At 46.3% G+C, this 132,258-nt stretch overlaps 3 long non-coding RNA genes, 1 pseudogene and 1 gene segment (V, D, J or C); 3 read left to right on the top strand and 2 right to left on the bottom strand.

Moving 5' to 3' along the window:
* The first annotated feature begins 16,170 nt into the window (after window positions 1–16,170).
* Window positions 16,171–36,267, top strand: LOC119959759. The segment is given in 5 exon segments: window positions 16,171–16,192; window positions 32,047–32,346; window positions 32,550–32,861; window positions 33,799–34,107; window positions 35,820–36,267. Coding segments are annotated over 4 exon segments (1,224 nt in total).
* Window positions 36,268–59,021: 22,754 nt separating this feature from the next.
* Window positions 59,022–91,493, bottom strand: LOC119959770 (annotated as a pseudogene).
* On the bottom strand, window positions 61,110–67,215 carry LOC119959764. The gene is made up of 3 exons (XR_005459271.1): window positions 67,142–67,215; window positions 63,390–63,503; window positions 61,110–61,161 (listed from the first exon to the last, which is right to left on the bottom strand). It is a non-coding gene; the product is annotated as an uncharacterized LOC119959764 (long non-coding RNA).
* On the top strand, window positions 66,995–85,021 carry LOC119959762. Of its 2 annotated transcripts, none has more exons than XR_005459269.1 (3): window positions 66,995–67,666; window positions 78,594–79,538; window positions 82,745–85,021. It is a non-coding gene; the product is annotated as an uncharacterized LOC119959762 (long non-coding RNA). The 2 variants fall into 2 exon arrangements; XR_005459268.1 differs by lacking the exon at window positions 66,995–67,666 and adding an exon at window positions 77,557–77,617.
* Window positions 91,494–101,176: 9,683 nt separating the features above from the next.
* LOC119959763 lies at window positions 101,177–106,645 on the top strand. The gene is made up of 4 exons (XR_005459270.1): window positions 101,177–101,277; window positions 101,828–101,885; window positions 105,640–105,730; window positions 105,891–106,645. It is a non-coding gene; the product is annotated as an uncharacterized LOC119959763 (long non-coding RNA).
* Window positions 106,646–132,258: the final 25,613 nt, after the last annotated feature.

Raw genomic sequence — 132,258 nt, 5'->3', positions numbered from 1 at the left:
AGGGTCTGGATTAATATATGTGTGAAGACTTAAGAGGTCAGATGATTAAAAACTTGGTCGACGAGGCAGGTTATTTGGGATGATTTTATTAAGCGAATGAGGTAAATAGGAGTAGGGAATGAATACTAGAGCTTACGGCCGAGACGCATGAAGACATTGCAAAGTGATGGCAGCGTTGTGGATAGCACAATAGCTTCACAACTCCAGGGTCCCAGGTTCGATTCTGGTTTGGATCACTGTTTGTGCGGAGTCTGCACATTCTCCCCGTGTGTGCATGGGTTTCCTCCGGGTGCTCAGGTTTCCTCCCACAGTCCAAAGATGTGCAGGTTAGGTGGATTGGCCATGATAAATTGCCCTCAGTGTCCAAATTGCCCTTAGTGTTGGGTTGGGTTATTGGGATAGGGGGAGGTGTTGACCTTGGGTGGGGTGCTCTTTCCAAGAGCCGGTGCAGACTCGATGGGCCGAATGGCCTCCTTCTGCACTGTAAATTCTATGAAACAATTAATTCTGAATATAACTTAACGTCTTGATAAATTACAGTTGCAAAACCAACGAAAATTATTATATGTACACCTATGCGAACGACCAATCCCTTTTTGAAGTGAATTCACTTGATCCTCTTAACCAGATGGGAGTTCTATGATTGGGTGGACATTTATCCTGTGGGTGCCATTCTGGTGATTCTGTTGGAGCACTGATCTGTCTAACACCGCCAGTATATTAGGCGTTTGGTGAATATAAAACGAGGCAGGAAAAGAATCCTCACCATGAAAACAACTTTCTAATGGATAGAGTGTAATACAAGAGTAAATTCATAATTTTGAACAAAACATAGATTTCCATTAACTTTTGGAAATTGCAGTGCAGCGATGTTCACATGTAGACCTGTCCCTCAAGCTCAGTTCATTACTGGGACGGTGGTAAAATATTAAACTCAATATTACCCACATGATAGCAGAGCAAATACACATTTCATAGAACTACTATAGGTATGAACAAGAATTAATATAATCTCTAAATCAACAATGATTGTACTCGTATAAATAAGCAAATATATACAATCATTTAGAATATCGTAACAAGCAACAGGAACATGGTCCGGTATATAAAACAGAGACTGGTGTGTATTTTTTGAGTAACTGATATTTATATGGAGCCAGTGGAATTCCCTATAACCATTGCCATCATGCCAGAATAAGACCCAAGGCTAGTAAAAGACCAGCCTCTGAAAATTAAATTGACCTATTTAAGACTGGACCCATAGTTTGAACTTTAGAATCACTGAGCAATATTTCAGAATGTCAAAATACAAACCATGATAGGTTAACACTCTTGCCTCGGTGGAATCACTATCACCTCCCAAACAGATACTAAGCATATGATCCAGACCTGTGATCCAATGCAGAAGGAGTGTTTAATGTTCAATTGTTCCATCTTTTAGATGTGATGAATTACAGTCTTCTGGATAGTCTCGCAAATTATTACAAAATGGGTAATCTGAAGGCCTGAACTAATACTCCAGACACAGGAGTACAAATTCCACCAGGGCATATTGCAATGTTGTGAACAGTTTTGGTCTCCTTATATAAGGATAGATATTTTGGAGGCAGTCCAGAACAGGTTTGGTTTTGTTAATCTCGAGTATGGAGGGATTTTCAAAGGTAGGTAGCATTTCACAGCACAGAAAGAGATCTTTCGACCCATCGTTACTCTACCTGTCAGCAAATAAAGAAGAATCCGGCCTTGAATCACAGACCTTGCGGTAAACAGCCAAACACGCTGACCAATTTCACCATGGAGACTGTGGCCATGATGTGGAGATGTTGGCGTTTGACTGGGGTGAGCACAGTAAGAAGTCTGACAACACCAAGTTAAAGTCCAACAGGTTTGTTTCAAATCACTAGCTTTCGCTCCCAACTGAGGAGGGAGTTTAGCCTGGTGCTGTAAGACCACAGAAACTGAAATGGGGAGAGCTTAAGTCGGTTTGGCCTACACGAATTGGAGTTTAGAAGTATGAGAGGCGAGATTACTGAATATAGTATTCTCAGGGGGCTTGACAATGTTGATGCCAGAGGTTGTTTCCGCTTTTGGGAGAGCCTAGCACCATAGGGCACAATCTCAGAGTAATGTGCCACTCATTTCAGACGAGGATGAAGAGGAATTTCTTCTCTCAGAGCGTAGTGCTTCTATAGAATTATTTGCCGTAGAGAGTTCGCCTGGTCAATGGATATGTTCAAGGCTGAGACAAACAGATTTTTCATCAGTAAGGGAATCAAGGGTTATGGGAATAAAGTGGAAATGTGGAGTCTAGGATTTTACCAGATTTGCCACGATTTCATTGAATGGCAGATCATATTCCATGGGCCGAATGGCCAAGTTCTGCTCCAAATCTTATGGTTTTATGGCAGCTGTAGACTTTCAATTGAATGACTTAATCAATCAGCCAAAAATTGGCGCGTCATTTATAATACTTATGAAGCCATCGAAATTTCGCAAAGCCCAGCAGGTTCACCAGCGTCCTTCAGGAGAAGAAAGCTTCCCTCCTTACTCTGTCTGGCCCCTATGTGACTCTAGTTCAACAATGATGTGATTGACTATTAACTATCTCTGATATTGCCAAGCAAGCAAGTCAGTTGAAGGGAAGATGCTACAGAAAGTCAAATGATAATAAAATCGCTCGAATGCATCTCATCAAAAAGGTGGTTCACATTAGGCTTCTCAGGATGGATAGTTAATGCTGACTTTGTCAATGATGGCTGTATGGCGAGAATGAATCCAAAACTGTGCAAAGTGCTGCAGATTCTGGAAATCTACAACATAAACAACAAAAAAAGCAGAGGGAGGAACAGATTCACATTTCAGGTGGATACCTCACTGTTATAATTCTGAAGAGCAGAGCTGCTTTTCCCAGTATCTTGGACCAATGCCCGTTCTGCATCTAAAATCACAGATTAGCTGGTCACTTGCCACATCTCAGTTTGTGGGTGCTTGCTGTGCACAAATTCCCTGCTCTGTTTCCAACATTACAGAAGTGACTAAATTCAGCAAAAATATATCAGTGAGTTTTAGGGGCGTTGGTATGATCTGAGGTCGGATAAAGCGTTTTACAAAAGCAATCCCTTTCCAAATGTTAACATTTTAAAATGCAAGTTGTAATATGTTGAAAGATCTGAGATTGATGTGACTACAATTCAATCCTCTGCCTGATGTTTCAAGTTATCTACTTTAAATCGGTTAATATTTCAATCAAATTAACATTCAGTGGAAAAGTAGCTGGTTAAAGATGCTTTATTAATTGAGGCATCAGAACTTTCACAATGAATACTTAATTTAAAGTATTTTTATTTCAATTAAGTAACATCTGTTCTAATGGAAGTTTCTATTCATTTAACCAACTGTCAATATTCTTAAAATAACCCGCTATTTTGAGTTGAAACTAATCAATGAGTGATTGTGTTTGTCTCCTTTTGCTGAATTGTGACCAGTGAGGTGTTTATGTAAATAAACACAGAAATAGAAGTTCCAGATTAGATTGCGGCCTGAGAAAAGCAAAACAAATGTTTCCCCACCAACACAGCACATTAATAGAGCCAAAGATGCAAATAGATCAACGAATTCCAATAGTGTTTGTTTTTCGACATTTATTTATTCATCAGTTATATGAGAAAAATGTCATGATGTTATCCATGTTCATAATTAGGAAATATTCCCTCTAATCTCTAAATATAAGGGCATGCCAAGTATGTTAGTAGAATTTTCCTGTATCCTATCTCTCTGTGTGTCTCTCATAACTGGTTTGATCTCATGCCTCTCCACGAAGGGTCATTGTCTTTAATCGACATGTGGCCAACACTAATAAAATTTTACTGTGAAAAGCCCCGAGTCGCCACATTCCGGCGCCCATTCCGGTAAGCGAAACCCGCGCCGCTGGTCTTGTTCTGCATCACAAACCAGCTGTCTTGGCCACTGAGCTAAACCAGCCCTCTCAGAGCCCTCTCAGCCCGAACTCAGCCCGTTGGCTTCCAACTAATGGATCGAATCCAATGTATTGGAATCCGTCGAGGGAGTTTTACGCTAAAATGTGGTTGGAGCATTAAATGCCTTTGGAGTTTCATGGAAGTGTAGAGACAATTTTCTCTATATCTGATATGGGCTGTACATGGTGGTTGAGGATTTGATGTGGCAGGGCCGAAGAATCTTTCCTTGTACTTAATCAAGCTGCCGTGACCTTGGAGCATTTGACTGAAGAGTGTAGAGCAAGTTACTTGAATGTAACCTGCACTGAACCTGCCCTGTGAGTGTTGATATGACTGTGCATAGGGAGATTTACTCCGTACCTGAACTGTGCTGTACCTGACCTGGGTGAGTTTGATGGGAAAATGCAGAGGTTCCTGTAACTAACCCCACTGTCAACCTGTCTTGGGGATTCTGATGGAAGAGTGCAGAAGAAGTTTTGCCTGGTATAGAACTCTTGGTTTCCAGGCAGTTAATGTGTTTGAGCGAGTATGTAGAGGGGATTTAATTACATATCTAAACAGTCTGCAGCTGCTCGAGAATGTTTGATGGGGACAGTGTGAGGGAGTTTCTCTTTGTCACAAACCTGTGATGCACCTGCCCTGCGGATGTTTGAAGGGACAGTCGTCCCTGCCTCTGTATTGCACCAGGCCGTGAGCCCGTCTCTGTTTATATTATACTACCTTGTACCTGTGTCAGTTTATATTAATAAGGACCTATTTCTCTTTGTTCATATTAAATTAGGCCACCAATTAGAGGTCATGTCTTGATCAATGAGGCGTTCAGGAGTTATTGGGAGAAGGCAGGGAGAATGGGAATTAGGAACATATTGGCCATAATTTAATGGCGGAGCAGTCTCGATGGGTCGAATGGCCTAATTCTTCTCCTAGATCTAATGGAGTAATGCACCCAGTTTGTCTCTTTTTACATTAACACAGAACCTGACTCTGTTTCTATTAATTTAAACCTGTCTCTGTTACACTAGATACAGCCTCAGTTCTGCACTGGGCCATATTTCTGTTCATAGTACATTGGACCCGGCCTCAGTAATTGCTGCGGTAGACCACGCACAATAATATGGAAAGTGGTGGAAATTGTGAAGATTTTTTAAAAACTGAGGGAAAGGTGATAGTCTAAAACTCTTCAGCAAGCAATGCTGATCAATGTCCAGATAAACGTCATAGTCTGTCTTGTCAGCACCCTCGATGCACCTACATACAAGCGCAGATCTCCCTGATCTTCTTGCAGCCACATCAAATTGTTCAACTGAACTTCTATTGCCTGGGCCCCGTGCAATAAACTAAGCAAATGGAATAGTTGGAATTGTGTAACATAAACAAAGGACCATTAGATAAATAACTGAGACAGAACCTAATGTTGCAGCAACATTCATTCTCTTCACAACAGGCACAGTAGCTGCATTGTGTAACATCGACGGGATGCACTGCAGCAACTCGCCAAGATTTCTTCAACAGCACCTTCCATACCCGAGAACTCCGAGAATCACAAGGGCAGCAAGCACATGGGAACACAATACTCTGCGTCCTCCTACACATACAGCTCTCTGGGTAGGAATTGGTCTTGGGCACTGGCAACGAAGAAATGCCAACTAAAATCTAATTGAGTTGACTGCACTGAAAATTAATATCAAATGTTGCATAGCACACACAGTATACACTACACGTCCCGTTTCAGGCTGTTGCAATAAACTGATTTCTTGTTCAAAATATCTATTCATTATATTATCTTTCCATCTCAAAGACATGTGGAATAATGCGCCCACAATTCAAAACAGAGGCATCATCTGGTGCATTAATAAAAGTGAGCAGGTCTCGGAAAAATAGGCAGATTCAGGATCAAATAGAGAATCCCTACAGGGCAGAATGCCACTCGGCCCATAGCATCTGCCCCGACCTCTGAAAGAACACCTTCCCCAATCCCCTGCCCTTGCACCATGACCTGCGCATCCCTGGACACTAAGGGGCAATTTAGAATGGCCAATACACCTACCTACGTATTTTTGGATTATGGGAGGAAACAGGAGCATCCGGAGGAAAGCTACTCAGACACAGGGAGAAAGTGCAAACTCCACACGGATCGTCAAGAATTGAACCCTGGAGCTATGAGGCAGCAGTGCTAACCACTGTGCCACCGTGCCGCCGATAACATAATCAGAGACTGGGTCTAGTGCAATATGAACTGAGTTCTGGTCCAGCGGAGTGTCGATTGATACAAATTGAGACATGATCAATGCAGCAATAAGAGGGATATCGTACAGCACAAGAATAACAGGGGCAGGGACTAGTGTTATATAAACAGGGACATGGACAGGTGGAGAATTAAATAAAGCAGGATTGAGCATATTAGAATCTAATTATCTTGTCGAGTAATAACTGAGACCGAACCACGTGATGCAAACAGAATGTTGTTCCAGTTTACGATGCACAGATAAACGTTCTGATGCCGTAACGATTGTGACGTGTTCGTGCCAGACTAACCGAGACGTGATTCAGTGCAGTTATTATTAATGATTTGTAATATAAACAGGGCGTGGGCCTGTATTAACAACTGATATTCAGCCGAGTGCAGGGAAACTGAGACAGGGCCTGCTGTGATGATAGAGACACGACGAGTGTAATGTAAACAGAGGCTGGGGTTAGGTGAATGTAAGCTGAGAGATATGTTTAAAATGATTTAATGGCATCTTGTCTGAAGTGCGCCCCTCAAGCAACACTCGAGAATCTCAACGCCATCCAGGACAAAGTGGCCGGCTCCAGGATACCAGTAACGTCAGCATTTGATGCCAATTCCTGACTGCCCTTGGGAATGTGGTGTTGAGCCCGCTTATTGAACCATTGCATTCCATTCTGAGCAAGTGCACCCACAGAGCTGATAGGAAGGGAGTTCCAGGATTTTGACCAGTGACAGTGAAGGAACAGAGATATAGTTCCCATCTTCTGCACTGTGAATTCTATGATATCCTGAAGATGGCGTGAGACTTGTCGGGGAACTTGCAGGTCCTGCTGTTACAATGCGTCTGTCGGGCCTGGTCCTTTTCAATGTCAGAGTTCGTGTGTTTGGAAGGTGGTATAGAAGGAGGCAGTTGCTGCAGTCGATCCTTATATATCGCTCACGCTGCTAGAATTGTACACACGTGAGGCAGGGAGTGAATGTTTCATCTGGTGGATGGGTTGTTCCTGGAGCCTGCCACTTTGTCCTGAATGGCGTTGAGATTCTCGAGTGTTGCTTGAGGGGCGCACTTCAGACAAATGGAGAATATTCAGTTAAACTCCTGACTTCTGCCTTCTAGATGATGAGTAGGGGTTGGGAAGTCAGGAGGAGAAACTCACGGCAAAATTTCCAGCCACTGACCTGCTCTTGTAGCCACATTATTTAAATGGTTCTTCCAGTTCAGTTTTTCATCAATGCTAATGATGGTGTGGGATTCAATCAAGATAGTGTCACTAAAATCAAGGGGAGTTGGTTAGCATCTCTATTTTTGGGGTGGTCAGTGCCTGACACTTGTCAGCCCAAGCCTGAATGTTGTCCAAGTCTTACTGTATATGAAGACAGACTGCTTCAGTATTTGAGTAATCGAATATGGTGCAGAACATTGGGTAATCATCAATGAACATCCCCACTTCTGACCGTATGATGAAGGTCCGGGGCCGGGGCACTATGCTAGGATACTATACGTGACAGGATGCTCCTTGACATTTTCATGAAGTTGCTGATGATCGAATGCGGACGATGGGCCAATAATTGGCCGGGTTGGCTTTTTCCTGCCTTGTGTGGATGGGTCATGTTTGGCAATGTTACAGATTGTTGGGTACATGTCAGTGCTGTATGCACTGGAGCAACTTGTCTGGGGCGCAGCCAGTTCCAGGTCACACATCTTCAGTATTGCTGCTAGAATGTTGCCAGGGATAATGCATTAGCAGCGCCGTCAGCCGTTTCTTGATATCGTGTGGAGTGAATCAATTTGCTGAAGACTGACATCCACGATGATGCAGACCACCGGAGGAGGCCGAGATGGATCATCCTCTCGGCACCTCTGGCAGGAACTTTCACTCTTGTTTTTTGCACTGACGTGCTGGGCTCCGTATCATTGAAGAGGGGAATTTTATTGAGGCTCTATTCCGGCCTTTTGTTTATTTATTCATTACTATTCAGGACTGGATGTGGCAAAACTGCAGAGACAGATCCTGAATATGAAATAGGAACACATTGATTGTGTGATATAAACATTGATAAGTACTGGTGCAGTATTAATTGAAACAGAGTGTCGTGTATAAAAACTAAGACAGTGTCTAGCCTAACAAAATACAGATGGAGTCCAATTTAAAATTAGCAGAGGCAGCAGTAATTATTGAGGCAATGTCTGCTTCATGTAATGCAAGACATCTCGATTTAAATTCCATCTGCTGGCCAAACTTTGCAATTGCAGTTACTGTGAAAATGTCGCTGTCAGGTATAATCCATGATGTTGATGTATCCATAATCCATTTGCACAAAATGTAATATCACATCGCCTTCTACGGGAGGTGCTAAATTTTAAGGTGTAACTAATTGCAGGTGTCGCTGGCTGATTCTCCCACATTGAGATCAGCACCACAGCAAAGTGGCTCAATTCCTGGTCACGCGTTTTTGTTCATCTTTGTTAAATAGAGGAATGTTTACTTGGAGGTTGTGGAGTCCATGGGAAATGTAACATTCATCTAACAAACATAGTGTTGGGGAGAGTTTATTGATTCATTATGCCACCTGCAAAATGGTTGGGGCCATTGTGTCCGAAGCTTCAGGAAGGTCACATGGGATTTTAGTTTTAAAGGGGAAATATGGATGTGCGTGTAGACAGAGAGAATGCGTGTGTGAGAGACTGTGTATGTGTCTGTGTTTATGTGAAGCACATGTTGCGTACAATTAAATTTCACAAAGGCCACGGCATCCTTCTATTTCCAATAGATTCACAGCAAATATTTCCACAAATGTAGCACATGAAGCTCCCATTGTCGTTCTGGGTTGTCATTTTCTCGGTTTGTGTCCATTTCAAACCTGCTAAATCCACTGGTCCTGGTGGCTCACACAAGCCCACCGGAAGTGTCGCCATTTTTTTCAGTTTGCAGATGATGACACCCAATTGTGATGATCAATGTTTAGGTTTCGGGACATTATATCACACTTGGAAGAATCCTTGAAGTGGAATATCGGCCTTCCCCTGGGTGCGTGGCTCCGGCTACTTCGCAAAGTGGAAATTCCTTGGTCGTGGACTATGTCCCATTTAGGGACCAGACTGGAAATGTGCAAACCACCTATTTTTAATTGTCTTGAAGAGAATTGCAAGCTCTGTTTTGAGAAAACTGCCGCCTTTCTGATTTTGTCCGGCCAGTAAATATCCTAATGCATTGCAGACAACAAAGATGACATTGGCTGAGTTATTTTTCTTCACATGTGCAGGTGTTCCTTGTTTCACAGACATACAAAGTTTCTGGGCGTTCAGGCCTTATAAACCACCTGCTTGTTCCAAAGGGTCAGCTTGATGTTATTCCATGAACATTCAATGAGTAAAGCAAAGGTCGTATCAGCTTTCGCAATGACAGCATCACATTCTACATCCAGGCAGTCTCTCACAGTGGAAACTCGACAGCAGAATCTGCGCACCGGCTCTTATTAGTGTGAACCATGGCGAGAGTGCAACACCTTGTCCCACTCCCACAGTTTCCTCATGCGTATGGAAGAAGAACAAGATACAAGGCACCTCGGACAGAGTCCATGAGTCTCTGTCAGTGATGTTTTTGTGTGGATTATCCAACTTTAAGCATAGAGGAATTCTCTGAAGAGGATGTATTGTGATTAGTCTCCGTTTTCATGACTGAAAGGTTGCCGAGGTTGCAGCCTTACCGACTGTGCAAGTGGAGTCATCCATATCTTCAGGGAAGGCGAAGATCAGCAGCATGGAGAGGAAGCTGCTGAATAGAGGTTGGGTCAATGACACGGTCCTCTTTCGCTCAATTTCACTTAGAATCATTCGGAAGTGGAATCATCAATCTGCACAGTGCAGTGCATTTGCGATGGAAGGGATGAATGCTACAGGGGGAGCCAATTTTCCCCAATATATAGTCCCTACTCCGCTGACAGTGTGAAATTTGTATTGAGATTGACGAACGTAAGGCGAAGAGGTAGGCATGTGGCAGAGGGAGCAGATTATGCCAGAGTAAATCTTGCGACGCAAACACAGCCCCTTTCTTCCAGCAACATTCGGCCTGCAAGCAGGTGAAGTGTTTAAAACTGTGACCCATTGGAAAGGCCTTCCCAGTGCTGCTATGAGTGAGTTATGTCAATAGTTGCTGCAGGTCTCCTCTGTCCACTTTATTTTCAGTTATTGGTTATGATTTTGGATCATGAATCTCCTCCGGGATGGTTATTTCTTCCAGCAGAGAAGGCATAGGTCATAAATGATCAGAAACATAGCAATTATATTCCCAATTGTCATTCATTTAGGAATATAAATAATCAGATTCACAAATTGCCACCGTTCCACAAAGTACAGTTTTAAATTAAGTTATCCGGGGCCGGTGCTGAGGGCTAGGCCATGATTTATTGGCCATCGCTAATTGCCTTTCACAAAGAGGCGGTGACTGCCTGTTTGAACCTCTACAGTCATTCTAGTGCAGGTACACTGACGATGCTGTTAGGGAGGCAGTTGTAGGTTTTTGCACCAGCGACAGCAAAGATTCGGTGATATATTTCCAAGTCAGGATAGTGAGTGATTTGGAGGTAGATCTCTTCACCTTACTTTCGTCAACCTCAATAAACATTCGACATCGTCAGCAGAGCAGGGACTATAATATTTGGAGGGGAATTTCCAGGTGGTGATCTCCCATGAATCAGCTGCCTTTTCCTTCTGGGAGGTAATGGTCCTGGGTTTAGAAGGTGTTTCAAATGAGAACTTGCTGCGTTCCTGCAGCTCATCTTGTGGTGGTATATTATTGCCATTGTTAGTCGATGGTGGATGGAATGAGTATTGTGCATAGGGTGACAATCATGCGGGGCTGCTTTGGCCTGGATGGTGTCGAGCTTTTGAATTTTGTTGGAGCTGCACCCAGCCAGGCCACTGGAGAGTATTCAATTACAGTCCTGACTTGAGCCTTGCAGATGGTGAACAGGCTTTGGGAGTCAGGAGGTGAGTTGCTCGCCACAGGCTTCCAAGACGCTGACCGGATCTTGTAGCCTCAGCATTTAAATGGCCAGTCCAGGACAGTTTCTGGTCAATGGTAACCCCAGTGTATTGATAATGGGGGATTAAGCAATGGCAATATCATTCAATATCAAGTGGCGATGGTTCAATTCTATTTTCCTGGAGTTGGTCATTGTTTAGCAATTCCCTGGCGAATATTACCAATTGTCACAATGCCACAAGTAAAATAATGATATTAATCAATTAACATCAACTCACAACATAAAAAGTTACATTCACCAATTATGATCCGCACTTTCTTTCACAAAATGCAAATGCAATTCATTTAAGGGAGGTGGATTTGAGACCAGGAAGAGATCAGCCATGATGATTGAATGACGGAGTGGGCTCGAAAGTCTGAATTGCCTATTCCCCCTCCTAATTTCTATATTCGTATGTTTAACATAATTTATTGAGATTAACTTTAGTTGAGTTAGCATTTACCATTCTGCCACCAAGAAGTCACATCTGCACCGGAATTCAATGTGAAATGGAATTAAATCAGACCGAGGATTATGTGCAGCTCCCAGCAGCCTCTGCGCTGTATTGGTCAGTAATCACCTCATCGTCACACAGAATCTGCAGACTGGGGTATGAGATGCTTTTAAAGTGTCCGGTTAGAAATGAAATACCTGTACCTAATGTAACGTTAATGAATCTTTACTTCCCAATTTGTTATACACTGTTTTGGAAAGTAATTCCAACAGGGTAGCATTGTGGGGGGGGCAGCAGGGTAGCATTGTGGGGGGGGCAGCAGGGTAGCATGGTGGGGGGGGGGGGCAGCAGGGTAGCATTGTGGGGGGGGGCAGCAGGGTAGCAGGGGGGGGGGGGCAGCAGGGTAGCATTGTGGGGGGGCAGCAGGGTAGCATTGTGGGGGGGCAGCAGTGTAGCATTGTGGGGGGGCAGCAGGGTAGCATTGTGGGGGGGCAGCAGGGTAGCATTGTGGGGGGGGGCAGCAGGGTAGCATTGTGGGGGGGGGCAGCAGGGTAGCATTGTGGGGGGGCAGCAGGGGAGCATTGTGGGGGGGCAACAGGGTAGCATTGTGTGGGGAGCAGCAGGGTAGCATTGTGGGGGGGGGGGCAGCAGGGTAGCATGTGGGGGGGGGCAGCAGTGTAGCATTGTGGGGGGGGCAGCAGGGTAGCATGTGGGGGGGCAGCAGGGTAGCATTGTGGGGGGGCAGCAGGGTAGCATTGTGGGGGGGGCAGCAGGGTAGCATTGTGGGGGGGGGCAGCAGGGGTAGCATTGTGGGGGGCAGCAGGGTAGCATTGTGGGGGGGGGCAGCAGGGTAGCATTGTGGGGGGGGGCAGCAGGGTAGCATTGTGGTTAGCATAATGCTTCACAGCTCCAGGGTCCCAGGTTCGATTCCCGGCTGGGGCACTGTCTGTGTGGAGTCTGCACGTCCTCCCCCTGTGTGCGTGGGTTTCCTCCGGTGCTCCGGTTTCCTCCCACAGTCCAAAGATGTGCGGGTTAGTGGATTGGCCATGCTAAATTGCCCGTAGTGTCCTAATAAAAAAGTAAGGTTAAGGGGGGGGGGGGGGTTGTTGGGTTACGGGTATAGGGTGGATACGTGGGTTTGAGTAGGGTGATCATGGCTCGGCAGAACATTGAGGGCCGAAGGGCCTGTTCTGTGCTGTACTGTTCTATGTTCTATGTTCTATGTCTGCAGCTGTCCACAGAGTTTCACAGGATTTCTGTTCCAGGTCTGGTATCTCCATTGATTTGGGCGAGGATATCTTGAATGACTTATTGTACATGAAATGACATGTTCCAAAAATTACAGCTGTCCCTTCTCAATGTAATCATGTTCCCGCTTTCTGTGTTTGAGATGAAGATTCACCATCAGCAGAGAAGAATCACCAGAACCGTAGGAATATCTCCAGTTTCCTCTCAGTGACGTCCATTTCGTCAGTTCCCGATAGTCAGGGGATGGAATTCACCCAGAACAGCTTCAGCCACCGAATGTATTAGACTGACACAAATTATAACGGACCTGCTTTAATTTGTGAAACCATCAAGTGCAGAATTGAGAATGTAGAACAGTATCTTTCAGGACCATCTAGCCATCCATCCATCAGTCCCATTCACTAATTCCACAATCAAAATATTCACGCATCAAACCAACATCCATCACTACATCAAAGCAGTAACCCATTATCTTTTGGGTGAATGGTGGGGGCGTATTAATGTCATTGAACCAATAATCCAAAGGCCTGGGCTAATTCTGTGGGGATTTGGGTACACATCCTCCCGTAGTCTGTGGGGGGATTTGAGTTCAATTAATAAATCGAAAAAACATACTACTGGTCACCATGAACTTCCCTCTGCTTCGCCAATGAAATAAATCTGACATCCTTCCATGGTCTCACCTACATTTGGCTCCAATCGGATAGCAACATGTCTGACTTCTGAGCTGGCCCAGCTCAAGGGCAATTAGGGATAGGGGATACCCGGTGGTCTTGACAGTGAGTCCCAAATTCCACGGAAGAATAAAGGAAAAACACATAAATCTACATGTTTACCTATTACAAAATGTACCCTCTGTCTGATACTCTGTCTGACAGTCTGCTTGCATGTCTACCCATCATCACAATGTTATTAGATGTGGGATAGATCCTCCAGCGGGATATTGCTGCGAAGAGGGGACAGAGAAGCTGGATAACTCTCCTTTCCTTAGAGATTGGAGCAGTTCAAATAGGTTCACAATTTAAAACATAAAATGATCTCCAGTGCTGTTGCTGGGTAGATTTGTTTATAAATAGTCCTCATTGACAATGTTACGAGTTTGAAGTTGGCTTGCAGCCAAGCGGTCAGTACTGAGCAAACAGATCTCTGAAAAACAAATCCAGATGCTTCCTGTAAACAACATTGAACATTCGAGCCTCCCTGACTGCAGGCGGCTGGATTGCTGCCAAATACTGTGTGGGGCAGATTAGCCTGAATATGAATGGATTAAATGGGATTGATCCATTCAAACAATAAATGTTTAGTTGCACATGAAGTAAACGTTTTAAATGGTGTTCCATGCAAAGAAATATATTCACTGAATGTTTTGTTCACTATGAGATTAAACACAATCTGAAAATAGTAACCTGACCAGATGCTATTTAATTTATATTCGTTCTGAGTAAAGGTCACTCTAGTTATTAAAGTCCGTTTGTTAAAGACCTAATGAAGTGGGAGTGAGTGGTGTTGGTGGACCCAATTCACAAGTTCAATAAGATGACTCCAATTACAAAAAATAAAATAAAATGAATTAAAAGTTTTAAAATACTGCATTGAATTCGCGGGGAATCCTGGAATATTCTCCGAGTTGTTGATCTCCTTTAAACGGAGGCGTCTCTTATATCCGATTAGCACCGTGTTCTGTACAGTTTAATTTGTCTGGATTTCCATTATTTAGCAGTCCCTCTCATTGCTGCTAATGAGTGGAGAAATGACCAGTTCATGACCAGCTTCAGTGGAAGATAAAGCATTTATTCCTGTGATATTGTGTAATATGCCACAAAGTCCTGATATCCTGTGTTCCCAACACCAGTGAATGTTAGACAGCCGGTGGTCAGTAAAATTAGCTGCAATGGTTTGGATGCTGAAGGATAACTTTGCTATCGCCGCGTCCGTTCTGATTCATTAACTTCTCTGTCAAAAGCTGATGTGCATTTTATGTTACTCTGTCAACTCACTGCTGAATTATCAGGCAAGCGGCTTCTTTTACCGCTAATGTTCACAGGACTGTCTGAGGCTGAGGGACAGTTCGAGAAATGTAAAGAGAGACTTTTTGTAATTTGAGAGTTTATTCTTGTCGACAGATCCACATTGTACAGTGATGGCCATCCGCACTGCAAATGTAATCACGTCATTCATTCCCTCATTTAGTTACATTTCGTCTGATAAATTATACTTTGCTGTTGTAATGGGATAGAGTCCTGGAGTGTTGCAAATCTGAGTGACAGACGATTTATTCCCTGATAGTGTAATTTAATCTGTTTATGTTCATCCCTTTATATTGGAGAGCAGAAATAAAGAGACTTAATATATAATGGAATTCGATTTTACTCAGAGATGTTCAAATATCATTTCCCATTCAGATGAGGATAGACATTACAATGAATCCATTCAGCCAAACAAATATACCGATACCGATCTAATATCGTTTTTTAAATAATAACCTATTTAAATCTCTGAGTCCATTCTGTTGGGGGTGTGGAAGGCGGGACGTGGATCCAGTCGCCGCCTCCACCAGGGAATCAAAAGGCGGAGCCTGGAAAGCCGCCCCCTTCTGCCGGGTATTTAAATGCCGCTCACTGGGACCCGAATCCAACAGTCCGGGAGCTGGTTTGTTCACTGAGTTCCTGACACAACCATTTCCCCCAAATGACCAGAAGGATGAGGTGGGCCATTTCTCTCAGTTTGTTGCTGACTTTCTTATCCCGTGAGTAGTTTTTATTGTCCAAGTCTCTCACTGTTACTGTCTCAGTGTTATTCTCTCTCTGGAATGTTCCAGAGTCACCAATCATTTCACCAGCATTAATCCTCGGGCTTTTTGATATATTTTTACAGGTGTCCAGTCGGATGTTGTGTTGACTCAGCCAGAGGCAGAGACCGGGCGTCCCGGAGGCTCCCTGACACTGACCTGTAAAACCAGCGGCTTCAATCTTGGCGGCACCTGGATGGGTTGGATCCGCCAGGTTCCCGGGCAGGGGCTGGAGTGGCTGGTTTACTACTATAGTTCATCCAGCAACTACTACGCCCCAGCCATTAAAGATCGATTTACTGCGTCCAAAGACACTTCGAACAATATCTTCTCTTTGGCCATGAGGAGCCTGAAGACCGAAGACACCGCCATCTATTACTGTGCAAGAGACCACAGCGAGAGGAACCAGGGCTGGACCCGCACAAGAACAGCTCGAGAGGGAATTCAGCAACTTGCACCTTAACCTGAAGGTAAGTACTTGATCCAAATGTAATATTGATGTCAGTGATCAGAATCAAAACACACGCTGCTTCTTACATAACTAACACAGAGAAAACTAAACAGTGAAACCGAACAAACCAATCAATCTAATAGGATGAGCTTTTGTCTGTTTATATTTACTGTTCACAGTTTCAACAATTAGAGACTTGGCTATAATCCTGGTTTTATTATTTCTGATTCCTGGAGAAAGCGTATGTACATTGGGTTTTATAAACTGCTGTCAAATTGTAAATTAGATCAGAAGTAAACGTGTATTTGAAGTGAATATTGAGCGGCAGGACTGAACAGAGAGTGAGTGCAGTTTTTGTGCGGGTGTCTGTCACTGTGACTACAGTGGGCCACAGTGCTGTGCACAGCGACATCCTCATACAAAAACCTCAGAGAAAGAGTTTGTTCAAATTGGTGATCAGCGTCACAGAAGGATTGTCAAGGTAAATGAGGCTTAAATAAAACATAATATTAGTTTGGAAAAATGTATAAAAATCTTCCACTTTATCACTGTTGACCGACTCGCTAAATGTGCACAGAAGTTTTAAAAGTGTTCGGATCCTCTTTATAAATGTAATGACCAGGACAAGCTGAAATAACTCACCCATTCGCTCTTGGAAGAGACAGAGTTAGTTTTTGGGAGAGCAGTGAAATTAAATCTCTGTATTTTAGTTAACAGTCTGCCGCAGTATTTGACACGCTGTGTCTCACTGTGATAACTGGGGCACAGCAGTTACTGTCAATACAAAAAGCCCCTCAGCACTAATTAACTGAGGCTGGCTCAGTGCTCGCTTTTATAATCCAACTTTATTCACAGTGAAGCGTTATTTATCTCCAGCACTGACAAAATGACAATAATTAATATGGGAAATCTGTGACAATTATTCACTCATTAGTTAGTGATTTCAATAACATGTTCATGTGTTACTCTGAAATATAAAACATTAGTGTCATTTCTGTACAGCAATCGATATCCACAAATACAATTCTAATGTAATGAAAATGTATTACAAGTTTACTTTGCTGCTGGTTTGTGAATATTTAAAATAATGGTGGATTTCTGTCTATTTTGTGCAGGTGCGGTTATTGAATGGAGCAGTCCAGGGAATGTGACACTGTGACTACTTCGACTACTGGGGACAAGGGACCATGGTGACGGTGACTGCAGGTAAGAACTGTTCCATTATTTATGAACTGCTTTACTTGAGTCTTTGTTTTACTTATTTTTTTCTATTTTAACTATGCATTCGTTCACTGAATTGCGGGTTTGCTGTATTGAGATTTTGTTGTAATGTTTCATGTGACTCTGCTGAAAAAAGAATTAGTCTGCCTCTTGACATAAGATGGTGCTGAGGAATTCAGTCCCTGGTTGTTATGATTTGATGTTTATTTTCTGAGGATACTGTGTGGTACTGAGTGATACTTTAAATACCTAACGCCTGTTAAACAGTTTGGTATTTCTGTAATGTTTAATCTCGGTGACATCTGGTGGCTGCAGGTTTCACCACCTCCTGCACAAGTGTTAGAAATCTAACCCAATATTCACAAAATATGCTGAAGTATCTGTGTCAATTTATTGAACACTTCCCGCTTATTGACAATGCTGATGATATTCTTCCATATTTCTGTGTATTTTAATTGTTCATTCACTTGCTGAAAGGCAGATTTCGTGCGTTCTAGATTGAGATTTTCTTGAAATGCTGTTTGATTCTGTTGAAAGTGTTTGTAGAATTGAGCTGGTTCTCCATGAGACGAAGTTCAGCCCCTCACTGGTATGATTTGGTATTTTCTCTGCTCAGGAGATTCTGTCTGGGTGATTTTGAATGAGTAAAATTTGTGAAACGGTTCTGGCGTTACTATGTTTTTTGAAGTCGGTGATATTGAGCGGTTCCATGTTTTTTAACTGAATGAATAAAAGACATGTGTTGAAACTGCTGCACGATTGCAGGCAGAAAAGAGTCAGGATTTTAGAGTGTTTTTTAAAAGTGATGATTGCAGAATAAACTAAGCCACAGTTTAAAATGCTCTTTCCGAACATAATTTGTTGCTGCAATCACAGCCTGGCTTTTCTTCAATGTTCCATCTCGGTGAGATTGATGGATGCAGCTTTTATCTCTCCTGCCAACTGTTTAAATGCGTTTGAAATATTGTCCAATATGAATAAAATGTGGTAAAGTTTCAGAAATATTTTGGACATACCCCACATACTCACAGTGATATGACTGTTATTCTGTACTTGTAGCTAGTTTAATAATTCATACATTTGGTGGCGAACTGGTTTGCTGGATTCGATATTCAGATGTTTTTGAAATGTTACGTTTGATTCTGTTGAATGTAGAATTGAGCTGTTTCTCAATGAAACGGGTTCAATCGTTACGATGAGTTTTGGTGTTTTCCTGCTGAGGAGATAGTGTGTCTGGGTGACTTTGAATAAGTACAATTTGTGAAGCAGTTTTCTGTTTGTACGTTGTTTCAAACTGGGTGACATTTAGCAGTTACACGTTTTCTGATTAAATGTAAAAACGTTTGCGCGTTTGAATCTCCTTGAAGCACAATGGTAGGGAGTAAACGCGGCAGGTTTTGAAAATAAAGAAAGGAATTAAAGATTGGATAGACATTTTTAAATTTTACCTAATGATGACTGATTAAACTAAACCATGGCATCATTAAGAACGCAATTCGTTACTGCAATCTGAAACTATTTAATTAAAACGTTTTCAAATTAGTGAGTAAAATTAATATAACTTAAACAATTATAATGCGGTGTTATAACCATATTATCCAAATATGTTTTCATATTAATGTCATTAATCATCAATCGCCTTTCACAATTCTGCTGTGCTCTGCACACCATTAGCATGACCGGAAAAGTTTCTAGTCTGGGAAGATTTTGTGATTATTTATGAAACTGTTTTAATAATAACATACTGATTCTACAGCACTGTTCAGTTGCACAAGATATATTTGAATTATTTTTTATTTCTCTGATTACGTTTGCATTTACTTAGATAGGAGTTTTATATTGCAGTTTGGCAATTTATGTATCCTGTTATTATATTAGTTATGTGCAGCAGCTCGTATATTATCTCTTCAGCGTCAGTTGTCGTTGCCTCTCATATAATCACAAAGAGTTTTCTCAGAGGTGGAAGTCGCTGACAGTGCAGGAATTGTTCTTATGACTTTATCTAAATTGTCGGAATGTTCATACTGACCAGTGCTGGAGACGCAGTAAAAGCTTGAAATTCAAAGAGATTAATTTAATTACAAAAGGAGAATATTAGCTTTGCAAAAAATAATAACATCCTGTCTCGCAGAGCTGTGCTGTGCATAATATAACATTATAGAAATAAAACAAATTATACAATAGAAGAATAGATTATATCTGAGCCTCAAGCTTATTTCTTATTAAATCATAAATTGAACAAGAACATTTCTCCATCATTTTCTCATTATGTTTCAGTGCTGTAGAGGATCTAACTCAGTAATTTTCGTTAAGTTTTGCACTGATTAATTTGGATCTCCTTTCTTTAAGCAATATTTTCAATAATAAAGTTAATCGAATTGCCTGAATGATTAAATCTCGGAAACACTTTTATTGATCACAAACTACCAAGGACTTTATTATTAGAGATATAGTTTCGAGTTACAACAGTTTAGCAATTTGGGAGTACCGCTTTAACAAACAGATGATATATTACACATGTCTGAATTATTCCATCCGATAATTTGAAGTTTAATATTTAATTAAATCCAAATTATTTAGCAAATTTCAGGCAGGAGCAGGTTTTGAATTACAGAGAACCATTTTTTTATTATTTATATTATAGAGTACAAATCAGCTGACAGGTCAACTAATTGACAATTGGCAATAACATGCAACGCGACATTAGTACTAACTAATTCAACATAAATTAATTCCTACAATTGAGTAGTACACTGGCGTGCCATATCAAAGCTATTAGAGAATGTTTAATTGTACTGAAAATAATTTAGAAAACAATACATTTATTTACTCAGGTTGAAGAGGTGGCCCGCCTCGATTGTTTTATTGATTATATTTAATTAGAAAATTGCATCAAATCAGGTCATCAGTTTCCAATGTGAATGTTTCCTGGTTTGTTTATTTCTTAGCAAACACTGGATCTCTGTCACGGACTCCCGTCAATCTGTTATATTTAATGTGATCATTCCCAGTGATAATACATTGTGCCCAGTTCAGACAGACAGGGAAAGGCGAAGGGAGTTTGAAATTAATATCAGTTTCATTTCAAAGAGGTTATTGAATTGTTATTGTCGTAAGTTGACCATTTATCAATTAGAATCGAGCAGTTTGAATGATTCGTTCCCCTGTGTTTCAGAGTGAAATTTGACAGACTAAATACTCTCTCATGCGCACACTGTTTCTCCCTCACACACTCCCTCTCTCCCACAAACCCGGACTATTCCTCAAACACACAGACACTCTCTCTCACAGACACTCTCACATACACAATAGCTCTTCAAAAACACACAGCTTCTCTCACACACACACATTCGGTCACCCACACGCACTGCCTCACTCTCTCATTCTCTTACATACTCACTGTCTCCAACTTTCTCTCTCTACAACTCTCCCTCACACACCAACAGACTGTCACTCGCTCTCACCCATGCACAGGCACATTATTCCTCTCTCTCTTTCACATGCAATCTCCCTCTCTCACACTCTCTCTCAGACACTCTCTCTTACAAGTTTTACCAATCTCACTCACATAAAAAATCATTCGCAGACACACACACACATGCACTCTCGCACACATTATCTCTTGCACACACGCTCGTTCACACACATGCTCTGTCCCACACATCTCTCTCACATAAAACGCTATCTCACATACAGGCTCTCTCACACATTCGCTCTCTCACACATACACTCTCTCACGCATACGCTCTCTCTCACACACACACTGACGTGCATGGTCTCTCGCAATGACGCTCTCTCACGCTCTCACACACACGCTCTCTCACACACACGGCCTCTCGCACACACATGCTCTATTGTACTCCTGCTCTCTCAAACATATATCGTCTCTTGCATACATGCTCTCTTATGCACATGCGCTCTGATACTCACACTCTCTCGCACACACTCTCTCACTCACTCACTCACACTCAGGTTTGCTGACTCACATGCTCTCTTACGCACATGCTTTCTCACACACATGCTCTGTTGCATACACGCTCTCTCACACATATATTCACCCACACATGCGTTCTCACACACACGCTCTCTCGCACACATATCTCTCACACTCACATGCTCTCTCATACACTCACTCTCTCACACTCATGCTCTCTCATTCCCGCTTGCACACACGCTCTCTCACTCACATGCTCTCTCGTACTCATGCTCTCTCGCACACATGCTCTCACACACACATGCTCTCACACATGTTCTCTTGCACACATGCTGTCTCGTGCACACTTTCTCTCACACACATGCTCTCTCACACATGCTCTCTCACACATATGCTCTCTTGCACACATGCTCTCTCACACCTATGCTCTGTTACACACACATGTCTGGCACACATGCTATCTCACATACATGCTGTCTCACACACAGTTTTGCGCACAGTCTCTTTCCTGTGGACACTATTTTGCTCCCTCATACACACACATCCTCTCGCTCGCACAAATACACACAATGGCGCTCTCACACACAGATATTCTCTGACACACAGAGATACTCTCTCTCTCACACACACTCACACGTATACTCTCTCTCCCACTCTCTTGATCCATCTCTCGCATGCATGCAGACACATACATAGATACAAACACACTCTCCCTCACACACACATACACTCAGACACGCACACACTTTCAGATACACAGATGAGAGCGACTGAATCTCACATCAATCATAAAAATAATAATCTTTATTATTGTCACAAGTGGGCTCACATTAACACTGCAATGAAGGTACTGTGAAAATCCCCGACACGCCACACTCTGGCGCCTGTTCGGGTACACAGAAGAAGAATTCAGATTATCCAAACCACCTTACAGGACGTCTTTCGGGACTTGTGGGAGGTAACCGGAGCACCCGGAGGAAAACCACGGAGACACGGGGAGAACCTGCAGACTCCACACAGGCAATGACCCAAGTGGGAATCGAGCCCGGACCCCTGGTGCTGTGAAGCGACAGTGCTAACCACTGTGCTACAGTGCCGCCAAATCACGGCATTATTTAAACGTGTGACCTCAAGGAGCCTAACCAAAGAATGAATGGATGGGAATCAGGAGAACAATCTCCGCTGGTTGGAGTCATAACCAGCCCCAAGGTAGATGGATTCCATTGCTGGAGGTTAATCATCTCAATTCCAGGACATCACTGCCAGACTTCTTCAGGGAAGTGTCCTCGGACAAACCATCTTCAGCTTATTCATCAATGACCTTTTCATCATAATGTCTGAACTGGGACTGTTCTCAGATGATTACACCAAGCTCAGCACAATTTGCAGCTGTGCAGTCACTGAATAAATCTATGTGTAAATAAAGCAACATGGAGACTACATCAGTCTGGCTGACAAGTGGTAAGTAACAGTCAAGTCACACAATCGACGGCAATGCCCACCTCCAGTAAGAACGGATCTAAACACCTCCCCTTGACATTCAATGGCATTACCATCATTGAATCCCCACTCGGAACCTCCTGGGGGTTCACATGGACCAGAAAGTGATCTGGACGAATCATATAAATTTTGAGGCCAGAAGAACAGATCAAAGATGAGGAATCCTGCGGTGAAAAACTCATCTCCTGACTCCCCAAAGCCTGTCCACCATCTAAAGATCCGCTGCAGAAACTCATCATCTCTCATTAGGCAGCACCTTCCAAACCCATGACAGCGGCCATCTGGAGAAGGACAGCAGACACATGGGAACACCGCCAACTGGAAGCTCAACTCCAAGTCACTCAGCATCATGACTATAAAGTATATCCCCGTTCCTTCACTGCCGCTGGTTCAAAACCATGTAACTGACTCGGGGAAACACCACATGGACTGCACTGGTTAAAGAATTAAGCTCAGCACCTTCTCAAAGGCAGTGAGGGGTGGAAAATAAATGCTGGCCCAACCAGAGACGTCTGCATCACAAGAATGAATAAACAGAACACGCTCTCCGTGATACAATATGGCAAGAATTTTACAGGCAGAAAAATCCCATTTGCAAAATGAAAATCCATTAAGTTACAGGAATGATCATTGTCCCAGTTCTAAATTATTTGTGGAAAACGAAATTACATCGGCATTAAAGCAGCTGCCCAGTGATCTACACTGCTGTCTGACTGTACACAGCCGGTGTTACTGACAGTATTAAAGCAGCTGCCCAGTGATCTACACTGCTGTCTGACTGTACACAGCCGGTGTTACTGACAGTATTAAAGCAGCTGCCCAGTGATCTACACTGCTGTCTGACTGTACACAGCCGGTGTTACTGACAGTATTAAAGCAGCTGCCCAGTGAGCTACACTGCTGTCTGACTGTACACAGCCGGTGTTACTGAAAGTATTAAAGCAGCTGCCCAGTGAGCGACACTGCTGTCTGACTGTACACAGCCGGTGTTACTGACAGTATTAAAGCAGCTGCCCAGTGATCTACACTGCTGTCTGACTGTACATAGCCGGTGTTACTGAAAGTATTAAAGCAGCTGCCCAGTGATCTACACTGCTGTCTGACTGTACACAGCCGGTGTTACTGAAAGCTCATCAATTTGGAGAATCAGAACAGGATCGATGGAGAGGAAGAGGAGGCGGTGGGGGTGGTAGAGCCGAATGGAGGAGCCCCCAGCTCGGCTGTGGACAACAGACAACAGGAAGCTGAGCCTGAGCAGAAACTCATCCAGAGAAACATCGTCCTAATGGGCTGGGAGAACCTGGGAATCATCACTCAGCCACGGTCACTCACTCACTCACTCACTCACTCACTCACTCACTCACTCACTCACTCACTCACTCACTCACTCACTCACTCACTCACTCACTCACTCACTCACTCACTCACTCACTCACTCACTCACTCACTCACTCACTCACCCTCAGTCACCTGTCTTCACTCATTCACTCATTGACCCTCACGCACACATCCTCAATGATAAACCTTTCCTTAACCACGCTCACACCCATCCTCTCACCCACGGTCACTCACTCATCCTCACTCACCCACCCTCTCTGAAACATTCTCAATCACCCACGCTCACTCACGCACCCTCCTTGACACACCATCACTCACACACACACCCTGACACACTCTCACTCACCCACCCTCCCTGACACACTCTCACTCACCCACCCTCTCTGACACACTCTCACACACCCACCCTCCCTGACACACTCTCACTCACCCACCCTCCTGACACACTCTCACTCACCCACCCTCTCTGACACAGTCTCACTCACCCACCCTCCCTGACACACACACATTCACCCACCCTCCCTGACACACTCTCACTCAACCACCCTCCCTGACACACTCTCACTCACCCACCCTCCCTGACACAGTCTCACTCACCCACCCTCCCTGACACACACACACTCACCCACCCTCCCTGACACACTCTCATTCACCCACCCTCCCTGACACTCTCACGCACCCACCCTCCCTGACACACACACATTCACCCACCCTCCCTGACACACTCTCCCTCACCCACCCTCTCTGACACACTCTCACTCATCCACCCTCCCTGACACACTCTCACTCACCCACCCTCCCTGACACACACACATTCACCCACCCTCCCTGACACACTCTCACTCAACCACCCTCCCTGACACACTCTCACTCACCCACCCTCCCTGACACAGTCTCACTCACCCACCCTCCCTGACACACACACACTCACCCACCCTCCCTGGCACACTCTCACTCACCCACCCTCCCTGACACACTCTCACTCACCCACACTCCCTGACACACTCTCACTCACCCACCCTCCCTGACACACTCTCACTCAACCACCCTCCCTGACACACTCTCATTCACCCACCCTCCCTGACACTCTCACGCACCCACCCTCCCTGACACACACACATTCACCCACCCTCCCTGACACACACACTCACCCACCCTCCCTGACACACTCTCCCTCACCCACCCTCTCTGACACACTCTCACTCATCCACCCTCACTGTCACACCTTCACACAGACTCATCCATCCTCATTCTGCAATACCCACCCTCATTGACTCACCCTTTCACTCCCAACCTAACTTGTTCACCTTCACTCACACACTTTCAGTCACTCATCCTCAAACACCCACCCATCCTCACTCATCCTCACCCACCCTCATTTAGACTCTCACGCTCACTCAGTCACCCACCCACACTCGCCCCCACCCTCACACATCCTCATTCAGTAAACCACCCAAACTCACTCCCAAACCCTCACACACCCTCACTCACCCGCCCTCACGCACCCTCATTCAGTAAACCACCCAAACTCACTCCCAAACCCTCACACACCCTCACTCACCCGCTCTCACACACCCTCATTCAGTAAACCACCCAAACTCACTCCCAAACCCTCACACAGCCTCACACACCCTCATTCAGTAACACACCCTCACTCACTACCTCACCCGCACTCAACTTCACTCACTCACCTGCCCTCACTCACCCATCCTCCCTGACACACTCTCACTCACCCACCCTCCCTGGCACACTATCACTCACCCATCCTCCCTGGCACACTCTCACCCACCCTCCCTGACACAATCTCACTCACCCACCCTACTGACACACTATCACTCACCCACCCTACCTGACACACTATCACTCACCCATCCTCCCTGGAACACTCTCACTCACCCACCCTCCCTGACGCACTCTCACTCACCCACCCTCCTTGACATACTCACACTCACCCACCCTCCCTGACACACACTCACCCACCCTCCCTGACACAATCTCACTCACCCACCCTCACTGCCACACTCTCACTCACTCATTTTCAAACACCTACTTATCCTCACACACCCTCATTCAGGATCTCACGCTCACTCACTACCTCACCCACACTCACCTTCACTCACTCACCTGCCCTCACTCGCCCACCCTACCTGACACACTCTCACTCACCCACCCTCCCTGACACGCTCTCACTCACCCTCCCTGACACACTCTCACTCACCCACCCTCCCTGACACACTCTCACTCACCCTCCCTGACACACTCTCACTCACTCACCCTCCTTGACATACTCACACTCACCCACCCTCCCTGACACACACTCACCCACCCTCCCAGACACCATCTCACTCACCCACCCTCACTGACACACTCTCACTCACCCACCCTCCCTGACACACTCTCACTCACCCACCCTCCCTGACACACTCTCACTCACCCACCCTCCCTGACACACTCGCACTCACCCATCCTCCCTGACACACTCTCACTCACCCACCCTCCCTGACACACTCTCACTCACCCATCCTCCCTGACACACTCTCACTCACCCACCCTCCCTGACACACTCTCACTCACCCACCCTCCCTGACACACTCTCACTCACCCACCCTCCCTGACACACTCGCACTCACCCATCCTCCCTGACACACTCTCACTCACCTGCCCTCACTCACCCACCCTCACTGACCCACCCACCCTAACACACTCTCACTCACACACCCTCCCTGACACACTCTCACTCACCCACCCTCCCTGACTCACGCGCACTCACCAATCCTCCCTGACACACTCTCACTCACACACCCTCCCTGACACACTCTCACTCACACACCCTCCCTGACACACACACGCACCCCCACCATCACTGACACATTCTCACTCACCCTACGTCCCTGACACACTCTCACTCACCCACCCTCCTGACACACTCTCACACACCCACCCTCACTGACACACTCTCACTCACCCACCCACCCTGACACACTCTCACTCACCCACCCTCACTCACCCACCCTCACTGACCCACCCACCCTGACACACTCTCACTCACCCATCCTCCTTGACATACTCACACTCACCCACCCTCCCAGACACCATCTCACTCACCCACCCTCACTGACACACTCTCACTCACCCACCCTCCCTGACACACTCTCACTCACCCTCCCTCCCTGACACACTCGCACTCACCCATCCTCCCTGACACACTCTCACTCACCTGCCCTCACTCACCCACCCTCACTGACCCACCCACCCTAACACACTCTCACTCACACACCCTCCGACACACTCTCACTCACCCACCCTCCCTGACTCACGCGCACTCACCAATCCTCCCTGACACACTCTCACTCACACACCCTCCCTGACACACTCTCACTCACACACCCTCCCTGACACACACACGCACCCCCACCATCACTGACACACTCTCACTCACCCACCCTCCTGACACAATCTCACACACCCACCCTCACTGACACACTCTCACTCACCCACACTCGCTGACACACTCTCATTCATCCACCCTCACTGACACACTCTCACTCACCCACCCTCACTCACCCACCCTCCCTGACACGCTCTCACTCACCCACCCTCACTCACCCACCCTCACTGACCCACCCACCCTGACACACTCTCACTCACACACCCTCACACACCCTCCCTGCCACACTCTCATTCATCCACCCTCCCTGACACACTCTCATTCATCCACCCTCCCTGACACACTCTCATTCATCCACCCTCCCTGACACACTCTCATTCATCCACCCTCCCTGACACGCTCTCACTCACCCATCCTCCCTGACACACTCTCACTCACCCACCCTCACTCACCCATCCTCCCTGACACTCACTCACTCACCCACCCTCACTCACCCACCCTCACTGACCCACCCACCCTGACACACTCTCACTCATCCACCCTCCCTGACACACTCTCACTCACACACCCTCACACACCCTCCCTGACACACTCTCATTCATCCATCCTCCCTGACACACTCTCACTCACCTACCCTCCCTGACACACTCTCATTCATCCACCCTCCCTGACACACACACACTCACCCACCCTCCCTGACACACTCTCACTGACCCACCCTCCCTGACACACTCTCACTCACCCACCCTCCCTGACACACTCTCCCTCACCCATCCTCCCTGACACTTACTCACTCACCCACCCTCACTCACCCACCCTCACTGACCCACCCACCCTAACACACTCTCACTCACGCACCCTCCCTGACACACTCTCACTCACCCACCCTCACTCACCCACCCTCACTCACACACCCTCCCTGACACACTGTCACTCACCTACCCTCACTCACCCACCCTCACTCACCCACCCTCACTCACCCACCCACCCTAACACACTCTCACTCACGCACCCTCCCTGACACACTGTCACTCACCCACCCTCACTCTCCCACCCTCACTCACACACCCACCCTGACACACTGTCACTCACCCACCCTCACTCACCTACTCTCACTCACACACCCTCCCTGACACACTTTCACCCAGCCACCCTCCCTGACACACCTTCACTGACCCACCCTCCCTGAAACACTCTCAGTCACCCATGCTCCCTGACACACACTCACTCACCCACCCTCCTTGACACACACTCACTCACCCACCCTGACACACACACACTCACCCACCCTGACACACTCTTACTCACACAGCCTCACACACACACCCTCACTCTCCTACCCTCACTCACACACACTCACCCATCCGCATTCAACATCACTCACTCACCCTCATTGACTCGTTCTTACATGCCCAACCTAACTCGTAACCCTCAATCACACACCCTCACCCACTCCCACTCGCTCACCTACCCCTATTCACTCACCCACCCTCACTCATTCCCACATACCCTCATTCAGTAACCCACCCTCACTTACACATTCTTGCTCCCCCTCACTCAAATACCATCACCCACCCTAATTCGGCCACACTCACTCCCTCACCCTCCCACCCACCATCGCACTCTAATCCTCCCTCACTCACCCAGCCTCACCTATTAACCCTCACTTACAAAGACTGGCACCCACCCTCTTTCACACGCCTTCACTCACAGATCCTCACTCACACACCCTCACTCATCCACATTCCCTCATACACCCTTATTCAGCCACCCTCACCAGACGCACCCACCCTCTGTCACCCACTACCACTCACTCTCATTTACTCCCTCACCCTCACTCACTCTTACTCACCCACATTCACTCATTCACGCACCCTAATTCACCCTCACTCACACACCCAAACTCATTCACTCACACACCCTCATCCACCCACATCCATCCCCTCACTCACCCTCACTCACTCAACCACCATCACACATATACCCTCGCTCACCCACCCACACTCATTCTCCGCCACTCACACACCCTGACGCACCCGCCCATCCTCACTGACCGTCACTGACTCTCACTACACAACCTCACTCACCCAGCTTCGCTCATTCTCTGCGTCTCACTCACTCTCCCTCACCCACCCTGACTCATTCGGCCTCGGTGCCACAGCCTCGCCCATTTACCCTCACTCAGTCACTCACCCCTGATCTCTCACTTATCAACATTCATACATCCTCAATCACCCAACTCACTCACCCACACTCATTCCCCTACCCTCACTCGGTTACTCACTCATCCTTTCTCACGCATGCTCAGGAGCGAGAACTGAAGACAAGTGGCGCTCGAATGTGGCTGCATGACACGGGATTGCCGGGAGCCGGAGGAAAGTGCAGAGAGCCGGGGGAAGGGGCAGAGAGCCGGAGGAAAGTGCAGAGAGCCGGGGGAAGGGGCAGAGAGTCGGGGGGAAGTGCAGAGAGCCGGAGGAAAGTGTAGAGAGCCGGGGGAAAGGGCAGAGAGCCGGAGGATAGTGTAGACAGGTGGAGGAAAGTGTAGAGAGCCGGGGGAAGGGCAGAGAGCCGGGGGAAAGCGCAGAGAGCCAGGAGAAGGCACAGAGAGCCGGGGGAAGGGGCAGAGAGCCGGAGGAAAGTGCAGAGAGCCGGGGGATGGTGCAGAGAGCCGGGGGAAGGCGCAGAGAGCCGGGGGAAGGGGCAGAGAGCTAGGGGAAGTGCAGAGAACCTGGAGAATGAGCAGGGAGCCGGGGGAAGTGCAGGGAGCCGGGAACGGTGCAGAGCCGGGAGAAGTGTAGAGAGCCGGGGGAAGGCGCAGAGAACAGGAAGAAAGTCCATGGAGTGGGCGATAAGCGATAAGAATCGGGGTAAAGCGCACAGTGCTAGCGAAGGGCTCAAAGGGCCCGCGGAATGTGTCAGGAACGGGGAAAAGCCCAAAGAACTGGGAAAAGTGCAGCGCACATGGGAAAACACAATGAGCCGGAAAAAAATGCAAAGTCGAGGGAATGCAAAGACAGGCGGAGTGTGGAGTTAGCAGCACAATCAGGATCTTATTGAATGGGGGAGTAGGCTCGACGGGTAGAATGGCCGACTCCCGCTGTTCATGTTCAATTTTAGCATGGCCAATCCACCTAACCCACACATCTTTGGACTGGGGGAGGAAACCGGAGCACCCGGAGGAAACCCACGCACACACGGGGAGGACGTGCAGACTCCACACAGACAGTGACCCAGCCGGGAATCGAACCTGGGACCCTGGAGCTGTGAAGCATTTATGCTAACCACCATGCTACCGTGCTGCCCCGCTGTCTATGGTATTTTTCAAGCAAAGTCACTATTCTCTGGTTTGGGGAGTGGGGGTAGTGAGGTGGAGAGAGGAGGGGGCATCAGTCAGTTTGAACAAAGGGAATTTCCCAAAACTGCAAAGATACAAATGAAGAGACAACTTCTTTATCACAAAGTGCTGTTGATTGTGACGTACACAGGTCAGTTAGCTGGATTGTGACGTACTCAGCTCAGTTAGCTGGATTGTGACGTACACAGCTCAGGTAGCTGGATTGTGACGTACACAGCCCAGTTAGCTGGATTGTGACGTACACAGCTCAGTTAGCTGGATTGTGACGTACACAGCTCAGTTAGCTGGATTGTGACGTACACAGCTCAGTTAGCTGGATTGTGACGTACACAGCTCAGTTAGCTGGATTGTGACGTACACAGCTCAGTTAGCTGAATTATGACGTGCACAGCTCAGTTAGCTGGATTGTGACGTACACAGCTCAGTTGGCTGGATTGTGACGTACACACCTGAGTTTGCTGGATTGTGACGTACACAGCTGAGTTAGCTGGATTGTGACGTACACAGCTCAGTTAGCTGGATTCTGACGTACACAGCTCAGTTCGCTGGATTGTGACGTACACAGCTCAGTCAGCTGGTTTGTGACGTACACAGCTCAGTCAGCTGGATTGTGACGTATACAGCTCAGTCAGCTGGGCAGCTGGTTCGTAATGAGGAGCGATCCGAACAGCGCGGGTCCAATTGCTGCCCCGGCTGAGGTTATTCATAAAAACCCCCATTCTCAACCTTGCCCCTAGCCTGAGGTGTAGTGACCCTCACGTTAAATCACCATCAGTCAGCTCTCAGAAGGAGAGGGCAGTCTCCGGGACTATGGCCTCATTCACATTTTATATTACATGGTGGCTGAAATAATGGGGAAAACGCTCTGCTCCTCTCTTTCAACCCAATGAAAGTTACACCATTCAGATTACATCAAAATGTGTTTCTTTCGATAGAGATGGAGAAAGAAATGTGGGTTTCTAAAGAGGGGGCAAAAAGTAGGTGAATCCCAACGATAGAACTGATTGAAGATTCAATGTGGATGTATGATTAAATCGGTAAATGTTAGGATAGTACGAGTCAAATTATGAAATGCTTGGTTACTTATAAATCACGAATACCAGAGTCTAACATGTTGGATCGGCCATTCTCTCCCAGCGACACCGTCTCCGCCCACTCTCTACAGCCTGGTCTCCTCCTGCCAGCAACACAACACCGACGGCTCCGTAACCGTTGGCTGTTTGGCGATGGACTACTCCCCAGAAATCACCAGCCTTACCTGGAAGAAAGATGGGCAGCTGATCACCAACGGAGTTAAGAAATATCCGTCAGTGAGAAACAAGAAGGGAACCTACACCCTGAGCAGCCAGTTAACCATCACCGAGTCAGAGGGGGGATGCAGCAAAATCAGCTGTGAGGTTCGACACAGCGGCTCAGCCAAGAGTATTGAAATACCATGTAAGTATTGTGGAACCTGTGACAAACAGAACCGCTTTGATTATTTTATTTACAACTTTGGTTATTTATGATACATTTATGGTACTCTGCATAGTTCTGATTCTTGGCGAAAAATATTGACTGCAGATAAACAGTTAAAACATAATAAATCATTTTAATTGTTACAAGATCTTCTGCAAGAAATGTTAACTTGTGTTTTGAAGGTGGTGGAACTGGCATCCATCCAAATGTTCTCCTCACCGTGAGTTCCAATGAAGAAATCTCAAGACAGAAATTTGCAACCATCGTCTGTTCAATCAACGATTTCCGTCCAAACTCAATTAACGTGAAGTGGCTGAAGAATGGACAACCCATGGGTTCAGGAATTGTCACCTCTCCCGCCTGTGAAGTGAACGGGAACTTCTCGGCGAGCAGTCGGCTGACAGTTTCAGCTGGGGAATGGTTCAGCAAAGCGATCTATTCCTGCCAGGTCACTCATCAAGAGGTCACCCAAAGTCACAACGTCACCGCGTCTGGTAAGAGACACAAACAGAGGAAACAATAAATCATCCTGCACTCTGATGTTAATCAAAATCAGAAATTTACTAAAGTTAGTACAAAGCACAGAGTAACTTCTAATTTACTGCCATGTAGTTTGTGTTTCATTCTGATGTCAGAGCTGCATTAGGGCTGCTCACCATTCAGGATTTGATCAGAACAGCAAAGAATGTTTCCACTACTTTGAAATCATTTAGTGAGTGAGGTGGACTTGATATCAGTTTTATCCCGAAACAGCTGATTATATTTCAGAGGCAGTGGGTGTGTTGAACCCTTTATTGATAACAGCTCCGGGGGAAAGTGTTAAAAAATTCATCCAACCTATTTAAAAATTAGCGTTCAAGACTGTGTCCCAGAGATCAGGAATTATATATCGCATTGGGAATGCTGCAATGCTGATTCATTAAAATGATACCGGGGCTAAACGACTTTCACAGTAGCGGTTAGCAGTGATGCCTCACAGTGCCTGGGACCCGGTTCGATACTGACGCCAGGTGACTGTGTGGAGTTTACACCTTCTCGCCGTCTCTGCACGGGTTTCCTCCAGGTGCTTTGGTTTCTTCCCACAGGCAAATACGTGCAGGTTAGGTGAATTGGTCATCCTACATTGTCGCTGAATGTCCAAAGATTAGGCGGGGTTGTGAGGCTACAGGGATAGGGTGGGGGAGTGCTCTTTCGCGGGTCGGTGCAGGCTCCATGGGCCGAATGGTCCTCTTCTGCACTGTAGTGATCTATTATTCTATAATAGATTTCACAGAACTCGCTGGTTTTCTTTTGTATATCGAAGATTAAAGGCGGTCTTCAGAGGTTGGTATTTTGAAGTTGCTTTATTCCCATTTAGAGAGTGAAGGCTGAATCCTGCTGTCCTGATTGTGAAGCTGAAACTTGGGTTAATTTTCATGTTTTCAATCACAGATCCTTCCGGTTGCACTGTTGCCTCAGTAACATTACTGCCACCACCAATAGAACAGGTCTTACTGGAGGCGACTGTAACCTTAACCTGCGTCATTTCGAATGCTCCTTATGGAGTCAACGTGTCCTGGAGTGAAGCGAAGAAGCCGCTTAAATCAGAGATCGCCGACCAGCCTGGGGCAGATACTGAGAGTGTGGTCAGCAAATTAAACATCTCGACACAAGCCTGGCTGAGTGGGGCTGTGTTTGACTGTGTGGCGAGCCATCAGGACCTGCCAACTCCTTTAAGAATTTCAATTCACAAAAAAATAGGTGAGCGGTGAGACTGAAGCAATAAGTGAATCATTGTGTCTATTTCTAGTGTCAGTGCAGCGGTCAGTATTTAGCATTCAGTGTATTTATGGTCCATTCTGATTGGTAATTCCACTAACTAAATACTCTGGGCGTTTAGAGTTTAAGGGGAAATTGATATGCAGATGAATGAAGAATTAATTGAAAACAGTGATTTTGGGTTTAGATGGAGCGAGACATTAGACCACAAGACTTAGGAGCAGATGGAGGCCATTGGGCCCATCAACACCGGCCCAGCCTTCAGTGAGGTCATGACTGATCTGCTGTGATAATCTTCAACTCCTCTTTCCCACCTTATCCCCATATCCCTTGACGCCTTTCCTGATTTAAAATATGTCTCCCTCAACCTTGAACATACTGACCGACCCAGAATCTACAGCCCACTGCGATAAATAATTCCACAGCTTCACTGCCCTCTGAGAGAGGAAATTCCTGCTCATCTCTGTCTGAAATGGGCGAACCCTCACTTTGCGACCATGCACGCTGCTCCTAGACGCTCCCACAGGGGGAAAAAAAACCATCAGGGTCTATCCTAAGAAGCTCCCTGAGAATCTTTCATGTCTCAATTAGGTCGCCTTTATTCCTCTAAACTTCAATAAGTACAGCCCATCCTACTTAATCTCTCCCCAAAAGAAAATCCCTCCATAGTCGGGTTGAACCTCGTGATCCTTCTCTGGACTGGCTTCAAAACCAATCTGTCTTCCTTAGATAAGGGCAACAAAACTATTCAAAGTATATCAGGTCGTAGTTAATTGGTGCCTTGTGCAGTTTGAGCATAACTTCCCCATGTTTATATTCTATTCCCTTTGAAATAAATGTCAACATTCAATTTGTCTCCATATTACCTGCAGAACTTGCTTTTTGTGGTTTCTGCGCGAGGACCCCCAATTCCCCCATTACTTCAGCTTTCTTCAGTCTTTCTCCATCTAAATAATATTCCGTTATGTTCCTCCTCCTCCCAAAGTGTCTAACCTCACATTTTCCTACTTCATATTCTATCTGCCAAGTTTTTACTCAGTAACTTAAGCTGTCTCTGTCCCTCTGTGGATTTTCTGTAATCCTCACCAATTGCCTTTCTATTTTTTGTAACTGCAGCCATAGGCATAGTCACTCATTCATTAAACAGTTTTGAAATTCATGTATATTACAAATATTGCCCCCCCCCCCCTCCCCTCCCCTCTCTCTAGCCTTCTCGTTATCACCTCAAACAATTGCAATAAATTTGTCAGGAATGAATTACCCTTCACGAAGCCGTGCAGTCCCATATCCTGTATGCTTAAATGCTCAGCTACTAAGGTCACTGGCCTATAGATACCTGTTTTTGACTCCCTCACTTTTGTATAAGGGTGTTACATTGGCAGTTTTCTAATCCTCTTGGGGTAAGGTGGGAGGAGCCTGGTGTGGAGTTTATACACCAGCACAGAACAGTTGGGCCGAATGGCCTGTTTCCCTGCTGTACACTTTCTGAAACTTTCAAATCCAATATCCGTAAATTCTCAGGGAAAAGGATTGTGTCCACCTCTGCTCAGAGCTGGGAACCCGGACAGATCCCAAAGTGGAAAATGGAAACCTTTAAAATCCAACACAAAACACATTTCTCTCACATCTAACCCGCGGTTCCATTGTCTCCGGAATTCCCCATTTTATTGACATTTATTGTACATTTTCTGCAGATCCCAACCCGCGGGAACCGTCCGTCTCTGTCCTCCTGCCCTCGGCTGAAGACGTCTCCGCTCAGAGATTCGTCTCCCTCAGCTGCTTAGTGAGAGGTTTCTCCCCCCGAGAAATCTTCGTCAAGTGGACCGTCAATGACAAGCCGGTGAATCCCGGGAACTACAAGAACACCGAGGTGATGGCGGAGAACGGCAATAGCTCCTTCTTCATGTACAGCCTGTTATCCATTGCAGCGGAGGAGTGGGCCAGCGGCGCTTCTTACTCCTGTGTGGTGGGACATGAAGCCATCCCCTTGAAGATCATCAACAGAACGGTTGATAAATCCAGCGGTAAACCCAGTTTTGTGAACATTTCCCTCGCTCTGATGGACACCGTTAATTCATGTCAATGAGAATCTATCAATTGCATTTCGAACTGAAATAAAAATAATAAAGGTTTTTCCTCCAATTGTGATTTAAATATACAGCCGTTTAATTAATGGTGCTTCCACTTTGCTGATATTAGATCTGTTCAATGAGACCCGTATTTCTACAGGTCTCGGCCCCAAGTCTGATACAACCAGAGCTCCCAGCTCAGATACACCCTGGGTTAGAGACAGAGTAAAACTCATTCATTCCAGGATTCAGCAAAATATCTTCATTGACTTTCCTCCCGCTGAGGAGAAATTGGACAATTTCCCATTTCAGACAAACAAACCCATCACCTTTAGATCTCGGTGTTCCTGCTTCTCTCATTGTCCATCCCTTTAAAATTAATGTCAGCTTTAAGTTGCTGCATCACACCCACTGGGAACTGAATTGCGGGTCACACAGAAACATGGACCAACAATCCCCAGTCAAAGAGAGGGCAAAGTGAAATTGTTAATCCACTGTATCCACACTTCCCCAACAGAGAGATGGGGGATTAGTTAATCCACGTCACCCCCACTTCCCCAACAGAGAGGGGGAGGGGCATTAGTTAATCCACTGTACCCCAACTTCCCCAAAAGGGAGAGGGGGAGGGGCTTTAGTTAATCCACTGTACCCGCACTTTCCCAACAGAGAGAGGGGGAGGGGCTTTAGTTAATCCACTGTAACCCACCTCACCAACAGAGATGGGGAGGGGCATTAGTTAATCCACTGTACCCCCACTTCCCCAACAAAGAGGGGGAGGGGCATTAGTTAATCCACTGTACCCCCACTTCCTCAACAGAGGGAGGGGGAGGGGCATTAGTTAATCCACTGTACCCCCACTTCCTCACCAGAGGGAGGCGGAGGGGTATTAGTTAATCCACTGTACGCCCACTTCCACAACAAAGATAGGGAGGGGCATTAGTTAATTCCCTGTAACCCAATTCCACAGCAAAGAGAGGAAGATTGGCATTACTTAATGCACTGTACCCCCACTTCCCAGGCAAAGAGAGGGGTAGGGACATTAGTTAACACAGTGTACCCCCACTACCCAGGCAAAGAGAGGGGTAGGGGCATTAGTTAACACACTGTACCTCAATTTCCCCAGCAAAGGGAGGGGGAGGTGCATTAGTTAACACAGCAAAGAGAGGGGGAGGAGCATTAGATAATCCACTGTACACCCACTTCCAACAGTGAGAGGGAGAGGGGATTAGTTAATCCACTGTGCACCCTCTTCCAACAATGAGTGGAGCGGCATTATTTAATTCACTGTACCCACACTTCCCCAACAAAGAGAGCAAAGGGCAATAATAACCCATTTTCCCTCCACGTTCCCGACCAAAAGAGGAGGAAGGTTATGAGTGAACTCTCTGTATCTCCACCTCCAACAGGGAGAATCCAAAGGCACTTTGCTGAGCTGACCAGAGAGAGGGAGATTATTAACTCAATAACTTCCCGGTCTCCAAGCAGGGAGTTTGGAAGTAAACAGTTCTCTAGTCTAAGAACTCAGTTACTGACATTACAAGACGGCATGTAGCTCACTGGCTGAAGGGTTTAAAAGACCATCATGATAAAGATGTTCTTAAAGTATCTATTTATGCAACAGAATTTTTTAGCACCCTCGTTCCTCTTATCCGTATGCTGAGACCGATTCACCAGAATCCAAATCCAGATGGTGATTGAATTCTCCCTGGGTTTTCACTGTTCTCTCCTGAGGCACCTCCTGGTATTTTTGCATTAGGTCATCTGATGTCAGCTTGTAACTCACAGAAAACACATTTATATGCAGAAAGTTCAACATATTCTACATCGGTATCAATAATACCCACAACTGGCAAAGCTACAGGCAGCTGATACAAATACACAGACAGATAAAGACAGACACTACACATACATGCACACAGACCCACAAACACACACACGCTCACACGTAGACACAAACACACACATGGACACACACATAGAAACACATGCATAAACATACACCCAGGCACAACGAACCACACATATTTTGACACAAAAACACACGCAAAGGCGCGCAAAAATTCACAAACATGCACATAAACACAAACAAACACACATTTATACAGAGACAGGCACACGCCCACATCCACACATACACACACTAATCCACACACACAAGCGGCTACACAAATGTACACAAACAGACACATGTCCACACAGATACACAAACATATAAAACCAGACAAGCAGACTGTCAGAAGAATATTAAACACAAATGTAACCAATAACATGTACATTAGCAGAATTTCACGATGACAGAAATATTTCCATTCAGAGACAATAATCCACAGTAACACACTTATGGACACACGTAGACACATATTAGCAGACTCGTACACACGCTAACACGAACACATATGAACACACATAGAATCATCAATACACATCAATAGATAGTTATAAACAGCCATCAACGAATAAATAGCACTGCTGCCTCACAGCGCCATAAACCCGGGTTCAATTCCAGCCTTGGGTGATTGTCTGTGTGGAGTTTCCACGTTCTCCCGTGTCTGTTCCTGTTTCCTCCGGGGGCTCCGGTTACCTCCCACAGTCCAAAGATGTGCAGGTTCGGTGGATTGGCCAGGCTATATTACCCCTTAGTGCCCACAACGTTAGGTGGGGTTACGATGTTCTGGGGACAGGGCAGGGGCATGCGTCCAGGCAGAGTGCTCTTTCGGAGGGTCGGTGCAGACTCAATGGGCCGAATAGCCTCGTTCGGCACAGTCGGGATTATCCGATGATGATTCTATGATGAAATACACGTATCAACAAACACACACACACACAAACGTACTTATCCAGACACAAACATTAAGACAATGACATGCATGTTGAACGTATAAAGACACATTAACATTTTTATTACTGGGCAGGGAAGTATAAACTTATTTTAACACAGGCATTAATATATAAACATAGATTTCAACACACAAACGCACACAATAAAACACTCATAAATACACATTGACGTAAGATAAATTTACATACAGGCTCTGACACACAAATACACAGATCAATACTCATTGACACACGAACACACACAATGACACTTATAAAGACATCGGGACACACAAATGAAGAGTAAAGAAACACGAATTTCGCATCCACACAGACACAAAAGCTAAAGAACAAACACAAACGTCAGGCAAGGGCGGCATGGTGACGCAATGGTTAGCACTGCTGCCTCACGATCCCGCTCCTGGGTCTGTGTCCCTGTGGAGTTTCTCCGTGACCCGTGGGTCTCACCCCCACAACCCAATGATGTGCAGGGTAGGTGGATTGGCCATGCTAACTTGCCCCTTAATTAGAAGAAAAAAGTTACAGAGATCGATTTCTGAGTGTCATGAACTCAACAGTAGATATGCAATGACAAATATATTAAAGAATGAATTAGCAGCGGGAGAAAATGAAACGAGAATATTAAAAACAAAACGTGTATTAACAAACAATCTGATTATATTTATTTGGCTCTATCCCGTAGATACCACAGACCACACCTGGACTGAAGACAATGAGGATGATAACGGCAACATCTGGACAACCGCTTCCACATTCATCACCCTGTTCTTCCTGAGCATTTCCTACAGCGCTGCAGTCACTCTGGTGAAGGTGAGAAGATTCAATCCACTCACACTTCAAACTGACAGAAGCCGTTTAAAACCCCTAAATGTTTGATTGATTAAAAACTCTAACATCAATGTCCCAGATCATAAACATCTGCTTCATCATTTTCTCTCTCTTTTACAGATCAAGTGATCGGTTGACGTTCGGACGCTGTAGATTTCCCTCAGCTGTTTATTATGATCTGTGTGTGACAGAAATACAATATCTCCTCTTGGTGACTCTAACAGTAAAATTCTCTCAGTTTATTATTCTGCATCTGTAACTGAGACAATCATGGACAGTATTTCTGCTTTTCAGTTTAAAATGTACGAGATAATTTTGGCTGTAATGTATTTGTAGCTAGTAATTTCTTTCAATGTCATGTCGAAATAAGTAACTTGTCTCGTACCTTATTTACAACAGTTGCCTTCCCTTTATGTTGAGCTCCTGTTCTCTCTTTCTTGTGTCTGTTACAGTTGTACATACATTTGGCAGCTCAGAGGGCATGAGTTCTGTTCTCAGTGTGACACTCAATCGTTATGTTCCCTTTTGTAAACAAAATAAACTTTTGTGTAATATTACCGCTGAAATTTTAATAAACATTGAATGAAAAATGAAGAAAATAAGACTAATCTGAACTCCTTTCTCTAAGGTCCATCGGAACTGATCCTTTTCCCCGATTATACAGTTTTCTCCCGTTTCCCAGACAGATATTTCTCACCAGGCCTGTCTGGGATGTGTCTGAACTCAAGGCCCCTCAGTGGAAGAGCCACTGCGCCACCAAGCGGCCCATCGGGGTAAAGCCAACTTAATCTCTGCCTATTTATGGTAAACAACAGAGACAGAATGATTTCACAGCTGAAGAATTCCACAGATTCACTCCCCTCTGATGGAAGAATGTCTCCTCATCGCTTTCCTAAATCTGAGATCCCTTATTCTTAGATTATGCCCTCTGGTCCTAGACTCTCCCACAAGATGAAACAAGATGATTTTTCAGGCTGTGTAACTGGTTAAAGCTCTTTCCACAGCCAGTTCACTGGAACTCTCTCCCTCAGGTGTGTGTGAATCTCGGGGCTTTTCCAGTCACACTGATGTTTGAAATCTCTTCCCACAGTCAGAACAGACATACACATTGACAGTTTGTGATATTTAGATCCTAATGAATTGAGTGACTGTCAGATCTCGATGTTATATTTGGTTCCAGTTGCCCAGCTGCCAATCCTTCCGTTCTAATGCCTGAAATAGAAGGCTACAAAAATGATCACTGTAAGAATGGGATAGAAATTCACAACATATCATTCTAGTTTCTATCGAACCTTCTTTCTTCTCTTGTTTTCCCCAAGCATGTAGTCCAGTCAAAAATAAAAGACCAAAATCAGCCAGAAGCCCCAACAAAAGTGTAGGGAACCTTCCTAACTGAACCAGAATATTGTTCCCAGTGTCTCTGAAACACTCTGTCCGCTGAGGTATCCACTGGGTGTGGAAGGCATCAAACATTCCGGTGGATACCACATGCTCCCTCTTCAGGGCCACTGGGAATAGACAAGACCACGGAACAGAAGTCGGCAGCCAGAGTAACCACTCACACACCTGCATAATAATAATCTTTATTGTCACAAGTAGGCTTACATTAACATTGCAATGAAGTTACTGTGACCAATATTTAGTTAAACACGGACCTGAATAAGGAAACTTTGCAGCCACCTGTGAAGTTTAAATGTCTCGTTGTGTCAGGATGAACCAGCATTTGAGGAGAATGAACTTGAATTGATACAGAGATAAGCATGAGTGAGCATCGTAAACTGCTATTGCATCGGGGTGTTCTGGATCTCAGAGTTTTAACCCTATAGTTAATTGTCAGGGATGTATTATAATAAACCCTGAACAAAGCAAATGTGTGTGTGAGGAGCATCTGAAACACCAGGAACCAGCTGAACCAGCAGAGCTGAATGTCTCCCAATGCAGCCACAGGACTGAACTTATTCCAGCTTCCAAGCCCACCTCAGACCCAACCTCCTGGCTTTTCATCTACAAGAACGTTTGGGTCCGAACTCGTTGGGGGTTAGAAGGATGAGAGGGGATCTTATTGAAACTTACAAGATACTGCGAGGCCTAGATAGAGTGGACATGGAGAGGATGTTTCCACTTGCATCAAAAATTAGAACCAGAGGACACCATCTCATACTAAAGGGATGATCCTTTGAAACAGAGATGAGGAGGAATTTCTTCAGCCAGAGGGTGGCGAATCTGTGGAACACTTTGCCGCAGAAGGCTGTGGCGGCCAATTCACTGAGTGTCTTTAAGTCAGAGATAGATAGGTTTTTTTATTAATAAGGGGATCACGGGTTATGGGGAGAAGGCAGGGGAATGGGGATGAAACAATATAAACCATGATTGAATGGCGGAGCAGACTCGATGGGCCAAATGGCCTAACTCTGCTCCTATGTCTTATAAGAAGCTTCAGAGACTCATGAGAATTATTTGTTTCTAAAAACGCTTCACTCCAATGAAAGGATCAGCTCAATAAGAAGACATCAGACCTGCAGCGATATAAAGATTGCAGTCTACATTCCATTTTCATCATCACAGCTTCAACTTGATCTGTATCTAATTTCTGTCTATGTCAGTGAGTGAAAGAGCCGAGAGACTTAGATGCTCAAACATCCAGGGAAAGATTGTGATAATAAATAACCTTTATTCCTTTAAAAATCACCAGTAAGCCTGCTGCTGAACTGTATTTTAAATAAAGAAATATCACGCTGAGGGTCAGAAAATATCACACAAACATCCTGATATTGGACGGGAAAGGACCACGAAATGTAATCAACCGTTGTATAACCCCCTTCAGGTAGCTATATAGAGGCTGCAGCCTCTCACACTGAATGTCTACGTGATCCATAGACACCTCCAGGCTACAAACATCAGCTGCAGCCTGGGAGTGGGTGAAAGGTCTTAAAAACCTGTTGACGTTTATATGACCCGATCACTAGGACCCGGCTGGGAACAGAAACCTTCAGGTCCCGCCCACCAGCTGTTGCATCACCAAGACGCCAGAGCATGCGCTCTGCTTCCCCGGTGAACCAAGATGGCGGCTGTGACGCAGGGCCTGGTCCCGGGAGAGAGAGCTGACCGGCGGTGATGTGACCTGAGGATCACCACACCTCAGGCAAGGGGCCAGGTTGGGAAGGCGGTGCCTTCAGGAATAACTGGGAAGGTGATGTTTGGTCAGTTGCTGCAGTCTATGTAGTGAAGGTGCTGTCACAGTGGTGTGAGGTAAGGAAGTACAGGATTATCACCCAGCAATGATGAATTAAGGGGAATGTAAATCCAGCTCAGGCTGGTTTCAGATCGGGAAGGGAGCTAAGGTCTGTCCTTAGAGCTGGTGAATGTTGTGGCTTTGCCAGTTTCTCTGTAAAGTCCTTCTCATTCATTCCCTCTCTTTACAGCACAGACAGAGGCCCTTTGGCCCATTCATAATAATCTTTAATATTAGTGTCACAAGTAGGCTTACATTAACACTGCAATGAAGTTGCTGTGAAAATCCCCCACTCTTCTGTTCAGGTACGCCGAGGAAGAATTCAAAATGTCCAATTCATCTAACAAACTCATCTTTCCGGACTTGTTGGAGGAAATCGGAGCACGTGGAGGAAACCCACGCAGACACGGGGAGAACGTGCAGACTCCGAAGCCGGGAATCGAACCCAAGTCCCTGATGCTGTGAAGCCACAGTGCTAACCACTATGCTACCGTGCCGCCCAGAAGATTATTAGATTATTAATTCTGGATGAATTGTGTCCCAGGATGCTGTGGGAGGTGAGGGAGAGATTGCAGTGGCTCTTACCCAAAGTTTTAACCATAAATTCGGCCTGTGATCCGTAGAATTTAGAAGGTTAAGGTGTGATCTGATTGAAGTATTTAAGATATTAACAGGGAAAGACAGGGTAGATAAAGATAAACTATTTCCACTGGTTGGAGATTCCAAAAGTAGGGATCATTGTCTAAAAATTAGGGCTTGACCGTTCAGGAGAGATGTTCGGAAGAACTTCTTCACACACAGGGTGGGAGAGGTTTGAAACTCTTTCCCACAAACAGCAGGTGAAGTTGCATCAGTTGTTAAGTTTAAATCTGAGGTAGAGTTTTGTTAAGCAAAGATATTAATGGATATGGAGTTAGATCACAGATCAGCCATGATCTCACTAAATGGCAGGACAGATTCGAGGGGCTGAATGGCCTACTCCTGTCCCTATGTGTATTTCTGTAATTCTGAAATACAGACAATAATATGACAGGGGCAGCACGGTGGCGCAGTGGGGTTAGCCTTGCAGCCTCACGGCGCCGAGGACCCAGGTTCGATCCCGGCTCAGGGTCACTGTCCGTGTGGAGTTTGCACATTCTCCCCATGTCTGCGTGGGTTTCGGCCCCACAACCCAAAAATGTGCAGGCTAGGTGGATTGGCCACACTAAATTGCCCCTTAATTGGAAAAAAAATGAATTGGGTACACTAAATTTAAAAAAGATAGTATACCATGACAGGGAAAGAGTTCGGATTAGAACCTGAGTTAGTCCGAGCTGCAAACCATCCCTCCAGATCCTGGCCCTTCATGGATTTAATGAAGGCCAAGGCGATAGTTGGATTATTGAAAGACTTGATGGAGTTGTTGGATACCATTTTTTGGGTCTCAGGATAAAGCCTGACATAATTCACGACCCACAGGCTTGAGCTGCCTTTGAACTTCATCGAAGCCTCAACGCTTCGTTTGTGTTGCTGACGAAAGTCCTGAATCGTCCCTCTCTCCTGGAGCCAGACGCCACCTCACCGTTCCCTCTCCAGGACATTCTGGCGATCTTTCCAGTTGTGGAAGTGAATGATTATAGGCCTGGGATGAAAACTATCCCTCAGCCTCAGAGACAGGATACGATACATCCTTTCCAATTTGAAACACCCAGGCTTCACATCCAGCTTGAGAAAACGTGGCTTCCGGTCCTCGAAGAACTAACGGGAGCCTTACCATCCACACCTTCTGACAGGCCGTCAACTCGGATGTTCTTTCTCCGACACTCGGTTCTCCAAATCCTCTAGGACCTCCGCCAGCCACTCGGCTGGTTCTCAAAGGATTGAATTCTTGCCTCCGTTGAGGAGGCATCTTGCTGAATGTTCAGGATTCTCTCCTCCGGATCATCGAGCCTCTTCCTGGTGTTTTGCAGCTGGGCCTCATGAGCTCACAGATATTGAGTCAGCACACTCCGCCTCTGGTCAGTAACACGGATAATGTCGGCAGTCATCATTTTCGCCACCTCTTGAGAGAGCCCCAGAGAGCGCGGGATCGTGAGACCTCCTGAGGGTCAGGCCGCATTGTTGAAAAGGCGGCTTCATTCCCGCTGAATCCACCTGCGCTGTTTTATCAGCGCATTTCTTCACTTTTTACAGCATAATCCTTCCAGACCGAACCCTGAAGTCTTCCAGGGACATGATAACAAATATTAATTCAAGGATTAGGTAGATGAGTGCCAGGCAATCAGGATAAGTGACAGATCATAGGTCAGTGGCACCAGAACCTGCGGAAAACAAGCTAATCCCATTCCGGTGGGAGGGATTTCTTCACTCGAGGATGTGGTGAAGCTTTGGAATTCTCTACCTCTGAGGATTCTGCAGCTTCAGTCGTCAAGTATGTTCAAGACACAGATTGACAAGTTTCTGGATATTGAAGATGTCGAGGGATATGGGGATAGTGTGGGAAAATGGTGCTGAGGTAGATCGGCTAAGGATCCCATTGAATGGTTCAGCTTCAATGGGCCGAATGGCCGACTGCAACTCATATTTGTTATGATCTCCTGGACAGGAAGCTGTGAGTTTGGATTTGTTAATCAACATGAATCAGCACCTTCAGGAGAATTGGGAGGGTGAATATTAGATACGGCAGAGTGAGAATGGAGGGAGATTGTGTGGGATGGAGATTTACAGCTCTCAGGGAATAAGAGAGAGGAAACAATGTGACATAGAAACTAGCATTGTCTGTTCTGAGTTTCAATCCTGTACTGACAGTGATGAATTTTGTAAATTGTTTCTTCCAGGATATTAGACAAGGAGGAATTACAGCTAGAAATCTCAAATGTTACGTCCCGATCTGACAGCCATCCCTTCCTTGAAACCTGAATACCATCGGGCTTTCAATCTAGAAGGAGAAATGTTTACCCGAACTGTTAGCTAAACATTTCAACCATTAGTGTGACTGGAAAAGCACCGAGACCCACAAAACACAACCCGAGTGAGAGAGTTCCAGTGAACTGACTGTGGAAAGAGCTTTAACCAGTTACACAGCCTGAAAAACATAACATTCAGAGTGAGGAGAGACCGTACCCATGTTGTGGATGAGGCTTCAACTGATTGTCCAACCTGGAGAGACGTGAGGAGACCCAAAACATGGAGAAACCGTGGAAATGTGGGGATTGTGGGAAGGGATTCAGAGTCCCATCTCAGCTGGAAATTCATCAACGCAGTCACACCGGGGAGAGGCCGTTCTCCTGCTCCCAGTGTGGGAAGGGATTTACTCAGTTCTCCAGTCTGCAGACACACCAGCGAGTTCACACTGGGGAGAGGCCATTCACCTGCTCAAAGTGTGGGAAGGGATTTATTCGGTTATCCACCCTGCAGACACATCAGCGAATTCACACTGGGGAGAAGCCATTCACCTGCTCCCAGTGTGGGAAGGGATTTACTCAATTATATCACCTGCAGAGACACCTGCGAGTTCACACTGGGGAGAGGCCATTCACCTGTCCTCAGTGTGGGAAAGGATTTACTCGAGTATTCAACCTGCAGTCACACCAGCGAGTTCACACTGGGGAGAGGCCGTTCACCTGCTCTCAATGTGGGAAAGGATTTGCTGAAGTATCCAACCTGCGGAGACACCAGCGAGTTCACACTGGGGAGAGGCCATTCACCTGCTCTCAGTGTGGGCAAGGATTTACTCAATTATCTCACCTGCGGACACACCAGCGAGTTCAGACTGGGGAGAGGCCATTCACCTGCTCTCGGTGTGGGAAGGGATTCACTCGGTTATCTCACCTGCAGTCACACCAGCGAGTTCACACTGGGGAGAGGCCATTGATCTGCTCTCAGTGTGGGAAAGGATTTACTCGTTTATTCACCCTGCGGAGACACCAGCGAGTTCATACTGGGGAGACGCCATCCACCTCTCAATGTGAGACGGGATTGCATGTTTCACCACACCTCCTGTGACACCAACAATTTCACAATCGATTACAGGGGTTGGATTCTGCTGTTATTGTTTCTGCTCTACAGCCAGGACTGCATTTTGTTCATTCTGACAGGTGGTCAGTGGGGATGGTCGGAGGGTTTCTTTCTGCTGGACTGGCTGGTCTCACTACTTTGCCTCCAGTGGGCTGATGCTCTTTGAGCCTTGTTGCTAATACCTGGCTTCAAATTGCACAAGGATCACAGAGTGAAAGGGTGTTTGGAAGTTTGAAGATAGTTTGTTTCCATTTCTGTTTGGAACCCCCCCCCAAAGCATGCCATGTTGCCATGGAGATGGACCCTGGTGGTTACATGGTTCTTTTGTATAATTTATCTGGGTGTTCCTCACAGAAGAAAACTATCAGGGTATGAGGGGCAAGTTGTCTGAGGTGGACTGGGAAACTGATTGGTACGGGGAATACCTAATATTTAAGGAATTATTACATATTTATCAGGGGGTCGGTCAGCTCAGTTGGCCGGACGGCTGGTTCGTGATGCAGAGCAAGGCCAACAGTGAGGATTCAACTCTCGGACTGGCCGAGTTTATTCATGAATAAACTTCTCAACCAGGCCCCTCGCCTGTGATGTGCTGACCCTCGGGTTAAATCACCTCCAGTCAGCTCTCTCTCTGTCAATGGCGAGAGCAGCCTATGGTCCTCTGGGAATTTTGTGACTTTTATTTCACAATATACAACAAATATAGATTCCTTTAAAGAATAAAAATCCAACAGGAAAAGTGATGCAACCGTGGCGAACAAGAAAAGTTAAAGATTCCATGAGATCCATTAGAATTCAGCAAAGGAGGATCAAGAAACTGATGAGAGTAAACTGGGGAGAAACATAAAAACCAACTGGAAAAGCTTCGACAGGAATGTGAAAAGGAAAAGATTAGCAAAGACCAATGTGGGTCCATTCCAGACAGAGACAGGAGAGTTTATATTGGGGAGTAAGGAAATGGCAGAGAAACTGAACAATGTGTGTCTGTCTTTACGGAGGAAGATGCAAAAATTTCCCCCAAACCCTAGAGACCCAAGGGGCTCGTGAGCACAAGGAACAGTAAGAGATGAGAATTAGTGAAAAACTCGTACTCGAGAAATTAATGGAGTTGGAAGTGAATAAATACCCAAAAGCTGATGATCTACATCCCAGAGTGTTGAACAAGGTGGCTGTAGAGATCTCTATTCCTCATTCTAAATTCTCCTGACTCTATCTGGAACGGACAAACGTTTCCTTTTTACGTGCAAATAGAAACCTTTACCACCGTCCATTTTTATGTAGTTTGCTGGTTCACATTCATATTCTATTCTCCCTCGCTTTCTCGGTGTCTTGGTCCTTTGCTCTATTATAAAATCGTCCCAATCCTCAGGTTTATTCCTATTTCTGATAATATTATCGGCCTTTTCTTTCAATCTTTTACAAAACTTCACTCCTAGGGGCTGGTTTAGCTCACTGAGCTAATTCGCTGGCTTTTAAAGCAGGCCAGCAGCACGGTTCGATTCCCGTACCAGCCTCCCCGGACAGGCGCCGGAATGTGGCGACTAGGGGCTTTTCACAGTAACTTCATTGAAGCCTACTCGTGACAATAAGCGATTTTCATTTCATTTCCCTCTGGTAGTCACGGTTCTCTGACCTTTTGGGGTTCTTGTGCCTTGAAGGAATGTAAACTGTGTAATAATTATTGAAAGTGTATCCATTGCCTGTGGACTGTAACACATTTTAATTTACTTACCCCAATCCACCTCAGCTAATTTATCCCTTCTACCTTCATAATTTCCTTCAAACTTAATACCCTGGCTTCGGATTGGAATACCTCAGATTCAATATTCTGGTCACTCATCCCTAAAGATTGTTTTCAGCGCGATTATCAATTAGCCCTTTATCATTGCATAATATTAGATCTGCAAAAGCCTGTTCTCTAGTCAGTTCCTCAACTTACTGCTGTAGAAAACTGTCCCTAACACACTCCAGAAACTTGTCCTGAGCAGCATCAGTGCCCATTAGGTTTACCCAGTGTATCTGCAAATTGAAGTCATCCATTAATGTTTTACCCATGCTACATGCTTCTCTAATCTCCGATTAATACCATGTCCCACACAACCCCTACTGTTTGGTGGCCTATAACAGCTCTTACCAATGTTTCCTGCCCCATGCTGTTTCTTGGCTCCATCCAAACATATTCCAGGTTTTGTATTCCTGATCTGAGATCCACCCTTACTAATGTTCTGATGCCGTCCCTTATTATCCGAGCAACACCACCTCTTTTTCCTTTTTGACTGCATCATCAGCAAACTAAGTGGGCATACCTTTGGTCCCATCATCAAAGTCATTGATATAAATTGTAAAACGTTGAGGCTCCAGCACTGATGGATGTGACACATCACTCATTACACCTTGCCCACCAGAAAATGGCCTATTTATGCCTACTCTCGGTTTTCTGGCAGCTGGCTAACCTTTCAGCGTGAAAGACAGTTCTGGGATTAAAGGCTGCCTGACAGTGAAAAGAACGGAAGTAAATCCTCGGAAATGACTCATTAATTAGGACTGGTTCTGAGATAATTCAGTTTCGACTTGCAGGGCAGAGTAACCATAATTGTACAGTTTGAATTTAGATTGCGTAACTTTAGTACAGTAACACAGTGGTAAGCACTGTTGCTTCACAACGCCAGGGTCCCAGGTTAGAGTCCCACTTGGGTCACTGTTGTACAGAGTCTGCACGTTCTCCCCGTGTCTGGGTAGGTTTCCTCCGGATGCTCCGGTTTCCTCCCAAAAGATGTGCTTGTTAGATGAATTTGGCGTCCTGAATTCTCCCTCTGAGTACCCGAACAGGCGCTCGACTGTGGCGAGTCAGGGACTTTCACAGTAACATTGCAGTGTTAATGTCAGCCTACTTGTGAAAATAATTAAGATTATTATTATTAAAAAAGAGCAAAGTTCTGTGTGTAGGTTAAAATATCTTCTAGTTTGTTTGAAACATAGACTTTACAGTGCAGAAGGAGGCCATTCGGCCCATCGAGTCTGCCCCGGTACCGGCTCTTTGAAAGAGCACGCTACCCAATCCCACCTTCCACCCATAACCCAGTAGCCCAACCCAACACTAAGGGCAATTTTGGACACTAAGGCACATGACCAGTTCACCTAACCTACAGATCTTTCGACTGTGGGAGGAAACAGGAGCACCCGGAGGAAACCCACGCACACACGGGAGAACGTGCAGACTCCGCACAGACAGTGAACCAAGCCGGGAACCGAACCTGGGACCCTGGAGCTGTGAAGCAATTGTGCTAACCACCATGCTACCGTCCAGCCCATAAAAGTTTGAACACCGAGCCAGCCAGGAATCGAACCTCGAATCTCCTGATTCGTAGTCAGACGCATTATCCATTGCGCCACTGGCCCACATGTAACAGTTTGATGCATTAAAAGTCATAAAACCTAAAGGTCCATTGTGTGATTCTTTCATTTGTTGACTGGGAATTCAATTTCTTTTAAAGAAGTTGCTGACATTTATGGAAGTCCTAATCCACAAAATGTTACTTCAGATTTGAGCATCGGGTACCGTTCTGTTTCTATTGCTCGTGTCAAAGGCAGCCAGGTGATGGAGCTGAGGGCTGAATTTAGCTGAGAATAAAGGGGCCTGTTCACTAATAGACGGGAAGGTATTGGAGGCCTGACTTGTGAAATGGACCTCCAACTAATCAGGGGTGGGGTAAGCCTACTTGTGGCAATAAAGATTATTATTATAAATGCTTTGCTACAAAATCTTTGGCAATGGATTCTAGACTTTCCCCCACTACCGATGTCAGGCTTACTGGTCGATAATTCCCTGTTTTCTCTTTGTATCCCTTTTTAAACAGTGGAATTACATAAGGCACACTCCAATCTGCAGGAATTGTTCCAGGGTCTATAGAATCCTGGAAGATGACCACCAATGCATCCACTATTTCTCGAGCCACTTCTTTAAGTACTTTGGGATGCAGATTGTCAGGCCCTGGGGATTTATCAGCCTCCAATCCCATCAATTTCCCCAACATCATTTCTTTACTAATATTGATCTCCTTCAGTTCCTCCCTTTCACTAAATCCTGCGTTCCCCAACATTTCTCTATCTGATTTGTGCCCTCATTTGTGAAGACAGAACCAAAGTATGTATTTATTTTCTCAGCCATTTCTTTGTCCCTATTATACATTCCCGTTTCTGACTGAAAGGAACCTACATTTGTCTTCACCAATCTTTTTCTCTTCACACACCTACAGAAAATTTTAGTATCAGCCTAATTTCCTGTTTTATGCCATTCCCAACATCACCACTGCAGTTTGCGGATCTATATACGATGCTCACGAATCTTTTTGCCTCTTGGTGTTTCTCAGCTCTCCCCATACAGATTCCACATTGTCAGAGCTAATATCCTTCCTCACTATTGCATTAATTTCCTCTTTATCCAGCACTGCCACTCCACTGCCTTTCCCGTTTTGGCTGTCCTTCCCAAATGCTGAATATATTCAGTTCCCATCCCTGCTCATCCTGTAGCCATGTATCCATAAGCCCGATTATAGGACTGAGTTTAGGAGGAACATCGTCACCCAAAGGGTTGTGAATCTATGGAATTCATTGCCCAGTGAAACAGTTGAGGCTCCTTTGTTAAATGGTTTTAAGATAACGATAGATAGTTTTTTGAAGAATAAAGGGATTAAGGGTTATGGTGTTCGGGCTGGAAAGTGGAACTGAGTCCACAAAAGATCAACCATGATCTGATTGAATGGCGGAGCAGGCTCGAGGGGCCAGATGACCTGCTCCTAGTTCTTATGTTCTTATATCACACCTGTTCACGTATATTTGTGCAATTCACTTGATTATGCCATCTGCAGTCACACCAGGGAGTTCATACTGGGGAGAGGACATTCACCTACCCTCAATGTGTGAAGAGATTTAGTCATTCATCGCACTTTCTGAGACACCAACAAATTCACAGCTGATTACAGGGATTGGATTCTGCTGTTATTGTTTCTGTTCCCAATTACATCCAGGACTGCATTTTGTTCATTCTGTTGGTCAATGGGGATGGTCAGAGGGTTTCTTTCTGCTGGATTGGCCAGTCTCACGGCTTTGGCTCCAGTGGGCTGATTCTCTCTGAGCTTTCTTGCAAATATCTGATTTTACATTTCACAAGGATCAAAGAGTGAAAGGGTGTTTGAAGGTTAGAAGATGTTTCATTACCATTTCTGTTTGGAAACCCCCGAAATCATGCCACATTGCCATGAAGATGGGCTATGGTGGTTACATGGTTCTTTTGTATAATTAATCTTGGTGCTTCTCACAGAATAAAACTATCAGGTTATGATGGGCAAGATATCTGAGGTGCACTGGGAAACTACATTAAATAGTATGGTGGGAGACAGGCAATCACTGATATTTGAGGAATTATTACAGATTTGCACGGGGATCGGTTAGGTCAGTTTCTTTTTATGTTATAATTTTAGAGTACCCAATTCATTATTTCCAATTTACCTACCCTGCACATCTTTGGGTTGTGGGGGCAAAACCCACGCAAACACGGGGAGAATGTGCCAACTCCACACGGACAGTGACGCAGAGCTGGGATCTCGGGACCTCGGAGCCGTGAGGCAGCAGTGCTACCCACTGTGCCACTGTGCTGCTCTTCGGTTAGGTCAGTTGACTGGATGTCTGGTCCGTGCTGAGTGACACCAACAGCACAGGTTAAATTCCCATACCGGCTGAGGTTAGCCATGGTCTGTGTCAGTATTTATGCTCCACATGATCCTCCACCCACCCCTCTATAAACCCCCCCCCCCCCCCCCCCCCCATCAGCATCTCCTTCTATTCTTTTTCCCTCATGTGTCCCTCATGTATGTATCTAGCTTTATGTTCAGTGTATTCATGCTGTTCACCTCAACCACTCGCTGTGGTAACGAGTTCCACATTCCCACCACACTCTGGGTAAAGAGGTTTCTACTGACCTTCCTATTGGATTATTGAATTTCTTCATAATCTTAAAGATTTCCATTAGGTCACCCATCAGTCTTCTCTTTTCCAGAAAAAAGCAGCCCCAGCCTTTCCTGAGTGTTAAATGCTGTCAGTATATTATGAATCTTTGTTGCACCTTATCCAGTGCCTCTCCTTTTTGTGAATGGAGATCAACAATGTTGAAAGTGCTCCCAGTGTAGTCTAACATGGGCTTATCAATTCTACCCTTTAGAATAGAAACCTATATATGGGTCCCACACTTTGGGAAAGATGTGAAGTTCTTAGAGAGGGGTAGAGGACATTTACGAGAAAGGCACCAGTGATGAGGGACTCCAGTTGGAGTGACTGGAGCAGCTGAAATTCTCTCCTGAGATCACAGCATGTGGAGGGTGGGGAATGGGGCCATTCAGCCCTTTGGGACCATGTCAGCTCTCTGTTTAGGAATCCAGTCTGTCCATTGCCCCAATCTGTCCCCGAATCCCTGTGGGTTTATTTCTCTGCGTGCCCCTCCAATCACTGTGGGTTTATTTCTCTGCGTGCCTGTCCAATCCCTGTGGGTTTATTTCTCTGCGTGCCTGTCCAATCGCTGTGGGTTTATTTCTCTGCGTGCCTGTCCAATCCCTGTGGGTTTATTTCTCTGCGTGCCCCTCCAATCCCTGTGGGTTTATTTCTCTGTGTGCCCCTCCAATGGCTGTGGGTTTATTTCTCTGCGTGCCTGTCCAATCGCTGTGGGTTTATTTCTCTGCGTGCCTGTCCAATCCCTGTGGGTTTATTTCTCTGTGTGCCTGTCCAATCGCTGTGTGTTTATTTCTCTCAGTGCCCGTCCAATTTCGTATTGAAATCCTTCTGTAATTTCTGCATCACCTACGCTCCTAGGCAGTAGGTTCCAGGTTGTTACCACTCCCTTTACATGTACACAAGGCTCCTAGAGCACTGAGAAGTCTAATTGGCCTATTTTCCCCGTGCCAGCTCTTTGTACAGCGACCCATTTAATCCCAGAGTTCGACTATTTTGGGTTTTTTTCAGAATGCATCAACTTCCCTTTTGGAAGTTACAGTGCAATGAGATTCCAGCACCATTTATAGACAGTGCATTCTAAATCACAACAACTCGCTGTGTTTTACAACAAATAATTGTGCATATGGTGTGTCTGGAGTATCTCACAGTATTCAAAATGGTGTCAACGCCTTGGTTATTACACAATTTTAAAAAAAATTATTTTTATTCTCCTTTTTCACACTCTCTCCTGAAACTACACCCACCAACAATAAACAATAATCAGCAACAGATGGTCAATCCCATAACAATAACAACGATCCCATCCTCCCACCAACCCCCAAACATCAGCCCGCATGTTAACATAAACAAAGGACAAAAAAGAATTGGGGATTATCCATAGTCATCCTTAATATCCACAGCCCCCCTCCCCCCCACCCATCCCCCCCCCACCCATCCCCCTCCCCCCCCACCCATCCCCCCCCCACCCATCCCCCTCCCCCCCCCACCCATCCCCCTCCCCCCCCCCACCCATCCCCCTCCCCCCCCACCCATCCCCCCCCCCCCCACCCATCCCCCCCAACTAATGTTCGATGTTATCCAGTTCTTGAAAGTGCACAATGAATAATGCCCATGACTTGTAGAACCCCTCTGAGCTTCCCCTCAGTTCAAACGTAACCTTCTCAAGGGTCAAGTATTCCAACAGGTCCCCCTGCCACGCCAGGGCACAGGGTGGAGAGGCCGCACTGCATCCCAGCAGGATCCACCTTCGGGCGATCAATGAGGCGAAGGCTACGATATCTGCCACCCATTTCCAACCCTGGCTGGTCTGACACTCCGAACATGGCCTCCCGAGGACCCAGGTCCAATTTCACCACCTTGGAAATTACCCTAAAAACCTCCTTCCAGTACTCCTCCAGCTTTGGACAGGATCAAAACATCTGAATGTGATTAGCCCCTCCCCCCCTCCCCCCCCCCCATTCCCCCAACACTCACACACATATTCTACTTCAAAGAATTGGCTCATCCTCGCCCTCGTGAGGTGCGCTCTGTACACCACCTTCAGCTGTATCAGCCCCAACCTTGTACACGAGGTGGAGGCATTCACTCTCCGGAGCACCTCACACCAGACCCCCTCCTCTATAACCTCTCCCAACTCTTTCTCCCATTTTGCTTTGATCCCTTCCAGTGGTGCCTTATTGTCTTCCAAAATAGCTCCATACACCGCTGACACTACCCCCTTCTCCAGTCCCCTTGTCGTCAGCACCTCCTCCAGCAATGTGGAGGCCGGTTCCTCCGGGAAGCTCTGTATCTCCTTCCTGGCAAAATCTCGAACCTGCATGTATCTGAACATTTTTCCCTGCTCCAGCCCATACTTCGCTTCCAGCTCCCTCCTGCAAACCGACCCATAAGAAACAAATCTTTTAGCGTCTTAATCCCCTTCTCTTCCCATTTCCGAAAACTTGCATCCCACTTCCCTGGCTCAAATCTGTGGTTCTCCCGAATCAGCATTTCCCTTGACCCTGCCCCCAACCCGAAGTGTTGGAGAAACTGCCTCCAAATTCTCAATGAAGCTATTATGACCGGACTCCCTGAGTATTTCCCCGGAGCTATCGGGAGCGGCGCTGTTGCTAGTGCTTTTAGTCCCGACCCCCTGCACAAACTCTCCTCCACTCTGACCCACTGGGAATCAACCCCTCTGACCCAGCTCCGCACCTTCTCCACATTCGCCGCCCAGTAGTAGTACATCAGATTCAGGAGACCCAAACCCCCTGCCTGCCTTCCCCTCTGCAGCGGCACCTTTCTAACTCTGGCCACCTTCCCTCCCCATATGAACGAGGTAATCCTTCCCTCAATCTCCCTGAAAAAAGCCTTTGGGAGGCAAATCGGTAGGCATTGAAAAATAAACAGAAATCGCAGCAACACATTCATTTTAACCACCTGTACCCGACCCGCCAGTGACAGAGGGAGACCATCCCACCTCGCCAGGTCAGCTTTCACTCTCCCCACCAAACTAGTGATGTTGTACCTGCGAAGTCTCCCCCACTCCCGGGCAACCTGCACCCCCAGATACCCAAAGTGAGTCCCTTCCCTACGGAATTGCAGCCCCCCCACCCCCGGCCGAGACACCACAAAATACTCACTCTTGTCCAGGTTCAGCTTGTACCCCGAGAAAGACCCAAATACCCGCCAGTACCTTCGCCAATACTTTTGCATCCACATTCAGAAGTGATATGGGCCTATACGACCCACACTTCATCGGATCCTTATTTTTTTTAGCAACAGTGAAGTCAATGCCTGCCCCAAGGTTTGTGGCAACACCCCCTTCCCTATCGCCTCTTCAAACATCCCTACCATCAGGGGTGCCAACTTATCCTTAGATTTTTTTATAATATTCCACCGGAAACCCATCCGGCCCTGCCAGCTTCCTGCATCTCACGGTCTCCCTCGGGTGGCTGTGACCTGTACAACCTCTCATAAAACTCAGAAACCTTGTTATTCAGCTCCGGGGCCACTACCAACTTCCCTGCCCTACCCCTCACCTGAAGAATTTCCCTTGCCGCTGCTTCCCTCCAGAGCTGACCTGCTAACATACGCCTTATCTCCATGTTCATAAACTGCACCCCTTGCTCATCTCAGTTGGCACACCGCCTTCCTGGTGGACAGTCGGTCGAAGCTCGCCTGTAGTTTCTTCCTCTTTTCCAGCTTCGCTGGGTCCCCATCTTCTGCATAACTCCTATCTGCCTCCAACATCTCATCTATTACCCTCTGCTGCTCCAACCTCGCCTCTTTGTCCACCCTGGCCTTAAATGAAATTACCTCACCCCTCCCCACCGCCTTTCGAGCCTCCCAGACAACTGCCTTCGGCACCTCACCCGTACAGTTGAAACCAATATATTCCTTAATTACTTTTTCAATTTTCTCACAGAACACTTGGTTCCCCAAAAGCCCCACATCCAGTTTCCACCCCGGCCTCTGCGCTACCCCCTTCTCCAGTATCATATCCTCCCAATGCTGAGCATGATCTGACACTGCAATTGCCGAGTGTTCCGACCCCTTAACCCCAGCCAACAAAGCCTTCCCCACCACGAAAAACTCGATCCGCGAATGTACCTTATGGACTGCTGAGAAAAACGAGTTTTCCCGTTCCCTCGGGTGCAGAAACGTCCAAGGGTCCACCCCTCCCATTTCCTCCATTAGCCCAGCCAACGCCTTCGCACCCCCTGATGGGACCAGCGAGCGCGGCCGTGATCTGTCCAACCGTGGCTCCTGCACCAGGTTCCAGTCCCCCCCCACAATCAGCTTGTGTGTGTCCAAGTCGGGAATGGCCCCAAACACCTTCCTCGCAAATCCCGCATTGTCCCAGTTGGGACCGTATGCACTTAACAGCGCCACTAACCCCCCCTCCAGCGCCCCTGTCACAATCACATATCTACCCCCCTTATCTGCCACCACCTTCTCCAGCTGGAAGCGTACCCTTTTGCTGACCAACACCGCTACCCCTCAAGCCCTTCCATCAAATCCAGAGTGAAACACCTGACTAATCCAGTCCTTTTTAAGTCTCACCTGAGCCTTCAGACTCAAGTGAGTCTCCTGCAGCATTGCCACATCGGCTTGCAAACTTTTAAGATGCGCAAGCACCCTTAACCTCTTGACCGGATCTCCTAATCCCCTCATGTTCCACGTGTCTATCCTTACTGGGGGTCTCTCAATGCCGCCCCCCCCCCCCCCCACTTCTTAACCACCATTATCATACCACCTGGCCCTGCCCCATTAGCATGACCCGCCCCTATCCATTATTAACATCGAATGCCTTCCCCCCCCCCTCCCAAACGCCCCCCCCCCCTACATTTCCTCTCAAAAAAACATCTCCCAGCATCAATCCCTCCCCCGCTCGCCTCGTCGGCCCATCGAAACCTGCCAACCAGGCTCCAATGTCCGCAGCCCTCCTCTCACCTCCGATCACCAGCCGACTTCCGTTAGCTAGCGCGGGGATATATCGTCCCCTCCCACCCAGTCCCAGAGCAAGAAAAAACAAAACCAACGAGCCAACCCATACAATTCACTAAAATAAGATCTAACCGTCGCAACACAGAATGCCAAACAACTCAACCAATAACTTGAACTCTGCAACAATGTGAAGAGAAGTAAATTACAATACACTTCAGTGAAATGAAAGTTATAGCATTTATACATTTTCCAGCTCACCAATCACAGTCCACAGTCTCTCTTTCAGCTCCCCTCCTCACGTCTGTCTACCAAGCCTTCTACCCTCACGAACGCCTCAGCCGCCTCCGCTGTCTCAAAATAAAAGTCTTTGGCATCATACGTCACCCTCAGCTTCGCCGGGTACACCATACCAAATCGCAGCCCCTTGTACAGCGCTGCCTTCACTCGCCTGAACGCCACTCGTCTTTTTGCCAACTCCACTGTCAAGTCCTGGTAGATCCGAACTCAGACAGAATCCCACTGCACCTCGCGCTTCTGTTTCGCCCAGCTTAACACCTTCTCCTTCATGCAGTACTTATGGAAGCAGATAATTACTGCTCTTTGCAGCTCATTCCCTTTGGGCTTCGGCCTTAATGACCGATGAGCTTGGTCCAGCTCGTACCGGGAGGGGTTCTCACCCTCCCTCATCAACTCCGCCAACCTCTTAGCGAAGTATTCTGTTGGCCTTGGGCCCTCTGTCCCTTCGGGCAGGCCCACAATTCTCAGACTGTGCCATTTCGAGCGGTTCTCCAAGTCCTCGAGCTTTGCTTGGAGTCCTCTGTTGACCTCCACCACCCTCCGCAGCTCGTCCCCCATCGAGGTGACCTGGTCGCTGTGCTGCGACAGGGCCTCCTCCACCTCCTTAATCTTCTTGCCCTGCTCTCTCACCTCGGCCGATGTCTTTGCCACAGCCACCCTCACCGGGGCGATTACATCCTCCACCAATGACTTCAATGCCATGTCCTTCCTCAAAGCCTCCATGTGCCTCACAAATAGCTTTTCCAGCTCCACCGCCATCACCTCGGTCATTTTCATCACCATAAGTAGTGCGGCCCCACCATGTGGTCCGGCCTCCGCCATCTTGTTCGCACTTTTGCTCGTCTTCACATTCAACGGTGAGCCACCCTTCCTCAACGCTGCTTTTCGCATCCTTTAACAGATTATTATTTTTCCTTTTTTTTCCCACCCTTTCCTTCTTCAATCCTCTTTTTTTTTTAAATAGAAAAAACATGAAATTTTTCTTCTTTTAGAAAAAACAGGGGGAAAAAAACTTTAACCACATTTCTTTAAAACTTTTTTCTCTTCTTTTTTGTAGTTCTCCAGAATTTCCCTGGGACCGGGCTTCAGTCTTCTTTCCATATTCGAGGCGGGAGCGATCCGATGTGGGAAATCTCACCTACATCACACCCTGGCTTCGGGCCTGCCGCCTCGGCCCCCCTTTGGCTCCGCCCCGCTACTCCTTTCAAATTTTCAGGTCCGGCTTTCAGGTTGTCCCATTCCTCCTCCACGTGCAGCCGCTCTGCCGAACCCACTGGGACCAGTCTCTTCCCCCCCTCACCCTTCCAACCCTCCGGCTTCGTCAAATGGAGCTTTGAAGCTTGGGCGAGGGAGGCAGGGCCGCCCTGGAGAAGTTTAATTTTTTTTTAAACAGCGGGAAGCCCCCCGAAAAAGACCGCGATATCGTGGACCGGCAGGAGCTTCTCCTCAACGCAGCCGCTCCGCTCACGAACACCACCGGAAGACAATTTATTTGACTTTTAACCAGAATATTAGCCCTTGTAAATGGGCTGGAGTTTGTTATCAGCAGAAAGAGACCCAAATGAACATGGTTCAGTCCCGAATGTGAGGAACAGCAAAATCCAATCACTGTGATTACTTGTGGCCTCGTTGGTGTCTCAGCAGGTTGGGTGAAGTGGTGAATCGCTTCCCACACTGTGAGCAGGTGAATGGCCTCTCCCCAGTGTGAACTCGCTGGTGTGTGAACAGAGCGAATGACTGCGTGAATCCCTTCCCACACTTGGAGCAGGTGAACGGTCTCTCCCCAGTGTGAACTCGCTGGTGTGTGGACAGGGCGGATGATTGAGTGAATCCCTTCCCACACTCGGCACAGGTGAATGGCGTCTCCCCAGTGTGAATTCTCTGGTGTGTGGACAGATTGGATGACTGAGTGAATCCCTTCCCACACTCGGCACAGGTGAATGGCCTCTCCTCAGTGTGAATTCGCTGATGTACAGCGAGGTCACATGATCGTCTGAATCCAGTCCCGCAGTAAGAGCACCTAAACGGTCTCTCGTCGGTGTGAACACCTTGATGGTTCATCAGATTCCCAGAACTTTTATAGCGCTTCCCACAGTCTGGACATTGAAACGGTCTCTCATCAGTGTGAACTCGTTGGTGACTCAGCAGGTGGGCTGAAATAGTAAATCCCTTCCCACACTCTGAGCAGGTGAATGGCCTTTCCCCAGTGTGAATTCGCTGGTGGTTCCGTAGGGCCGATGAATCACTGAATCCTTTCTCACACTCTGAGCAGGTGAATGGTCTCTCCCCAGTGTGAACACGCTGGTGTCTGGACACAGCGGATGACTCAGTGAATCCCTTCCCACACTTGGGGCAGGTGAATGGTCTCTCCCCAGTGTGAACTCGCTGGTGACTAAGCAGGGCGGATGACTTAATGAATCCCTTCCCACACTTGGAGCAGGTGAATGGCCTCTCCCCAGTGTGAACTCGCTGGTGTATGGACAGAGTGGATGACTGAGTAAATCCCTTCCCACACTTGGAGCAGGTGAATGGTCTCTCCCCAGTGTGACTGCGTCGATGAGTTTCCAGCTGGGATGGGGAAGTGAATCCTTTCCCACAGTCCACACATTTCCACGGTTTCCCCTCCGTGTGACTGCATCTGTGGCTTGTGAGGCCTGATGATTGACTGAATCCTTGTCCACACACACAACACGTGTACGGTTTCTCCCCACTGTGAACAATGCTTTTTCCTTCCATGTTCAAAGTACAATGATATTCAGGATATGATAAATTGAGGGCTCTGTCAGATCCTGATGTGATGCTTGGTTTGAGTTTCCGGACTTTGAATCCTCCCCTTCGAACACCCTGTGAAATGGATTCAAAACAGAAAATAGGGAATGAGAAAGAACCCACAAAAACACAAAGGCAGGTTGCGAAATTGAGCTGAATGAATCTGGTCATTTGTGGGGCCGGCACTGGGAAAAAGTGACCATGAAAATTGCTGGATTGTCAAAAAAACCCAACTGGCCTCTTTGGGAGGAGAGAGAAAGAGGCGAAGAGGGATTTTGTATATCTACAAGTCACACTAATGAGAATGGATGGCAAAGCAAACTCGACCTTGTGCTTCATAAATAGTAATATTGATACCAAAACTATGCTTCTGGCGGCAATGATTAGCACTGCTACCTCACAGCGCCAGGGACCTGGGTTCAATTCCGGCTTGGGTCACTGTCTGTGTGGAGTCTGCACATCCTCCCCATGTGTGCGTGGGTTTCCTCCGGGTGCTCCGGTTTCCTCCCACAGTCCAAAGATGTGTAGGTTAGGTGGATTGGCCATGGTAAATTGCCCTTACTGTCCAAAATTGCCCTTAGTTTTGGGTGGGGTTACTGGGTTATGGGGATAGGGTGGAGTTGTTGACCCTGGGTAGGGTGCTCTTTCCAAGAGCCGGTGCAGACTCGGTGGGCTGAATGGCTTCCTTCTGCACTGTAAATTCTATGATTCTATAATTGCGGCCTTGGTGACTGTGTGGAGTTTGCACTTTCTCCCCGTGTCTGCGTGGGTTTCCACCCGGTGCTCAGGTTTCCTCCAACAGCCCAAAGAAGGGAAAGTTAGGTGGATTGGCCTTGATAAATCGGGGCTGATATAGCTCACTGGGCTAAATCGGTGGCTTTTAAAGCAGACCAAGCAGGCCAGCAGCACGGTTCGATTCCCGTATCAGCCTCCCCGGACAGGCGCCGGAATGTGGCGACTAGGGGCTTTTCACAGTAACTTCATTGAAGCCTACTCGTGACAATAAGCGATTTTCATTCATTTTCATTCATAAATTACCACTTAGTGTTCAGGGATGTGCAGGTTTGGTGGGGCTATGGAGTTACAGGGACAGGGTAGGGGTGTGGTCCAAGGCAGGGTGCCCTTTCAGAGAATCAGTGCAGACTCGATGGGCCGAATGGCCTCCTTCTGCACTGTAGGAATTCTATGGTTCTAATTCTATTCTATGAATCTTTATAAAGCTCTGGGCACCACTCTTCAGGGAGGATCTGAAGGTTCTTGGAGAAGGTGCAGAGGAGATTTACCAGAATGATTCCAGCAAAGGAGGTTGAGGGGAGATTTGATTCAGGGACACAAGATTATGGCAGATTTCCATCAGGTGGACAAAGAAACTCTGTTTCCATTCACTGATCGTACAAGCAGTCGGGACACAGATTTAAAGTTTTGGGTAAAGCCTGGATTGAACGATACACGATCCTGAGGGGTTTTGACAGGGTGGATGTGGAGAGGATGTTTCCTCTTGTGGGAGAATCTACAACAAGGGCATCACTGTTGGAAAATAAAGAGTCACCCATTTCAGATGGAGATGAGGATTTTTTATTCTCTTGAGGGTTGTAAGACTTTGGAACTCACGTCCTTAAAAGGCAGTGGAAGCAGAGTCCTTGAATATTTTTAACGCAGAGCTGGATAGATTCTGGATGAGCAAGGGGGTGAATGGTTATCAGGGGTAGGCAGGAATGTGGCATTGAAGTTGGAATGAGATCAGCCACAATCCAACTGAATGCTGAGCAGACTCGCAGGGCCGAGTGGCCTGCTCCTAGTTTGTATGTAAAAGGTACAGGAGATATGTGGTGATATGAAATATATGTTTTTACACAGCGAGTGGCAATGACCTGAAACTTGCTGCCTATGAGGGAGTTTGAAAATGGACACAATGAATCATTTGATTTCAAAAGGAAATTGGACAGACATCTGAGGGAAATAAACCTGCAAGGATACAGGGAACAGGAGAATGGGACCGACTGGATTGCTCCAGAGAGCTAGCATGGACTCAATGGACCGAATGCCCTTCTTTGGGCCATCATGTCTCTGACTCGTTTGTGTAATCTATTTTTGTAATTTAACCCCGGGGGGTTCAGATATCACTCAGGTAAATCTGTGCTACACTCCCTCCGAGGCCATTCTATCCTTCCTCAGGTTTGTTGCCCAGAACTGAACACAGTTCTCCAGGTTTGGCCTAACCAGGGTTTGTGAATCTCGGGGCTTTTCCAGTCACACTGAGACCTGAAATCTTCCCTCACAGACAGAACAGACAAACCTTTTACCTTCCACACCCAGATGCTGCTGAAATTCAGATTCTGATGAATCGAGACGCTGTCAGATTGCGATGTGACGTTTGGTTTGCGTTTCCCGTCTGTTAAACCTCCTCTTCCAGTATCCTGTAAATTTACAGAAACCTCACTGTCAGTTTAGGATAAAAATTCACAACATTCTCTCCTCGCCAACTTTGATTAAATGTATTCCTGGAGGTTTGATCACATAACCTGCCCCCATCCTCCAGCCATTAATCGGTCAACACATCCTTCCTTGTGACACACTGCCTTCCTCGGCCAATTGGGAAAAGGACTCATTACCTTACAGGACAGTTACTGTCCTAACGATTTTCCAGACACCCAGGTCTGAATCTCACCAACACAGGGAGCGGAGTTGGTGTGAACTCGGACAGGAGGAGCTTCGGAACAGTAAATATAAATAACTTACCTCAGAGTAAAGCTGATTGGCTGGTTGGGAATCTGTTCTAAATTTGAGAAACTGGAGTAATTAACTAAGTAGGGAGTAACTCGGAGATCAGTAACACGGAGATTGCTGTTAGTATCTATAATCAACGATTTGGATGAGAATGTACAAGGCAAGGTCAATAAGTTTGCAGATGACACTAAAATAGGTGGTATTGTAGACAGTGAGGAAGGTTGTCAAAAATTGCAGCAGGATCTTGATCAGCTGGGGAAGTGGGCCGAGAAATGGCAAATGTTGTTCAATACAGATAAATGTGAGGAGTTGCATTTCAGAAAGTCAAATCCAAGGTCTGACTTTCACAGTGAATGGTAGGGCCTTAGGGTGTATCATGGAACAGAGGGATCTTGGAGTTCATGTGCACGGTTCTTTAAAGGTGGAGTCACAGGTAGATAGGGCAGCACGGTAGCATAATGGTTAGCACAGTTGCTTCACAGCTTCAGGGTCCCAGGTTCGATTCCCCGCTGGGTCACTGTCTGTGCGGAGTCTGCACGTTCTCCCCGTGTCTGCGTGTGTTCTCTGGTTTCCTCCCACAGTCTAAAGATATGCGGGTTAGGTGGACTGGCCATGCTAAATTACCCTGAGTGTCCCAAAAAAAGGTTAAGTGGGGGTTACTGGGTTACGGGGATAGGGTAGATCAGTGGGTGGTGTGCTCTTTGTCAGGGCTATCCAGCTCTGGCAGACTCGATGGGCCGAATAGCCTCCTTCTGCACTGTAAATTATCTGAAGGCTTTTGGCGTGCTGGCCTTCATCAGTCAGGGCATTGAGTATACAAGTTGGGAAGTTATGTTGCAATTGTACAGAACGTTGGTGAGGTTGCACGTGGAGTGTGGTGTTCAGTTTTGGTCGCCTTGCTATAGGAAAGATGTTATTAAACTGGAGAGAGCACAGAAGAGATTTACAAGGATGTTGCCAGGCAAGGGACTGAGTTATAGGGAGAGATTGGACAGGCCAGGACCCTTTTCTTTGGAGCGTAGGGGACTGAGGGGTGATCTTATAGAGGTGTATAAGATCATGAGAGGCATGGACAGGGTGAATGCACTCAGTCTTTTTCTCAGGGCTAGGGAGTCGGGAACCAGAGGGCAGAGGTTTATGTTAAGAGGGGAAAGAATTAATGGGATAGAGGATACACAGAGGATAGTACGGAATGAACTGCCGGAGGAAGGAGTTGAGGCAGGGACATTGCCAACACTGAAAAGGCATTTGGACAGATGCATGAATAGGAAAGGTTCAGAGGGATATGGGCCAAATACAGGCCAATAGGATTGACTTTTGGTTGGCATGGACCAGTTTGGGCTGAAGGGCCTGTCTCCGTGCTGTAGATTCTATGAACCTCAAGTCTCTTTGGACACCCACTGTACTGAACCTGTTTCCATTCAGAAAGTGCTCAGTTCGATCCTTTTTTGGTTCAAAACAGATAACCTCACACTTGTTTATATTGCCACAATCTTGCTCATTCACCTAGTCTGTCAATATCTTCTTGCAATTTAACACAATCATCTATGCTGTCTATGATGCCACCGAACGTTGTATCATCAGCAACTCAGAGGGGCTGGTTTAGCACACTGGGCTAAATCTCTGGCTTTTAAAGCAGACCAAGGCAGGCCAGCAGCACAGTTGAATTCCCGTACCAGCCTCCCCGAACAGGCGCCAGAATGTGGCGACTAGCGGTTTTCACAGTAACTTCATTTGGGGCAGCAGGGTAGCATGGTGGTTAGCATAAATGCTTCACAGCTCCAGGGTCCCAGGTTCGATTCCCGGCTGGGTCACTGTCTGTGTGGAGTCTGCACGTCCTCCCCCTGTGTGCATGGGTTTCCTCCGGGTGCTCCGGTTTCCTCCCACAGTCCAAAAGATGTGCGGGTTAGGTGGATTGGCCATGCTAAATTGCCCGTAGTGTCCTAATAAAAGTAAGGTTAAGGGGGGGGTTGTTGGGTTACGGGTATAGGGTGGATACGTGGGTTTGAGTGGGGTGATCATGGCTCGGCACAACATTGAGGGCCGAAGGGCCTGTTCTGTGCTGTACTGTTCTATGTTCTAAGCCTACTTGTAATAATAAGCGATTTTCATTTCATTTTCCTTTCATTTTTTTCACAGTGCATTTCGGTCCATCAAGTTAGCACCAACACATGATAAACCTGACCCATCTACCTAATCCCATTTGCCAGCTCTTGGCTCATAGCCTTCGATGTTATGACGTGCCAGTCTTCATCCAGGCACTTTCTTAGAGGATGTGAGGCAACCCGTCCCGATCACCCTCCGAAGGCAGTACATTCCAGACCGTCACCACCCTCTGGATAGAAATATTTTTCTTCAGTACCTGTGTCAACAAATCTAATCCCCACTCTCTGTTGGTTAGCCAATCCTCTATCCAAGTTAATATATTACCTCTCAACCCCGTGGGATTTTACGTTATTACCTTTTGTGTGACACCTTATCAAATGTATTCTGGGAGTCCAAATACATCTACAGGACCCCAATATCCACTTGGCTTGTTACATCTTCCAAGAACTGAAAGAAATGAATCAAACACGATCTACCCTTCACAAAACCACGCTGACTCTGATGGATTGCAGTTTGACTTTCCAAATGTCCAGATACTGCTTCCTCAATAATAGATTCCAACAGTCTCCCAACAACAGACTTTAAACTAACTAGTTTCCTACTTTCTGCCTTTTTGACCTAATCCAGTGACATTGGAGATTTTCTCAGTGACCCTCAGTCACCATCATTGAGACTAACTTTAAATTCCAGATTTTATGAATTGAATGGATTGGAGCCGATGTCCCCAGAACATTTTCCTGTCTCTCTGGGTGACTAATGCAGTGACATTGTCACTGGGTCAGTGTCTCCCCCCTGGTCTCGATGAGGTTGTTTGTGGAGAGAAGCCGGAAGTGACGGACAGTGAGAGTGGAGAATGTTCATTGTTTCACATTCGGCTCCAGGGCCCCACTGGGGTTTGTAAACCCCGCCCCCCAACACTGACCTCTCACTTGACATCTCTCAATGCGCGAAGTGATTGAAGGCAGCACCGACCAATAGGCAAAGGGTGGACGGGTCCGGAGTGACTAGACCTCCAACCAATCAGCGTGAATGAGGGGGGCGGGGCTGGGCTGAGTGAAGCATGCGCAGTGTGATTAATGGCGACGCAGAAAAACGTTCGTTCTTGGATTCGCAATCCGTGAAGGTGGGAATGGCGGGACGGAGGGAGAGATGAATCAGGCGCATCGTTAGACACACTTCGTGAACATATTATTTACACCGTAAATCCGGAAAATTTACCTACCGGTGCCTGGGGATCTGAGCGGAGGCAGCAGCTTTGTTACAGACCAGACTATGCTGCCGCCATCTTTATTTGGTACTGGCAGCGGTGCGCATGCGTACCCACCATCTTTATTGGAGCACGAGCAGCAGAGCGCATGCTCAGTTGCCATCATTGTTGGGGGCAACATTTCTGAAACGTTTCTTCATGACAGCGTCCAGCAAACTGCTTCACTCTGAGTTACAAATTCCTATTTATAGGGCAGAATATGTGTCCAGGGTAGTGACAATAATTCGAATTTATATTATGACTTGAACAGAATATAACTTTTCAGACATTCAGAGAAACATTACAAAATAACAATTGACACTGAGCCGCATGAGGAGATATTAGATTGAGGAAAGTGAGTTTGAGAGTTGGAGTTTTAAGAAGGAAATTCCAGAAATTGAGGCCGTGGCAACGCAGTAATGGTGGAGAGATTCAAATCAGGAATACTCAAATGGCTGGAATTAAAAGAGTGCAGAGATCTTCACAGCTCCAGGATCCCAGGTTCGATTCCGGCTTTGGTCATTGTCTGTGCGGAGTCTGCACATCCTCCCCATGTGTGCGTGGGTTTCCTCCGGGTGCTCCGGTTTCCTCCCACAGTCAAAAGATGTGCAGGTTAGATGCATTGGCCATGATAAATTGCCCTTAGTATCCAAAATTTCCCTTTGTGTTGGGTGGGGTTACTGGGTTATGGGGATAGCGTGGAGGTGTTGACCTTGGGTAGAGTGCTCTTTCTAAGAGCCAGTGCAGACTCGATGGGCCGAATGGCCTCCTTCTGCACTGTAAATCCTATGTAAATCTCAAAGGGGTGTACGTGGAGGAGATTACAGTGATCAGGATCATCACTACTATGGAGTAAAAGAATTATGAGAAATTTAAACTTTTGTGCCTTTTAAAAGGAAGCATTTCAGTGGATCAGTGGGTACAGGGGCTGGTGTGAGTAAGCACATGGGTAGCAGAGTTTGGGATGGGATGGAGGGGGTTGTTTAATGTTGGAATCCGGCTGCGTGTGCGTTGGAATAATTTGTTTGAGAAGTAACAGAAGAATGGATGATGGTTCCTGCAGCAGATGAATAGAGACTAAGGTGGAGGTGAGCTGTGTTCCTGAGGTGGGAATCGGCAATCTTGGTGATGATGTGGATCTGTGGTCAAGAGCTCATCTCGGAGTGAAATATTTTACCATGGTTGTGAACAGTCTGCTTTAGCCTCAGACATTTGACAGCAATGGAATTGGTGGCAAGGGAGTGGAGTTTGTAGCCGGGACAGGAAGGGAATGGGTTCAGTCTTTTTTAAATAAACAATTTTATTGAGGTGTTTTTGGCATTGTGAGCAGTTACAGTAATGTGCAAATATCAACACAAATCAGAAACATAGTGCAAAAGACCACTCCTCTCTCATAAACAGTACCTGCCTATTTATCCCCCCTATTCTACTCTAATCTCCCCTCCCCCTCCCCACCCTGCTGTCATTTAATTCCCCGTGAAGAAGTCGATGAATGGTTGCCACCTTCGGGCGAACCCTAATACAGATCTTCTTAAGGCGAACTTATTTTTTCCAGCCCTACAAATGTCTGAGAGCCATGCTTCGGTCTTTGGGGGCTTTGAGTCCCTCCATGCCAGCAGTATACGTCGCCAGGCTACCAGGGAAGCAAAGGCCAAGACGTCGGCCTCACTCTCCTCCTGGATCCCCGGGTCTTCTGAGACCCCAAGAATTGCCACCACTGTACTCATCACCACCCTGGTTTTCAGTACCTGGGACATGACGTCCGCAAATCCCTCCCAGTATCTCCTAAGTTTTGGGCATGCCCAGAAGATGTGGACGTGATTTGCTGGCCCTCCCGCACACCTCGCGCATTTGTCCTCCACTCCAAAATATTTACTCATCTGGGCCACCGTCATGTGAGCCCGGTGGACGGGAATGGGTTCAGTCTTGTCAATATTTAAATAGAGGAAAGTTCTGCTCCTCCAGCACTGGATGTCTGACAAGATCGGACAGTGTGTGTCTTGGAAGGGAACTTGCAGGTGGTGATGTTCACATACATCTGCTGTCCTGGTCCATCCAGGTGGTGGAGGTCAAGTATTTAGGAGATTCTGTCAAATTGTGATTCAGTTGTCAGTCGAGAAAATGCCTCTCCAATGCCACCTATCATCATCACCACCACCACACGCCCCCCCCCCCCCCCCCCCCTCCCCCACTCTGTTCTCGCTCTCTCTCCCTTTCCCTCATTCTTCTTGACTTTCTCTCTCGGTTTCTTGCTGAGAATTCTCTCGCCCAGAGGATTGTGGATGATCCATCAATGAATATATTGAAGGCTGAGATGGTGAGATTTTTGGTCTCTCAGGAAGTCAAAGGACAGAGAAAGCTAACGGGAAAGTGGAAATGAAGACTGAGATCAACCACAATTGTGTTCAATGGCAGAGCAGGGTTGACGGGCCGAATGGTCCACTTTCCTATTCTTGTGTTCTTGCAAAGGCCCAAATCTTGTGTGGGCTCAGGCTGGGTGGCAGGTTCCCTTCCCTGAAGGACATTAACAAACTAGTTCACTTTTCACAAAAGGTTCAACAGTTTTCCTGGTCACTTATTCCCAGTGCCAGCCCCACAAGTTACCAGATTCATTCAGCTCAATTTCACAACCTACCTTTGTGTTTTTGTGGGTTCTCTCTCATTCCCTTTTTTCTGTTTTAAATCAATTTCAGAGTTAGAAGGGGAGGATTTGCAGTCAGGAAACTCAGATCAAACATTACATCAGGATCAGACAACGTCACCAAATTCACCGTAACCTGAATATTGGTGAATTTTGACCATGGAAGGAAAAAGCAGCGTTCACAGTGAGGAGAAACCCTGGGAATGTGAGGAGGAGGGATTCAAAACCATATCTCAACTGGAAATTCATCATCCCAGACACTCTGGGGAGAGGTCATTCACTTGCTCTGATAGTGGGAAGAGATTCTCTCGATCATCCAGCCTGCTGCAACACCAGCGAGTGCACACCGGGGAGAAACCATTCAACTGCTCCGTGTGGGAAGGGATTCGCTCAGTCGTCCAACCTGCTGAGACACCAGTGAGTTCACACTGGGAAGAGACCATTCACCTGCTCTGTGTATGGGAAAGGATTCACTCGGTCATCTGACTTGAAGACGCACCAGCAAGTTCACATGGATGAGAGACCATTTAAATGTCCAGACTGTGGGAAGTGCTTTAAATGTTGCCGGGACCTGATACTCCATCAACGTTTTCACACCAACGAGAGACCGTTCAGATGTTCTCACTGTGGGACTGGGTTCAAGCAGTCATCTCAACTCAGTGAACACCAGCACACTCACACTGGGGAGAGGCCGCTCACCTGCTCCGTGTGTGGCAGTGGGTTCAGTCGGTCATCAAACCTGCGGACACACCAATGGGTTCACTCTGGGGAGACACCATTCACTTGCTCTGAGTGTGGGAAGGGATTTACTCAGTTATCCACTCTGCTGAATCACCAGAGTGTTCACAATGAGAAGAGACCATTTAAATGTACAGACTGCAGTAAGTGCCATAAAAGTTCCCGGGAACTGCTCCACCATCAGGGTGTTCACAGTGATGAGAAACCTTTTCAATGCCCAGACTTTGAGAAGTGCTTTAAAAGTTCCGGGGAACTGATGCGTCATCAACATATTCACACTGATGAGAAACCGTTCAGGTGCTCCGACTGCGCAATTGGGTTCAAGACATCATCTGACCTCACTGTACACCAGCGAACTCACACTGGGGAGAGGCCGTTCACCTGCTCCCAGTGTGGGAAGAGATTCACTCAGTCATCCAGCCTGCTGGACACATCAGCGAATTCACAAGTAATTACAGTGAGTGGACAATCTGATCAGCTGCCTCTGCTGCTTCCCCCCTTTCCACTAGCTCCACCAGGCCAAACTGTCCCTAAACATTCCCCTCGTCTTTGAGTGTGAACTCATATCTATCTCCGGTTTCTCTCCTATCCTCTGTCATGTCCTGTTCAATCTCACCTTATTTATGAGACCTGACTTCTGCTCCCTTGATCCGATTCTCACTAAACCGCTGACCATCCAACTTCCTCACATTAACTGATATTGTTCACAGTTCTCTCTCTCTTCTGGTTTTGCCACTACACTATCCTCACCTTTCCTGAGAAAACAACCCTTGATGCCCAACCTCCTTGCAAACGGCCATCCCATCTCCAACCTCCCTTTCCTCTCCAACATGGTGTCCTCCAAGGATCTATCCTTGGCCCCTCCAATTTCCCATTGACATGATGGCACTACAATCCGTAGAATCCCGACACTTTCCGTTGGGGATTTGGCCAACGCGCAGGCGCTTTGCCGGCCCGTTTGACTTGAACCGACTGAGCATGCGTGGCTCTGACATGTACTCGGCTTATTTAAAGGGTCAGTGTCCCTTTGCTGTTGCAATTTAAAGGGTCAGATGTTGCGAGCCTCATTTGAACACAGATAAGGGAGAATAGGTTTGGTGGCTTCAAAAATAATGTAAAGTTAGAAAACTATCCACCCTCAATTTCTGCTTTTTTGTTGTTGCAGGAATTACTGATATAAATCTTTAAACAAGGAGTGGATTCACAGACAGGAAGCTCTGACTCCCAGGCACCACATCAATCTAACCGAGTCACTTGATCAGGACTCAGTAACATTGGCCATATGGAAGGGGAGAGCAGCATTCACAGCGCAGGCAATCTGTACACGTCTTCAGTGTGTGGACCTGGATTTAACTATTCGACCAATATGGGAAGGCACACGTGTGACCAGAAAAGGGAAGGTCTGTCTGGACAATGTGGGGGTGTTGGGAAGGGATTCAGTTGTCATCCCTCTGATCAGGATATTTATCGATACAGTCACACCGGGACAAGGCCATTCACCTGCCCACAGTGTGACAAGGGATTCACTCGATTTTCAAATATGTTGTGACACCAGCAGGTTCACACCGGGGAGAAACCCTTCAATTGCTCCCTGTACGGAAAGCGATTCACTCAGTCATCCCACTTGCTGACACATCAACGTGTCCACACTGGAGAGAGACCATTCACCTGCTCAGTGTGTGAAAAGAGATTCACGGAGTCATCGGCCCTGCTGAGACACCAGCGAGTTCACACGGGGGGGAGGCCATTCACCTGCTCTGTGTGTGGGAAGGAATTTACTGAGTCATCAATCCTGCTGAGACACTAGCAGGTTCACACTGGGGAGAGGCCATTCCCCTGCTCTGTGTGTGGGAAGGAATTCACTCAATCATCCAACCTTGTGAGACACCAGCGAGTTCACAAGTGACTGCAATGTTCCAATTCTGCAGTTATTCCTGCTGTTAATCAGATTCAGGAGTGAAGCTTGTTCATTATGAAACAGGGGAGTGTCTATGCTGTTGCTGATAGCCACAGTAACCGGGTTGCAGTTGGAAGACTTTGCATTTATAATAATAATCTTTATTATCACCCCTAGGCTTACATTAACACTGCAATGAAGTTACTATGAAAATCCCCTTGTCGCCACATTCCAGCGCCTGTTCGGGTACAAGGAGGGAGAATTCAGAATGTCTAAATTACCTAACAGCATGTCTTTCTGGATTTGTGGGAGGAAACCGAAGCACCCGGAGGAAAACAACGCAGGCACAGGGAGAACTCTGCACTGACAGTGCCTTAAGCAGGGAATCGAACCTGGGACTCTTGCCCCGTGAAGCAACAGTGCTAACCAATTGTGCTACCATGCCGCACATGGTATTATGGTGCCTTTGTAGTATATAGTGCCTTTCATAACTTCGGATGTCTCTGTGTACAGTAAGCCTCCAAAAACAGCAATGCGATAATGACCAGTGATTCTTTTAGTGAGATTGATTGAGAGTAAACTATTAGTCAGAGAGCAGTGAGAACTCCCTGCTGTCCTTCTAACAGTGCTCGGAGATTTTGTTTAATAATATTACTACAGAATAGGTAAGAGGAACCAAGGATGTTGTGCATTTGGATCTTCAGAAGACTTTTGATAAACTCCCACAGAGGAGGTTAGTAAACATAAGATTGGGGGGGGGGGGGGGTAGTATAATGGCACGGATTGAGGATTCACAGAAACCAGATAATCAGGTCATTTTCAGGTTGGCAGACTGAATAGTGAGGTACGGGAAGGATCAGTACTTGGGCTCCAGCTATTCACAATCTACATCAATGATTTGGATGTGGGGACTAAATGCAATATTTCCATGTTTGCTGATGACTCAAAACTAGGTGAGAATATGCATTGTGAGGAGAGTACAAGGAGGATTCAAGATGATTTAGACAGGATAATGAATGGGCAAGAACATGGCAGATGGATGATAATACAAACAAAATGTGAAGTTATCCTCTTTGGTGGGAGGACTGGAGATGCAGAATATTTCTTCAATGGTGAGAGATTGGGAAGAGCCGATATCCAGAGGGATCTGGGTGTCCTTGTTCATGTGTCACCAAAAGCAGGTGTAGCAAGTGATCAGGAAGGCAAATGGTACGTTGAACTTCATTGCAAGAGGATTTGAGTATGTGTTGGAATTTATTATCAGGTTAGCAAGACTTTACTAAAACCAAAACGGTTCAATATCTAGAAGCCTGGGGCTTCTGACCTGGTCTGGCTTTGAGCAGAGGAACCAGATTAGAACAATGTGCTGATTACACTCACAGCTCTTTCTAATGTGTCCTCCTTTGAGTATCCAGTAATCTCATCGTCTCAATGTGCAGTCACTTATGTAATACAATGAACAAAGAAAAGTACAGCACAGGAACAAGCCCTTCGGCCCTCCAAGCCTGCGCCGACCATGCTGCCCGTCTAAACTAAAGTCAGCACTCCCAGGGTCAGTATCCTATTCTCATCCTATTCATGTATTTATCAAGATGCCCCTTAAATGTCACTATTGTCCCTGCTCCCACCACCTCCACTGGCAGCGAGTTCCAGTCACCCACTACCCTTTGTGTAAAAAAACTTGCCCTGTACATCTCTTCTAAACCTTGCCCCTCGTACCTTAAACCTATCCCCCCTAGTAATTGACCCCTCTACCCTAGGAAAAAGTCTCTGACTATCCATTCTGTCTATGCCGCTCATAATTTTGTAGACCTCTATCAGGTCGACCCCTCAATCTCCGACGTTCCAGTGAGAACAAAACGTTAACGAATAAACATTAAATCAACAGCCCATTGTTTCCTACTTTCTGAGTGTGTTTAATGGAGTCTGGATGCAGAGAATTCCCCAAAAACCACAATGTATATTGAACCTGTTAGGGGGAAACAATCTGTTACAATTTGAAATGAAGTCCCGGATTTCTGAAAAGCAGTGGATCCATTATCAGCAAAGTTCTCACCCACGAAGCAGATAAGTTACTGAGTGAATCTCTTCCCACACACATCCACTACACCGAGAAGGACAAGGGCAGCAGATACATGGGAACATCACCTCCTGGAAGTTCCCCTCCAAGCCATCCCATACTGACTTGGAAACATATCACCTTTCCTTCACTGTTGTTGCAGCAATATCCTTCCTAACAGCACTGTGGGTAGACCTACACCATATGGACTGAAGAGGTTCAAGAAGGTGGCCCAATAGGGGCTTTTCACAGTAACTTCACTTGAAGCCTACTTGTGACAATAAGCGATTTTCATTTCATTTTGTCTCTGCCTTCTGAGTAAATTTATTGCACCTGTTCTGAAGTGGAAGTCACTGGGGCAGGTACAACACTTGTCAGGAACAGTGCAAGTCTCCCTCTACATTTTCTAAGGTACAGAACAAAGTTTTCTCTAAATCCCGTCACAAACCCACAGGACAAGTACAGCCCAGACTAGGTACAAAGGAAAATTCCCACTACATGACACATCAAACAGGTCCAGAGAGTACGTACAGCACCGTTTTGAGAGCCCCAGTGTAGGCAACTGGAACATCCTGTCTCCAAACACATCCCACCCTGTTCACGCTGAGAATCCCGGGATGGGGATCTGGGACATCCTGTCTCCAAACACATCCCACCCTGTTCACGCTGAGAATCCCGGGATGGGGATCTGGGACATCCTGTCTCCAAACACATCCCACCCTGTTCACACTGAGAATCCCAGTGTGGGGAACTGGGACATCCTGTATCCAAACACATCCCACCCTGTTCACACTGAGAATCCCAGTGTGGGGAACTGGGACATCTTGTCTCCAAACACATCCCACCCCGTTCACGCTGAGAATCCCGGGATGAGGAACTGGGACATCCTGTCTCCAAACACATCCCACCCTGTTCACGCTGAGAATCCCGGGATGAGGAACTGGGACATCCTGTCTCCAAACACATCCCACCCTGTTCACACTGAGAATCCCAGTGTGGGGAACTGGGACATCTTGTCTCCAAACACATCCCACCCTGTTCACACTGAGAATCCTGGGATGAGGAACTGGGACATCCTGTCTCCAAACATATCCCCCCTGTTCACACTGAGAACCCCAGGGTGGGGAACTGGGACATCCTGTCTCCAAACACATCCCACCCTGTTCACACTGAGAATCCCAGGATGGATAATTCTCACACACATTCATTCCTGTGGATATACCGGTGTGCGAAAACAGACATTAAAGGTTTACTGGTTAGTTAAGCACACAAGAGTTCTTGGTAGCATTTGATCCAATAATTCTAATTTCACATGCACCAGTGACATTATTAATAAAGGGTCAAGTTAAGGGAGTGTCCCCAGTGTGATAGAAAAGATTGATTATAGAATTATAAAATAAATACATAATTGCTCTGCAACCTCACAATTGGCTGGGTGTTTTGCAGTATGAAAAACCCCACATGTTTGGAAGGTGGAGATTGGCCAATGTCCAGCAGATTCCTTCCTACTGCACATCTGTACCTTACTGTCATGGACATAGAAATGATAGACACAGAATTCTTACAGTGCAAAAGGAGGCCATTCGGTCAATTCAGTCTGCACTGTCCCTCTGAAAGAGCACCCTACCTCGGTCCATACTCCCAATCTAACTTTGGACACCAAGGGGCAATTTTAGCATGACCAATCCACCTAACCTGCACATCTTTGGACTGTTGGGAGAAACTGGAGCACCCGGAGAAAACCCACCCAGACATGGGGAGAATGTGCAAACTGCACACAGACAGTCACCAATGGTCAGAATCAAACCTGGATTCCTGTGAGGCCGAAGTGTTAATCACTGTTACATCATGCTGCCCGTGTCCTTCTGCTTGGAGCAATGTGGATAGAATGATTCACCATTTATTAGAATTAGAATTAGAATAGTACAGCACAGAACAGGCCCTTCGGCCCTCGATGTTGTGCCGAGCAATGATCACCCTACTCAAGCCCACGTATCCACCCTATACCTGTAACCCAACAACACCCATTAACCTTATTTTTTTAGGACACTAAGGGCAATTTTAGCCTGGCCAATCCACCTAACCCGCACATCTTTGAACTGTGGGAGGAAACCGGAGCACCCGGAGGAAACCCACGCACACACGGGGAGGACGTGCAGACTCCGCACAGACAGTGACCCAGCCGGGAATCGAACCTGGGACCCTGGAGCTGTGAAGCATTTATGCTAACCACCATGCTACCGTGCTGCCTTATATATCACAGAATGGAAGGGGAAGGGCATATATCATAATCCTACTGAATAGAATAATATAGAAGAGTGAACATTATCCAGTCCCACTCCCTAAAGGTGTTCGGAAAATGAATGCATGAATTGAAAAACCGTTATTTTTATTTTAAATTTAATACCTTAGTTTATAAATTGAATTGTGTTTGTTTAACTATATTTCCCAAATAACTTACACAGCCTCATATTATTTTTTCTTCTGAGACCATGAACACTGACAATGATCGATAAGTGGACCGGGTCCTTAAACGATATTTGTTCCACTCTTTCTGTGTTTGTTGAAGATACAGAGCTTCATATCCTCTCATTTTGTACCTATTGTGGACAATGTTTCACTTTACAGCTCTGGGTAAATAATGTAAAATTTGGATTGTCCATTGAGTCGATACCAGTCCTCTGAAAAGCACCCTACCAAGGCCCACCTCCCCATCCCCGCTTAACCGCTACATCCTTGGATTGTGAAATGAAAGGAGAGCACCCGGAGGAAACCCATGCAGACCCGGGGAGAAAGTGCAAACTCCACAAGTCACCAAACTCCTGGAATCAAACCCAGGTCGTGGCCACTGCGCGGCAGCAGTGCTACCATGCGAAGCACTATGCTCCATGCCGCCTGGGTTCCTAATATTACTGATTTCCGCTGCAACCGCCAAATCATAGCGAAATAATTAACAATTCCAATGCTTGGTTAGTAGCTGTTATTACGGGAAGATTACCCGTGAATGTCCTCTATCCAAAACACAGGAGAGCAGTGCGCAGGCGCAGCACCGCCCTGTATTGGAGCATGCGCAGTGATAGCGAAGGGAAGCCTATTGTTTATCGGATCTCCAAACCGGTGAGGATGCGGAAACGCGGAGGGGGCGATGGAGACGGCGAATTGACGGGGGGGGGGGGTTTCTAAACACCTGGTGAAGGCATAAAGCCCCGAATCCGAAGCTGCGGCTCCTACATTTACAGCTTCGGGTCTTTTCCCCGGAGACAGACCCAGACTAACGGCCGCCATCTTGTTTCGGGGACAGAATGCGCATGCGACTGTGTTTTGGGGAATTGGAAAGATGGTGGGCGGGGCTTCAGCGCCTCTGTTTGCAAACGGGTCCTAGTTTCCGGGCGGAACATCAGGCTGCTGGTGCTGCTTGCAGCACAGAGAATTCCATGGGACATGTCTCCATTCAGTGTGGGAGGTTGCAGTCCCGATAGTTAGTTACCTGCAGCAGCTACTTCTCAAGTTTTAGATACACTTTAGCCCGGGCTCCTAATCTTTGGCTGCCCGGTGTGGAGGGACTGGGTAAGTCAGGGGATCTACTCCTGGGCTTGCTCTTGGGCCTCCAGAGCCACAGCAATGTAGCTGACTCTTAACTGCCTCATCCAGGGCAATAAGGGATGGGCAATAAGTATGAACGAATAAAATATAAATCAGTCCATTGAGCCTGCTCCACCATTGAATAAGGTCACTTTACTGCCGCCCCCCATAAGAGGCTGCTGGCCTCTCTTCCATGGGCCTGCCTGTGTCTGGGTGGTTCTGGTGAGGGAGCATGCAGTGTCCACCAGAACAATTGACACCTTCCACAATCAGTGGGTTCTTCGGAGTGCAGAGTGTCTCATAGATATTGGTAATAACATTGTGGTTTATTCAGGAAGATTCTTTTGCTCTTGTTGGGACTTTGTTTCTGATTTTGGTTTTATTTTATTTTGATTGAACAACATGTTTGAGAAAACAAGAAAAGAATGAATGTTGCATAGAAACTAGAATTGTCTGTTGTAAATTTCTATCCTGCACTGACAGCAATGACTTTTGTAAACTCTGTTTATAGGATATTAGGAGATAACGTGTGGATGGGGAACTCAAACCAAGCATCACATTAAGATCTGATCATCACTTAATTCACTCGGAGCTGAATATCATCAAGCTTTAAATGTCAAAGCAGAAATATTTATCTGTTTTGTCTGCAGGAAATGATTTCAGACATCAGTGTGACTGGAAAAGCACCGAGACATACACATACCCGAGTGAGTGTGTTCCAGTCGACCTTTAAGCAGTTACACAGCCTGAACAAAAATCACACCATTCACAGCGGGAATAAACCGTACATATATTCTGTGTGTGGACGAGGCTTCAACTGATCATCCAATCTGGCGAGACACAAACTCATTCGCACTACAAAGAAACCGTGGAAATGTGGGGACTGTGGGAAGGGGTTCCTTTGCCCATCCCAGCTGGAAGCTCATCGACGCAGTCACACTGGGGAGAGACCGTTCACCTGCCCCGTGTGTGGGAATGGATTCACTCTGATGTCCAGCCTTCAGTTACACCTGCGAGTTCATACTGATGAGAGACCTTTTAAATGTTCTGATTGTGAAAAATGCTTTAAAATCTCACCGGATCTGATTAAACACCAGTTTATTCACACGGACGAGAGACCATTCGGTTGTTCTCAGTGTGAGAAGAGATTCAGACAGTCGCCTCACCTTATTCAACACCAGCGAGTTCACAGCGGGGAGAGGCCATACACCTGCTCTGTGTGTGGGAAGGGATTCATTTCATCATCCAACCTGGTGAGGCACCAACAGGTTCACACAAGGGAGAAGATATTCACCTGCTCTGTGTGCGGAAAGGGCTTTACTCAGTCTTCCAACCTGCTGAGACACCAGCAAGTTCACACTGGGGAGAGGCCGTTCACCTGCTCCGTGTGTGAGAAGAGATTTGCTCGATCGTCTCACTTGCTGACACACCAGCGAGTTCACAACTGACTGTGGAGGTTAGATTCTGCTGTTAATCACATCATTTGTTTGTTTCTGTTGCTGTTGGTAACTCTTGCAACTAAATTGGTGATGATGAAATCAGACAGCGCTGTTGTAAGCAGACAAGGGTTAGGAGCAGGATCAGGCCAGACAACCTGTCTCACCTACTCCGTTATTCAATACAATCATGGCTGAATGAACCTCAATTCCTCCCTCCTGTCTGTTCACCAGCACCCTTGATTCTCTGAGAGACCAAAATTCAGTCTATTTCAGTCTTCAATTTGTTGGACAATGGAAACAGAAAATTTTAATTTTTAGGACCAAAGGAGACCAGTTGGCCCATCATATCGGTACCAGCCCAACCCCACTTTCTAGCTGTTAGTCTGTAACCTTGTAGGTTGTTACATGTCAAATACCTCACTGTAATGATTTGTTCTAAGGTCACTCTCCACTGCCTTACTGCTGAGTAATCACAAGAAACTGAATTGTGAATCACAATGGTGGGGTTTTTACCCAGCATTCCCCACATGGTGGATGTCCCCTATCTACACCACAGGAGACGAGTGCACAGGTGCAATGTCGCCCAGTTTTTGAAGCATGTGCTGTGTCGGTCATGACCATGGACAGGTGTTTATTTGTCAAATTTGCAGCTGGTCGAAGGTGTGCTGGAGTTGGCGGCTGGATGGGGAGGATTTGGAAACACTTTGTGGATCCACAAACTCATCAGAATCATTGTCAACTCCCTGGTTTGCAGCTGCGGAGCTTCTTCCTCCCTCCCGGGAACAGGCCCAGGTTAACGGGCACCATCCTGCTTCACACACTGGAGGGTGGTTCACATCACAGGATGGGGGAGGGGGGATAATAAATAAGAGCTTACACTTTGCACTCAAATCAATGAGGACTCTGATCTCTGGGAAACTATTAACAAATGTCTCCCTGTGAAACATCAGCTCAGGGTCACATTGGACAGGAAGAGAACCAGAAATCAAAACAAGGGAGAGAGAAAGGTTAATGTCTGAATTGTGATGACAACACAAATATAACAAGTAATTAGAATTAATCACATAGTTATAGATAGCCATTAAATAAAAGTATAAAATAATGATGGGATTGCACATTATTTCATCAGACAAATAATTACAATAGGTTACAAAAAGCAGGACTCCTTAACCAGCAGAATATAAATTAAAGATTCTCTGCAAAGTGCATTTTTTAAAAACTTGTTTTTATTCAGAATTTTAACAAAGCCACTACTAAAAGAAGGCAACAATAAACAAAAAAAGAATGAACAACTTAACAAAAATCTATCCACAACCTATACAGTTCCCCACCTCCCCCTCTGGTTTTCTGCTGCTGCTGACCTCCATCTAACATTCCGTGAGAAAGTCAAGGAACGGTTGCCACCGCCCGGAGAAACCCTGCAGAGACCCTCGCAAGGCAAACGTTATCCTCTCCAAACCTAGAAACCCCACCATGTCACTAACCCAAGTCTCAACACTTGGGGGTTTCGCGTCCCTCCACATTAATAACAGCCTTCTCCGGGCTACCAAGGAGGCAAAGGTCAGGATTCCAGCCTCTTTTGACCCCCCCCCCCGGCCCCCCCGACTGTGCTCGAAGAACATTCTTTTAACTCGCGGGGTTTTGTTTCCCCACACCAATCCCGTGATAATCCTGTTCACCCGCTTGAAGAAGGATTTGAGGATGGGAAGGCACTGGAAGACGAACAAGAACCTGGGGAGGACCGTCATCTTCATAGACTGCACCCTGCCTGCCAGGGAAAGTGGCAACATGTCCCACCTCTTAAAGCCCCCCTCCATCTGATCCACAAGCCACGTTAGGTTGAGCTTGTGCAGGGCATCCCAACTCTTAGCCATCTGTATGCCCAAGTAGTGAAAGCTCCTCTCCACTATCTTGAGCGGGAGCTCTCCCAGTCTCTTTTCCTGGCCTGTCGCATGGATCACAAAAAGCTCGCTTTTCCCGACATTTAATTTATACCGCGAGAAATCCCCGAAATCTTTTAGTATCTGCATGACCTCCCCCACCCCTCCACCGGATCTGAAATATACAGGAGCAGTTCATCCGGGTACAGTGAAACATGATGCTCCTCCCCTCCCCGAACCAGCACCCTCCAGTTTCTAGACATCCTCAGCGTCATGGCCAATGGCTCGATTGCCAGGGCAAACAGCAGGAGGGACAGGGGGCACCCCGCCTCGTTCCACGATGCAGCCTATAGTATTCCAACCGCAGCCAGTTCCTGGACACACTCGCTACAGGGGCATGATACAGTAATCTGACCCACCCTATGAATTCCTCACCAAATCCAAATCTGCCAAACACTTCCCACAGGTACTCCCACTCCACCGATCAACAGCTTTTTCCGCATCCATTGCAGCCACCACTTCTGCATCCCCTCCTTCCGAGGGCATCATGATCACGTTCAAGAGCCTCCGCACATTCGTGTTCAGCTGCCTGCCCATCACAAACCCCGTCTGGTCCTCATTAATCACCCCCGGGACACAGTCCTCAATTCTAATGGCCAGGGTTGGCCAACAATTTGGTGTCTACATTAAGGAGCGATATCGGCCTGTAGGAGCCACACTGCAACGGGTCCTTATCTCGATTAAGGATGAGCGCGATCAAGGACCGGAACATCGTCGGGGGAAGGGTTCCCCTTTCCTTAGCCTCGTTGAAGATTCTCAGCAATAGTGGGCTCAACAGTTCTGAGAATTTGCTATAAAATTCTACAGGATATCCGTCCAGTCCCGGGGCCTTGCCCGACTGCAAACCCTCCAAACCTTTGCAATCTGACTTTTGTATTAAATCCACAGATCACATGTTGTGAGCTTGAGTTCATTAAATTCTCAATCATTTACATACTGTCTATGAGTTTTATAAAGTAGGTCATTGGGCTGTCTTGTCCTCTATTTGTTCTATATCTTATTTGTGGAGTTTTCCAACTCGCTGGGAACACATATTCGATTGATTGTATAATGTTTCATCAGGATTCATGGATGAAATGAATTATCAAACATGTTTCTATCTCTATTTGTCTAAATTTGTACAAAGGATACAGAAAACAATATCCAACAATTTATTTGGTTTCAGCCCAGTGGGGAAAGAGAGTGTGTGGGACGGGGATCTGTCGCTGTCGTGGAATAAGAGGAAAAAAATGTTCCATAGAAATGAGAATTAACTGTTCTGCATTTCTATCCTCTACTTACAGTGATGACTTTGGTCATCTCCTTTTACAGAGCATGAAAAGACGAGGATTTGCAGATGAGTAACGCAAACTGAATATCATGTAAAGATCTGACACAGTCACTTGATTCATCAGGACCTGAATATCATCGGCCTTTGAATGTGGAACGAGAAATGTTTGTCTGTTCTGTCTGTGGGAAAAGATTTCAAATATCAGTGTGACTGGAAAAGCACCGAGACCCACACAACACACACCCGAGTGAGAGTGTTCCAATGAACTGACTGTGGAAAGAGCTTTAACCAATTACACAGCCTGAAGAAACATAACAACATTCACAGTGAGGAGAGACAGTGCACATGTTCTATGTCTGATCAAGATTGCAACTGACCATCCATCCTGGAGAGACACAAGGACACCGGCACCATGGAGAAACCTTGGAAATGTGGGGACTGTGGGAAAGGATTCAATTACCCATCCCAGCTGGAGAGCCGTCGGCGCAGCCATACTGGGGAGAGACCATTCACCATGTGTGGGAAGAGATTCACAAAGTCATCCAGCCTGGGGTCACATCAGAGAGTTCACAGTGATGAGAGACCTTTTAAATGCTTTTACTGTGGGGATTGCTTTAAAACCTCTCCAGATCTAATCAAACACCAGCTTGTTCACACTGACAAGAGACCATTCAGTTGCTCTCATTGTGAGAAGAGATTCAGACAATCGTCTCACCTTATTCAACACCAGCGAATTCACACTGGGGAAAGGATATTCACCTGCTCCGTGTGTGGGAAACAATTCACGCAGTCATCCAATCTCCAGACACACCAACACATTCACAGTGGGGAGAAGCCGTTCACCTGCCCCGAGTGTGGGAAGGGATTCAATCGATCATCCAACCTGCTGAGACACCAGCGGGTTCATGTGTGACTGCAGGAGTTGGGTGTTGTTGGTAATCGCATCCTTTATTAGGGCTGGATTTTGATCACAGGACAGGTGATGTGTCGGGATTGCAGCATCTGGGAGGTTTTGGAGAACGTTACAATCCTCGACAATCATATCTGCGGGAGTGTCTGCAACTTGCAGAACCTGGGCTCAGGGGTATTGAGCTGGAGTCTGAGCTGCTGACACTGTGAGGCATCAGGGAGGGGGAGAGTGACCTGAACACTTCCCTAAGGTTCAGTAAAAATTTCCAGTTAATCAATGGTCCGGATACAGCAGAACATGAAAATAGATCAGTTTTAATGCCTGTGTCTCACAGGAGCCGGTTACATGACACAGTATGAAGGAGATTCGGTGACCAGTAATTACAGCTTTTTGACCACAGCTAACTTATATTCCTTATAGCTTACCATTAGGTCAAGGATAAAGCCCCCAACTTCTTGTTCTACATCCCTAATTTCAGAGCAGAGGGTGTGGGGACTCGATTTTCTGCATTAATCGACAGTTTGATATGTGTGGGGGAAGAGTGAGGAACAATCAGTGAGGTGCGGCTGTCTGACAGCTCGGTGTATTGCTGCAGGCTGTCAGACTCAGTGACAGGAACCAGAGGGAACCTTAGACAAGAACACTGCCGCAGTGTGACAAGGTGAATAGAGCAGTGGGCTGTGGAGGGAGTTATGTGGAATTCTAGCATTTAACAGACAATACCATAGAACATAGAACAGTACAGCACAGAACAGGCCCTTCGGCCCTCGATGTTGTGCCGAGCCATGATCACCCTACTCAAACCCACGTATCCACCCTATACCCGTAACCCAACAACCCCCCCCCTTAACCTTACTTTTTAGGACACTACGGGCAATTTAGCATGGCCAATCCACCTAACCCTGGAAATAGGCACTTGGCAAAGCATGATGGATCTTTTGCCTTATTTTTTAGTCAAGAGGTTCTGTATGAAACAGTCAGAAGGTCATACAATGTAAATAGCACCTAGCTGCACACTGTTTTGCTGACAGAAGACAATTATTTTTCTTAGGTGAGGAACTCAAGGCCTGCTCGTTTTTTCTGTCTTTCTGCTTATCTAAAGAATGCATTTTTGTCCGAGATATTCCTTACTGTAACATATAAATTGCTTACCTTACCTCTGCAGAGGGGGGACATTCGGAATGACTTTGGTCTATCTAATCTCCCCACGAACTTCGTGTTAAATAAAGGACCTTTCGCAAAAACTCGAAGTGCTGACTATTATTTTCTTCAACAGTTCCGATAACTTCAGGCTCCCTGGAAATACATTTTCATTTCTCTGGTTTCCTTAAGTAACTGTCCCTGAGATTTCTGTCACTGGCTTTCTTAACCATTACTCTATTGTGTGACTTTCAGACAACGAAAGACAGCAAAGCTGAGAGATGTTCCCTCTCTATCTTCCTATCAAACTGTTGTTCCTTTCAACTGAAACTAAAGAACAAAGGAAAACTTTTTTTTCCTTACAAGGGCCTCTAGTTGCTAAGCAACTGTATTTATTCTTCACCCCGTAGCTCTCTCTTTCACAATAGAAACATAATTGGAACTTAACCAACCCCCATGCACACAAACACCCTTTTCCAGCATGAGTTTAACTTTAGGTCCGTTCCAGGCACAGAAACATGAAATTCAACCCACCTAAAATTATACCTTATTTCTAATATTTACCAATACAAATATATATCTCATAAAATTACTTTTTGTTTCCGAACAACTGGATTAATGGGTCACTGATCTGATTGCTGTTTGCGGAATTTTACTGTGCGCAAACTGGCTGCAGTGAAACAGTAACAACTGGTATTTATACAACACAATTACTGTAATAAAACATCCCCAGGTATTTCAGAGGGGTTTCATAAAGAAAATATTGACACTGAGTCACATGGAGAATATAGAACATAGAACAGTACAGCACAGAACAGGCCCTTCGGCCCTCGATGTTGTGCCGAGCAATGATCACCCTACTTAAACCCACATACCCGTAACCCAACAATCCCCCCATTAACCTTACACTACGGGCAATTTAGCATGGCCAATCCACCTAACCTGCACATCTTTGGACTGTGGGAGGAAACCGGAGCACCCGGAGGAAACCCACGCACACACGGGGAGAACGTGCAGACTCCACACAGACAGTGACCCAGCCGGGAATCGAACCTGGGACCCTGGAGCTGTGAAGCATTGATGCTAACCACCATGCTACCGTGAGGCCCATATCTGAACAGATGGTTAAAAGTTTAATTGGAGAGGCTGATTTTAACATCAATATTTAATTAGGAGAGAGAAGTGGAGTGGCGGAGAGGTTAGAGAGGGAATTTCACAGTTTCCTGCCTTGGCCCTGACACTGATGGTGGAGTAATTTAAATGGGGAATGCTAAATAGGCCAGAGTGAGCAGAGTGCAGATATCTCAAAGGGTTGTGAAACTGGAGATTACAGAGATAGGGAGGGATGAGGCCATGAAGGGATTTGCAAATAAGGATGAGGATGTGAATTTTAAAATCGAGGCTGTGCTACAAAAGGAGCCAATGTAGGTCAGTGAGCAAAGGGGTAATGGGTGAACAGCACTTGGTGTGAGAAAGCTCACAGTCAGCAGAGTTTGGGATGATCTCACGTTTCACGATTCACTCGTGTGTGGTGAATGGGAGAGGCTGGACAGGAATGTATTGGAATCATCAAGTCTGAGGGTTTCAGCAGCAGATGAGCTGGGGTGGGGGGGGGGGGGAGACAGGTGACATTATGGAGAATGAAATATCTGGTATGAGTGATGGTGTGGATATGGGGTCAGAAACTCATCTTGGGGTCAGATCTGACCCGGAGATTGTGCCGAGTGTGGTTCAGCCTCAGACCAGGGAGAGGGATGGACTCGGGAGTGAGGGACCAGAATTTGTAGTGATGACTGAAGACAATGGCTTTGGTCTTCCCGATATTTAATTGGAGGAAATTTCTGCCCATCCAGTACTGGATGTAGGATAAGCAGTTTGATAATTTAGTGACAGTGGAGGAATGGAGAGGGATGGGGGTGAGGTAAAGCTGGATGTGTTGTCAGTGTCCATGTGAAAACTAACACGGTGCTTTGGGATGATGTCACCTAGTGGCAGCGTGTAGATGGGAAATAGGAGGGGCCAAGGATAGATCCTTGGGGAACACCGAGTACACGGACTTTGGAAAGGAAAGGGAGATTGGAGATGGAGCGGTAGGTTGCCAGGATGATGGGGTCAAGGGTTTTGTTTTTAGGTTGGATGATGCGAATGAATTTAACGCTGGGAGGGACAGAACCATTAACAATATCAGATAACGTGGGGAGTCAGGTGATCAGGGCAAAGGGAAATAGCGGAAGGTCTCATGGACAGGATGAGCAATGAGAGGGTTTGGGCAGGTCCCACGGTCAGGATGGGCAATGAGAGGGTTTGATAGCGGCAGGTCTCATGGACAGGATCAGCAATGAGAGGGTTTGATAGCAGCAGGTCTCATGGACAGGATGGACAATGAGAGGGTTTGGGCAGGTCTCATGGACAGGATGAGCAATGAGAGGGTTTGATAGCGGCAGGTCTCATGGACAGGATCAGCAATGAGAGGGTTTGATAGCAGCAGGTCTCATGGACAGGATGGGCAATGAGAGGGTTTGGGCAGGTCTCATGGACAGGATGGGCAATGAGAGGGTTTGGGCAGGTCTCATGGTCAGGATGAGCAATGAGAGGGTTTGGGCAGGTCTCATGGACAGGATGGGCAATGAGAGGGTTTGGGCAGGTCTCATGGACAGGATGAGCAATGAGAGGGTTTGGAAAGGTCTCATGGACAGGATGGGCAATGAGAGGGTTTGGGCAGGTCTCATGGACAGGATGGGCAATGAGGGGGTTTGGGCAGGTCTCATGGACAGGATGAGCAATGAGAGGGTTTCGGCAGGTCTCATGGACAGGATGGGCAATGAGAGGGTTTGGGCAGGTCTCATGGACAGGATGAGCAATGAGAGGGTTTGGGCAGGTCTCATGGGCAGGATGGGCAATGAGAGGGTTTGGGCAGGTCTCATGGACAGGATGGGCAATGAGAGGGTTTGATAGCGGCAGGTCTCATGGACAGGATGAGCAATGAGAGGGTTTGGGCAGGTCTCATGGACAGGATGAGCAATGAGAGGGTTCGGGCAGGTCGCATGGAGAGGATGGGCAATGAGAGGGTTTGATAGAGGCAGGTCTCATGGAGAGGATGGGCAATGAGAGGGTTTGGGAAGGTCTCATGGACAGGATGGGCAATGAGAGGGTTTGGGCAGGTCTCATGGACAGGATGAGCAATGAGAGGGTTTGATAGAGGCAGGTCTCATGGAGAGGATGGGAAATGAGAGGGTTTGGGAAGGTCTCATGGACAGGATGGGCAATGAGAGGGTTTGGGCAGGTCTCATGGACAGGATGAGCAATGAGAGGGTTTGATAGCGGCAGGTCTCATGGTCAGGATGAGCAATGGGAGGGTTTGATAGCGGCAGGTCTCATGGACAGGATGAGCAATGAGAGGGTTTGGGCAGGTCTCATGGACAGGATGGGCAATGAGAGAGTTTGGGCAGGTCTCATGGACAGGATGGGCAATGAGAGGGTTTGGGCAGGTCTCATGGACAGGATGGGCAATGAGAGGGTTTGGGAAGGTCTCATGGACAGGATGGGCAATGAGAGGGTTTGGGCAGGTCTCATGGGCAGGATGGGCAATGAGAGGGTTTGATAGCGGCAGGTCTCATGGACAGGATGGGCAATTGGAGGGTTTGATAGCGGCAGGTCTCATGGACAGGATGAGCAATGAGAGGGTTTGATAGCGGCAGGTCTCATGGACAGGATGGGCAATGAGAGGGCTTGGGCAGATCTCATGGACAGGATGAGCAATGAGAGGTTTTGGGCAGGTCTCATGGACAGGATGTGCAATGAGAGGGTTTGGGCAGGTCCCATGGTCAGGATGGGCAATGAGAGGGTTTGATGGGGGCAGGTCTCATGGACAGGATGGGCAATGAGAGGGTTTGATAGAGGCAGGTCTCATGGACAGGATGGACAATGAGAGGGTTTGGGCAGGTCTCATGGACAGGATGGGCAATGAGAGGGTTTGATGGGGGACAGGAGAGAAAGTGGAGAAAGATGTGAGTTCAGATCTTGGACAAGGGCGAGCTTCAGAGCCAGTTTGGTCCAGTGGGTTTGTGAGAGGGAGGAAGCAGCAGAGGCAGCTGATCAGATTGTCTCAATCTCAGTGACAAAGAAGCTCCATCAGCTCCTCACACTTGTTGTTGGTGGGGATGGAGGAGATCGGAGGGTTAGAGCCGTTCAAACGGAGAACCCTTCAGATATTAAAAATACACGATACAGCATGTTTAACACAAAGATGGCATAATTTATTTTTGTCCAGAATATTAGTCTTTATGACAGGTCTGAAGTGTATTAACATCTGCAGAAACAGAGCTCAATGAACAGGGCTCAGTTCTCAATGTGAGTAACAACGAAATTCAATCACTGTAGTTACCAGTGAACTCACTGGTGTCTCAGCAGTGCGGATGACGAGTAAATCCCTTCCCATACTAGGAACAGGTAAACTGTCTCTCTGCAGTGTGAACTTGTTGGTGTGTCAGTAGGTTGGATGATTGAATGAATCTCTTCCCACAATCAGAGCAGATGAACGGTCTCTCTCCGTGTGAATTCGCTGGTGTCTTAGCAGAGCGGATGACTGAGTGAACCTCTTCCCACACTTGGAGCAGGCGTACGGTGTCTCTCCTGTGTGAGTGCGCTGGTGTACAGTGAGGTGAGATGATCGTTTGAACCCAGTCCCGCAGTGAGAGCACCTGAACGGTTTCTCATCAGTGTGAACCTGTTGATGGGAGACCAGTTCCTGCGAAGTTTTAAAACACTTCCTGCAGTCCAGACATTTAAAAGGTCTCTCGTCAGTGTGAACTCTTTGGTGTATCATCAGGTGCGATGAATTAATGAATCCCTTCCCACACTCGAAGCAGATGAATGGTCTCTGTTTAGTGTGAACCTGCTGGTGCGTCAGCAGGGTGGATTGGTGAGCGAATCTCTTCCCACAATCAGAGCAGGTAAATGGCTTCTCCCTGGTGTGTATTCGCTGGTGTGTCAGCAGGGTGGATGACTGAGTGAATCCCATGCCACACACAGAACAGGTGAATGGTTTCTCCCCAGTGTGTATTCGCTGATGTTTCAGCAGAGTGGATGACTGAGTGAATCTCTTCCCACAGTCAGAGCAGGTGAATGGTTTCTCCCCACTGTGTGTGCGCTGGTGTGTCAGCAGGATGGATGACTTAGTAAATCCCCTCCCACAGTCCGAGCAGGTGAATGGCCTCTCCCCAGTGTGACCACGCTGATGAATTTCCAGCTCTGATGGGTAACTGAATCCTTTCCCACAATCCCCACATTTCCACGGCTTCTCCCCATCATGACTACATTTGTGTTTTGACAGACCAGATGATCGCTTGAACCCTCGTCCACACACAGAACATGTGTACGGTTTCTCCTCACTGTGAATGCTGCTTTTTTCTTCCATCTTCAAAATCCGATGATATTCAGGTTACAATAGATTGGACGCGTCCATGAGATCCTGATGTGATCTTTAGTTTCAGTTTCCCGACTGCAAATCCTCCCCTTTCTAATATTCTGTGATATAGATTTCAAAAATGAAAAAAGGAAGTGAGAGAGAGCCCACAGAAACACAAAGGCAAGCTGTAAAATTCTGCTGAATGAATCTGGTAATTTGTGAGGTCGGCACGAGGAAAGTGACTGTGAAAATTGCTGGATTGTCATAAAAATCAGGCTGGTTTACTACTGTTATTTACGGAATGGATCCTAGCACCCAATCTGGGATTACACATAATCTAGCATCGATGGGAGGGGATGAGAGGGAGACAGAGAGAGAGAGAGAGAGGGGGGTGCAAGAAACAGAGGGTGAAAGAGGGATTTTCTACATCTACAGCTTGACCAGAACTCTGACAGAATTTTTTAACCCATCAACCTTCGCTGCTTGGATGGACTCGGACAGTAGGTGCAAGTGAAGATCATCACCTCCTCGTTCATCTCCAATTTACACACACTGTCCTGGCTTGTCTGACATCAAGTGCTGCAGAAGCAGAAATTTCTGGCTTTAAACATTGGGAAGGCTGAAGCCATTCTCTCCAGTCACCACCACAAACTTCACTCTCGAACCACTAACTCCATCCCTCTACTTGTTAACTGTCTGAGGCTGTAGGACAGCTTTTGACCACATATCCACATCATTTCCAAGACCACCTATTTCCCCCTCAGTTACAGAGCCCAGCTCCACTTTAGTCTCAGTTTATCTGCTGGAGAAACCATCATCTTTTCCTTTTGATTTTATAGACAGATTTTTTCTGTTAAAGACACAATATGAATACAAATGATTCTCATTGACCTGATATCGTTGTTCGGCGTCATGGATACGAAATTGGAGGTGGAAAAGTGAAACAGTTTAATGGTCAATTTGTTCTGTTACTGGGTAATTTAAAAAACGATTGCCCCTAACAAAGATGGCGATTCCGCATTGCGCATGCTCCACCCTGCTACCAGTGCCCCCGACAAAGATGGCGGACATTAACCCGGGTTTGCATTTGAGGAAAGCTGCGGCCTGCTCTGTGCAAAGGGCGGGGGGACCATCCCGGATATCGGTAGGTTGTTTTTTATGGGTTTGTGGTTCATATAACATGTTTACAAACCTTCTCCTACCCCCCTGATCTTTAGCTCCCACCGGTTCCGCCATACCCACCTCTGCGGATTATCGAACCGAGAAAGAACTGTTTCTGCGCCGCCATTAATCACTGCGCATGCCTCTAACTGCGCATGCCTCACACGACCGAGCCCAGCCCGGCCTTCGCTCACTCGGATTGGTTGGCGGACCAGTCACTCCCGCTCGGTCCACGAGTCCCGCCTCCACTTTCCCTATTGGCCCGGAGATGCCGTCAATCATTCCCTGGACATTGTGAGAGACCAAGTGAGAAGTCAGTGACTTTCCGTCACTTCCGGCTTTTCTCCACAAACAACCTCATGGAGACCAGAGGGGAGACACTGACCCAGTGACAATGTCACTGCATTAGTCACCCAGAGAGACAGGAAAATGTTCTGGGGACATCGGCTACAATCCATTCAATTAATAAAATCTGGAATTTAAAGTTAATCTCAATGATGGTGACTGAGGGTCACTGAGAAAATCTCCAGAGTCAGTTCTGGACACAAGGTTAACGTCTGTTACTGTGTCTGCTCAATCAGGGTGATTCAGATTCATGTCTGTGACAAATCATGAGTGAATTTATCTCCAGATCGTTAAAAGGATCCGGAAACAATTCGCCAAAGCATTTTTGGATTTCAGCCCAATGAAGAGGGAGAGTGTGTGGGACGGGGATTCACAGTTCTGGGGGAACGAGAGGGGAAAATGTTCAAGAGAAACTGGAATTGTCTGTTCAAAATTTCTATCCTGGACTGACACTGGGTACTCTTGTAAACTCCTTTTACAGGATATTTATTGGGAAGGATTTGCAGATGGGAAACTCAAACCAATACATCACAGCAAGACCTGACACAGGCACTCAGTTAATGAGGATCTGAATATCACGGACCTCTGAATCTAGAAAAATACATTTATTGCCTTGCTGTCTGGGAAAAGCTTTCAAACTCGTGTGACTGGAAAAACACCAAGAGACACACACACCAGAATGAGAATGTTTCAGTAAACTGACTGTTGAAATAGTTTTCACCACGTACACAGCCAATGCGAGGCCTGCTAATTGAGTAAACCCCTTCCCACACACTGAGCAAATGAACGGCTTCTCCCCAGTGTGAATGCGTCGATGGTTTCTCAGCGCACCAGTGACAGTGTGGAAAAATATTAAATGTGTTCTGTGTATGGACATTGCTGTAACTATCTCTGGCTCTCTGGAGAAACTGTGGAAATGTGAGGACTGTGGTAAAGGATTCAATTATCTATCCCTGCTGAGATATTTACAACATATTTTATGTTGTATTTGCGGCATGTCAATAATTTAGAATTGTGAGGGATGACCTGCAGGTGGGGAGGATGAATCTGAGTAGATGGTTATCACATTTTACTGGAAATGTTTGACTTGTATTTGTGATGACAGCTCAAGGGTTTGTGTTGCTGATTGTGATCATTCTGCTGGCTTTAGTTTGTTATCTACAGTTTATAATCAAGAAATTAGGAAAACAAGCTCACAGCTTAGAAATAGCTGGGTTAGTCAGAAATCAGTTGTGAGAAGTCAGTAAGGATATTCCCTTCTCCAGGTTGGAAGATCTGTAACACGTCCTTGTCCAAGAACCGTATAAAATCTTAAATGTATTGCCTCTGTTCGGAATAGTTCCCTCTCTCTTGTGAAGAAAGCTTCCTGGGTTGACAAACACAGGACAGTCCTGCTTTCTCTGCCAAGGACTTGTCTCGAGCACAGAACCTGAAACAAGATAAATGTGAGAGGGTGGGGAGGATCTGAGGACCCATATGTAAACCTACAGCTGAGTAAAGGTTGAACACAGATCCTAGCCAGCAAGAGCCACAAAATTACCATAAGATATAGGAGCAGAATTAGGTCAGTGTTCTTCAAAGTCGGGGACGCGACCCACGGGTGGGTCAAGGTCGGGTGTCTGGAGCCGTTGTCCGCGGCGCTCCTGATCGCGCAAATCCCCACGCAGCAGCCGGCTTTTCATAACGGCGGCAGCAAGCGGCCACGAACATGTTTTTTTAAAAAACAGTTCTGAACAGTTACAAGTTCTGAAGTGGTTTTTATTCATTTATTTTATTCATTTAATTTTTTTTTCATTTATTCATTTTTTTTTTACAAATTCGGGGGGGGTTTGGATTTGGGTTTGTTTATTGTCACGTGTACCGAGGTACAGTGAAAGTATTTTTCTACGAGCAGCTCAACAGATCATTAAGTACATGGGAAGAAAAGGGAATAAAAGAAAATACATAATAGGGCAACACAAGATATACAATGTAACTACATAAGCACCGGCATTGGATGAAGCATACAGGGTGTAGTGTTAATAAGGTCAGTACATAAGATGGTCATTTAGGAGTCTGGTGATAGTGGGGAAGAAGCTGTTTTTGAGTCTGTTCATGCGTGTTCTCAGACTTCTGTATTTCCTGCCCAATGGAAGAAGTTAGAAGAGTGAGTAAGCCGGGTGGGAGGGATCTTTGATTATGCTGCCCGCTTTCCCCAGGCAGCGGGAGGTGTAGATGGAGTCAATGGATGGGAGGTGGGTTTGTGTGATGGACTGGGCGGTATTCACGACTCTCTGAAGTTCCTTGCAGTCCTGGGCTGAGCAGTTGCCATACCAGGCTGTGATGCAGCCAGATAGGATGCTTTCTATGATGCATCTGTAAAAGTTGGCAAGGGTTAATGTGGACATGCTCGGGGAAGGCGCCGGGACCGGACGGATTCCCGGCGGACTTCTACAAAAAATTTGCAACAGCGCTGGCCCCGCACCTGCGGGAGATGTTCACAGACTCGCTAGCTAGGGGCACGTTGCCACCCACGTTAGCACAGGCCTCAATCTCGCTGATACCTAAGAAAGACAAAGACCCAACGGAATGTGGGTCATACAGACCCATATCTCTGCTGAATGCAGACGCCAAAATACTGGCCAAAATCCTAGCCAAAAGGCTAGAAGACTGTGTACCTGAGGTGGTCACAGAGGACCAGACGGGCTTTGTCAAAGGTAGACAGCTGACCGCGAACATCAGGCGCCTGCTGAACGTGATAATGACCCCCTCCGGGGAGAGAACACAAGAGGTGATCGTCTCCCTGGACGCAGAAAAGGTCTTCGACAGAGTCGAGTGGAAATACCTCATAGAGGTACTGGAGCGGTTCGGGCTTGGAACAGGGTTCACCGCTTGGGTAAAGCTCCTGTACAACGCTCCCATGGCGAGTGTACAGACCAACAATACCAACTCCCAATACTTCCAGCTGCACAGGGGCACCAGACAAGGATGCCCACTGTCCCCGCTGCTGTTCGCACTAGCAATTGAACCGCTAGCAATCGCGCTCAGGGCAGCAAAAAATTGGAGGGGGATCCGAAGGGGAGGTAGAGAGCACAGAGTCTCACTCTATGCGGATGATCTGCTCCTCTATATCTCGGACCCACAAAGCAGCATGGAAAGAATCATCGCGCTCCTGAAAGAGTTTGGAGCCTTCTCGGGCTACAAACTCAACATGAGCAAAAGTGAGATCTTCCCAGTACACCCGCAAGGGGGGGGGGGGGGGGGGCAGCACCAAAGGGGCTGCCGTTCAAACAAGCCCGACATAAATTCCGCTACCTGGGGATCCAAATAGCCCATGACTGGAAAGGGATCCACAAATGGAACCTCACCAGCCTGACGGAGGAAGTTAAAAAAGACCTGCAAAGATGGAACACACTCCCGCTCTCCCTCGCGGGGAGAGTTCAGACGATCAAAATGAACGTACTGCCCAGGTTCCTCTTCCTGTTTAGATCCATTCCGATCTACATCCCCAAGGCCTTTTTCAAAGCGCTGGACAAACTCATCATGGCGTTCGTATGGGGGGGTAAAAATGCTAGGATCCCAAAGAAGGTCTTACAAAAAACAAAAACCAGGGGAGGGTTAGCCCTCCCGAATCTACAATTCTACCACTGGGCAGCAACAGCCGAGCGAGTAAGGGGATGGATCCAGGAGCCAGAAGCTGAGTGGGTGCGTGCGGAGGAGGCCTCCTGCATGGGAACCTCCCTCCGGGCCCTCGCCACGGCAGCACTCCCATCCCCACCCAAAAAACACTCCAGCAGCCCAGTGGTGACAGCCACCCTCCAATCCTGGAACCAACTGCGGCAGCAACTTGGCCTGACCAAAATGTCGAACAGGGCTCCCATCTGCAACAACCATAGGTTCAAACCAGCACTGACCGACGCCACCTTCAAAAGGTGGAGGCAGGACGGGGGGACACTGACAGTCAGGGACCTATACACGGACGACAGGATCGCAACACTGGACGAACTGACAGAGAAATTTCAGCTAGCTGGGGGGAACGAGCTACGGTACCTGCAGCTCAAAAACTTCCTACGAAAGGAGACAAGGACGTACCCACAACCGCCACTACTGGAAGACCTACTGGACGCAAGTATCCTAGAGAAAGGGAACTGTAGTGACATGTATGACCGACTGGTAGATAGGGACGACACCGTACTGGACGCAACAAGGAGGAAATGGGAGGACGACCTGGGGATGGAGATCGGGTGGGGACTCTGGAGCGAAGCACTGCATAGGGTCAACTCCACCTCCACGTGCGCAAGGCTCAGCCTGACGCAACTAAAAGTGGTACATAGAGCCCACTTAACAAGAACCCGTATGAGTAGGTTCTTCCCGGAGGTGGAAGACAGATGTGAACGGTGCCAAAGAGGCCCGGCCAACCACGCCCACATGTTCTGGTCTTGCCCCAGACTCGTGGAGTACTGGACAGCCTTCTTCGAGGTTATGTCCAAAGTGGTGGGAGTGAGGGTGGAGCCATGCCCGATAGTGGCGGTCTTCGGGGTTTCAGAACAGCCAGATCTATTCCTGGGGAGGAGGGCGGACGCCCTTGCCTTTGCCTCCCTGATCACCCGCCGTAGAATCCTGTTTGGCTGGCGGTCAGCAGCACCGCCCAGAGCTGCGGACTGGCTGTCCGACCTCTCGGAATCTCTCCAAATGGAGAAAATCAAATTTGCCATCCGAGGGTCGGACGACGGCTTCCACAGAACGTGGGAGCCATTCATGCAACTGTTCCGGGACCTATTTGTGGCCAATGTACAAGAGGAAGAATAGTCGGGGGAAGGTAGCGGGAGGGGGGGGGGGGCTACAGGTTCGTTACGGGGGTTCGATGGCTAGCTAAGGCCCAAAACCAAACTAAATAAACATGTTGAGGGGGGGGGGGGGGGGGCTCAGTTACTACTACGAAGATGCTTACCTGTAAATATGTATGTTAATTTTTGCGTGTTTGTTTTTTTTTCTCTCTCCTAACAATTTGTAATTTGTTCAATATAAAATATGAAAACTGAATAAAAACATTTATAAAAAAAAATGTGGACATGCTGAATTTCCTTAGTTTCCTGAGGAAGTATAGGCGCTGTTGTGCTTTCTTGGTGGTAGCGTTGCGTGAGTGGACCAGGACAGATTTTTGGAGATGTGCACCCCTTGGAATTTGAAACTGCTAACCATCTCCACCTCAGCCCCGTTGATACTGACATGGGTGTGTATAGTACTTTGCTTCCTGAAGTCAATTACCACCTCTTTAGTACTGCTGGCATTGATGGACAGTCTATTGCCGTTACACCACTCCACTATGTTCTCTATCTCCCTCCTGTATTCTGACTCGTCGTTATTCGAGATCCGGCCCACTATGGTCGTAACGTCAGCAAACTTGTAGATAGAGTTGGAACCAAGTTTTGCCACGCAGTCGTGTGTGTACAGGGAGTAGAGTCGGGGGCTAAATACGCAGCCTTGCGGGGCACCAGTATTGAAGACTATTGTGGACGAGGTGTTGTTGTTCATTCTTACTGACTGTGGTCTGTTGGTCAGAAAAATCGAGGATCCAGTTGCAGAGTGGAGAGCCAAGTCACAGGTTTTGGAGCTTTGATATGAGCTTGGCTGGGATTATGGTGTTGAAGGCGGAGCTGTCGTCAATAAATAGGAGTCTGATGTAGGAGTCCTTGTTGTTGAGATGCTCTAGGGATGAGTGTAGGGCCAGGGAAATGCCGTCTGATGTGGACCGGTTGCGGCGATACGCGAATTGCAGTGGATCAAGGCGTTCTGGAAGTATGGAGGTGATGCGCTTCATGATCAGCCTCTCGAAGCACTTCATTACGACTGAAGTCAGGGCCACCGGAGGGTAGTCATTGAGGCATGTTGCCTGGTTCTTCTTTGGTACCGGTATGATGGTGGTCTTCTTGAAGCAGTTTTATTTGATAAAACTTTACAGGAAAAAAATTCAAAACTTTGGACAGATGGAGACTCCATTCTTTCCAACACCAGAAGGCTTCACCTTCATCCAACAGGTTCCATTGGAGGAACGTGTACGAGGGCCAAAGGGACCCAAAACCATTTCCTCCATTTTTGTCAGCAGCAAACAAGGTAAGAGAAAATGGTGGGTCGCGCAGGTCGGCCAGCGCGGGTCGCGAAGGTCGGCTGGGTTGGGTCCTGAAGGTTGGCCGGTTGGTAAAAATGGGTCCCGGAAAAAATGTTTGAAGAACACTGAATTTGGCCATTCAGCCCATCAGGTTTGCTCCGCCATTCAGTCATGGCTTATATTTTTCTCATTCCTATTCTCCTGTCTTCTCCCCATAACCCCTGATCCCTTTATTAACAAAAACCTATCTATCTCTGTCTTAAAGACACTCAGTGATAAATAGATAGTTAAATAAATGATCAGAACCCCCAACCATGGAAATCTGCAGCCGCCTGACCCGGGATCAGTAAATTATTCCAAGGAGATAGTCACTTCCAGCCCCGGATATCACCACCATCCTGATCTGGGATCAGTAATCCATTCCGAGGAGACTGTCACCTCCAGCCCCGGAGATCACCATCCCCCTGATCCGGGATCAGTAATCCATTCCGAGGAGACTGTCACTTCCAGCCCCGGATATCACCATCCCCCTGATCCGGGATCAGTAATCCATTCCGAGGAATCTGTCACTTCCAGCCCCGGAGATCACCATCCCCCTGATCCGGGATCAGTAATCCATTCTGAGGAGACTGTCACTTCCAGCCCCGGAGATCACCATCCTCCTGATCCGGGATCAGTAATCCATTCCGAGGAGGCTGACACTTCCAGCCCCGGAGATCAGCATTCAAACCAGCAGGAACTAGTATTCTCTCCAGTAACTTCTGAAGTCTACCGCTTAACTTAAAGATTCATGTCCATTAATCCTGCTTGACGTAAAGATACGTGTCCATTAATCCTGCTTGACGTAAAGATAGACGTAAAGATACATGTCCATTAATCCTGCTTGATTTAAAGACATGTCCATTAATCATCCGTGGATCAAAAATAATAACGGCAAAATAAAAGATAGTGAAAATAAGGCAATAAACAGGAAGGAGCCTTACAACTGTTATGGGTCACATGTATTTTCTGCCGATTTAGCTGGTGTACCGCATCTAACCTGTTGTTTTTCATAAACTCTTCAAAATTATCAAGACATGAACCCCCTTTTTGGGTAAACTCTGACTCCCGGACTAAAATCTGAAGTTTCCAGCATTCATCATTAATCTTGTTGCCTCTAAACACAATTGTTAGGGAGCCTTCTGTCTGTATCTCGGAGCTCTGAACCATGGAAGAGAGCGACTGCGGCACGTTTCTTACACACCTCAGGGTTAACCCACACATTCAGTCCTGTATCTGTTTGCAGCAGGAAAAACATCCGAATCCAATCCCTGCAGACACTCATCAAGTCGCTGGTGATTCAGTCAGTGAATCCATTCCCACACTTGGGGCAGGTGAACGTTCTCTCTCCAGCGTGAACTCGCTGGTGTATCATCAGCCCATTGCTGCATTTAAAGCTCTGCTCACAGGCAAAACATTGTAAAGGTTTTATATCACAGTGAATTCGTTGGTGTTTCAGCAGGTTGTATGACTGAGTGAAGCCCTTCCCACACACAGAGCAGCTGAATGGTCTCTCCCCAGTGTGAATTCGCTGATGCATTACTAGACCATTGCTGCTTTTAAAGCTCTGCTCACAATCAAAACATTTAAAAGATTTTAGGTCAGAGTGAATTTGTTGGTGTTTCAGTAGGTGATATGACTGAATGAATCCCTTCCCACACACAGAGCAGGTGAACGGTCTCTCCCCAGTGTGAATTCGCTGATGTACAGTAAGTTCAGATGATCGCCTGAAGCCAGTCCCGCAGTGAGAACACCTGAATGGTCTCTCGTCAGTGTGAACACGTTGATGACAGGTCACTTCCCCGGAAGTTTTAAAGCACTTTCCACAGTCTGGACATTTAAAAGGTCTTTAATCAGTGTGAACTCGCTGGTGTTTCTGCAAGTTAGATGCAGCAGTGAATCCCTTTCCACACAAGGAGCAGAGGAATGGCTTCTCCTCACTGTGAATGTGTTGGTGTCTCAACAGATACTTTTTGCTTTTAAATCTCTTCTCACATTCAGAACATTTGAAAGGTGTCTGTTCTGTGTGAACATACTGGTGTGTCAGCAGACTGGATGACCGAGTGAATCACTTCCCACAGGTGGAGCAGGTGAATGGCCTCTCCCCAGTGTGACTGCGCCGATGCATTTCCAGTTCAGAAGGGTAACTGAATCCCTTCCAACAGTCCCCACATTGCCACGGTTTCTCCATGGTGCCGGTGTCCTTGTGTCTCTCCAGGTTGAATGACAAGTTGAACTCTTGTCCAGACACACAACACATGGACGGTTTCGCCCCACTGTGAATGGTGTGATGGTTTTGCTGACTATGTAACTGGTGAAAGCTCTTTCCACGGTCAGTTCATGGAACACTTACTATGTATGTGCGTCTCTGTGCTTTTCCAATCACACTGATGTTTAAAATCTTTTCCCACAAACTGAACAGACAAACATTACTCCTCCCACATTCAAAGACTGTGATATTCAGGTTCGAAAGAATTGAGTGACTCTGTCAGATCTTGATGTTTGGTTTGAGTTTTCTGTCAGCCAATCTTCCGCTTCTAACCCCCTGTAAAAGGAGTTTATAAAAGCCATCACCATCAGTCCAGGATATAAATTCTGAACAGACAATTCTAGTTTCTCTGGAACATTTTTTCCTCTCTTGTTCCCCCAAAGCTGTAAATCCCCGTCCCACACTCTCCCTCCTCCCTGGGCTGAAATCCAAACCCATGTGCACCATTTCTTTCCTCCACTCCCAGTTTTCTCCCTCCCTCTCCTCTGCCTGGGTTCAGTTCTCCAGCTCCTGTCTGCAGACTGACAATAAAACCAATGGGTCTTGTTTGGGGCCTCCACTCACCCGCCTGAGTCCAGCTTCATACCTGCACTGCGCATGCTCCAGCTCACAATGGCTGGAGAGTGATTGACGGCAAGTGCCGACCAATAGGAAGACGGTAGTTCGGGTGTTGATTTTCTACGGCAACCGGACGCCCTCTTGGGAAAGGAAGTCGCGTCTTTTGTCCTTGGAGCGGAGCGCTGCGGCGGCCATCTTGGTTAGGGATGAGAGAGTGGGCGGATCTTCCTGCCGGGTGACAGGCCCCGGGGCAACCGGTGACAGCCACCATCTTGGGAATGGAACTCGGGTCTTTTGTGGAGCAGAGTGATGGAACGGCCATTTTGGTATGGGAAGAGAAAGTAGGCGGGGTTTCCGCTCCGGTAACCGCTCCCGGGTCACCCGGCGACCACCGCCATCTTGGGAATGGAGTTCGAGTCTTTTGTTCCTGGCGCGGAGCGTTGAGGCAGCCATGTTTGTATAGTTAGAGGGGGTGGGCGGAGCTTCCTCCTGACGGGTTTTTGGGTCACCTGGCGGCCGTCGCCATCTTGTGGCGGGATTTTCTATCCGGGTCTTTAGTGAAGAACAATGAGCTGAGGTTGCAAAGTGTTCAGAGGAAGGTCTGAAATCAGATTTACAGCCAGATATCTGTAAGAACCACAAAGTTCACATTCAGTATGTCTGTCAAATGGAATCACAGTGCTGCAAACTCTCAGTTCTGAAGAAGAATCAGATTGCATTGGAAATGTTAACTCTCTTTCTCGCTCTTCACAGAAGCTGCCAAACCTGCTGAGGATTTGCACAACTTTCTGTTTTCACTTCACATTTCCACAACTTTCTGTTTTCACTTCACTTTACTCAAATTATTATTATGGTTTTGAAATTGTGTTGCATTACCAGTTCAGAGTAAAATAATTGTCACCATTTAAATGACCAAATCAGTTATATTTATTTGTTTAGCTGAGACTGGGCTGTTAAGGAGCAATGTCAGAAATCACCACAAAATATAGTGAAATCTGCAATTCTATTCATATTCTGTCATTAGAAACTATAAAAAACTGAGTTTGATAGAAGTTTGTGAGACAAGAGTATTAATGGTTATAGAATCAAGGGAGATGGATGGATTGAACAAGCAGATCAGACATCTGCAAACTGGAGTTTAATGTCTGAGGTTGAACTGATTCTGGTTTTGTTTTGAAGGTGGTGTTGGTTTCCTGTTCTGTCGAATATCTCCACACCTGTGGGTAATTTGCTGGAGGTAAGATAATAATCTTTATTAGTGTCACAAGTAGGCATACATTAAGTAGCCTTGCAGGCTTGAAGGGCCAATAGGCCTCTTCCTGCTGCTATCCTCTATGTATCTTCTGTGTATCATTGCAATGAAGTTACTGTGAAAATCCCCTAGTTGCCACACTCCGGCACCTGTTTGGGTAAATTGAGGGAATATTCAGAATGTCCAATTCACCTAACAATTCTCCGTGCGTCGTTCGGAACTTTTGGGAGACCCACGCAGACACTGGGAGAATGTGCAGACTCCGCACAGTGACCCAAGTGGGAATCAAACCCAGGTCCCTGGTGCTGTGAAGCACCAGTGCTAACCACTGTGCTACCATGAAGGGGAAGAGGGCTGGTATAGTGACACAGGCGTGGCTGATCCCAGTCTTCACTGAGATAGTGTCTAGGGTGTTTCCATTGATGAGGAACATGGCTTGTGTGTCATCGTGGTGTAGGCGGAGGATGGTGGCCAAGTTCTGAGGACGGCCAAATTTGAATTAAACATCAGTTTGACAGTGAAGTGTTTTTGTGAGGTCAGAAAAGACCTGTGATTCGTGATGTTCCTTGTATTTTGCTTTGGTTTGTCACGTAGTGTAGATCATGTCTTTGGTGTCTCATGGAGGGAGAAAACCTAAATGTGACTCTGGAAGGACCTCTTTGGCCACTAAGAGGAGATCATTGAGGAGGATCCTGGCAATGATCGTCTCTGTGGCAGACAGCAGGGAGTCGCCTGTGTAATTACCACAATCTGACTTGTCTCTTCTTGAATATAGTCACAGTGTCTCTGAGATCCCCGGCATGCATCATTCTTCCCAGATGAGGAAAATGAGATTATAGAATCAAGGCAGATGGATGGATTTAACAGACTGGAGCTTGATGTCTGAGGTTGAACTGAATCTGGCTTTGTTTTGAAGGTGGTGTTGGTTTCCTGTCCTGTCGATTATCTCCACACCCGTGGGTAATTTGCTGGAGGTGAGTCAGTGTCACAAGTAGGCTAACATTAAGTAGCCTTGCAGGCTCCAAGGGCCAAAAGGCCTCCTCCTGCTGCTATCTTCTATGTATCTTCTATGTTGCAATGCAATAAAGTTACTGTGAAAATTCCTGAGTTGCCACACTCCAGAATGTCCAATTCACCTAACAATTCACCTCACATCTTTAGGGACTTGTGGCAGCCCCACACAGACCCGGGGAGAATGTACAGACTCCGCACAGACAGTGTCCCAAGTGGGAATCGAACCCAGGTCCCCGGTGCTGTGTAGCAACAGAGCTAATCAATGTGCTACCGTGACAGGGAAGAGGGTTGCTGCAGTGACACAGCCTTGTCTGATCCCAGTCTTCACTGAGATAGGGTCTGGGATGTTTCCATTGATGAGGTTCATGGCTTGTGTGTCATCGGGTGCAGGTGGAGGATTGTGGCCAAGTTCTGAGGACAGCCAAATTTGAGGAACATGCTGAATATAAGATCACTGACAGTGTGAAGTGTTTTTGTTAAGTCAGAAAAGACCTGTGAGGGGCGGCATGTGACGCAGTGGTTAGCACTGGGACTGTGGCGCTGAGGACCCAGGTTCGAATCCTGGCCCTGAGTCACTGTCCATGTGGAGTTTGCACATTCTCACCATGTCTGCGTGCGTTTCACCCCCACAACCCAAAGATGTGCAGGTTAGGTGGATTGGCCACACTACATTGACCCTCAATTGGAAAAAAGAATAATTGGGTACTCACAATTTATTTAAAAAAAAGAAAAGACTGTGATTGGTGCTGTTCCTTGCATTTTGCTTGAGTTTGGCACGTAGTGTAGAATGTCTTTGATGCCTCGCGAAGGGAGAAAACCTAACTGTGACTCTTTGCCAAAAGGAGATCATTGAGGAGGATCCTGGCAATGATCGTCTCTGTGGCAGACAGCAGGGAGTCCCCTTGTGTAATTACCGCAATCTGACTTGACTGACTTCAATATAGTCACAGTGTCTCTGAGATCCCCCGGCATGCATCAATCTTCCCAGATGGGCAGCACGGTAGCATAGTGGTTAGCACAATTGCTTCACAGCTCCAGGGTCCCAGGTTCGATTCCCGGCTGGGTCACTGTCTGTGCGGAGTCTGCACGTCCTCCCCGTGTGTGCGTGGGTTTCCTCCGGGTGCTCCGGTTTCCTCCCACAGTCCAAAGATGTGCGGGTTAGGTGGATTGGCCATGCTAAATTGCCCGTAGTGTCCTAAAAAGTAAGGTTAAGGGGGGGGGGGGTTGTTGGGTTACGGGTATAGGGTAGATTTGTGGATTTGAGTAGGGTGATCATTGCTCGGCACAACATTGAGGGCCGAAGGGCCTGTTCTGTGCTGTACTGTTCTATGTTCTGAGGAATATGAGATTGTGTAGCTATGCCAGGAGTGTAACCCCGCCATGCTTCAGAATTTCAGCAGGGATTCATTCTGCTCCAGAGGCCGTGTTGTTTTTGAGCTGTCGAATGGCTTTTTCACTCTGCTCCAGATGTACCATGGGGACTAAGCCGGACAGGATACTGGGGAATGGACTTGAGGACGTTAAAGCCAGAGACAGAGTCTCGGTCGAGGGGTTCTTCAGAATGTTCCCTCCAGTGAGCTTTGATTGACCCTCTGTCCTTGATGAGTTCCCCTCCACACTTTGCTCTCAGTGGGGTGGGCCATTGACTGCTTAGGCCATCAATTGTGTTGGCAGCGCTGGTGAAACCGTGCATGCCATTGCTTTCCATGAGCTGTTGGCTATCCCGCACTCTTTCTACCTGCTAAAGGCTTCAGAAACTTGTAAAACCTGGAGCAGGCATCTCAAAAGCACTGGAGCAGTGCTTCCAGCAGTGCCTTCACAAGATGCTCCAAATCTAGAGGCAAGGAGGGCGATCCAACAGAGGAGAGGGAAAGAGAAAACTGGGAGTGGAGGAAAGAAAGTCGGGGGCAGAGGTTAATGTAGTCACCATCACTAAGGAGAAGGTGCTGGGGAAGCTGAAAGGCCTGAAGGTGGATAAATCGCCCAGACCGGATGGACCACACCCCAGGGTACCGAAGGAGATAACTGCAGAGGTTGTAGAGCCATAGGTGGTGATGCTTCAGGGATCACTGGAGTCAAGGGGCCCCCAGAGAACAGGGAAATGGCTAATGTAACACTCCAGTTTAAGAAGGGAAGGAGGTAGAAGATGGGAAATTATAGACCGATTAGTCTGACTTTGGTTGTTGATAAGAGTTTAGAGTCCATTATTAAGGATAAGATTACGGAGTTCTTGGAAGTGCATGGCAAAATAAACTGAGTCAGCATGGCTTCGTCAAGGGGAGGTCATGCCTGCCAAATCTGTTAGAATTCTTTCAGGAGGTATAAGGGAAGTTAGACAAAGGAGAGCCAGTGGATGTGATCCATTTGGGTTTCCAGAAGGTCTTTGACAAGGTGCCGCATAGGAGACTTAGATAAATTAAGAGCCCATGCTGTTAAGTGTAAGATCCTGGCATGGATCGAGGATTGGCTGACTGGCAGAAGGCAGAGAATGGGGATAAAGGGGTCTTCTTCACGATGGCAGCTGGTGACTAGTGATGTGCATCGGGGTTCGGTGCTGGAACCTGTATTCTTGTGCTCAACTTTCGCTAAGAAAAATATATTAATCCTTTCTGAATTACTATATCCTATAACTTCTTAACTAGTTGGCCACTCTCAGGTCTTCTATCTCTTAGACTCCCTTGCTGATACCAGGTGGGAACTAACCTATTTCAAACTCTTTTTCAAGTTATTATAGGATGCCAAATCTGCAAGGAAGAATTTTAACTCACTTACCACTCAATGTCCCTTAAGGGTGTGGAGCTGTTGAGAATGTCTTGGTGAGTCTTTTGGGTAAAAAGCTATTTCAGTTCCGATTTAAAATATACCACTGTTTCAGGTTTAGGTTTGAAATAAACCACTATTTCCGGTTCAGAGTGAAAATAAAACTTGTTTTTATTTGCCTTTACAAAATCCTAACAAATTCCTTTGTATTGAAAGATCTCTTTTAGCTGATCAGACTCCAAGAGCTCTCGTTAACGATTCTTCTTCTGTCCTGATAGCTGGTGGCTGTTCTTATTCTTCGGTCTTCCAGCTTTTTCTGTTCCCCACGGACCGATGAGCTGACTCGAATCGGATCTGAGAATAAACTCGAACCGAATGCTCTAAGGTTGTCACTTCTCTGAGTTCTGATTTTGCCACTGGCGATTCGAGGCTTTATACTCTTAAATTTGCCTCTCCAGCACATTTCAACCACAAAGCATTGTCTCATAATTTCCCTTATAGATATGTCACATTTCAATAAAACCTCGCTGTCCTGCACCTGGATCAAGGCTGTGATACATTTTAAAACCACTCGTCTCCTTTTTCCCAAAATATACCCGTCCTGTTCAAGATTGCCACATTTGCAAAACCCCATTTGTTCCCTCTTTCTCAGAAATTAATTTACAGCAATATCCTGTCCACTTAAAATACTAGCAGCTTTCTAACACATCTGTTCCCGTACGTGCTGTCCTCAGAATCTTGTAGCACCTTAAACTGGCCATGTCTCCTTCGCCACTGGGTCCCTTTATTCTCAACGCTGCCATTTCTTTCAGAAATCGTTACACTTCCCAAAACAACCAACAGCGATATCCTGTCTATCTCAAACACTCATGGTTTTCTTAATGATCCTTTCTTATGCCTATTGTTTTTCTCAAACGTTTGACCTCTTCTCTGCTTGCTAGCTGCAAGCTTTTTTTTATAAAGCGCTCTGATATTCCCTCTTGTCTTTTTCTTTATCTATTTTCTATAAGTTTCTTTTACTCTATATTTTTGTATGCTTTTATTCTGTTTATTTTGTTCCAAACTACATCTTCTTTTCCATTTTCATTTACACGTTTGATTTAATATATCTGAGAAATCTTTTTGTGTATCCTCTATGTTGTAAAGCTGTAAATAAATTATGTACTGCAGTCTCAAAATCTGAGTTTTCTGAGCAAATGCGGTGGAACCTTGTCAATTGCGATTTAATGAAGCTCCAAAAAATGTGTTTTGGGTGATGGCTGTTAGTGTGTAAAAGTACACGAGTGTCTTTCGGTTTAAAGAAAACTTTAGCAGCTAATTTGTATTCGCCATTTACCTTTCTGACTTTATAGACAGTGGTGCCCAAAAAATCTGTTGTGTGTTTGTGTGTAATGTCTTTAATTTTAAAAGATAGGTGATGATTGTTACGGATATGAACAAATTGTTCAAATTCCAATTGTGTGTCCAAATACCTCATATATCATCTAGATATCTGTAGTAGCAGAATGGCATCTTGGGGCACATTTTGAAGACAGTTTATTCCCATTCGGCCATGAAGATATTGGCATAGGCCAGTGCAAATATTTTGCCCATTGCTGTACCCCATAATCTCTAGATAATGGTCATTATTAAATTGAAAGTCATTTCTAGTCAGCCCTAGGTGTAATAGTTGAATAAGGATTGCATCCAGTCTATTAGGCTGCGAATATTTAAAAAAAATATTTTTCACTGCTTCAATTCACCTATCGGTCTCAATGTTGGTGTGAAGACTGTCGACATCCATGGTGAATAGCATTGTGTTTGGAGTGATAGTCAGGGATCTAACAATTTCAATGAAATGACATGTATCTTTAGTGGAACTCGAGTGTTTTTGGGCTAAGTGGTTTAAAAATGAGTCAATGTATTCCGGGATCCCATAGGACTCGGTCCCACAGTCTGAAACTGTGGGTCTACCTGAAGAATTTTATGTGGCACAGTCCATGTTTCCGGATTTTTAGATATTTTTGGGAGGAGGTAAAATATTCGTGGTAAAGGTTGAAATTGTTTAAAATAGTCCATTTGTTTCTCAGTAATATAGTGTAAATTGTATAATTGTACTAACAAGTCTGTGATCGGCTCGTATGTTTGGTGGTATATTGGTGCTGGTATTTAGTATAATATTCAGTATTGTTGAGTTGCCGATAAGCTTCAAAAAGGTATTGTTGCCGATCCATAATAACAATATTATTCCCTTTGCTGGTTTTATAATGAAATGTGAGTTTGATTTTAGCTGCGTGATTGCTTGTCTCTCTGTTCTTGTTAAGTTTTGTTTATCTCTTACTTGTTTGATCTCAGTCATGTCTAATTCAATTTTTTGGAAGAAATGTTGTATTTTCGGGTCTATTTTCTGTTCCGGTGGGTTCCAATCCGATTGGGGTAGGAATGGTTGTTTATCATCTGATGTTGAGTATTCAAAGTAGCTCAGAATTTTAATTCTTCTGTAAAATTTTTCAAGGTCTATTTGGATCTGTGTATTATCTGGTTTTTGTACTGGGACAAAGGTTAAACTTTTATTTAAATTTTTTCTTGTATGGTGGCGAGTTTGAATGTGTTTGATGTGTGAACTATTGTATTGTCGAGTTTAAATGTTTTTTTTCCCAGGATTTTTTTGTTACGGTTTAAATGAGTCATCCAATTATTTAGTATAGCAGTGGCTGTTTCATCTGTCCAATGAATGTTGTCTGATTGTACTTGGAAGAACTTGTTTGATATCGCTGGGATAAAAACCTGTTGGTTAATGTATTGATTTAAGGCCATGATTGGTTTTTTTTTCTGTTTTTGTGGGAGACTCTTACTGTCATTGAGTTTAGTGACAAGATTTTAGCTGTAGGAATTTGTGTTTTGCTGTATTTAATAAAATTTTGAGTTTAATCGCGATGGAAAGTTTTGTGTGCGGTTATTCATTCCAATTGAAATTACTTTTTGTGTCAGGGTTGTAATTTATTTTAAATGGTGGTAATATGACAAAACTTTGCTCCAGGAAAAACAGGCGAATTGAATACTTGGATCAGGGCAATATTTAATTTTCGAGAGGTTGGAATCTGCTCTGATGAATGTAGATTTTTGTGGCAAAAATCTTTATTCTTGTAATTTGTGTGAAGATGTTGCATTATTGCAACTGTAGTTATATTTTGTATAGTGGTCAATATTGTGTTGGGTGAAGATGAGTGAAGATGGAGTGATTGTGTGGGACTCCCTCTATCTTCTTCTGGGCTCCCAGCTGTGTAGGACCAGGCCAGTGCTTGGATCGGGGCTTTCAATGAGCCCAGTCGACTAGCCCTGGTGTAGGTGATGATGGTGAAACTATGTGATGGGCAGTTAAATTCTATGGGATGCTTGAGTCAGGCATTGTGTGTATTGGTATTTTCTGCTTTATCTGTAATGTTCTCAATGTATCGTCACATGTTGTGTGTTCTAAGATATCTGTATGTGAGGAAAGTGGCCCAAGTCCTTGTATAGTATTTATGGTGGTGTTTAGATAAGAGTCAGTTGATTGCGTTGTCTTTTTTATTATTGTTAAATCCTGTGGATCCGAAATGCAATCATTACTTTTGTGGACTGTTGGTGTAATTCATATTTTTATGGGGGTTAATAAGATGGTCTTTGTTTTCCCGTATGCTTTTTTGTGTATGTAGTGTTCCGAAGTGTCCAGTTGTGGAAGACATGTTGGCACTGTGGAAGAAATATGAATAGGAAGGTTAGAATGGGTTTCGGGAATTTCATTAGCTGGGTTGGGAAAGTAACGTTTAGTGGTTTGTCGTTCTGGAGATTGATCGACAAGGTATTGGGTAGTAAAAGGTTGAGATTGAGGAATTATAGGAGGGTCATCAAATTGTCGATTGTCATGTTGCTGTGATGTGAAATTGTTTTTAACTCCTCAAATGCTGGATCTTTCTGTAAATTAAAGATGTACTCTTTTGTTTTTTGGATTGTCTTTATTCTGAATTTATTCTTCAACATTCTTTTGTGCCATTGCACAGCTTTTGAAAAAGCTTCCTCGTATCTATTTGTGTTATCAGTTTTTTGTAATTTACTAAATAATGTTTTTAGGTTTGTTTTGTAGTGTTCAATTAATAAGAATTTAGTACTATAAACCCAATTGTTTGCAGTGATTGTTAACCTGTTCGCTGTTACGGTCGTCAAACCTGCAGGTTTGACTGAGTCTATTAGTGACTTCGATAATTCTTTAATATGTGGTAGGGGTTTCTGTCTCGAGAATAGACAACTGGTGCATCATTTGTATTATCTTTAAAATTATCTTCACTGTTGAAATAAATTCATCTGTCTGGATATAGAGGGGATTCATTTTGTTGGGAGAATTAAAAAAAAAACTTTATTAAAGTGTGTAGTTTTTGACCTCCTCAAATTTGAGACAGAAAATCTCTGATTTAGCTTGATCAAACTAATCCTAGACTTTTAAGTGCTTGATCATTCTAAAAGGGGAATGGAAGAACTATAAAACTTTTTCTAAAATAATATGGAGTATAAAACTTTCAAATTGAACTTGGAAGAGACAAAAATGTTATTTGGGCTCTAAAAACAACTTATTGAATATAAAAATAGGAGAAATAAAATTAAGAAAATAGGTGGCTTGTTCTGAAAAATTACCTCAAAACTTAGGGGATACAGCAAAAAAGGTGAGTGCAGCATTTCTGTGGAAACGTCAAGTCATAACTCAGTTTGTGATGTCAGCAAACGTCAAGATTCCTTTAAAAATTATACATTGAAATTAGGAATATTAAAATGAAAATATCCATTTTTAAATAGTGGACATTAGTAATGATCTGTTTTGATTTATCAAATATGTTTAAAAATGAAATGTAAATGCCAGTTAAGGATATTAAAAAATTATCAATGTATTTCCCAAAAACTAACTTTTGTTAACTCTCCCACTATATTGTCAGTAAGAACTCCCATTCCTTTCCAGAAATAACATGTAATATATATATTGAAGTGGTTAATAACCTGTCCACACCAAAGAGTTGAGTCAAGTCCATTTATTGACAAAAGCTTTTGGGAGATGAGCCTGCACTGCGCAGTGCTCACAGTCACCGTCTCAATTTAGCTTGAAGGGGTTACATACATGACCAATTAGGTCCCCCTGGCAACAATTAGCTTCCAATCACATTCCTCTGAAAACATTCGATAACTGATGTCCACAACTCCTTGTTTTCAGTGACAAGAATAGCAGGTGTCTCAACAGTAAACGGTTAGTTTGTTGCACTTTTGTATCAGAATTTTGCAGAATCTTCCAATCACATTATTGCAAGCTGCACCAGATCTTTGCAGCATCCCAATCACATTATTGCAAGCTGCACCAGATCTTTGCAGCATCCCAATCACATTATTGCAAGCTGCACCAGATCTTTGCAGCATCCCAATCACATTATTGCAAGCTGCACCAGATCTTTGCAGCATCCCAATCACATTATTGCAAGCTGCACCAGATCTTTGCAGCATCCCAATCACATTATTGCAAGCTGCACCAGATCTTTGCAGCATCCCAATCACATTATTGCAAGCTGCACCAGATCTTTGCAGCATCCCAATCACATTGCAAGCTGCACCAGATCTTTGCAGCATCCCAATCACATTATTGCAAGCTGCACCAGATCTTTGCAGCATCCCAGTCACATTATTGCAAGCTGCACCAGATCTTTGCAGCATCCCAATCACATTGCAAGCTGCACCAGATCTTTGCAGCATCCCAATCACATTATTGCAAGCTGCACCAGATCTTTGCAGCATCCCAATCACATTATTGCAAGCTGCACCAGATCTTTGCAGCATCCCAATCACATTATTGCAAGCTGCACCAGATCTTTGCAGCATCCCAATCACATTATTGCAAGCTGCACCAGATCTTTGCAGCATCCCAATCACATTATTGCAAGCTGCACCAGATCTTTGCAGCATCCCAATCACATTATTGAAAGCTGCACCAGATCTTTGCAGCATCCCAATCACATTATTGCAAGCTGCACCAGATCTTTACAGAATCCCAATCACATTATTGCAAGCTGCACCAGATCTTTGCAGCATCCCAATCACATTGCAAGCTGCACCAGATCTTTACAGCATCCCAATCACATTATTGCAAGCTGTACTAGATCTTTGCAGCATCCCAATCACATTATTGCAAGCTGCACCAGATCTTTGCAGCATCCCAATCACATTATTGCAAGCTGCACCAGATCTTTGCAGCATCCCAATCACATTGCAAGCTGCACCAGATCTTTACAGCATCCCAATCACATTATTGCAAGCTGCACCAGATCTTTGCAGCATCCCAATCACATTATTGCAAGCTGCACCAGATCTTTGCAGCATCCCAGTCACATTGCAAGCTGCACCAGATCTTTGCAGCATCCCAATCACATTATTGCAAGCTGCACCAGATCTTTGCAGCATCCCAGTCACATTGCAAGCTGCACCAGATCTTTGCAGCATCCCAATCACATTATTGCAAGCTGCACCTGATCTTTGCAGAATCCCAATCACATTATTGCAAGCTGCACCAGATCTTTGCAGCATCCCAATCACATTGCAAGCTGCACCAGATCTTTACAGCATCCCAATCACATTATTGCAAGCTGTACTAGATCTTTGCAGCATCCCAATCACATTATTGCAAGCTGCACCAGATCTTTACAGCATCCCAATCACATTATTGCAAGCTGCACCAGATCTTTGCAGCATCCCAATCACATTATTGCAAGCTGCACCAGATCTTTGCAGCATCCCAGTCACATTGCAAGCTGCACCAGATCTTTGCAGCATCCCAATCACATTATTGCAAGCTGCACCAGATCTTTACAGCATCCCAATCACATTATTGCAAGCTGCACCAGATCTTTGCAGCATCCCAATCACATTATTGCAAGCTGCACCAGATCTTTGCAGCATCCCAGTCACATTGCAAGCTGCACCAGATCTTTGCAGCATCCCAATCACATTATTGTAAGCTGCACCAGATCTTTGCAGCATCCCAGTCACATTGCAAGCTGCACCAGATCTTTGCAGCATCCCAATCACATTATTGCAAGCTGCACCAGATCTTTGCAGAATCCCAATCACATTATTGCAAGCTGCACCAGATCTTTGCAGCATCCCAATCACATTGCAAGCTGCACCAGATCTTTACAGCATCCCAATCACATTATTGCAAGCTGTACTAGATCTTTGCAGCATCCCAATCACATTATTGCAAGCTGCACCAGATCTTTGCAGCATCCCAATCACATTATTGCAAGCTGCACCAGATCTTTGCAGCATCCCAATCACATTGCAAGCTGCACCAGATCTTTACAGCATCCCAATCACATTATTGCAAACTGCACCAGATCTTTGCAGCATCCCAATCACATTATTGCAAGCTGCACCAGATCTTTGCAGCATCCCAGTCACATTGCAAGCTGCACCAGATCTTTGCAGCATCCCAATCACATTATTGCAAGCTGCACCAGATCTTTGCAGCATCCCAGTCACATTGCAAGCTGCACCAGATCTTTGCAGCATCCCAATCACATTATTGCAAGCTGCACCTGATCTTTGCAGAATCCCAATCACATTATTGCAAGCTGCACCAGATCTTTGCAGCATCCCAATCACATTGCAAGCTGCACCAGATCTTTACAGCATCCCAATCACATTATTGCAAGCTGTACTAGATCTTTGCAGCATCCCAATCACATTATTGCAAGCTGCACCAGATCTTTACAGCATCCCAATCACATTATTGCAAGCTGCACCAGATCTTTGCAGCATCCCAATCACATTATTGCAAGCTGCACCAGATCTTTGCAGCATCCCAGTCACATTGCAAGCTGCACCAGATCTTTGCAGCATCCCAATCACATTATTGCAAGCTGCACCAGATCTTTGCAGCATCCCAGTCACATTGCAAGCTGCACCAGATCTTTGCAGCATCCCAATCACATTATTGCAAGCTGCACCAGATCTTTGCAGAATCCCAATCACATTATTGCAAGCTGCACCAGATCTTTGCAGCATCCCAATCACATTGCAAGCTGCACCAGATCTTTACAGCATCCCAATCACATTATTGCAAGCTGTACTAGATCTTTGCAGCATCCCAATCACATTATTGCAAGCTGCACCAGATCTTTGCAGCATCCCAATCACATTATTGAAAGCTGCACCAGATCTTTGCAGAATCTTCCAATCACATTATTGCAAGCTGCACCAGATCTTTGCAGCATCCCAATCACATTGCAAGCTGCACCAGATCTTTACAGCATCCCAGTCACATTATTGCAAGCTGCACCAGATCTTTGCAGCATCCCAATCACATTATTGCAAGCTGCACCAGATCTTTGCAGCATCCCAATCACATTATTACAAGCATAATTATAACAGAGACCCTTAACTTTAACTTCTCCATGTACAATTTTTACCTTAACAATAATGTATTTATACATGCATATGTATACACATTCTAGTGTTATGATGAGGTAAATATTTGTATTTTTTTATTTTATATATTTTTGTTCCCTGTATTTTACCTGTGGCTACTACGTCAAGCAGCTAGGTTTGCTTTGAATGGGGATGATTTCTATTTACTGTTCCCTATTTAGGGTTGCAGAATAAAACAACTGTCTTTGCCAATGGTTACCGTAAAAACCTCCTATACTTGTGTGCCGTACTGCCACCCTGAAAATCTATGTATATCCCATGGAAAGTAAAAGGGTAAAAATTCAAATTTGAAAAGAAAATTTAGCATTAAGACAACTAAACCGTAGACATATATTAAGTATGGGGTTAAACTAAATTAGGATAAAGGTAGGAGTCATTGAGGTTTGGGATAGGGTCGGAACCACTGAAACCATCAGGGGGCTTAGGGCTAGTCCCTGGGTCAGGTTAGGTTTAAAAATAATTTAATTGTTGTTTGTTTTCAGGTTGTATGTTTCACAATTTAAATATATTTTATCCAATCCTTTAGGATTGCAATGGCAGTGTCACTTGTCCAATGTATGTTGTTATGTGACACTCTGAAAATCTCATTTGGTATATTTGGGATGAACATTTTACTCCTGATGATTTGATTTGGGAGACAATTGTCTCCATTTGTGTTTTGGGGAGACTCTGGCTGTAATTTAGTTCAATGATGAAGATTATTGTTTTTGGGAATTTCTGTTTTGCTACTTTGAATCGTATTTGTAGTTGTTTAATTGCAGGAGTAGCTCTCTGTCCAGTTAAAAATACCAATTGAAAATCTTATTCTGTGCATTTTGGGATAATGTTTTAGTTTATTTAAAATGGATGTAATATGGATAAATTTGGCTCTAGGGAAACAGTCAAATTGGATGTTGGGGACTGGACAACTATTAATTTTAGAGAGATTAGGGTCCCCTATGGCCAGTGTGGATTTCTTTGGAACTAATAACTACTTTTTATCTTCAACTGTGTTGTCAGTCGGTTCATATCTGTGGTACAGGTTGGTGTACCTGATGGTGGTGAAACTATGTGACTGCGACCAGTAATTGAATTCGAAGAATTAAGTGAGGCGATCGAAGCCGGTATTAAATGTTTTGGTGTTTTGTTCGCCATTTTCAATGATGTTGATGAATTCTTAGGAATCATGTTTTTTGCGGTCTTATATTGAGGAATTGTGGTGAAATCTTCAAAATCGGAACTACTGTGTTGGGTCATAGGAGACGTCATGGTGTTTGTATTTGTCTCCTGAGGTGGTAGGTCCATTTTTGAATTGAAAATGTAATTTTTAAATTTATTTTGGATTTGGAATTCTCTTTAAAGTTTATTTTATACCAGCTTTTTGCACTGGAGAATGCTTCTTGTAATTTGTCCCTATTGTCAATTTTTTCTAATTTATCAAGCAATATTTTAAAATTTGTTGTGTCGTGATCAATTCGAATCATTTTAGTGTTTCTGGCCCAATTGTTTGCGTTAATAATTTTGTAATTATTTCAATTGTCACCCCTATGGGTCGAATTGAATAAATTAATATCTTTGATAATTTTCTAATATTTTTGGAGGTATCCACTTCGAGTATTGGCTTGTATCATTTTAGAGATAATTTTGACTGTTGAAGAGAAAATGTTTTTTCGAGTAGAAAGTGGATTAATGTGATATTCATCCTGAGGAGAAAACAGAAACAATTAAATTCCTATATACGTTTAAAAGCTTCATATATGAGTTGTTTTATTGTAAAAAAAATGAAGAAACAAGGAATGAATACAAGATAAAAATCAAAGAATTAATAAATATAAGAGAAAAAAGTTTTTTGATTAAAACATTAACCCAATTACTGTTAAAATTTGAACTATATTAATCAGACAAAGATAGAGAGCCCAAGATCAATCAGATACAAGACCATAAAGGAACTTTTAAAATCGAATAGGGTCGTCATCAGGGGACTTAGGGTTTAGTTTAGGGTCAGGGGTCTTAAGGTTCTTTTTAAAGTTATGTTTGGATTAGGGTTGGAGCCATTAGGGTTAGGGTCAGGGTCGGGGTCAGTGTCGCCATCAGGGGACCGAGGATTAGGTTTAGGTTTGGGGTCAGGGGTATTAGGGTTCTTATAAAGTTGTGATGCGGAGATGCCGGCGTTGGACTGGGGTGAGCACAGTAAGAAGTCTTACAACACCAGGTTAAAGTCCAACAGGTTTGTTTCAATCACTAGCTTTTGGAGCATTGCTCCTTCCTCCGAAAGCTTGTGTTTGAAACAAACATGTTGGACTTTAACCTGGTGTTGTAAGACTTCTTACTATTATAAAGTTATGTTAGGATTAGGGTTGGAGTCATTAGGGTTAGGGTCAGGGTTAGGGTCAGTGTCGCCATCAGGAGACTTAAAAATGAAAATGAAATGAAAATAGCTTATTGTCACAAGTAGGCTTCAATGAAGTTACTGTGAAAAGCCCCTAGTCACCACATTCCAGCGCCTGTCCGGGGAGGCTGGTACGGGAATCGAACCTGTTCTGCTTGGTCTGCTTTAAAAGCCAGCGATTTAGCCTAGTGAGCTAAACCAGCCCTTGGGGTTAGGTTTAGGGTTGGGTGAGGGTCAGGGGTCTCAGGGTCTTTTTTATGTTTAAGTTAGGATTAGGGTTGTGGTCACTAGGGTTAGGGCAGGCCTAGGGTCGGGTTCAGGGTCGCCATCAGGGTTAGGGTTATTCGGATTAGGGTCAGGGTTAGAGTTAGTATCAGGGTGGTGATCAGGGGACTTAGGGTTAGGTTTGGGGTTCGGGGTCCTACGGTTCGGATCAGTGTCATTAGGGCCCGGGTTAGGATTTAGGGTTGGGGTAGGGTTAGGGGTAGTGTTAGGGTTAGGGGTAGTGTTAGGGTTAGGTGTAGTGTTAGGGTTAGGGGTAGTGTTAGGGTTAGGGGTAGGGCTAGGGGTATGGGTAGGGTTAGGGTTAGGGATTTTACATCATCTTTTTTCAAGAAAGTAGACGCGTAATTTGGAAATTTTAGACGATTAGAAAGTTGGAAAGTAGAAAGTTCGAAGCAAAGATTAGATTGTAGTTGTATTAAGGAGAAGGTTGGGTAGTTGTATTAAGGAGAAAGTTGTATTAAAGGGAAGGTACTATCCCAAGTGAAAAAACATATATAGTTCATTCAATTAAAATATTTATTAAGTTATATGGGCCGGTATTCTCCCCTACCCGGCGGTGCGGGGGTCCCGGCATATTCTCGGCACCTTTAGGGGCTAGGCCAGCGCTGGAGTGGTTGGCCAGGTGCCAACGGCCTTTGCCGACCGGCGCCACGGCTGGCTGAAAGGCCTTCGCCGGCCGGCGTGAGTCCGCGCATGCGCCGGAGCGTCAGGGGCCGCTGATGTCACCCCGGCACATGCGCGGTGGAGGGGGTCTCTTCCACCTCCGCCATGGTGGAGGCCGTGAAGGTGACGAAAGAAAAAGAGTGCCCCCACGGCACAGGCCCGGTCACCGATCAGTGGGCCCCGATTGCGGGCCAGGCCACCTTGGGGGCACCCCCCGGGGTCAGATCGCCCCGGTCCCCCCCCTCCCCCCCCCCCCCCCCCCCCCCCCCCCCCCCCGGACCCTGGGGCCCGCTCGCGCTGCCTGCTCCCACCGGCACCAGAGGTGCTCTGATTCCCGCCGGCGGGAATGGCCTGACAGCGGCGGGACTTCGGCCCATCGCGGGCCAGAGAATCGCTGCGGGGGGCCCGCCGACCAGCGCGGCGCGATTCCCGCACCCGCCGATTCCCGGGTGGTGGGGAATTCCAGCCACGGTGGGGGCGGGATTTTCGCTGGCCCCAGGCGATTCTCATTCCAGGCGATTCTAATTCCGCCCATGATTTTTTGAATTGATTCAATGTCTGAACGTGTAGCTGGGAAGGCTTTGCAGCGAAGAGACCACCCTTCATGGGGTTAAGTAGCCCCAAGTAAGCGTTCCTTACACCAGTTCACACCACACATTGCCGTTCATACAGATATATCTGTTAATTTATTCACTTCAGAGAATGTTTTTTTCTAAATGGGATAGTAGTGAACTCGGGTTAAGTTGTGGTGTTGTGGGTTTCTGAGGGTTAGACTGATTCACGTTTAGGGGTAGGGTCGGGAAAATGTTCCCATTAAGGGATTTGGGGTTAGGGTACAGGGTGTGGATTGATGTCTAAATGTTGTTATAATTGAAGCACAGGGTTAGGATCCGAATAAATGTATCCCTCGAGGGACTGAGGGTTGGATTTTAGGCTGTGGATAGGTGATGTAAAGGTTGTTGTTGTAATCCAGGGTTAGGCTCAGTGTTCTGATTAATGTCACCCTCAAGGGACGTAGGGTTATGTTTTAGGATGTGGATAGGTGATGTAAAGATTTTTGTTGTAATTTCGGGATAGTGTCTGGATAAATGTATCCCTCAAGGGACGTAGGGTTATGTTTTAGGGTGTGGATAGGTGATGTATACGTTTTTGTTGTATTAGGGTTAGGTTATGTCATATAACATACATATGAACATATATTCTGGTGTTATGAAAAGATCAAAATTTATCTTGTTTTTGTTCCCTGTCCCCGACCTGGGGCTACACCTTCAAGCGACCAGGTTTGTTTGGGGGGGGGGGTTTGGGATAGATTTGTGTTTACTATACCCTAGTTAGGGCTAAGATTAGGGATAGAGTTAGGGTTAAAATAAGGGTGAGGCCCAAAGGTCCAAGGTACAAACCTCAAGGCCCAAAGGTATTAGGGTGGGGATCAAGGACAGGGTCCCAGGTCAGGGTTTAAGGTTAAGGTCTAGACTCGGGGGTCAGGGTGTGTGGTCAGGGTATGATGAAAGACTGAGTAAGTGTTGTTATCAAAGGGAATATGTATTCATGTTTGAAAATTCTGTTCATTTTTAATTTTGACCGTTCGGGGACTTTGTTCTAAGATTTAGAATCCAATGTCTTTCACGTCTTTTTCTTTGTGGCGTTGACCATTTGCTATTTGCTTCTAAGCCTAAAATGTGTAATGCATCAAGGCCATGCTCTATAAAATGCATGTTAATTAATTGATGTATTTTCTGAGTATGGATCTGCAATGTCCCGTGAGTCTGGTTCGTGAGGTGTTACCTATTTGGCTGACGTACAAAATGTCACACCTTTTACATCGTACAGCAGAGACCAAATTTTTATGTTGGCAAGTTATTTTTTGTTTTATTGCGGCTACTTTTCCTACTCTGGGATTGTGAATTATAGATGTGATTTATAAATATTTACAGCTTGTGCAGTTGGTATGTCCGCAATTGTCGGTCTTTTCCAAGGGTAGTTTGCTCTTGACCAAAAGGTGTGGAGGTTATCGACATCCATGGTGAATAACATTGTGTTAGAAGTGATAGTTAGGGATCTAACAATTTCAATGAAAGGATATCTGTCTTTAATGTAACTCGGATGTTTTTCGGCTAAGGGGTTTAAAAATAAGTCAATATATTCCACGATTCTATAGGACTCGCTCCCACAGTCTGAAACTATGGATCTACCTGGTTCTTGCTTCTCTTGTAGGCAGTGACTATATCCCAATGGGCTAATGGAACAATGTCCTGTTGAAATTTCTCAAAATGGTTTTTGAGGAGTTTATTTATTTGTGTGGTTTTACTGCTGTACTGTATTACAAAAGGTATTTTTGAGGACAAAGTTTTATTGCTGGAGGGGTTATGTCATTCTGCAAAAAGTTTGACTTAATATATCTAAGAAATCTTTCTGTGTATCCTCTATGTTGTAAAGCTGTAAATAAATTATGTACTGCAGTCTCAAAATCTGAGTTTTCTGAGCAAAGCGGTGGAACCTTGTCAATTGCGATTTAATGAAGCCCCTAAAAATGTGTTTTGGGTGATGGCTGTTGGTGTGTAAAAGTGCACGAGTGTCTTTCTGTTTAAAGAAAACTTTAGCAGCTAATTTGTATTCGCCATTTACCTTTCTGACTTTATAGACAGTAGTGTCCAAAAAATCTATTGTGTGTTTGTGTGTAATGACTTTAATTTTAATAGATGGGTGATGATTATCAAGGATACAAATTGGTCAAACTCCAATTGTGTGTCCAAATACCCCATATATCATCTAGATATCTGTAGTAGCAGAATGGCATCTTGGGGCACTTTTTGAAGACAGTTTCTTCCTATTCGGCCATGAAGATATTGGCATAGGCCGGTGCAAATATTTTGCCCATTGCTGTACCCTTAATCTGTAGATAATGTTCATTATTAAATTGAAAGTCATTTCTCGTCAGCCCGAAGTGTAATAGTTGAATAAGGATTGCATCCGGTCTATCAGGCTGCCAATATTTCTTCAAAATATTTCTCACCGCCTCAATTCCTCTATCGGTCTCAATGTTGGTGTGGAGGTTATCGACATCCATGGTGAATAACATTGTGTTCGAAGTGATAGTTAGGGATCTAACAATTTCAATGAAATGATATGTGTCTTTAATGTAACTCGGATGTTTTTGGGCTAAGGGGTTTAACAATGAGTCAATGTATCCCGCGATCCTGTAGGACTCGCTCCCACAGTTGAAACTATGGGTCTACCTGGGGGCATTTTATGTGAAACATTTTATGTTTCGGGATTTTTAGGTATTTTTGGGAGGAGGTAAAATATTCGTGGTAAAGGTTGAAATTGTTTAAAATAGTCCATTTGTTTCTCAGTAATATGGTGTAAATTGTATAATTGTGCTAACAAGTCTGTGATCTCCTCGTATGTTGGTGGTATATTGGTGCTGGTAATTTAGTATAATATTCAGTATTGTTGAGTAGCCGATAAGCTTCAAAAAGGTATTGTTGCCGATCCATAATAACAATATTATTCCCTTTGTCTGCTGGCTTTATAATGATATCTGAGTTAGATTTAAGCAGCATGATTGCTTGTCTCTCTGTTCTTGTTAAGATTTGTTTATCTTTTACTTGTTTGATCTTTGTAATGTCTGAGGTAATTTTCTGAATAAAATGTTGTATTTTTGGGTCTATTTTCTGTTGTGGTGGGTTCCAATCTGATTGGGGTAGGAAGGGTTGTTTGTCCTCTGATGTTGAGTATTCAAAGAAACTCAGAATTTTAATTCTTCTATAAAATCTTTCAAGATCTATTTGAATTTGTGTATTGTCTGGCTTTTGTACTGGGACAAAGGTTAAACCTTTATTTAAAATCTTTTCTTGTCTGGTGGTGAGTTTGAATGTGTTTGATATGTTAACTATTGTATTGTCGAGATTAAGTGGTTCATTTTGCAGGCTTGTTTTGTTATCGTGTAAATAGAACAAAGAACAAAGAAAAGTACAGCACAGGAACAGGCCCTTCGGCCCTCCAAGCCCGTGCCGACCATGCTGCCTGACTAAACTACAATCTTATACACTTCCCGGGTCCGTATCCCTCTATTCCCATCCTATTCATGTATTTGTCAAGGTGCCCCGTAAACGTCACTCTCGCCCCTGCTTCCACCACCTCCTCCGGCAGCGAGTTCCAGGCACCCACTACCCTCTGTGTAAAAAAAAAACTTGCCTCATACATCTCCTCTAAACCTTGCCCCTCGCACCTTAAACCTATGCACCCTCATAATTGACCCCTCTACCCTGGGGAAAAGCCTCTGACTATCCACTCTGTCTATGCCCCTCATAATTTTGTAGACCTCTATCAGGTCGCCCCTCAACCTCCGTCGTTCCAGTGAGAACAAACCGAGTTTATTCAACCTCCTCTCCTCATAGCTAATGCCCTCCATACCAGGCAACATCCTGGTAAATCTCTTCTGCACCCTCTCTAAAGCCTCCACATCCTTTTGGTAGTGTGGCGACCAGAATTGAACACTATACTCCAAGTGTGGCCTAACTAAGGTTCTATACAGCTGCAACATGACTTGCCAATTCTTATACTTAATACCCCAGCCAATGAAGGCAAGCATGCCGTATGCCTTCTTGACTACCTTCTCCACCTGTGTTGCCCCTTTCAGTGACCTGTGGACCTGTACACCGAGATCTCTCTGACTTTCAATACTCTTGAGGGTTCTACCATTCACTGTGTATTCTCGACCTGCATTAGACCTTCCAAAATGCATTACCTCATCCAAATGAGTCATCCAATTATTTAGCATAGCAGTGGCTGTTTCATCTGTCCAATGAATGTTATCTGACTGTACTTGGAAGAATTTGTTTGAAATTGCTGGGATGAAAGAATGTTGGTTAATGTATTGGTTTAAGGCCATGATTGTTTTTTTCTGTGGGAGACTCTTACTGTAATTGAGTTCAATAATAAAGATTTCAGCTTTGGGGAATTTTGGTTTTGTTGTATTTAATAAAATTTTGAGTTGTTTAATCGCGGTGGAAGGTTTTTGTGTGAGATTATTAATGCCAATTGATAATCCTTTTTGTATTTCCGAATGGGGTTGAAATTTATTTGAAATGTTACCAATATGAGAAAAATGTGCTCCAGGAAAACAGTCGAATTGAATACTTGGATCTGGGCAATGTTTAATATTCGTACGGTTGGAATCTCCTATGAGTAATATAAATTTTTGTGGCAAATATGACCAATCTTTATTCTTGTCATTTGTGTGAGGATGTTGTGTCATTGCAATTGTAGTTATATTTTGGATCATGGTGAGTGTTGTGTCAGGTGAAGATGAGTGAATCTGTAATGACTGTGTGGGACTACCTCTATCTACTTCTGGGCTCCCAGCTTCGTAGGACCAGGTAAGTGCTTGGATCGGGGCTTTTAAAAGACCCAAATGGCTAGAACAAGTCGGTGTAGGTGATGGGGTGAAATTATGTGATCAGTAGTACGGGCGTTGTAGTTGTTGACTCCGAGAGCGTGTTGTCTGGAGCTTCGGTCCAGCGTGTCGTTGAGGGGTGGGGGTAGGAAGGGGGGTGGTGGATGGCGGCAGTGTAGACGCGGGACAGTACAGGAGCCCCAGGGGGGCGTTAGGGATTTGGGGGGTTGCGGTAGGCAGTGGGGAGGGGGGCATGTTGACATGGGAACCAGCGGGCGGCAGGTCCCGGAGGGAGACCGTATCTTGCCGTCCGTCTTCGTGTGCGACGTCTGGATATTGGGGGTTGGCGTGCAGCAGCTGGTCCCTCTCAAGCAGGGGTAGGCCTTATGGCTCCTCGTATGCTTCCGGAGAAGGACAGGTCCCGGAGTTGTCAGCCAGGATGGAAGTGAGACCCCAGAGATGGATTTCCTAGGGAAGACAAATAAACGGTCGTGAGGGGTCTTGTTGGTGGCTGTGCAGAGGAGCGATCTAATGGAGCAGAGCGCGCCGGGGAGGAACTCCTGCCAGCAGGGGGGGGGGTCAGGAGACTTCTAGACTGAAAGGCAAGAAGGACGGCCTTCCGTACCGTCACGTTCTCCCTCTCCACCTGCCCGTTTCCCTGCGGGTTGTAGCTCGTAGTCCTGCTCGAGGTGGTGCCCTTACTGAGCAGGTACTGACGCAGCTCATCGCTCATGAAAGAGGTGCCCCGGTCACTGTGGACGTATGCAGGGAAACCGAACAGGGTGAAAATGCTGTGCAGTGGCTTTATAACAGTGGTCAAGGTCATGTCAGGACATGGGATAGCGAAGGGGAAGCGGGCGTACTCGTCAATGATGGTTAGGAAGTATATATTGCGGTTGGTGGAAGGGAGCGGACCTTTGAAGTTGATACTGAGGCTCTCAAAGGGATGGGAGTCTTTTACCAGGTGGGCCTTTTCTGGCTGGTAGAAGTGTGGTTTGCGCAATCCTTGGTCGTGGCCCTGACCTCCTCGGTGGAGTAGGGCAGATTGTGGGCCTTAATAAAGTGGATAAGCCGAGTGACCCCCGGGTGACCGAGGTCATTGTGGATAGCCCGAAGTCGGTCATCTTACGCGCTGGCGCATGTGCCGCGGGACAGGGCATCTGAGGGCTCGTTGAGCTCCCCAGGACGATACTTGATATCGTAAGTATAGGTGGAGAGTTTGATCCTCCACCTCAAGGTTTTGTCATTTTTAATTTTGCCCCGTTGTGCGTTGTCGAACATAAATGTTAATCCCTGATTATTTTGCTCTCAGTCTAGATTCAATAAAATCTGAGATGGATTTGCAGGTATCATATCATTTAATAATAACTAACTTGCAAGGCTGACTCAATCCATAGGACCTCAGGACACACACACTGTCTTCTGCAGAGCCCAGGATAAAGAGAACCTCAGAACAAAGGAACACTGGAGATATACTTCAAATTACATCAAGATTCGCATACAAACTTCCCATTGGTCATTTTACACACCTCCTGACCTGGCCCTATATCCTAATTGGCTCACTTATCCTGGGCCCCTTGTTACCCAGCATCCTTTTCACTATTCTCTCCACGAGGCAAAGCTCCCCTCCCCCTTCCTAGCCATGCTGTGCTCATCCCTTTGTTCTCTGTCTGTGAGCACATTACCTTCAGGGTCCTACTGTCCATCATATTCGTTTGTTCACTTCCTCATTCCCTCCTTTTATCATTTCATGATAACCCATCATTCCAAGCTGTAGTAATGGCCCCTCAGCTAAAAAAACTCGTTGCTGCATTTCTAAATCCTATTGCAGCACCTCATCGGCCGCTGCACCCTCGTGGACCCCAACAGTCAAGACTCTAGGGGTGGCTATCCGTTCCAGCGCATCCTGCATTTTACCCATCACGCATTTAAGGATGGCCAGGCCCACAAAGATGCAGGCGAGATAGTCAAGACCATACCGGTTCTGCATGGCAAACAACCCGAGTTGAGATCATTCCTTGGTTATTGCCCCGAGGGCCCCCAAGGTTTAGTTGCCCAGGATGGTAAGGCCACAAATAACTGAACCTGCCCAGCGTGCCAACTGGTGGTGCAGTATCCACGCAGAGGGGCAAGGGACCGCAATAGGGACTAGAGTCCCGATAGCAAGTTGGTGGGAAATGGGGCTGACAAAACATTGGTCCTCGCTGCGTGTACAGGCTAGCATCACAATCAGTATATTGGTGAAGTAGGGATTCCCCAGTAGCCCAGTTCATCCAGCTTCGGAACGCCCATTCAGGCCTCCTAGCAATGCGGAAAGTCCTAGTTCCAACAGTGATATGAGAGACATTCGCCCAGCCATAAAGGAGCTGGATGCCTGGCGTCAGCGGGACACAAGTGGCATTGTAACAGGCGCATTGACCTGATGTCAGGGTTATGCAACACTTTGGATCAGTACAAGTGGAGAACAGACATGTTATATTCATTTTCATCTCTACCAGCAAACAGCCGTACCCCTCACTGCTGAAACAATTCTCGCACGACCGGGAGTCTCTATTGGGAGTGAAGGGGCTAGGTACATACGCCCTCCACCGTCGAAGCTTATCCTGCTGTGAGTGGGAATTATCCCGAGGAAGGGGAAGGCGAATAGCTGGTGGGGCCGAACCCGGATCATAAGGAAGAGTAACTTGCTCGGGCGGTGGCTCGGAACTCTGATAATGAACCACAGTTTGGGGAATGCCCCAAAGCGGTGAAACATAAAATAACCTGGACACCGATGCGGGGTTTGGGTAGCAGACAACCCATCCCTGGCCATGCAAGCGGTGGTAGATCTAGTAGAAGAGATTCATACTGTCCAGGTTCCCCTCATTCCGGGTCCTAAATAAATTAAGTACATCTCTTGATAATCTCCTTTCTAGTTGTACCTCCCTCCTTACACAACCCTTCCTCTGTCTAGACCCTCTCTCTCTCTCTCTCACAACCTCTTCCTACCCCCTCCTCACAGTCTGATTTTACTTGTAAGGCACCAAGGTTAACACATCCAAAATCAAATTTACATATACTCCAAAAACAAGGCAATGTCCATGCAGTCTTCCCTTCCCATCATTGGGACCGGTGCAATTGCTTCATGAGTCCTGCATGGTCCGTTAGCCGGATGACCTTCCATGAGTCCATGCCACGTCCTCATATATGGGGGCAGCGAAGAACGTCACCTCTGCAGAGGTGAAATGTCCGGGTACTTCGGTTGGGGTTACAGATGTAGATGATATTCCCCTGTTCCATTTCCGCCGCCGATGTCACTCCACGCGAGGCGATGCCGAAGATCAAACAGGTGGTGTGTAGCCACCCCATCATGCCTCACACCTGTAAAATAGCGCTGGGGAAGGGAGGCAGGTTAGTGACCGACCTTTTTACAGTGGTGGAGGTGGACCCAAACACTCCGCCCCTCCACTTTAACTGCAGAGGGGGTGGTAAGGAGAACTTGCAAGGGCCCCTCCCATCGTGGCTCTGACCCTTTCCGAGTCCAATTTTTGACCATGACATAACTACCAGGCTGCACTGAGAGCAAGCTATGTGATAGGGACGGTGACGAGTGAGCTGCGTGGACCTGGCCATGGAGCTCCTTGAGGGCGTTAGTGAGGGCTAGAACATAGTTAGTCCTTTCTTTAGTCAGATGGTGAAACTGGACCAATCTGGGAACAGGCAGGTTGCAAGGTGTTCTAATGGGCCTGCCGTAAAAGATCTCGGCAGGAGAGAGCCAGGCCGATCCTGCAGGTGTGACCCACAGCTGAATGAGGGCAACAGGGAGCAACTTAAGCCATGTCAGTCCCGTGTCCATTCTTAATTTAGCCAATTTAGTTTTGAGGGTCTGATCGTGTCTCTCAACCAACCCGGCCGCCTGCAGTCTGTCCGCACAGTGTAACTGCTGGCGTATGCCCCAACTGGGAGCAGAACTCCTTGTTAATCTGTCCAATAAAATGAGACCCGTTATCAGAACTTAACTGAGCCGGTATTCCGTACATTAACATCTCATCACATTTTTACAGCCTCTGGCTCTCCGTCCTCTTCCGTCTGGTGTGATGGTCACCAGTAACGAGATGTCATCTTTGGTGAATAATGATGGGCCAAGCCTATCGGCAGCATCCGAGCCCTAGCCAGCATACAACACATATTAAGGCATCCAATGATTATGCAGTATACAATTATAATAACTAGTATTGTCAATCCATGCAGCAGGTAAAACCCCATGACCAAGCTATGAGAGATAACCCTGAGCTGAATCCGACGAGATAGATAGCCATCCTCAATGCTACCGTGTTGCCCTTAGGATTTATATCCTTCTTATAGTTATACTGACTAGCAACTATCCCTCAGCCTTGTCATTCGTATCTTTTTGTGTATCCTCTATGTTGTAAAGCTGTAAATAAATTATGTACTGCAGTCTCAAAATCTGAGTTTTCTGAGCAAATGCGGTGGAACCTTGTCAATTGCCATTTAATGAGGCCCCAAAAATGTGTTTTGGGTGATGGCTGTTGGTGTGTAAAAGTACACGAGTGTCTTTCGGTTTAAAGAAAACTTTAGTAGCTAATTTGTATTCGCCATTTACCTTTCTGACTTTATAGACAGTGGTGTCCAGAAAATCTATTGTGTGTTTGTGTGTAATGACTTTAATTTAATAGATGGGTGATGATTGTTAAGGATACAAATTGGTCAAATTCCAATTGTGTGTCCAAATACCCCATATATCATCTCGATATCTGTAGTAGCAGAATGGCATCTTGGGGCACTTTTTGAAGACAGTTTCTTCCTATTTGGCCATGAAGATATTGGTATAGGCCGGTGCAAATTTTTTGCCCATTGCTGTGCCCCACAATCTGTAGATAATGATCATTATTAAATTGAAAGTAATTTCTCGTCAGCCCGAAGTGTAATAGTTGAACAAGGATTGCATCCGGTCTATCAGGCTGCCAATATTTCTTCAAAATATTTCTCACCGCCTCAATTCCTCTATCGGTCTCAATGTTGGTGTGGAGGTTATCGACATCCATGGTGAATAACATTGTGTTCGAAGTGATAGTTAGGGATCTAACAATTTCAATGAAATGATATGTGTCTTTAATGTAACGCGGATGTTTTTGGGCTAAGGGGTTTAAAAATGAGTCAATGTATTCCGGGATCCTATAGGACTCGCTCCCACAGTCTGAAACTATGGGTCTACCTGGGGGAATTTTATGTGGTACAGTCCACGTTTCCGGATTTTTATGTATTTTTGGGAGGAGGTAAAATATTCGTGGTAAAGGTTGAAATTGTTTAAAATAGTCCATTTGTTTCTCAGTAATATAGTGTAAATTGTATAATTGTACTAACAGGTCTGTGATCTGCTTGTATGTTTGGTGGTATCTTGGTGCTGGTAATTCAGTATAATATTCAGTATTGTTGAGTTGCCGATAAGCTTCAAAAAGGTATTGTTGCCGATCCATCATAACAGTATTATTCCCTTTGCTGGTTTTATAATGATATCTGAGTTAGATTTAAGCTCCTTGACTGCTTGCCTCTCTGTTCTTGTTAAGTTTTGTTTATCTTTTACTTGTTTGATCTTTGTAATGTCTGAGTTAATTTTTTGGATTAAATTTTGCATTTTCTGGTCTATTTTTGTTCTGGTGGGTTAAATATCTTTTAACCAATTTTTGAGGATAGCTGTGGCAGTGTCATCTGTCCCAGGTTACCTTGTTATGTAATATATTAAAAACTTTGTGATGAAGTATCATCAATTCACTACAAGACGATGAGAACGAGTGAACAGAGGCTTTATTATCCAAGAACGTGCCTGCCTGTGACTGCTGTAACAATGAGCGCCACCCACAGGCGGCAGGTCTATATACCACCCCGGGGTGGGCGGGGGGGGGGGGGGGGGGGGGGGGGGGGAGCCAGAGGCGGAGCCCACCAGGGTTCCAGTACAATACATGGAAGGAGATCATATTACCATTACCTGGCTATAGGCCACAGTACTATACAGACAACTTATATTATGGTGAATACATTCACCACATTCATACCCTTTTAAAAATGAAGCCCAGTGGGGGTGAAGTGGGGGTCGTCATATGTTCAGTCTATCTGGAGGCCGGATTGTTCTTTTGGACTTTCTCAGCTCTGGCGGTGTGGCGGGTACGGGCGTTGTAGTTGTTGACTCCGAGAGCGTGTTGTCTGGAACTTCGGTCTGGCGTGTCGTTGAGGGGTGGGGATAGGATGGTGGATGGCGGCAGTGTAGGCACGGGACAGTACAGGAGCCCCAGGGGGGCGTTAGGGATTCGGGGGGTTGGCGGTGAGGAGGGGGGCGTGTTGACATGGGAACCAGCGGGCGGCAGGTCCCGGAGGGAGACCTATCTTGCCGTCCGTCATCGTGTGCGACGTAGGCATGTTGGGGGTTGGCGTGCAGCAGCTGGACCCTCTCGACCAGGGGGTCGGTCTTATGGCTCCTCGTATGCTTCCGGAGAAGGACAGGTCCCGGAGTTGTCAGCCAGGATGGAAGTGAGACCCGGAGATGGACTTCCTAGGGAAGATAAACAAACGGTCGTGAGGGGTCTTGTTGGTGGCTGTGCAGAGGAGCGATCTAATGGTGTGGAGCGCACCGGGGAGGGACTCCTGCCAGCGGGGGGAGGGGGGGGGGGGGGGTCAGGAGACTTCTAGATCGAAGGGCAAGAAGAACGGCCTTCCATACCGTCGCGTTCTCCATCTCCACCTGCCCATTTCCCTGCGGGTTGTAGCTCGTAGTCCTGCTTGAGGTGGTGCCCTTACTGAGCATGTAGGTCTTATGTACGTGGTAGAAAAACGAGTACTCCCTGGCCCTTGGCCTCGCAAACCTCCAGGGATCCACCCCCCCCATCTGGTCCATAAATCCCCACAGCACCTTAGCCGCCGCCGGCCTCCTACCCGTCCAGGACTTGGATCGATCCAATGGGGGATCCAGTACCGTGTTGAAGTCCCCCCCCCCGCCTCCCAATGATCAGGCCCCCCACCTCCAGGTCCGGAATGCGGCCCAACATACGCCGCATAAACCCCGCATCGTCCCAATTTGGGGTGTAAACATTCACCAACACCGCCCGCTCCCCCTGCAGCTTGCCACTCACCATATACCTCCCGCCACTGTCAGCCACCACATTTAACTCCTCAAACGACACCTTCGTCCCCACCAGGATTGCCACCCCCCTACTCTTCTCATCCAGCCCTGAGTGAAATACTTGGCCCACCCATCCCTTCCTCAGCCGAACCTGGTCTGCCACTCTCAGGTGTGTCACCTGGAGCATGGCCACATCCGCCTTCAGGTGCGCAAAAACCCGGGCCCGTTTGACTCGCGCATTCAGCCCCTTCACATTCCAGGTTATCAGCCGGATCAGAGGGCTCCCTGCCCCCCTCCCTGCCGATTAGCCATACCCCACCCCTTGCCCACCACCGGCCACCGTCCCCCGCTCTGCCAGTTTCCCACGGCGGCAACTCTCCTATCCCCCCCCCCCCCCCCCCCCCCAAGCACCCCCTGCGTCCTCCAGCTCCTTCCTGACCATTTCAGCAGCAACCCGGTACCCCCCCCCCCCCCCCCCCCCAAGGCTAGGACCCCTCCTAGCCGCGCCCCTCCCTCCATAGCACTCCCGTGAGCCAGCTAACTACTGCTGACCCCGGCGACTCCCGCCCTAACTCCGACTCCTCCCCACGTGGGACTACCCCTCCTCCATCGTGCCCGTCAACGGGTCCTCCCCCCCCCCCTTCCCCCGTTCTTGCGCGGGAAAAGAAAACAGCCAGCAACGACCCGCGCTTCTCAGCCCCGGCCCCGCCCCCACCATCTCCCAGCGCATGAAACCTGCAGAAATCCCGCGCTTTTGCCCTGCCCGGCCCCACCTCCTCCAGGGCTACTCCCATTGTCAGTCCCCCCCCCACCAGCTCCCCGAACTCCCCGTTTACCCCTCTGCCCGAACCCGTCCACCCGACCCCTGCAGAAAAACCCATATAGAAAAGACAAATCAACATCACCCCACCCACCCTAAGGCCAACCCACATCTTACACTAAACCAAACAAATACAGTATTATACAGCATCCCCCATCCTCGACCCTCAGTTTGAGTCCAATTTCTCGGCTTGCACAAAGGCCCACGCCTCCTCTGGGGACTCAAAATAATGGTGCCGATCTTTATAGGTGACCCACAGACGCGCCGGCTGCAACATGCCGAACTTCACACTCCGTCTATGGAGCAGTGCCTTCGTCCGGTTAAACCCGGCTCTCCGCCTCGCCACCTCCGCATTCCAGTCCTGGAAGATCCGCACCTCCGTGTTCTCCCACTTGCTGCTCCGCTCCTTCTTGGCCCACCGGAGCACACACTCACGATCCACGAACCGATGAAACCACACCAACACCGCCCGCGGCGGCTCGTTCGGCTTGGGCCTCGTAGCCAGAATTCTGTGGGCCCCCTCCAACTCCAGGGGCCCCTGGAAGGACCCAGCCCCCATCAGCGAGTTTAACATAGTCACCACATAGGCCGCTAGGTCCGACCCCTCCAGCCCCTCCGTGAGGCCCAAGATCCGCAAATTCTTCCTCCTCGACCGGTTGTCCAGCTCCTCGAACCGCTCCTGCCATCTTTTATGGAGCGCCTCGTGCATCTCCACCTTCCTCGCCACGGCTACGACCTCATCCTCCCTTTCGGAGGCCTGCTGCCGCAGCTCCCGGATCGCAGCCCCGTGGGCTGTCTGGGTCTCCATCAGCTCCCTGTTGGTTACCTTCAGCGACTCCAGCCGCTCCAACTTAAACTCCTGGAAGCAGCGCAGCAGAGTCGCCTGCTGCTCCTGGGCCCACTGCCTCAGCTCTTCGAGGCCTCCGCCGGCCGCCATTTTATCTTCCTTCCCCCGCTTTTTCAGAGGTGCTTTCTCCGGTTTTCTCCTTACCCCACTCCTGGTCCGGACGACCATAGGACCGTAGGGGTCGACTCTTCCCACGTCGGGATTTGCCTGAAAAGAGCCCCAAAGTCCGTTCTCAGCAGGAGCTGCCGAATGTGCAGCTTAGCTCCTCAATGCCGCCACCGGAAGTCATAATTTTGGTTGTTGATGAACCAATATTTTCTTGAGTCGGAAGAATGGTGGTATTCATCCGTCGAAGAAAACAGAAAAAATTAATTTCTTATATAATTGTAAACATTTTATATGTGAGTAATATTAATTACCTATAAATTTTTTAATGCAAAAACTGAGAATTAATGCAGTCTAAAATCAGAACAATTTTCTTAAAAAACAAACGAAATTTAAAAAAAAATTTAGCAAAATATTAATTCAATTATTATTACACTTTAAACTATTTTAATGTGATAAAGATCGAGAGCCCGAGATCAATCAGACATGAGACTGTAAAGGAACTTTAA

Source organism: Scyliorhinus canicula, unplaced genomic scaffold (genome assembly GCF_902713615.1).
Source record: "Scyliorhinus canicula unplaced genomic scaffold, sScyCan1.1, whole genome shotgun sequence".
NCBI classification, from domain to species: Eukaryota; Metazoa; Chordata; class Chondrichthyes; order Carcharhiniformes; family Scyliorhinidae; genus Scyliorhinus; species Scyliorhinus canicula.
Note: the sequence above shows the minus strand (reverse complement) of the source record. Positions and strands in the feature narration are given on the sequence as shown.